This window comes from Thamnophis sirtalis, unplaced genomic scaffold, assembly GCF_051295495.1.
Source record: "Thamnophis sirtalis isolate CommonGarterSnake01/CBP01778 unplaced genomic scaffold, rThaSir2_p1.2 scaffold_8, whole genome shotgun sequence".
Taxonomy (NCBI): Eukaryota; Metazoa; Chordata; class Lepidosauria; order Squamata; family Natricidae; genus Thamnophis; species Thamnophis sirtalis.
This window is the reverse complement of record NW_028261388.1, coordinates 15,344,899-15,466,794: the sequence shown is the minus strand read 5'-3', so window position 1 is coordinate 15,466,794 and position 121,896 is coordinate 15,344,899. Positions and strand designations below refer to the sequence as shown.

At 40.6% G+C, this 121,896-nt stretch overlaps 3 protein-coding genes and 1 long non-coding RNA gene across 9 annotated transcripts; 2 read left to right on the top strand and 2 right to left on the bottom strand.

Moving 5' to 3' along the window:
- Positions 1 to 2,132: 2,132 nt before the first annotated feature.
- On the bottom strand, positions 2,133 to 24,114 carry CFAP300 (cilia and flagella associated protein 300). Its single transcript, XM_014074262.2, has 7 exons — positions 23,950 to 24,114; positions 21,039 to 21,120; positions 19,713 to 19,785; positions 17,728 to 17,894; positions 12,122 to 12,294; positions 10,493 to 10,559; positions 2,133 to 2,521 (listed from the first exon to the last, which is right to left on the bottom strand). The coding sequence occupies exons 1-7, from the start codon at positions 24,099 to 24,101 to the stop codon at positions 2,390 to 2,392; spliced, it is 846 nt and encodes a 281-aa protein (XP_013929737.2). The 5' UTR covers positions 24,102 to 24,114; the 3' UTR covers positions 2,133 to 2,389.
- Positions 24,115 to 24,182: 68 nt separating this feature from the next.
- On the top strand, positions 24,183 to 37,451 carry LOC148044299 (uncharacterized). The gene is made up of 3 exons (XR_015697456.1): positions 24,183 to 24,261; positions 33,443 to 33,598; positions 35,654 to 37,451. It is a non-coding gene; the product is annotated as an uncharacterized LOC148044299 (long non-coding RNA).
- On the bottom strand, positions 34,884 to 64,682 carry CEP126 (centrosomal protein 126). Of its 6 annotated transcripts, XM_014054600.2 has the most exons (12): positions 64,195 to 64,682; positions 55,063 to 55,182; positions 54,150 to 54,292; positions 52,805 to 52,886; positions 49,779 to 49,968; positions 45,765 to 47,859; positions 44,162 to 44,323; positions 41,610 to 41,734; positions 41,120 to 41,207; positions 38,953 to 39,108; positions 37,458 to 37,522; positions 34,884 to 35,315 (listed from the first exon to the last, which is right to left on the bottom strand). In XM_014054600.2, the coding sequence occupies exons 1-12, from the start codon at positions 64,440 to 64,442 to the stop codon at positions 35,220 to 35,222; spliced, it is 3,570 nt and encodes a 1,189-aa protein (XP_013910075.2). In that variant the 5' UTR covers positions 64,443 to 64,682; the 3' UTR covers positions 34,884 to 35,219. The 6 variants fall into 6 exon arrangements, with proteins under 6 accessions (XP_013910075.2, XP_087577254.1, XP_087577257.1 ...); XM_087721128.1 differs by lacking the exon at positions 37,458 to 37,522; XM_087721131.1 differs by lacking the exons at positions 41,120 to 41,207; positions 41,610 to 41,734.
- A 2,849-nt stretch (positions 64,683 to 67,531) lies between these two features.
- ANGPTL5 (angiopoietin like 5) lies at positions 67,532 to 85,454 on the top strand. Its single transcript, XM_087721127.1, has 8 exons — positions 67,532 to 67,668; positions 70,278 to 70,422; positions 72,138 to 72,241; positions 75,969 to 76,062; positions 78,836 to 78,936; positions 81,268 to 81,388; positions 82,152 to 82,337; positions 84,086 to 85,454. Exons 1-8 carry the CDS (start codon positions 67,567 to 67,569, stop codon positions 84,394 to 84,396), a joined length of 1,164 nt encoding a protein of 387 aa, XP_087577253.1. The 5' UTR covers positions 67,532 to 67,566; the 3' UTR covers positions 84,397 to 85,454.
- Positions 85,455 to 121,896: the final 36,442 nt, after the last annotated feature.

The following is a 121,896-nucleotide window of genomic DNA, read 5'->3' as shown; positions in this document are numbered from 1 at the left end:
TGTGTGTGTGTGTGTCTGTGTGTGTGTAAAGGGCAACTGTATAAATGTGGTAAATAGATCCCCAAGTTGATCCCGATTCAGACACACTGTTTAATGGAAGATGGATTGTTTATATTAAAATAAAATAAAAACGTTTTTTAAAAAGTTGATCCCGATTCCTGGTGATTAAAATGGACATAACCTTACCAATTTTTGCCAACAGTACACAAATTATAAAGACACTTGCTCAAAAAAAAGTGTATTATACCGGACAACACATAATTAGGATGCACATCACTAACCACTTAAGATTTATGACTGTTTTTTAAATAAAAAGGTGCATAAATACAAGAACAAATTAAGAGACAAACTTCTTGTCCTCTCTAATCCTGTCAACCACTCCAGAATGTTATCTTCCAGTGTCTTTATCTCTCTAAAACCTATTCTTGGATTTAATTGTTGAAATCATGATTGCACGTGATTGATGGTTCTACTTCTATTTAAAGCTACTATAGACATATAGTGAATATGGATTCACTTCCCTACATGTTTTCTAAAAAAATTCATTTTAATTAAAATTAAACTTTGTAAGACTGAATGTGAAATAAAATGTATAAAAATGAACATCATGTTCCTAACATGTATACACTTGTACTGATATTTGAGACAAAAGAACATTTACTTAATGTTTAATATTTTAATCCTTAACGACGACTGTGATTTTATGATTGTTTTTTTTATATATATTTGATGTTTGGACATATAAATTTGATAAATAAATAAAAAGTGAAAGAATTGTGGGGGGTTGTCCTTGATTTGCAACTGCTTACTTAGGAATCAAAGTTACAACCAACCTGAAAAACAGGACTTACGACACAGATTCAAAAAGCCAACAGACCCCCTTCCAAACTTCAGTTGCATTTATAGCCTTTTGCAGGGTTCACCAGTCACATGACCATGCTTTGTTCCAGTTTTGTCAAAACTCTGCACTTTCAGTTTTTGCTTTGCTTAACAACCACATCATTCGCTTAACAACAGTGAATTCACTTATCAACTACTGTGATTTCCTCAACTACTGCAAAAAAACCCATAAAATCAGACAGCCATGCGCAATTCCAGGAGGAAAGATGACAAATGCACCTCTAGGCCTGCAAAAAAAATCACGTGGGATGCTGCATTTGAACCAACTGAAGTTTTTGAATACTTTGAAAGGGCAGCCCCTTGAGGGTGTTTGCAATAATATTGTTAAGCAGTGATCATTTTCTCATTAGTAATCTAAATGTTGAGTAAATTTGTTCATAGAAGTCTTCTGTAAGAATTACTAATGTATATTCTCTTCGAACCGAATCATCTCAAAACAAAGGATTTATTCCGCACATCTGCCCCACATGCCGTATTTCAAACATTTTCGTATCTCTTTCAGTTTATTAGGAAAAATACAGATGCTGGGAGAGTTTTTCTCTATCAACAGCCTATATTTCCGTCCTAGAAAATTTGGTCAGGTTCTTTAACTTTTAAGAGAGCTGTTAATATTGCTGTTCCACTTCTAACTATTTTTCTTCCTTTTAATTTTGATGTTTGTTATCTTCTAAACTTGTTGTTTTAAAGTTTTAAATTATAACTCACCTAGCCATCCTTCCAGGATCAAAAAATATATCCAGAAATAACATAAAATTATATAATGAGGACATACTGTATATTCACATAATTGCTTTGTCACTTTGTCAAAGAATGAAATAAGGTTGGTTTGGTATGATCTGTTTTTAACAAACCCATGCTGGCTACTAGTTATAACTTATTTGTTTCTACATTTTCACAGATCTGGTCCGTCCATCCCCACCAGTATCATCCCAGATATTGATGTTAGGCTGATTGGTCTGTAGTTTTCTGGGTTTGTTTCTTTCCCCTTTTTTGAAGATGGGAACCACATCAGCTCCTTTCCAATCCTCTGGTAGTTCCCTAGTGCTCCAAGATTTTTTTAAAGATGTGATACAATGGATCTGAGATAACATCTGCCAGCTCCTTCAGAACTCTGGGATGTAATCCATTAGGTCAGGTGATATATATTCATTGAGGTCTGACAAGTGTTCTCTTACCATTTTCTTATTTTAATTTTTATTTCTACTCTGTCTTTTACAGGTATGTTTCTGGTAGGTTTTCTGCTCAATGATTTATTATTTTTGTAAGTACAATACATTTTAAAAATAAAGTCTAAGGACAGGATGTAAGTTAATTTAGCAATAGCCCATTTCAAATACTATATGCAGGCATCGGTAACATTAATTTAACAACATTCCAACAAAATCAATTACATTCAGTTTGCAAGTAATTTCTAATGCTCTAACAATATTGGAATTCCAACAATCAATACTTAATTCCTCTATCAGAATTAATTGAATAACACAAGCAGTCACTCACAGAATGAAGGTACTCCAAAAACATGGTACAAAACATAGATATGACGATTCAAAGGGTTCACAATCAAATAGGCAAAATTTTGTTCATGGCTGTTGGATGCGGGATAACAAAGGCCATCAGCATCCTAAAGGACGAAATATTTATTGTTAATATAACGCAGCGAATATATTAAGATGGCAAAATAATAACTTTCTAATTCTAATTCTGAAATAATCACTTAAATTTCATGATGAAATGGGAGACAAAAATACGTACCCAGTTGTATTAGGAAAATGAAAATTCATGTTTTCAATATGAAAATTGAAAGTTCGATAAAGAAAACCTAATGGTGTGACCTTCCTTTAACACTTTCCGAATGTTTTACCAGTATGTTTTAAATACTTGGCAAAGTATTTTTAAACAAAAAATCCTCTAAAAATGTAAATCAATAGTAAAGCAACATTCCTTTTCATTACATTTATTCTTTAAGTTCAGAGGAATTGCAAACCCACTTCTATGAAGTTAATCTAAGACAAGTGCCAGTTTGGTAGGATTGTTAAGGTTAGAATCATGAGTTCTGGTCCCACCCTAGGTAAAAAAATACCCGCTGAGTTACTTAGGCTAGTCAGTTTATTTCAGCCTTCAAAAAGAGGCAATGGCAAACCATTTCTGAAATCTTGTTAAGAAAAATGCAGGGACTTGTCCATGGAGTTGCCACAGCCAACTCACTACTGCTAACTCGCCATTCCCTGCCACGATCATCTTGCCTCAGGACAACCAACTGCGGGACGAGAGTTATACTAATATCGAAGAAATGGTGGAATAGAATTATTAAAGGAAGGATGCAAAAGGAGAGACAGGATTAAATGTGAATGGCAAACATTAAAATAATTTTTATTTAGTTTAAATAATTAAATAGAATTGTTAATTGTCCTGCAGTGAATTGGCCATGAGGAGTTGGCTGTTGGCAAGTTGACCCTGATGAATTGGCTGCAGCACGTTGGCTGTGGCAAGTTGTCCCATTCCCTGCCAGAAGTTATGTAGGAAACATAAACCAGACTTTATAATAGTACAGGAGGACCAGAAGACATAGATGATGATAGACGTAGCAGTTCCAAGTAAAGCAACATCAGGAAGAAGGAGAAGGAGAAGCTGGAAAAGTATCAGGGCCTGAAGGAAACAATAGAGATGATGTGGAAAGGAAAGGCCAAAAGTTGTGATAGGAGCACTTGGGACTATGATTCCTAAGCTGGGAGAATGACTCCAACGGATTCCTGGAACAGTACCCCAAGCTCAACTACATTCAATTCTACTATCTATCAGACACAACATTTTCCATGAGTTAGAACTCTTATCTACCTAAAAGTGTATTATGGTCAATTAAAGATCCCAAAACTTGTTTAAAAACTCAGTCAAAATTATCGGATCAACCACAAATATAAAAAGATAAGAAAAAATATAAATGTAAAAGGTTTGGCTCCTCTTTAGAAGAATTAAAGGTAAAGGTTCCCCGCACACATATGTGCTAGTCCTTCCTGACTCTAGGGCAGAGATGGCGAACCTTTTTTGGCTCGCGTGCCATAAGCGGGGGGAACACAGGGGGGTCGTGCGCAGGCAGGCCACACCCATAATGCAATGTGTGATAGCCACCCAGCGTGCATGCACGCATTACAGGTATGACCTCCCCCATTTTAGAATGCTTTTTTCACCCTCCCCAGGTTCCAGAGGCTCCCCCCCCCCCCCGGGAGGCCCTTTGGAGACTTCAGGAGCTTCCGTGAAACCTCCAGAGTGCAAAAAAACCGGCCCTATGGGCAAACCGGAAGTTCAGCAACGGATTTGCAGTTTGCTCGTAGGGCCGGTTAAAGCCCTCTGGGGCTTCCAGGGACCTTCAGGAGGCTTCCCTGAAGGCTCCGGAGGACTAAAAACAACCCAACAAGCAAACTGGAGTCTGGTTTGCTCGTAGGGCTATTTTTCATCCTCCGGAGCCCTCAGGGAAGCCTCCTGAAGGTCCCTGAAGGGTCCAGAGGGCTTAAACTGGCCCTACGAGCAAACTGGAAGTCCGTTCCCAAACTTCTGGTTTATCCGTAGGGCAGGTTTTTGCGCTCTGGAGGCTTCAGGGAAGCTGTTTTTGCCCTCCCCAGGCTCCTATAAAGCCTTGAGTCCCTGGTGCCAAAAAGGTTGAGAGCCACTGATACAGCAGAACTGTAAGTACTTACATCACTATATAGTCTACAATCAAACATCAGTGTAGAAAAAGTTTTACCTTTTCTATTACAAACTGTTTTATGATCCTTTTATGTCATAAAATATTTAATAAAGTTTGCCAAATTTCAATTCAATAGGAGTCATGGGTTCAAGATTTTGGACACATTCTGTAAGTTAGCCCATTTGAGGCACCTTGGTCCAAAAGCTGTTGTCCCTATGGTGCCCAGTTAAAGATTATGGGAATGAAAGTTTTAATAGTATATAGATGAATGAATTGGTACTCTCCTGAAAATGGGAGTTATGGTTTTGTTGCTATTACTAAACTATTAAGACACTACATTACCTCTTTCGCTAGTTCTTAAGTACATTTATTTTAATGCCAGAAAGTGGGAGTTCATTTTTTATGTGGAAGACGCTTTGCAAATTCTTTAGCTAATACTAATAATACTCATAGTATTAAACATGTTTAGTGCAGTGGTGGGATTCAAAATGTTTTACTACCGGTTCTGTGGGTGTGGCATGGTTTGGTGGGCATTGCTTGGAAGGTGTGGCAGGGGAAGGATACTGTAAAATACACATTCCCTCCCCACTCCAGAGGAAGGTTACTGCAAAATCCCCATTTCCTCCCAATCAGCTGGGACTTGGGAGGCAGAGAATAGATAGTGGGGGGAGAGCAGTCAGAAGTGGTATTCACCGGTTCTCCAAACTACTCAAAATGTCTGCTACTGGTTCTTCAGAATTGATCAGAACCTGCTGAATACCACCTATGGTTTAGTGCCTTTCTTTTTGAGGGGGGTGGGGGTTAGCAAAGTTGTTAATTTAGTGCTTTCAAAGTGAAAACTGAGCATCACTTTTGTATGTGAACGAGATGGGCAGTTTTAAAATGTGACAAACGTTTACTACTTTATAAGCCCCACTAATTTCAATTCAAGAGACAACTTGGGGCAGTGGTTAAGGCAGCAGGCAGTGGGACCATTAGTTCTAATAGTCCCACCTTAGTCATGAAGCCAGCTGGGTGACCTTGGGTCAGTCTCTTTCTTTCAGTTCTAGGAATAAGGAGGCAGGGATGTTTCTGAAAAGGGTTCCACCACAAATGTGCGCACAACAAAAGCGCGCCTGACTAAACCGCGGTGACTAAAGCGCGGTGACAAAACCGCGCGACGAATGAGCAACGAATTAGCCCTAAAGCGCGCCGACAAAAGCGCGCCGACAGAAGCGCGCTGTAACGAAACCCTAAACCTAACCCTAAACCTAACCCTAACCCTAAACCTAACCCTAAACCTAACCCTAACCCTAAACCTAACCCTAACCCTAACCCTAAACCTAACCCTAAACCTAACCCTAACCCTAACCCTAACCCTAAACCTAAACCTAACCCTAAACCTAATCGTAAACCTTACCTTAAAATAAATCGCGCTTCTGTCGGCGCACTGTTGTCGGCGCGCTTTTGACATTGCGGTTTTAGCGCCGCGGTGTTGTCAGCGCGCTTATGACGTTTGCGCTTTTGTCGGGTCACGTCTGAAAAGCCTTGCCATGAAAACTGCAGAGACTTATTAAGGCAATTGCCAGGTGTCAAAAAGTGACTCAAAGGCACACAAAACAAAAGCAAACTTCAGTTAGACTTATTTTCTAATTCTGAAATTGGCAACACTGCATACATGTGCATCACATTGCAGCCAAACAACTGCCCAGGTCTTTAACACACAGACACACGGTTATAGGCCTATGCATGCAGGTAAAACAGATCTCCAGAGGCTTATTTTTGTCTGGTGGAGGGAAGAAGAGGATATGGCAGAGAATGTGGTCCCCCTCCCACCTCCACCCCTGGATCTGGGATTATGTTTGTGTTGGATGAGAGAATTTTCTCTGTGTGGTCCCTGTGCAGGGATTGAGTTGCAAATTAAATAGGAAAATAACTTGGCCTGAAAGATTTAAAACTGCATATCACAATAAGTGTTTCTTACAAAGGCATCAAAACTCCATTAAGAAAACATCAACTCGCTCTTTTGGAAAAGCAAACTCTGTAATCTGGATGATCTCTCTCCTTTTCCTCTGAAATATGATACAGTCAGTTCACAAATTTAACTATGAACTTATATTTTAAAGGCTGCGCTGTGAGCTTCATAAATGAAGAATAAAATATTCCTAGCAGACTCCTTCAGACACACAGATACAGTGCTTGTTATAAATATCCATCAATTCATCCATCTACCCATCTGTAGTTCTATGCTAAGTTATAAGTGTTTCAGTCAACTAATTTCATTTACAAATTTCTCACGACTGCGTGAAATGTGTTACCGATAAACTTTGATCCCTAAATCTGTAAACAAGTATGCTGGCATCAATTGTATTGTCCTGACTGCTGAGTCTTAAGTTTGCCTTCATAATGCTACTATCCTTAATGCATGGGAAAGGTTGGTTGGGAAATTCCCAATTCACAATTTCCCCACTCATCAAGATCAGAGACCGCCTGCTGCCAATCACCTCCACTAGACCGATTAGATCCCACAGATTAGGCCTCCTCCGAATTCCATCCGCCAGCCAGTGTCGACTGGTGACTACCCGGAGGAGAGCCTTCTCTGTGGCTGCTCCGACCCTTTGGAACGAACTCCCCGTGGAGATTCGAACCCTCACCACCCTCCAGGCCTTCCGCAAAGCCGTTAAAACCTGGCTGTTCCGACAGGCCTGGGGCTAAAGAGCTGTTGCCCCCGTCTTGAATGGTATGACTGTTGTGTGTTTTTAAATTATATATTGTTATGTATCATTTTTATTTTTTATTTTTTGTCTGTACCCCCCCCCTCCCTGATTTGATTTGTTAGCCGCCCTGAGTCCCCTTCGGGGGAAAAGGGCAGCATATAAATATAATAAATGAATGAAAATGAAATGAAAATCATGTTCATATAGGAAAAGTAATCAACAAGTTACAATTTGTAATTATGAAGTGGAACTGAAGAAGGTGGTCTATTTTGACAGAGGGACACACCGCTTGGTTTAGCCATCTGTCAAAACATGATCCCAACACGACTGATCTGTGGAATAGGTGGTGGCTGCTTGATAAAAAGAAGATGCTCTCCTGCTTCACTGGGCAATTGTCATTTTCTGCTTAAATCAGTTCTCCCCCACTGATCAGATTGCAGGGAATAGAAAGGTGTTACATTGCTTAAGCGCTGTTTATGAGCATCCCAAAGTCCACTAAGTGAATGTTAATTGCCACTGTTAATATTGTACTGCAAACTAGGGCGTACAAAACCTTTGCTAGACCAATTCTCGAATACAGCTCGTCTGTTTGGAATCCGCACTTTATATCAGACATTAACACAATTGAGCGAGTCCAGAGGTATTTCACAAGAAGAGTACTCCACTCCTCTGCTCGCAACAGAATACCTTATGCCACCAGGCTTGAAATTTTGGGCTTGGACAACCTAGAACTACGCTGCCTATGGTCTGACCTAAGCGTAGCACACAAAATTATCTGCTACAATGTCCTACTTGTCAATGACTACTTCAGCTTTAACCGCAATAATACACGAGCATAGAATAGATACAAACTCAAGGTAAACTGCTCTAAACTCGATTGCAGATAATATGACTTCAGCAACAGAGTGGTCAATGCCTGGAATGCACTACCTGACTCTGTGTTACATCCCCAAACCCCCGAAACTTTAACCTTAAACTGTCTACTGTTCACCTCACTCCATTCCTAAGAGGTCCATAAAGAAGGCATACAATAGTGCACCAGCATGCCTAACATCCCTGTCCTACTCTCCCCATTTATTTGTACCCATTTTCTGTGTTCTTATTCATGTTTATTCTTATTCCTGTTATCTTATACATGAGCGACAAACTAAATAATAAATAAATAAATAAATAAATAAATGTTGGCTTAGAACTGGTCTATTATGGGATACCTTCCTTTGTTTTAGAATAGACGGCAAGCAGCTTGAATCTTAAGAGAAATTATCATCATTAAAGACCTCAAAGAGTCGTGTGAATACGTTTTGAATTCATAAAACTTCACCTTTTTCTATGTTTCCGTTTCATATCCTGCCTATCAAGTGAGTTTTTCTAAACTAAGCATTCTTTCTTATTTCTTTGTAAATACATCCATCTCTACAGTTCAAAAACAGAAAAAAATCACAATGATGATGGGAATGCAATCATGTCAGGATACGTGCTCAGATGGCTTAACTTTTGCAATGACCATTCTCCATCAGTTGAAGTATCTTTCATCACTCAAATGGAGTTTTTAAGTTGGCTGAAAGGCACAGGGTAGCTGTGAGATGAAACGGGAAAGAACTTTCCCGCAACAACATATAATCACCCCCCAATCTCAGGTACATTGTTAATGAAGCATCCTGTATTATATTCATTGTAAACACTGAGAAGAGAGAAAATAGTACAGCTTGAGACAATTTTAAACTGTCTACACAGCAGACTGGGAATGAGCCAAAAGCAGTATCAAAAAACATGTCATTTAAGAATGATTAGTAAGACATGTTTGTGCTGCAGTTATTGCAACATGAGGATGAACCCTGACTCAACACAAATCAGAATATTTGCCTCACACAAAAACGTTCTGCATAAATTACAGAAATTTTCCAAATGAAACTTGACAGAATTTGTAACCCGGTATCACAGTTAACTCTCTAATTGGTAAAATGGGAATAGTTTTCATTTCATATATTAAAATAGCTTAAGAACTGCAAGATGTTTCAATATTTAAATCATAAGCAGAGTATAATTCTCATATCTGTTCCATATCAATCCAGAAATCTACTTTGTATCATTAACTAAAGAAAAATATAAAAGTATATCATCATAATGTCTTGGTAAGGCTACACTTGGAATACTGCATTCAGTTTTGGCCGCCATGATGTAAAAAAGATGTTGAGACTCTAGAAAGAGTGCAGAGAAGAGCAACAAAGATGATTAGGGGACTGGAGGCTAAAACATGTCAAGAACAGTTGCAGGAAATGGATATGGCTAGTTTAATGAAAAGAAGGACTAGGGGAGACATGATAACAGTGTTCCAATATCTTAGGGGCTGCCACAAAGAAGAGGGGGTCAGCCGATTTTCCAAAGCACCTGAGGGTAGGACAAGAAGCAATGGGTAGAAACTAATCAAGGAGAGAAGCAACTTAGAACTGAGGAGAAATTTCCTGACAGTTAGAACAATTAATCAGTGGAACAATTGGCTCCAGAAGCTGTGAATGCTCCAACACTGGAAGTTTTTAAGAAGATGTTGGATAGTCATTTGTCTGAAGTGGTGTAGGGTTTCCTGCCTAATCAGGGGGTTGGACTAGAAGACCTCCAAGGTCCCTCCCAACTCTGTTATTGTATTCTATGTAATATCCAAAAATTAAATGCATAATACAATTTATTTTTAAGTGATACCATTTCCATCATTCTATGTTAAAATTGAACAGCCCTCTCTCAACAGAGGGGAGGGATATGACACTACCTATCTCCTATTTACAACACAGTCCTTTCAGCCATCCCAAGAAGTTCCACACCCATTTGCCCTCTGATTCAGGTGACTTTGGGGATACAGGTAAACTTCAAAGTTGTCTCAATGACTCTCAGAAAGATAACAACCAGACAGCTGCAAAGAATATAACTCCTTCTCACCAGTCAATTAGAACTGAAGAAGCTTTCAGTTTTCTTTTGGAAAAGCATCTTTGGGACAACTATGACTGGAAGATTGAGAACCTCCATAGATGTGAATAAATGTGTGTGGCTGTGTTTGGGTATTGGTATATATTATACACCAATCTGCTAAATGTGTTACCAAAGATTGATTCAGTTTAAAAATAAACAATGATGCTTGTTTGGATTACTCTTATATGTAATCTTATTTCAAATTATATTGAAAAATGTTCTATATTTCATACTACACTAACAAGATACTTACATATGCACAGACTTTAAAGACAGTAGATACTATGTTAATATCCTTGGTTTCGGGATCCTTTTGTACACTGAAATTCATAAAAAATACAAAACAGCTTTTAATAAAGTCAGCTAGGCTACTTAAAACTTACATTTTACACTTTGACATATTTATCCAAGGTCCAAAAAAATAAAACGAACTCTTAAGTTAAACTGATTCCTTACAAGATGATATATGTTGTGCATGACACTACTCATAAGCTTTATTTAGAAATGCCAGTTTGTTCAAAATTCAACAACTAAGTGAACTAGGATGGGAGTGTAGCTAGCATTTTATTGTTGTTCAGTCACTAAGTTGTGTATGACTCTTCGTGACCCTATAGCATGCCCCCCCCCCGAACTTAACTATCTGCTTGAGTCTGCCTAAATTCATCCCTTAGTGTGTTCATGACACTATCTAATCAAATCATCTTCTGCCATCTCCTTCTCCTTTTGCCTTCCCAACATCAGGGGTTTTTTTCCCCAATGAGTCCTCTCTTCCCATTTGGTGACCAAAGTATTTGAGCTTCAGTCAACAACAGGACCTTTTTCAATGAGCTCCGTTTTCTCATTTGGTGGCCAAAATATTTGAGCTTCAGCTTCAGTATTTTTCCTTCCAGTGGTGGGATTCAATTTTTTTTGCAACTGGTTCTGTGGGCATGGCTTGGTGGGCATGGCATGACTTGGTGGGCGTGGCAGGGGAAGGATACTGTAAAATCTCCATTCCCTCCCCACTCCAGGGGAAGGTTACTGCAAAATCCCCATTTCCTCCCAATCAGCTGGGACTTAAAAGGCAGAGAATAAATGGGGGCGGGGCCACTCAGAGGTGGTATACAGCAGGTTCTGACCAGCCCTAGAGAACCGGTAGCAGAAATTTTGAGTAGTGCGGAGAACCGGTAAATATCACCTCTGACTGGCCCCACCCCCATCTATTTTCTGCAGTAACCTTGCCCTGCCACGCTCAGCAAACCACGCCCACTAAGCCACGCCTACAAAACAGGTAGTAAAAAAATTTGAATACCACCACTGGGCAAGGCCAGTCAGAGGTGGTATTTACCGGTTCTCCGAAATACTCAAACTTTCCATTATCAGTTCTCCAGAGCTGGTCAGAACCTGCTGAATACCACCTCGGTGTCCTTCCAAACGACAGTCAGGGTTGACTTCCTGTAGGATTGACAGATTTGATCTTCTTGCAGTCCAAGGGATCCCTAGAGTCTTCTCCAACAAGTTAGCCTTAAATCAACTGCAGTAAGGTTGATTTAGGTACCGAACCTGGCACTAAAGTAGGTTACCGAACCTGCCACTGACACCAAAACATTTGAGCACTTTTTCCACCGGCAATGAGATTAGGGCATTTTATATTGTTGTATCTTGACCTTGAATTTCTAAGGACACTTGCCTGGCGCAAATTCTGTAGGAAAACAATAGGAAAGCATTTTCTTCTGATAGACACTTTAAATGCTGAATTCTATATAGTACCAATTTACTTTTTTATCTTTTTTGATACAATTGTTACATTATTGTTTTATTTTAAATGTTGAGTTTTTACCTGAAGATCTGGGGGAACAGTTGAAAAATAAATGGGGAAATTGGTTACATATAAGGAACAAACCTCACTAGATCCTTATATAAAGATTTTGTGGTTTCTAAGTATGGACCGAGATCATCTTCATATTGACAGAAAGCTCCTCCAAGGCAAAGGTGTTTAAAGATGCAAAAAAGAAACTCTTCACGGTCTAAATGATTAAATAAATCATAGTGGTCTGAATCATCCAGAAGAAGTACCTTGGGTGAAACAAAAAATGAAAGGCATAGTCAGGTGGGAAATATTTTAATTACCTCAGATATACAAATATAAATTCACCTGGATTCCCACAATGTTTTCTATATACCCTGTTTCCCTGAAAATAAAACCTCCCCAGATAATAAGCCCAATTGGGCTTTTGAACGCATGCGCTAAAATAAGCCCTTCCCTGAAAATATTGCAACACAGCAGCAGCCGTGAGGTGACCACACTTGCCGCCTCCTGCATTTCAAAAATAATAAGACCTCCCTGAAAATAAGGCCAAGTACTTATTTCGGGGGTCAAAACAAAATAAGATCCTGTCTTATTTTGGGAGGCAAACAGAATAGTGGAGTTGTACATTAAGGAACTGGTAAATATCTTCCCGTCAACAATGACCATGGAAGAATCAGAAATGAATTTTAGGAAAACTGGACCATATTCTGAATGAATATAATCTGAGGATAAACTATTCCTTTGTTGACCTGAATGATGAGTAGATATGGGAGACAACATAAAACAGATTGGGGCTTTTGAAGAACTAGAAAATGAGAATGGGGATGGATGAATAGCTGCTTAGAAAAAGATGTATTTCAACTATGTGGTTTAAGTTAAAACGTTTCATACTATACATGGCAAATGAATGAAAAAAATACACACACACAAACAAACACACACACCAGGCACACACACACCAGGCACACACACAAACATGATATTTTTTTGTTTCTGTAATAAAATCTTCAATAATCAATGAAAGATATTAGGGTAATAGAAGGCCCTGAATAGGAAACAAATTCTTGGTATGATCAACAGTATCATCCTAGGGGGAAATGGACTTAGAAGAAAGGAAATAAGTTAAAGTGAAAATAGAATTAGAGTAGAATGGAAATAATAAATCCAGCATGCAGTATAAGGACATGGATGGATGTGTTGGAATAAGATGAGAAAATTCAGAAAAAGTGATTGGGCCATTAAAGACTGAAAAAGAATGATAGCAGATGAAATGCAAAGTAGACATGGGAAAAGAATATATTAAGGTGCTTGATGCAAAGAACATTATAGGGTGTCATGGAAATGTGCTAATGGGAAGTATATAAAATGCCTGAGAGAATAATAAACTGGGGGGAAAACTGTAGATGGAGGAAAACATACATATGAAAGTAGCTGCTACAAAAATGAGGATGAAAGAAATATATAGTGTATATGAAAAAGATATTTAGAAAGCATCTGGCCAAAGAGAACAAGAAACAGATTAAAAGAAATAGAAATGATTCTTGATAGATGTTCAATCTTTCAAAGAGGCATGCAATTATGGCATTCTGTAAACTGCTTAGAGAGAGCACTATGAAGACTAGACGAGACGAGACGAGACTAGGACTAGACTACACTAGACGTGGAGTGGAGTGGAGTGGAGTGGAGTACAGTAGAGTAGAGTTGAGTGTAGAGTAGAGTAGAGTAGAGTAGAGTAGAGTAGAGTAGAGTAGAGTAGAGTAGAGTAGAGTAGAGTAGAGTAGAGTAGAGTGAATAGAATAGAATAGAATAGGATAGTTCTTTATTGGCCAAGTGTGATTTGACACACAAGGAATTTGACTCTGGTGCATTAGCTCTTAGTATGTATACAATCAAAAAAGTGATGTCATAAATTATAAGATACACACATAAGATATAATCAACAAAGTGGTAGTCGTAAGTTACCAGTAGGAGCAAGGTAATAGGAAAGATGAGAAAGGTAATAGTAATACAGTCCTGCTACATGGGTAAGTATCCTTAGAGATAAGACAGTGCTGTGGGAATTTGATGTTTAGCAGAGTGATGGCATGGAGTGGGGGACTCATCTTTATGTGTAGTTGTTTGGGCATGCAGTGCCCTATAGTGGTGTCCTGAGGGGAAAACTTGAAATAATTTATGTTCAGGATGTGATGGGTCTGTAGATATCTTATCAGCCCTTTTTCTGGCTTGTGCAATATACAGGCCCTCAATGGAAGGCAGACTGGTTGCATTTTTTTTTTCTGCAATCCAAATTATTCACTGAAATCTGTACCTGTCCGGTTCGGTTGCTGTGACAAACAGTTATGGAAGTATAAGTGACAGATTCAATAATTCCTCTGTAGAACTGTATCAGCAGCTCCTATATAAATTTAAGTGTAACTGACATTGTTATTTCAATTATCCTGACATCTAAGAGCCAGAAGATCAACATGCTCTTTTTCCTCTCTTGCCGAGAAGTAAATAAAAACTAATAGGGAAAGAGGTCATTAAGTGCATCTGGAAAAGTATTTCTTGTAATTTTGATTGAAAAATTATGAGAGATATTGATGCCGAAAATCAGAGAAGTGCAGTGTGTGGCTTTATGACAGGAAACTGTGCAGACCAAACTTCTGTTCAACAGATCATTGTGAAAAGGCATGAATATGAGAAGTACTACAGGTTGTTGATTCAGACAAACTATGTGGTAAACTGAATAAGGTTCAATTATTGAGCACTTACATGATGGATGGAAGGTTGGTTGTCTGCATGATGCAAGCACATCATTTGTAAGAATAAATCAAATGCTTAACTAATGGTTCAGTACTAGGAGGGGATATGGCAAGGCAATAGACAAAGAATGGTCATGGTGGAAGTACAGGCAATTTATAAGAATCCAGAGAAAAATACAGAGCTGGATACTGAATGTTGTTGATATAAACTAGATTTACCTACTTTTTCCTCCCCTCCCCTCATCAGTCTTTAATTTCTCTGACCTATTTCTTACCATCTTTTTGTGCTTGCATAATATTGCTTACTCTGAAAGGGAATGACATGATAGATATGTACATATGTTTGAAAAACAACCTACTTGTTAAGATGGAAACAAGTCATACTTCTTATCTGCTAAGCAATTCTGAACTATGCCTTTGTTCTGACCGAGGCTTCCCAAGAGCATGAAGCAAACTCCTTGTTTCGACAAAAAACCCTTTTATCAATTTACTGTAAATTCTGCTCATTCATATCCAGCAAAGTCTTTCAAGGGAGGATTTACAGTCACAGATCTTATCTGGCTTGGAAGAGCTGACAGGGCGATATCTGCAAAACTTGGCAAGGAGTCTTGGAGAGTCACGAACCAATTAAGCGAACTAATTGACTCCTGCAAACTCTACTCCCCTTTTGGTTCTCTTTTATTTCCTCTGGGAGGGCCACTCATTGTCCCCTGTGGCCTTACTCCCAAGTCAACCCCTGTTCTTTAGCTGTTCCCGTCATCTGGCAACTCTGCGCATGCGCAAACTGGGAACAGGCTCCAGCTGTTCGTCTGCCTCACTGATGTCTGACTCTGATAACTGGCATATGGCTCTGGCCCCCTCTCTGCCTCTGACACAGAGCTCTCATCAGAGCCTTCCCCAGATTCCAGGACTGATCCATGTTCCTCCCCAACCTCCTCACTGTCCGAATCTGCTGCCAGCTCCACTGATCGCTGGCAGGCCACAACCTTTCCTAGAAATATGACCATTGACACTTGGATTGGACGTATTGAAACAGATATATTCCCTTGGTTCTTATAATTGTACATGTATAAACATAGGAGACCCACAATCCACCCTTGAATCAGAGGAGGTTGCCTGCATCATGGTGGAAGAAAAATTTACAAAAGGACCTATTGTTCCATTCTGCAAAGCTGGGTTATCAAAGAACTGGAGCAATTAAATATCAACGAGGGCAGCAAGAAGTCCAGGAAAAACTCACTGAAGAGAGCAGAAATATTGATTTTGTAGAAGTATTTTTAAAAAATCATTCTGTCTGAGTTTCTGGCTCCCTCCCCTGCTGAAACAACAGTTGCTGAAACTTTTCTTAATGGAACAAATATAAAAACATGATGCTTCAATCATCAGTTCAATGTAGTCCTTACAATATGTCATAATATGATTGCCAAGTACAGTTGTATGAAACAAAATACTCACATCATTGTCAAATAGCAAAGGGTTTTGGGATTTTATTTTAATACGTACTAGATGTATGTGTGCAAGGCCCTTGTAACATAGCTGATCAGTCTAAGAATAAGAGCATTCTGTGATCAAAAATTTTAAGAGGTAGCAGATAATCACCTTCAGCTTCTGGGCATAAGCTTCCCAAGGAAGCTAAACTGCAGGACTAGGATAAATGCAGCTTGGTGTGATCCAGCACAGAATTCCTTTCATTGTCACATATCCAAAAAACTTCACAGGGTAGGATGAAAAACAATTGTGTCATTGTTTCCCTTTCTGCTTGCTCATATTAATTATACTGTTTATATCTTCGATAGAAAAGAAAAAGTCCACACTTCATTTCTGGAAAGAGCAACTTTGGCTCCATGTGCTATTGGAGTAGAATTGGTTTTAATGTAACTTTCTGCTACAACCTAAAACATGATTAATATCCCAGTAAGCAGACAAAAGAAAAATATAGGAGAGCCCAAAATTTCTGTTGTTAAGTGAGATGTGTTAATTGAGTTTTGCCCCATTTCACGTCCTTTCTTGTCACCATTGTCTAATGAATCAGCCGAAAAGCGCGCCCGTCAGTGATGTGCCCCAGAAGGGAAGCTGCCAAGTGAGCATATGCCTGCCGGGAAATGAAGTTCTTGTTTCCAGCGCGTGCCTGCGCACCGGCAACTGTCTTCCTGTTACTGGCGTGCATGCATGCACGATGATCAGCTGCCTGGCATGCATGCACCCAATGGAAACCGAAAGACCAGCTCTTCCGGTTTCTGGGACTGCTGCATGCACAAAAAACAGCTGATCATCGCACGCGCATGCACGCCAGAAACCCGGAAGAGGAATGGGCGATGCCACGTGTGCCAGCCAACATGGCACATGTGCCACAGGTTAGCCATTACGGTTCTATTCTATACAGGTACACATGCACAAAAGATTAATATCTTCTCTTAGCCTTGATTCTTGGAGATCAGTTAAAATAGTCCCCTTCCTGCCAAAGTCTCTGCTTGCATGAAGATAATGGAGTGAGAAAGTTTACAATTGCAACAGCCTGGCTATTCCATTTAGAAAATTTTGCAATTAAGAGCCTTGGAGGAAAATGACTTTTTGGCCCATATTCTTTTGAGCTATGCCTTGGCTCTAGCACAGGTACATGACAGCTGAATGTGGTTTGCAAAATAAATACCTAAAATCTAAAGAATTGTTCTGCAATATTTCAGGGGACTTAATTACTAACAACCTTCCACCGAAACAAAAAGAGCTACTTATATAATCATACTAAAAGTAAACTCAGTGCTATTTGTAAAACCTCCTACTGATGAACTGCGGTTGAACCAATTTTTGATTTATTTCCTTTTCCCCCTAAAGTTGATAATTCCTACTTCTACTCTAAGAAAACAACTTTAAGAAAATATAGATGGATAATAAAAAAATTACTCACAAGGTTCAACATGTCCACATTGGCAGGAGATTAAAAATACACTTACTAACCTTTCTCAACTCATCTGCAATAAGAATTTCATCATGGTATTCATCAAAACACTTTACAATAGTCCCATTTTCTCGAACAAGCCCTTTGCAGTATAATCGGTCAAAAAATGACATCGAGACTTGTGTACACAAAATATTTTTGGCGTCAACTTTTTTCACTTTAGTATCTGAAAGATAAGAAGCATCTGCATGGTAGCTTTCACTTGCAGGTCTGCGAGATTATATTTCCATATATGAAAATAGCAATAATTAACTTTAACAGTATCATTATAAGCATCTTAAATGAGCAAAATATCATGGCTTTTATTCTACCTTTATTATTTTTACAAATAAGGTAGCCAATAATACTCATCCCTCCTATTTTCCCCATAATAGGTTGGCCTGAGACCAGGGATGGGATTCAGCCTGTTCGGACCGGTTCGGGTGACCAGGATGTTAATTTTACATCCAGTTTGCCGAACTAGTAGTTGCAAAGACTGGCTGGCCTCACCCACCCTGCCCCACCCCTCCCAGGAGTCTCCATGTGACCCGTTCATCATGCACAGCCCACGCGGAGGCTCTGGGAGGGCAAAAAATGGGCCTCCTGGAAGTTCCAGAAGCCAGGATACGGGCCTATTTCCGGCCTCCGGAGCTCAGGAGAGGCCATTTTCTTCCTCCCAGAGGCTTGAGAAAAGTCTCCAGAGCCTGGGGAGGGCTAACACACACACACAACGTGGTTCAGGAGGCCAAATAGGCCATGCCCATCTAGCAACCAGGCAGAGAACCAGTTGCTAACATTTTTCAATCCTAGCCCTGGAGAGAGTGATTGGGCCACGGTCACCCAGCTGGCTTTCGAGGCTTAGACAGAAAAAAAAATCACAGTCTCCTGGTTTCTAGGCCAGCACCTTAACCACTACCCCAAACTAGCTTTTAATTCATGCCTTAGCCTAGCTCTTTTCGAGGAGAGGAGAGGAAGATACATGAAGGTTTTTCATATATCATATTTTCAGGATAGGATTACTGTTTCATTGTGATCATCCATACACAATCCATTGTGTTTGCCCTAAGAATGGTTATGTCTTCAATAGATTGCCTTGGGTAACCCATTATCATTCAAATTAACCAGTTTTAGCTTGACTAATTCCCAACTGTCGACAATACGAAGGATTTTATTTTTGAATTTCATTGTTCCCTGCAACACCTTTTTTGATCTTCTGGTGACAAAATTGGATCACAGATCACGGTCACAATGCAAACCTGATTCTTGTAGGTAAGTGCAAGTAATTGCAATGAAAAGTTTAATCTGCTGATTCCTGCACATGACCATGTCATTAGAAGCTTAACGGAATATCAGAATACTTTTTCCCAAAATTGTTAAATTACTTCTGGAAACCTTTCAAACTAAAAAGTTACATTTACTTTTTTGAGCATAGCCTGGAATAAATATAAAATATACAATATGTTTTAGGGAGCTACTACCCTGAAGAAAGAAATTAAGATATATTAAGGACTCTTCAACAGACCTTTAGCAGATGACTTATAGGTGAATGGTAAGAAGAACAGAACAGAAAATCCTCAATCAACTCTAATATCAAGAAATCTACAAACAAGGGCTGAGGACCTACCACTCACTTGTCACACACTAAGCTCCTTATGGATTTCTAGAATCTGCCTCAAAACGTTCTAATGTTTAAGGAATTACTACACTCACATTTGATTGGTATCAGTTTTTTTAAAAAGAAAACAGAATTAGTATCTTACAGTAAGTCAAAATCAACATCACAAATCATTAACCCAAAACGTTAAAGCATATAATAAAGCGTTCTGAAGGGAGAAAATATCCAGTATAGTCCCATGTCAATTTAAGAGTAACATTTTCATCTTTGTAATTATGTTATCAAGATAACATCAATTACAAATCTAGTGGTTGGCAAGGGAAAAATATAATTACACTGAAAGAAGCTTTAAAAGACAAGAAAAACCTATTTTAAGTATGCTCTACTTACTTAATGTAGTCCACTGTCCAGATGATGAAAGCAATTTCAAATTGCTGTTAACCTCTGGGTGATTTAAAAAAGCCTAGAAGTATAGAGGCAATGACAAGCCATTTTTATTAGATTCTGTTATAAAATAATATCTGAAAGACATGATAAATTAGGTGACAGCTATCAGATGCTGTGTCTGGAATTTGGGATTGCCTTCCAAATTGGATTTTATTCATGTGAATAGACTTGCAATCACTCAATTGATGAAATCTATAAAGTGAAGATATATATCCATGTCTCTTTATAAATCAGAATCTGTCCATTTGCTTCAAAATCTTGTCAAGGCAAAAACATAATTTTTCTATGAATGAAAAATCTGTATTACAATTATGAAATAACCAAGTATATTAATATTTGATACAATACAGAGTACAGTAATAAAAATACAGACATTATTTAAAAGCAGCATATAACATTTATGTTCTTTTCTAAGCTCGAACTCACAACCCATTATTTTGAAGCTGCTTCCCACCCCAGATCAACATAATCCTACACATTATTCACTATTGATTATGTGCCTTCAAATCAGTATCCCATAAATAGATTTTCTCCAGGATGACCTCTTTCTAATAACCTTCAGGGCTTCCAAATTTGCATTCATTTCTGCTGTAATCAAGTCCATCTATCTTGTTGTTAGTGTCCTCTTGTTACCTTTTACCTTCTATGGTCCTTCTATGAGTATTTTCTTAATTCCTTTGAGGATGTTAATCTATGCCAGCCTCGGGACATACATTTGTTGGCCATTGATGGCATGCAGCGAATTCTTCTCCCCACCTACAAAATACTCATAGTTTTGATGTTACAGCTAACTGTAAAAGCCATGCAGGTTTCTACAATAGCTGAAAACAGATCTATGAGGGTATGTCCCTTTCTTCAAAGGCAAATGTTTTGCCCTGCTATTACATAACAGTTTACAGAGGTATATCTAGTACATACTATAGTTTTTAACTGCCTACAGGAGTATGGCAGTTGATTATATTCGTGCTTTAATTTTCATATTTATGACATTCTGCATTGAATGATTCTTGAATTGAAAAGTAATTAAGCTGAATTAAACTGCATTGAATTTAATATTGAAAAGTAATGAAGTAACTGCAAGAGATCCAGCTTCAAGTCACCCCTTCATGGTGTTCATTGGATTACTTTTGAGTCATTTTATAACTTAAAGGAATATTATTCTGAGGATAAAATGAGGGAACGCCCCGTTACGTGCCAGCTTATGTTTCCACTGAATAATATAAATAAATGAATAATTCTTCAAATACTAAATAAAATCTGTGTATCTACCATTAGGAAATCATCCCGTTGATAGCCTTTGAGATTCTGATCAAAACTGAAGGCCTGTGCTGTGATTCTGCCATCCATGGACCTGCAGAGAAATGCTAATGTTAATTTATAAATGATGTCTAATAAGGCAGTAAACAGATAGTTAACACTGTAGTTATTAAAAAGGAAGGAGTTTGAGTATGCAGCAAAAGCTGCCTAGGAAGAAGAAAAGTATTAGCATTGCAAACAAAATATTAATATAATTATTCCTGGGGTGCAATGTGCTTTGTATTATTTCTATAAATGATTGGAACAGGCTAAATTACAGCATTCCAATTTTGGAACTATTCGTATAGAACAGGTTTCTGAATTTAGTGCATGAAACAGCTACTTATATTGTCACATAACATACATTATATAGGAGCAAAAAGGTTATTCTCACAGTCCGAGTCTATTCAATTCTCACTCTATTCAATATAGACAGATATACATACGTTGTATGTATGTACATACATACACACACACACATACTGTATGTATTTATGTATATGTATGTGTGTGTGTCTATGTTTGTGTGTGTGTGTATACGTTAAATTTGGAATGTCTTATTCTGAAGTCTAACATAATTTTATATATATATATATAAGTATTAGAGTATGAATTTTCTTTTAAAATAAAAAAAATGTTATTTAAAAACGTAATTGTCTGCATTTGTAAAACAGATGGGATTGTGTACAAATATCAATGCAGTTCAAAAGTGAACAAGCAAAGAGAACTTGAGCTAATGCAAACAAAAACAAGGACAAAGAATATCTAGTTAACCCAAAAGACATAAACGATGTTTGTAAAATTAGAGATTGATCACCATAAATCCCCAATTTGAAAGACATGCAAGCTGAATAATATAATTCTTGATAAAAGATTTTGGGATGTTTTCAGAAAGAGAAAATGAGAACATCAAACTCTTATTGATTTCAAATTATTTGATTCCTGCTCTATGTGAATTGTACTGTAATTATTATATTAATGTATATATCTCTATAGTTTTGGAAAAGCAGGCAGTAAGTACCAATCAGAATCTGCTATTCTGATTCCACATCCAAATTCTGATTGCAGTGTAGCCATTTCCAAACCTGATGTTCTGACTGCAAGCCTAACTAGAATCTTATAGCAATTTTCCAGAGAGAGAGAGAGAGAGAGAGAGAGAGAGAGAGAGAGACAGGCAGACAGACAAACAGAAGATAGACTCATCTCCTGATGCCCATGCCTTGAACTGTTAGTTTAAAATGATAATAATCATAATTATAATAATTATTATTATAAATTATCCAGATAATTTATTATCCAGGCATTATAGTACTTGGAGATCAGAAAATACAAAGATCTGCAAACAGAACAACCGTGACCACCCCCCAAAGCAATAGTATCAATAGTAATATGTGCCTTGGTTGTAAACCCAAAACATTACTTGAACACTATCAACATTGACAAAATTACCATCAGTCAATTGTGAAAGGCAGTTTACTTAGAACAGCTTGCATCCTGCCGTGATACTTCCGGCACCACCATCAGACAACAGTATCTGCCTATCCCAGGTCCTTAGGAAAGACCCGATAGATGGACAAAAATACAGAGTCCAGAGATATTTCATGAGAAGAGTCCTCCACTCCTCTGCTCACAACAGAATACCTTATGGTTCACCGACAAAAGGGCGCCCGACAAAAGCGTGCCCAACGAAACCGCGGTGACAAAACCGCGAGTTCTAAATTGCGCCGATGAATGAGCGCTGAAGCGCGCCGACAACAGCGCGCCAACAGAAGCGCGCTCTAAACCTAACCTTAACCCTAAACCTAACCCTAGCCCTGACCCTAACCCTTACCTTAACTTAAATCGCACTTCTGTTGGCGTGCTGTTGTCGGCGCATTGATGACGTCGCGGTTTTTGCACCGTGGTTTTGTCGGCGCACTTTTGTTGTGCGCACATTTGTCGGGTCACGAATACCTTATACCCCCAGGCTTAAAATTTGGGGCTTAGATAACTTAAAACTACGCCGTCTTTGGTCTGACCTGAGCATAGTACACAAAATTATCTGCTACAGTGTCCTACCTGTCAATGACTACTTCAGCTTCAACCTCAATACATAAGCACACAATAGATACACACTTAAAAGTAAACCGTTCCAAACTTGATTGCAGAAAATACAACTTCAGCAACAGAGTGGTCAATGCCTGGTATGCCCTATGCATCTCTGTGGTTTCATCCCCAAACCCTCATAACTTTAACCTTAGACTGTCTACTGTTGACCTCACCCCATTCCTAAGAGGTCTGTAAGGGGCATGCATAAGCGCCCCAATCTGCCTACCATCACTGTCCTACTGTCCCCACTTATTCGTATCCATTCCCTGTATTCATAATCATGTTTATACTTATATCTGTTATCTTACACATGCTTGACAAACTAAATAAAATTAAAATTAAAAAAAAATGCCAAATCCAGTTTTATATCTGGCTGACTGTGCAATCAACTTGCACGCCTCCCAACTCAACCACAGCTCAGAACGATGAAAGAACTTACAATAAAACCTGTAAAACTTGAAAAATAAAAAGGGGGGGAACCCTGGAAGCTTTCAAGAAGACACTGGACTGCCATCTGTCAGAAATGGTGTAGGGTCTTCTGCTTTGGGGGGGGGGAGTTGGACTAAGGTCCCTTCCAACTCCGTTAATCTGTTTAAAAAGATGGATTTGTGTAAGTTCTTTTTTTTTAAAAAATCCAAGCTCTTTTCCATCTTAGTAGGTTCGAAGGGGACGATTTGCCCGCTCACCGAAGTCCAAACCTCCCTACATTTCTCTATAAACATCCCCATTTCTTGCTCCCCCACCCCCTCTCCCAGTCCTGCCGAGAAAGGGACAGACGGTAGTAGGCCCTCCCCACCATTTGAGTAGGCGCTCCCGTGTGCCTTTGCTCTCCAGGGCTGCAAAGCTTTTCTGGCGGAGATAATGGAAAGTATAGGGGGACTCTGAGTTTTGGTCCCCGAAAGCCGACATAGTTGCTCCTTTGCGCTTAGACGCGCCAGCGGTTACCATGGAAACAAGTTTTTTTTTAACCTCCTCGGCGCCCAGTATTTGGGGGGCCGTCCGGAACAAGCGTTCCCGAGACAAAGGTTCCGTTTGCGTCCCTTCGATAGGGAGACAGAGGCGAAGGGTGAAAACGCTTTGAAAACCACCAGCCTTGTCCTCGCCGAGGGTGGGTTACATCCCCCCCCCCTGCCCCGCTCTACACCAAGCGGTCTCGGAGTAAGAGAAGGGATGGCTCAACCCTCGAGGAAAGCTCTAGGTCGGAGAAAAAGGGCTTTTCCTCTCCTGCTTTGGGATAAGATGCATTAGATGCAATGGAACTTTCTTCTTCTTAGGGCTGCAATTGTATCTTGTTTCTATTAAGCATTTATGTTCTGCCTCTTACATCACTTTTCGCAGTGGGAAGTTCTTAAAATCGTAATAAATTCAGTTCAGAAATAAAGAATTCACCAAGGACACAAAAATAACATGAAAAGCATTCTAAAGATGAGAAAAGACTTCACATTTGATCAATATAGGTGGCCTCCATCACAATATTTCTAAGCAGTGAACATATTAGGCAGAATTAAAGCTAAAACCTGGAAAGGGGGGTGGGGAAACGAATCCTAACCAATAACTGAAAGACTACTAGCGTTCCCCTTGGCAAAACAAACAATTGCATACAATGTACATGGGGAGGGAGGTCATAGAAATCAACCCTATGGTAGACCAGACCAGAATGCTAGAACTCGACTTGATATAGACCAGTGGTCTCAAAGATTTTGGGTTCAAGAGCCCCCTGCATTCTTAAAAGTGATGGAAGACCCCCAAAGGCCTTTGATTTGTAATGGTTACATCTATCAATGCTCGAAATTAAAATGGAGATATTTTAAAGTATTTATTTATTTGACTTTGCAGAGCCCCGAAAGCGTCTTGTGCAGTGGTAGAATTCAATTTTTTTACTACTGGTTCTGTGGGCGTGGCTTGGTGGGCATGGCATGGCTTGGTGGGCATGACAAGGGAAGGATACTGTAAAATCTCCATTCCCTCCCCACTCCAGGGGAAGGTTACTGCAAAATCCCAATTTCCTCCCAATCAACTGGGACTCAGGAGACAGAAAATAGATGGGGCGGGGCCAGAGGTGGGTTGCTCCTGGTTCGACATGAATCGGGTGACCGGTAGTAGCGGCAGTGGGAGGCTCCACCCACCTGCTTGGACGTTTCTGTGCATGTGCAGAAGTGTTGTGCGCACAAGCACGCCCAAACCAGTAATAAAAAAGATTGACCGCATCACTGGGCGGGGCGAATCAGAGGTGGTATTTACCGATTCTCCGAACTACTCAAAATTTCCGCTACCGGTTCTCCAGAACTGATCAGAATCTGCTGAATACCACCTCTGGTCTTGTGGATATCCTAGGGCCGCCAGAACACATTTCGCAAACAGTTTGGTCTACCTTCTAGGGCTGACATAATGTGACATGGGCAAAATTATAAACATTATGCAGCCATTGTAGCTTCCAAGTGGTTTTTAAAGACTGGGTCTATAATGATAGTCTGAATGGGAGGTTGACAAAGGGGAGATTGATCAGGAAAAGAGCCTTCCAACCCAGGAAAATAATTGTTCATAGTGAGTAAAAAGGATGGCCTTGGATGACAGAGGGAAGACCCACCACCAAAGCAGCAATCAGATAAATGAGACCTATGCCCAGGTCAAAGAAGTAGCTTACAAAAAATGCCTCAGACAGTGCCAACTCCAGTCCAGGAAAAGTTATAATTGGCATGAAAGACGAATCTATCTACAGGCCCACTGAGCAGTCCAATTACTAACAGTCCAAGACCAGCGACAAATAATATACAAGACTGGCCAAATACAAACCTCATCAAGAACTAAAGCTGGAAAATTCCTGGAATCAGAAAGTCCTTGAACTAATAGCCATTCAGAGAGTTCAACCTAAGTGTATTTCTCCTATCCAGATTCTGATACTCCCCAGGGACAGGGCCTCATCTGTATTGCTTGTTTGGCCCAAGGTCAAGTTATAAAACTGGCATCATCAACTACTTAGTAATATCTACCTCATAACAATAGATGACCTCACATAGCAACCTCATATAGTTATTAAGTAAAAATAGGGAGTTTGACAGGCCATGAGAAACCCTACAGACCAAGGACTCAGTCTCTTTCCCCTCTACCAACACAAACTGGAAGGAAGAAAACTTCTATAACATAATGCCCTTAACAACCAACAAAGTACATCTAGATATCATAATAGATGGCATTGAAACTTGCCAAAAGAACAAATAGAACTGGTAGATGCCTATCCTGGTGCCACTAGAGGTCACACAGTTTTCCCCAAATATTTATAAAGAGTTGAATATATTTGGGACTTATCTTTCCTAACTTTCAAAAAATTAAAAATAAATGCATTAAATGTATTCCATCCAAGTATTACTTCTATCTTTATTTTATCTATCTTTATTTAGACTAGCATAAGTTTTGCAGTTGGATTCATGACAACAAAATGTTGCCTTGATAGACAGCCAATGCAGGAAACTAAATGAGGAGAGCACACTGCTAATTCATCTGGCATGACTTTTGATGCCATGGGCCAATGGAATTATTGTGAGTTCTATAGTACACTTGGATTTACATAGTATACATAATATACTTGGATTTCAGTAAGGCATTTGACAAGGTAGACCATAACCTACTTCTTGATAAGCTAAAAAAATGTGGCATAGGTAACAATACAATCAGATGGATTTGATTCAAAATGTGGTCCTCAATGGAACTACATCCACATGAAAGGAAGTAGTGGGGAACCCCAAGTTTCCATTTTAGGCCCAATAACTTCAGTGTCTTCATAAACAATTTCAATGAGGGAATAGAAGGAGAACTCTTCAAATTTACACACAAGACTAAACTATTAGGAGTAGGAAACACTCCAGAAGATAGGCTTAAGATCCAGATGGATCTCTATAGGCTTGAATACCGGGTCCTAGCTAACAAAATGAAATTCAGTGTAGAGAAAAGTAAGGTTTTACACTTAGGCAAGAAAAATGAAATGTACAAGTACAGAATACATGGAACCTGGCTCAATAGCAGTAACTGTGAGAGGGATCTTTGAGTTCTAGTAGACAAACACTTAAATATGAGCCAGCAATGTGCTGCAGCTGCCAAAAAAAGCCAACACAGTCCTAGGCTGCATTAACAGAGGGAGAGAATCAAGACCACATGAACTGTTATTATTACCATTTTATAAAGCCTTAGTACAATCATACTTAGAATAGTGCATCCAGTTTTGGTCACCACAATGTAAAACAGATTTTGGGGCTTTGGAAAGAGTTCAGAAAAGGGTAACAAAGATGATTAGAGAAATGGAGGCTAAAACATATGAAGAATGTTTGCAGCAACTGGGTATGCCTACTCTAGTGAAAAGGATTAACATGATAAACAGTGTTCCAGTATCCTTACCTGTGGGTGATCCATCACTGGAGGCTCTTAGGAAGAGATTGGACAGCCATTTGTCAGGAATGGTATAGGGTCTTCTGCTTGTGTAGGTGGTTGGACTATAAGACCTCCAAGATCCCTTCCAACTTGCTTATTCTGTTATTTTTGAACTGCCTTGTGGAATTGGGTCTTGGAGGTACTTTATTACAAAGGTTTTAATCATTGACCTCTGCACAGGGGCAAGGGGAAACATGACAAATGATGTGTGGCATCATTATGATGCAGATCACAATATTTGCATGTTACAGTGCAAGGGGAAAAGACTGGGGTTCAGTTGTGACTACATACTTAGCTGTTTTTGTGTCACTGCAGTTTGTACTGGACACCTGTGGTTCAAGCTTATCTGTCAGCTATCTAGAAGGCACTGGTGCCTGGGTTTTTGTCTTGTCCTCAAACTGATTCAGTATTGAAACTGTTTGATCGCCACAATGTAAAAAGGATGCTGAGACTCTAGAAAGAGTGCAGAGAAGAGCAACAAAGATTAGGGGACTGGGGACTAAAACACATGAAGAACGGTTGCAGGAACTGGGTATGTCTAATTTAATGAAAAGAATGGACATGGGGAGACATGATAGCAGTGTTCCAATATCTCAAGGGTTGCCACAAAGAAGAGGCAGTCAAACTATTCTCCAAAGCACCTGTTGGTAGTACAAAAAAGCACAAGTTGGTAGTACAAGAAACTGATCAAGGAGAGAAGCAACTTGGAACTAAGGAGAAATTTCTTGGCAGTTAGAACAATTAATCAGTGGGACAACTTGCCTCCAGAAGTTGTGAATGCTCCAACACTGGACATTTTTAAGAAGATGTTGGATAACCATTTGTCTGAAATGGTATAAGATTTCCTTCCAAGGTTTGGACTAGAAGACCTCCAAGGTCCCTTCCAACTCTGTTGTTCTATTCTATCTACATGAAACCCCTACAGGAGGTTGCCTGACGTTTTGTTAATGGATCTGATATGACTCAGCTCCATTCTTGTTTATATTCAATTCCAAGGAATCCACAGCACACTTAAATGATATTTGTGTTCAATAATTAACTATACAAGGGAGGCCATGCTGGAATTAAATCCAAAGAAAATGAAACAAAGATGAAGACATTATTGGTAAATAGAAAACTCAACTTGGAGATTAGTGATTCAGCCTGTTTTGGATGAAGTTGCACTCCTGATAGGAATGCTCCTTATTCTTTAGCTGTCAATGAAACATTATATTCTATATACTATAGAAATGATTTTAAGGGGTTGTCTGTCAAAACTCGTTTCCTCCAAGTGTTCCTTTCAAAGTAAAAGTTTCCTGTTTTTGTGTCTTTCTCGGTTACCTTAAATTTTCTTTAATGGTGGTACTTGTGAGTTTATTGTATTCTGTTATATGCTGAGATAAGCACTGCTTTGGGTTTTTTTTTTTATACACTTTGATTAGGCAATGCCTTCATTTTGCAACCAATGATAATTCCTGATTTAAAAAGGCCCTATTGAAAGAACTGTGTCATAATGTGTCTGCATGAGATTTAAATAAGCATGCTAACCTGTAGCCTATGGAAAGATCGTTGTTTTCTATGGGCCAGAACTGTACATGCCATCCATAACAATTTAACCAAAATCTGTGAAAGCATTTTTTTAAATGCAGTTTTTAGTGCAACACTAGCAAGTATAGTGGTGTAATAATTGTTCCCATTAATATGGTGTAATATGTGTGCATTTGAAAAATGTGTTTTTAAAGGTGTACTTAGGGCTTGTTGCTTTGTTCCAAGTTAATACTGTTAGACATCCTGATCATTTTAGAGAATGGGAAGCCTACAAAGTAAAATTAAATAAATAAATGACTAAGCATGGATCATGTACTCTGCATGAGATCCACCCACTCAGACCCTGCAATGCTGCCAGCTCAACCACTGAGTAAGGAAGACTTTGAGGGTGTGTTCACTTCTCTGACTGGTTGTTCTCGTTCTTTAGGAGAGGAAAGGGCAAGGAAAAGCACTTAGAGGGTGTTGGCAGGAAGTGCAGGTGAATCCACACCTGTTATTGCAAGGGAGAATTTACATAGTCCTTAACTTCAAACGGGGTGCAAGGAAATGACCATAATTGGGCAGAAGAACTAGCTGCAGCTTACCACTCAAGTCAGAGGGTGTTTTCACCCCTGTTCAAATAACTTATAGAAAGGAAGGTACCATTTTCAGATCTGGCAAAGTAGTTGTTCCAGAAACCCTGAGAAAGAGGAAATGCTCTACTGACCTTATTCCTCAGGGCATTAGATGTGAAAACAATGGATTGAAGGCACATCAAAGGTAGCTGGAGTTTGACTGAAGCAGGCATGCAAGATTGTTGATGGTATCCAAGGATAACATCCAAAGGATGTTTCAAGTGTTATAGAAGCTGATTTTAGACCATAAGTAGAGAACTTGTAAGAGGAAAACTAAACACAACACCTTTCTTGACCACTGTTAGGACAAGCACGTAATCCTTGCTTAACAACCGCCCTGTTTAGCAACCATCACAATTATAACGGCAACGAAAAGTAACTTTACAATCAGACCTCACAATTACAACTATTGCAGTGTTCCTGTGAAATCATGTGATTAAGATTCAGGTGCTATACAATGGGAGAAGAGTTTACAACTGTTAAGTTGGGCCATAAGAAAGGCTGAGCGCCAAAGAATTGAGGCTTTTGAACTATGGTGCTGGAGAAGACTCCTGCGAGTCCCTTGGACTGCAAGGCGATCAAACCAGTTGGTCGTAGAGGAGATCAACCCTGATTGCTCTTTAGAAGGCCAGATCCTGAAGATGAAACTCAAATACTTTGGCCATCTAATGAGAAGGAAGGACTCACTGGAGAAGAGCCTAATGCTGGGAAAGATGGAGGACAAAAGAAGAAGGAGACGACAGAGAATGAAGTGGCTGGATGGAGTCACTTAAACAGTCGGCGTGAGTTTAAATGGACTCCAGAGGATGGTAGAGAACAGGAAGGCCTGGAGAAACATTGTCCATGGGGTCGCAATAGGTCGTACATGACTTTGCAACTAACAACAACAGCAGCATCCCAGGTATGTGACTGCCATTTATGCACTTCACAGCTGACTTATAGCAAGCAGAATCAACGGAGCACACAGCAATAAAATTGCAGATTGCAATAACAAGTCTTGCTTAATGACTGCATGTGGATTCACTTAATGTTTGCAGGCAAAATTCATTACATTTGTTGTGGTCACATAATGTGTGGGCATGGGGTGGCCGGGGCCAGCACGTGATGCATCCGGCCTACGTCCACAAGCTTTACCCCCCTGCATTACAACTTTGGTGCTTGCCATTAGGATAGAGGACTGTGGATCAAGTGGACTGTACAGTTAATAGAAGCCTAGCCAAAATCCAGAAAATATTTGGAACATAATAAGGTGGGATACTTCGAACAGTCTGGCATTGTAGAGAAAGAGGGAGAGAAGGAGATTAAAGTAATTGCTAGCCAGGTAAAACGTGCCCACTCTTGACTTACTACAATTCACCCATTGAAGATAGACTCTTGCTATCATGCATTTAACTTATTTATGTTTTTAGTTTATATGGGTTTCTTTTAATCTTTTATAATTGTAAACTGCCTAGAGTTACCTTGAGGTAAGAGGGAGCGTCTATAGATTTTATAAATAATTAAATACATTTTAAAGCATTTTATTACATAAGGTGAAGGTTCCCCTTGCACATATGTGCTAGTCATTCCAACTTTAGTGGGCGGTGCTCATCTCCATTTCAGCCGACGAGCCAGTGCTGTCCGAAGACATCTCCATGGTCATGTTGCTGGCATGACTAAACACTGAAGGCGCACGGAACGCTGTTACCTTCCCACCAAAGGTGGTCCCTATTTTTCTACTTGCATTTTGCATGCTTTCAAACCGTTAGGTTGGCAGAAGCTGGGACAAGTAACGGGAGCTTACTCCGTTACGCAGCGCTAAGGATTCAAACCACTGAACTGCTGACCTTCCTGATCGACAAGCTCAGCATCTTAGCCGTTGAGCCACCATGTCCACAAAACATACATTTCAATATTGCCAGAGGTGTCAGATTGTTTACAAAAATAACCTAAGGAACGCTAAGAAATGGTTAAGATAAAGGTAATTTATTGTCACTTTGTTCTGTGAACATGCTGGCACGCTGTAAAAAATGAAATTCTGATGCCCGCTCTCAAAAGAAAAAGAAAAACATTAAAAATTAATTATCAAGTTAAGTTTTAAATACGGCATCAGCTCATATTGTCATGAACATTTTATGTATATTTGATTAAGCATGGACCTCTTTTTAACGTTCCAACTCCTGTATAGTACAGAAGAAAAAGGCTGACTGTATAAAAGTTTCTGCGCCATCTTTTCTTTAAAGGTTTTTTTTGCCTTTACATAAATAACTAAACTGCAAATTTATCTTTTCTTTCTCACCTGTTTACATTGGTGCAAATACAATTTATGATGTGCTACAAAACAAGGTGCCCAAAACTATGCATACTGTGCCAGGAAATCTTAAGCTTTTTTTAAAAAAAAATTGCTGTGCTTGTTCTGAAAGCAAAACAAGTAGAGTTCCAAAATATTTTACTGTAGCAAAAATATGAAGGCCCATCTTTTCAACATGCCTAAATATTAACAGACTCACAGAATTGGAAAGATAATTCAATCCAGCCCTCTCCCAATGTGGGATAATTATTTTTACAGCATCTTCTGCTATTGGACTATCCAGCCTCTGCTTAAAGACTTAACAAAAGAAAATCCAGCCCGTTTTTGACAATACAGAAAGAAAATTACTTGAAATATTCTAATGTTCTATTGAATAAATCATTCTATTTAAATACATTGGCCATGCCTCCTTTTGAAAAACTTTTATTTTGAAGTGAACATAATCGAAGACAGGTACAATAGTGACATATGTCTTTAGCTAGTTGACTCAGATTTCCCCAGGATAAATCCTCAAATTTTCAAGCCTATAAAATTAAGATTTAACCAAAGTTGTACCAAACTGGCAGCAATTTACATGACCTGGAATATAACAATATTTTAAAACTAATTAGCAGATGGAACAATGTCCCCTGCTGATAGTTCCACTTTAGTGGTGGGTTGCTACAAGTTTGCACTGGTTCGGGCGACCCGCTAGTGGTATTTTAGCCTTGGTCGCCTGAACTGGCAGCAACTCAGGCTGGCCACGCCCCCAAATTGGTTCCCCGGTTGCTGTTGCTGGCATCTTTTTTAGTAATTTTTTAATTTTCTGTGCATGTGCAGAACAATTTATAGTCAACTCAGTAGTGGGATGCGGCCAGTACGCCCTGGTACGGGCATACCGGTGCCTGCTGGGAGCACCAGGTACCATTCTGGTATGGTGTTCCAGAGGGGCCACCCGCCCGCCCTCCCTCCTTACCTGTATTTGAGCCAATCGGGGATTATGTGCACGGATCGTATGGCGCTTGTGCGACGCTCCACTGAGAACTGGAGTGTCACAGAGCGTTACGGGCAGTAAATATGCATGTGCGTGCTGCACACGTGCATGTGGTGGACACCTGGCCCCATTGCACCTGGATCCAGAACCCATCACTGAGTCAACTGCACACACACACAGAGCAAAGCGCACATGAAGCGAACCGGCAGCAACGCTGGCAGCTACCCAACCCTGTCCCACTTATGGGATATTGAATTAATCTTGTCTGAAGGTGACAAAAGTAAACAGCGATAGAACAAGATTCATAGCAAGCCAAATGAAGACAAGCTAATTAATCTGAAAGCCACCAACCCAGAAATATGATGAAGTTGCGAGCACATTCATATCTCATAAATAGTCTGAATCCAGGGAGTACTGTACTTGTGCTTCCTGCTAATTCCACATTTCCTGCATTTTGCTACAGAAAGCATTGGCTTGGATCCAGAGTTCCCACAATCAGCATCCGTCTGACATAGCACTGTTAATTGTAAGAAAGGAGAAAGCGATTTGATTCCTGACCAGTTTCAGCACCTTGAAAACATGCTTCATTGAGTTGTGAGCTTCCAAATCAGGATGGAAGGTATCACAGGGTGTACACTGCTGATCGGTGAAAATCAGACAGCATGCTTTTATTCTGTTTTAACTTTTGATTGGTTACAACATGGGCAACTACCGGGTATGTGTTTTAAGCAAGTAAATAAATATTGCCTAGAAGGATTAACTTCTGAATTGCACTTTTTTTTAATGAAACCTATAAAATATAGAAAGATACAACATTTGGATCTATTATTTATACAATGACATTTTGGAATTGATAGTTTTTAAAAAGGAATAAGGCATTACGGTCACGATATTCATCAAGGATCTGAAGTACCTGGAAGAAGATTGATTTTTGAACCCCTCCTCAATATGTTTATTAAATTTTGAAATATAGTAAAAAATAATAATTGGAAAGTTTCCTTTTCCTCAGTAGCTGACTCTACTCCAATCAGTTGAACTAATCTTGGAGTTTAACCTGTAAGAGCTCAAATTATGGCTGGATTTCCATGAAGAATACTCCAAGGATAAATCCAAAATCATTTGTGAGCATGATGGCATATTTCATTCCATATACATTAGCTGATCCTTAATCCTGAATATTTCATAAAGATTGAAAAGATTACTAAGTTTTCATTTTGTGGGCAGCAGTTTTCGATATAATGCTTGAAATATTATGATACAATACTATATCAAGAAAGCACATGGAAGGGAACTCTTAAATCTTGAACAATGACTAAAATATTAACTATATTCAGCAAAAAAACTTATTTAGAATAGAATAACAGAGTTGGAAGGGACCTTGAAGGTCTTCTAGTCCAACCCCCTGCTTAGGCAGGAAACCCTACAACATTTCATTTCTGTTTATTGAACTCCCCAAAGAATATTTAAAAAACAATTTGGCTTCAACTTATTATATGTTGCTACAACTTTGGGGGAAACTATTGTTAAAGATGTAAGTATTAAGTGGAATCATATTTTTTATGCCAAAGATGGATTTCACAGATGTCTTGTCAATTTTTGAAATATTCCTGTGTTGCAAAAAATGAGATTATGGTATGTTTCCACATAATTTCAATTTAAAGATATGTTCAAAGAATTGAGCTAGCTACTGGTATATATTAGTACTACACTGAGTTTTTAAAGTGTTATCACTATTGTTCTGACTATCATCACTTCTGTAGTTAGAACTGGAGCAGTCAAATGGGAAAGAAATTATTAAATTGGTGAGTATTTTTAGATGATAAGAGTTTCATTTTCTACAACACGTGTTTTGAAAATGTAGCAGACATTTATTAGAGTTTAATGAAAACCATAAAGTTAGGAGATGAACTCATACATAATTTTAATCAGTAGCAAAATAATTTCTTTTTCTTTTAATTAAAATTTACAGTAAATTTACAAACTGCCACTCATTTAAAATTGAGGTATTTCCATTCTTAAAAAAATACAATACATTTTACAGTAAAGTGCATATGTAAAATAATTTTGCCCTAAATGTAAACTAGGTAACAAGCAGTCAATACTTGTGTTACATCTTTATTTTGAAGATTTTTTTTAGAAAAAATAGCATTTAAGGCACGTTGCAAATAATTATGTTACAAATATAGCAACTGAGAATATATTATATAAATCTCAGTTCAGCAAACTTTATTAGGGCCAAGTCAGTATCTTCTTTGCTTTAAGCTATGGGTGGCATCCAATATGCTCCTATACCTTTGCATGTGAGGCATTATATCCATATATGAGGGAGATGTGACCTGTAAGAATAAAAAGCAAACATTAAAAAATATACATTAAAACACCCACAGAATTATATAAGCCATTTGCAAATATGAGTTTAAATCCAAGTTAACATGGATAACATATTTGCTAGTATGGTAGTAGAAAAAATAAAATACACCAAAGCCAGCAAAAGACAATCCTAGGGAAAAATAATGATGAACAGAAATTGGAAAGTGATGTATCATATAATTTTATATATGTTTGAGTCATGTTGAATTTATTCCAAATAAATAAACAGATTATAACCCAAATTAATAAAGCTAAAAGGTAAAGGTTCCCCTCGCACATGTATGCTTTTTGTTTCCAACTCTAGAGGGTGGTGCTCCTCTCCATTTCAGCCGAAGAGCCAGCGCTGTCCGAAGACATTTCTGTGGTCATGTGGCCAGCATGACTAAATGCCAAAGGCGCACAGAATGCTGTTACCTTCCCACCAAAGGTGGTCCCTATTTTTCTATTTGCATTTTTACATGCTTTTGAACTGCTAGGTTGGCAGAAGCTGGGACAAGTAACAGGAGCTCACTTCGTTATACGGCGCTAGGGATTCAAACCGCTGAACTGCCAACCTTTCTGATCGACAAGCTCAGCATCTTAGCCATTGACCCACCACATCCCTTATGAGCTAAGTAGAGAATCAGAAATCCCACTGAGCCAGAGTCCCACTTAATAAAGCAAACTACCTACTAATATTTGCATGGAAATAAAGAAAATATAGGAAATCTGCAGTTCAGCTGCAAGTTCAATATTAATTTATTTGAAATGTTGAATATCTATTTGTAATATAAAGACTGAAATTTGCCTTATTATAATATCAATATAGTTTTATTCTTTCTTATTTTCTATTCCCAGATGACAATTTTACTTGGATGTTAGTCCATTTTAATAGGGTAGAATTTTTTTCTAGATAAGGTACATTAAGTAAACCTATGGGCCAACCTTTCTAATTTTTTATGGCTATCTCTATTCTTTAATTTAGGGGAAACGATGTTTAAAGGGAATTCTAAAATAGAAGTCTGATTCAGTTTTTCTTCAACTTTCTCCCCCACTTTCCCCCCTTAGCTGTCACCCACATCTTTACTATTTAATGTTGTATTTAGTTAGGGCTCCAGTAATATATAGTTTGGCAAAATATATGTTCTCCCTTAGAGTATTTCGGCTGAAATGCTGATATCGCATGAATAAACCTGCAAGGCTCAAGTGTTCTCTCTTTTATTGCAAATAACTCAAGAAGGATCCAGACTGCCTGCTCTCAAATCTGACCTTCTATTCCCAAGCAGGAAGTTGACTGAAAATCTACCAGCGTCCATATTAGAGCAGGTAATATTTGTGATTTGCTCTTCTGATTTTCTCACTTGTTTTTCCCTTCCCTCATATAATGGAAGTAAACTATAAAAATATAGGTTTTTTTTTCTTATTAGGAAGCAATTTCATTCTCCCCCTCTTCCTTCCTTCTATGCAGACCTTATTTCAATTGCTGGCTAAATTGCTGATCTTCCCATTAAAGTTCTGTTTGTATTACACTTCCCTTACTTTAGAGTAATAAATTATGTACTTTGTACTGGTCTCTGGCTTGAAATAGTAATTACCCCTCTCTCCCCCAGACAGTGTGTACAGACAGCCTAATTTCATAAGGACTGTTGTTTTTTCTCTTTTATAGCCTAATTCCTCTCCATATAAAGTGACTCTAGAAGTAGACACATAGCACATGGAACACACATACTTCATGAGTACAACTGGTCTCTTCTCTACTGTTCCTTTTAACTGGAATCTGAATATTGAAAACTTAGGGAGTTAAGGGTCAGTGAAAGAAATGGACAAAAAGCAATAATACAGGAGCACATATTTGGTATGTATGGAGCTCCCACTTGATAAATAAGATTTGAGGCTCTCACGTAGCAGCAGTCATCAATTCCTTTTCAGCATCACACTTGCTGTTATAAATATGACTAGGCAATAGAGGAAATAAATTGTGGTGGATTAGATTGAGAACAAAATTCCAAATCTGTCATTCTCATTCTAACAGTGGCAAGCTTTATGTATCTGGAAACTCTTAAGTTTTAATATAGTTAGCTTATAATATTATAATGTTAGTTAATGTTACGTTAAACGAATATGCTTACCAAAGGGGAAATAGTCTGCAAAACACTTGTAGAAGATGGGTTTTTGTTAATTGTTTCATGAACATCTAAGAGAGTATAAAATAATTACAAAACTTCAATTGTATGGTAAGAAACAACTTGTGGCCTGTATAGTCTTTCCCTTGAATATTATGTGATCTAGAGTATTGTATTTAAATTGGTGCATGTGTGTAAAGCATTTTATTTTGGAATCAAACTTCATTTTAATTTTGAAATAACTAAATTTTAATTAAGGAGAATGTTTGTTTATCAATCGTTATTTAATAACTTATTAAATCTCTTTAGAGTCACACTTGCTTGTGCAGCCTTCTTGACAGCCATATGAAAATGGACTGACATTACCCATTTCTGGGCTTCCCATTCTAGCCTGCACTCCTGGAAGTCTCCCATCCCAGTAATACTGAGTCCAGGGCCTGCTGAACTGCTGAGCCTTGACGAGGTTGTCGAGTACCGCCACCTGCTGATACAATGCAGATCTAACAACCAACATAATTGTATATTTTTATTTTTCAACTTTTAGGTGATACTGATTTATAATCAGCTTCCACTAATCTATCATCCTTCACATGACTTAGAACTGAAGCTCCATATCATCATCATCTTCTTCTTTATAGGGCTTTATACTACTGTCGTGGTAAATAGCCTGATAAACCTTTAAGACTTCAACGCTACCATCAAATTACAATTAAAAATGTTATAGAAGGGAAGAATTGCTAAATGGAGGGGATAAATAATATTAATCAGATTTAATTGTATTTATATTTAATAAAATCTACATGTTAATGAAATCATACATTTATTACATTTTGGTTCTCCCGTCCTCTTGTTTGAACAGGATTACTACAGATCAGTTGCAGATCAAAACATGTATTTATTTCTGTCTTCCAAATATATAATGAGATAACTCGATAGAAATGGGTTTAAGGAAAAATGGCAATGGCTTATTCATTTTTAAAAATTTTCTTCCTCTTTTCCTCTCCATTAATATTTTCTGCTTAATTTCAGATCTCCTAAACAATATTTGTGGAGCACAGAGGGCTATCAGCTGATCCCCAAAGAATATTATACTGATTGGTGGTAAATTTCTAAAATAGGAGAAAAGTATGTTTTGCCTTAAAATGCTAATATATTATCGTAATAATACCTGAGCAAATAGTACTACAGATTTTAATTTTCCAAGAGTGGAAAATAGTACATCTTAACAGTCATTCAATTCCACTGACTTAGAGACTGCTCCTTTGGCGTCACAGTTTTTTAAAAAAAACCTACTCAAAGTAATATGTTATGACTAATTTTAATTACTCAAGTGAAACATCCTACCTGCGTTTCACATCAAGAGTGACTTTTGGACCTGAAATGCCTGCTTGGCAATGAACATAAGGCAAAAAAAAAAAAAAGAGAATCATACTTGTTTACTTTTACGTGACTTGTCAAATCACCTTGGTGTCATTGAGTGCATAATTTTCAGAATACCTACTCTGTAGCCGGTGGTTGATGCGGTCAAGGGACTGAAGAACTTTGTGCTCTTCAAATGACAGAGCGCTCATTCCTTGCCGTGGTGGTCTATTTCGCACTGCAATCTGCCTATATGGTTGCGGTGTATCCAAACCAGTCAAAATTTCACCTTCTGCAGCTGACAAATTCACAAGGTTTTCTGGTATTAGTACTGGGTAGTACCATCTGAATTTTAGAACAAAAATATATACTGTGAAAAGCTTTTAAGAAAGGTGCATTAGAAATATCTGGGTTGGCAATTGCATTTAATGTTTTTTTTTTAATGTACCTTTCAAAGTTTTGAAACTATTGCAATAGGTTTTTAAACAATTGCTTATACACAGCTAAGAAAAGTTCCATTGTGGCACTATTAGTATCATATTGGAGGGCTGCTGAAACAGAATGCATGAAACATAAATAGACAATGAATAGTTTTTCTCCCCTCAAAGCACATCATATTGACTGTTTAAAGCCAAGGTGGCGCAGTGGTTAAATGCAGCACTGCAGGCTACTGCTAGATCAGCAGGTCAGCGGTTCAAATCTCACCGGCTCAGGGTTGACTCAGCCTTCCATCCTTCCGAGGTGGGTAAAATGAGGACCCAGATTGTTGGGGGCAATATGCTGACTCTCTGTAAACCGCTTAGAGAGGCCTGAAAGGCCTATGAAGCAGTATATAAGTCTACTGCTATTGCTATCTACTGCTATAAATCATCTCAGTTCAGGGCTGTTTCTGTTTCTTTGACAGTAGCGTATCTATATATCTGAGTCAGTGTACATCAAATGCATACCTTCATCTTTTCGGAATTCCAGTGTAATGTTTATTTTAATTTATCAATACAAGACATTCACAGTACACAATTGGGAAGAACAAAAACGAATTTGACCAAACACGAGTTAAAGCTGCTATTAAGATTAAACTCGTAGCAGTAAGCACAGCAAAGGGTCAAAACTTCTCTGCTCTTATCCTTGGAAATGGTGGCCAGGAGATTCACTTGCAAGGCTGTGTGGAGAAATTCTCTGGGCATCGGGAGGATAAAATTGTTCGGCTTCGCTTCTAGTTGACTGCAAGCGTGGTGCAAGTCCTGTGGAAATGCCCAGGGGATGGATTTACTCAGTTATCTGGGAATGGCTTCATTCAGCTGGACACGAAGAAGTGGATAGGGTCCTATGGAATGCAAACACTACCACCGATGAATTAGATTTATGCCTCTCCTGGCTGGTTAAGGCCAACCAGGAAGTTCTCGGATGGAACCCAGCAATAGTAAATTCATCCTTGTTAGAAGTGGTGTTTCCAGCTCTTTTTAACAAGACGCTAGTGTGCCCTGACTTAAGAAGCATCACTGGATCCCATTATTCTGAACACATTTTGTCTAGTTCTCCCACCTTCCCTGGTGGGATCCTGGAGGAAATGGATTATCTGGGCCCTTTTCAGTCAGGTCTCAGGTCAGGATATGAGACAGAAATAGTACTGGTCGTCCTTATATACAATTTATGGTGGGAATCTGATGGAAGTTGTGCATCCATCCTTGCTCTTCTTGAACTCTCAGCAGTTTTCAGTACCATTGACCATAATATCGTTTTGGACTGACTTTGGGAGTTGGGGGTAGGTGGCACAGTTTTGTGTTGGTTCACCTTCGTCCTCCGAGGCCAGTCCCAATCAGTATTAATGTCAATTGGCGAAGCTTTCCTGACCTGCTCCTGAGTTGCCATAGGCAGAGGGATGGGAAATCGCACCTTGCAGCTGCACTGAGGAATTCACACCTCAGTCAAAACAAAACACATCCTAGGCAGCCAAAGTCAAGGCCATTTCCATGGAGACCTGCAACAGTCGGAAGGAAGTGACTTCTGAAACATGTGAAATTGCTTCACTGGGGAATGTGACTGATGACACACCCTGGGGGGAGGGGGCAACAGGGTCAGAGGCAAGGCATGAGCTGGGTGAAGTCAGAGCTGGCTTCATCTAGGTTGTGCCGATATGGCTCTCCTAATAAACAACTGGATTTTTCTTGCACAATGGCTTGAGGCTCCTGGTTTTATTTAAGCATTGGTTGAAACCCTGACAATTAATAAAGATCGAGAATGACACCTACAGGAATTAATGATGATCTAATTATTTAGATCCCAAATCAGATTGAAATATGCTGCATTACCTTCATCAGAAATATTGACACCACTTGCGACTCGGACTGGCTCGAACATACACTGAGAATGCACTTGCATTGGGGCTTGTGATATATTCTATGTAAAAAAATTGTCAAGCTGTTTTTAAAAATGTAATCAAAATGAATTACAAGTCTGTTCGAAATTTAATGTAAAATTTACATGAAACAGTTTACTCTCTGTAGTGATTACATGTAAAATATGTACCATTAGGTGAAAACAAATAATGTTGGTTAAAAAAGGCAGTGTACTGATGGTGTTACTATTGATAAAAGCAACGGCAATGTTTTTTAATGCTTGTACAAATAAAATACATATAAATGTCATAACTTGCTATTATTGTTAGATCCAGTTTGCTTTACATCTATTTTCTCTGGATTCTTTTCCAAATATTTTGTATTTACTTATGGGACTTTTTAATGTGATGTTTTGGCCAAAAGCTATTTTTGATATTTTGACCCAATAATTTATTAGACCTACCTGTCCAACACCAGTAGATTTTCTTGCCGAAGAGGCTGACATTTGTCTCCTCTGTTCTAAAAGAGCCTTGCGTTTATTTTCATTGTTTTCATTAATTTGTTTTCGTCTTGCAAAAGCAAAATGGGCTGAAAGTAATGCAAAAGCCTCACAAAAAATAGAACTGATTATCTTAAATTTGTCTTATCAAGCTATTTTTAACTGTATGTTTTTGTTATAAGCTATTTTGAAAACTTCTATACATATATCTATATATATTTATATACACTATATTGCCAAAAGTATTTGCTCACCTGCTTTTACTCGCATATGAACTTACTGTGATATCCCATTACTAATCCATAGGGTTCAATATGACATCGGTCCACCCTTTGCAGCTATAACAGCTTCAACTCTTCTGGGAAGGCTGTCCATAAGGTTTAGGAGTGTGTTTATGGGAATTTGTGGCAATTCTTCCAGAAGCATATTTGTGGGTCACACACTGATGTTGGACGAGAAGGCCTGGCTCTCTGTCTCCGCTCGAATTCATCCCAAAGGTGGTCTATCGGGTTGAGGTCAAAACTCTGTGCAGGCCAGTCAAGCTCATCCACACCAGACTCTGTCATCCATGTCTTTATGGACCTTGCTTTGTGCACTGATGCACAGTCATGTTGGAAGAGGAAGGGGCCAGCTCCAAACTGTTCCCACAAAGTTGGGAGCATGGAATTGTCCAAAATGTCTTGGTATGCTGAAGCATTCAGAGTTCCTTTCACTGGAACTAAGGAGCCAAGCTCAACTCCTGGAAAACAACCCCACACCATAATCCCCCCTCCACCAAACTTTACACTTGGCACAATGCAGTCAGACAGGTTTTTTCTCCTGGCACCCGCCAAACCCAGACTCATCCATCAGATTGCCAGATGGAGAATCGTGATTCGTCAATCCAGAAAACGCGTCTTCACTGCTCTAGAATCCAATGACGGCGTGCTTTACACCACTGCATCCGACGCTTTGCATTGTACTTGGTGATGTATGGCTTGGATGCAACTGCTCAGCCATGGAAACCCATTCCATGAAACTCTCTGCACACTGTTCTGGAGCTAATTGGAAGGTCACATGACATTTGGAGGTCTGTAGTGATTGACTGCAGAAAGTTGGTGATCTCTTCGCACTATGCACCTCAGCATCCATTGACCCCGCTCCGTCAGTTTACGTGGCCTACCACTTCGTGGTGGAGTTGCTGTCATTCCCAAACACTTCCATGTTCTTAGAATACAGCTGACAGTTGACTGTGGAATATTTAGGAGCGAGGAAATGTCACGACTGGATTTGTTGCACAGGTGGCATCTTATCACAGTTCCACTCTGGAATTCACTGAGCTCCTGAAAGCGACCCATTCTTTCCCAAATGTTTGTAAAAACAGTCTGCATGCCTAGGTACTTGATTTTATACACCTGGGGCCATGGAAGTGATTGGAACACCGATTCTGATTATTTGGATGGGTGAGCGAATACCTTTGGCAATATTGTGTATCTATATCTATAACTATATCTATATATACATACATACACACACATACACACACACACAAATTTTACATAAACCCAAATTAACCCAATGATTACCTAGATTAAGTGGGGAAAGTAATGCATAGATTGCATAATCTCTTTTTAATCTTTAAATTATTTTGGTAATGCTAGATTTCCTAAATTATATATATATATATATATACACACACCCACTTTCTTTTGTATGTCAAGTTTGCAACGAGAGTATAAGGAAAAACAAAAATTAGTAGAACACTGAGAGAAAAAGGATTAAAAACCAGTGCTCGTTTTCTCAACAGATGCACCTTCCTTCTAAAAAATGAAACACGATTCAATCATTGATTTTTGTTTAACTTTGAAGAAGGCATAATTTTTCCAAAGTGTATAGCAGGGCTTTTCTTAGTCTTACTAGAACATAAGTTTTTATCACAAGAAATTGAAAATAGAATCTGCTGTTTCCTCCAAAATATGGGTTCATCCAATGAATTATATGCCTAAACTGAAAGTTATGAGAATGGTTAAGGCATGGTTATCAACCAATAGGGTTGAATGCTTTTGTTAGATTAACCAACCAATCAACCAGCACTCTGGTTTATCAGTAGTGGCAGGTTCTAAACATCAACAATTAGCAGAGTTGAAAGCTAAAGAAAATTGTTAATCATAATCAGTTCATTTCTGGTATAGGTTTTTTAAAACTTGATCAGCATTTTTAGTCTGAATGTTCTGGAAAAGAGAAACAGAAACAATCCCAAGTAATATACAAGTAAAGGAAGAAAGAATTATTGAATAAAAGTACCACTGACATTTCCTCCAATATAAATACCTATTCCTAATATACATTTCCATAAGCTTTTCACACACTAAAAAATAACTTACGCTGATAAAATTGGCAGATTTCGAGATATTACACTAATTAAAAGAAGGTTTTTATTTACTGAATTGCATAAAGAGCTCACTGACTGGAAGACATGCACTTAGTGTATCCTTTGGCATTCTTTCAACATAAAAACCTGGCAACAAACATCTTACCACTTGGTTGGGAAGACATAATAGGATTCACCCTAACACCTGATTTCATATTGCTCATCAGATGGCCACCATCTATAGTGATGTGAGACACATTAGATCTAGCGTGCTGCAAGTCACCATTATTTGAATTATTGCATAAGGAAGCATAATGCTGTGAATCACCTGAAAGTAATAAAAGAAACCAGAAAATAATCCAATTACATCAGCCTAATTCAGCTTGAGAATATAGAATTATTATTCTTAAACCAGGAATATGACATTTTAATTTATTAAAAACAAACAAGCATATTGGTACTGGTACCTGTTTCCTTTGAGGGAGAGAGAACTATTAATGCCATTATTAATATCACTACTCATAGTATTAATAATATTAACAATAATTGCTTTAAGACTAACAGTTTTATCTATGACAATAAAGATATAGATATTAGAGAAAGATCCTCTGATTATAGTTGTAGGTAATCCTTGATTTACAACAGTCGCTTAGTGACCAAAGTTAAGACAAACTGCCCCAAAGGTACTTACAACCTGGTTCCCAAGTTACAACTGATCATTGATTTTTGCAATCACACACCTGTATTTCAGACACTCAACAACTGGCCTGCTTTTATAGCCATTTGCAGCATCCCTGTCAAGTTCCAGGGAAATCAGGAGATTCTGGCAGTTGTAAAGATTTATTGTAAGCTTAAGCTCTCTACAAAAATCTGAGCTACTAACAGCCAAGGGAAATGAGCGGGAATTAAGAAGGTGTTCCAGGTGGGCTGGACTTAGATCTCTTGTAGGCACGTGGGGCTGATGACTGATGATGAATTTGAACCCCCCCCCCCAAGCTCAGCGCAGTCATCACCTCCAATCCTGCTATTACATGACTGTGATTTACATTTTTGCTGAAAACTGACATTTAATGCCTATTTTCAGCAAAAATGGCAGCCGCCAAACAATGGATTCACTTAATAACCTTGGCATTCACTTAACAATTGCTGCAAAATAGTCATAAAATCAGATCAGTCATGTGGGTGTCCCTTTTTATGCTGTCATGATCATCATGGGCAGCCTCCATTCTTCTATAATTCCATAATTTCAAGGACTATTTGCATTCAGTGTTTGGTATTACCATGCTATGATAAAAAAAATTAGAAGCTACAGTTACTAAAAAACATAGCCATTACATTATTAGCTGATATATCCTTCTCTGTTATTTTATTTTAACTTGAGATATTAACTTTTTTTTAAAAAAAATGTGGGCTTTGCTGGATTCTATTTTTGCTACTATAATATGGTAAGCATGCCGCACCCGTTGCCGATCCACAGAACAGAGCTTAGGCTTGAAGGGAAAGTCCTCTCCACACCCCACGTTTGTCTTAATACTCAAAGGGGAAAATGTATCCATGCTGAGGAGAATGCTAGACAGTAACCTACAATGGGTAGAGTAAGTATAGAAACAGGAAAAGGACCGCTTACTTTGAATTGGAATTAAATTAGTCTCTTTTGGTATATCTATAACTCTTAATTATTCATTCTCCATGAAGAGATTCTGTGCCCATTTTTTAAAATCAGAAATGTAAATGATTCTTATGTTTAAAAAAAATGAGATGCATCTTACCAGCAGCACCATCCCTTTGAACCAATGCACGATGTACTCCTTGCCACAAAATTGTGATTTCTTCATCAGTTGGTATACGATCCGAACATAATCCATTTTCTGAGAACATGGGACTTCTCCTTGAAATATTGCTGTAGTGGACAACTGGTGGAATTGAATTTATAATGCACTTTGACTTTGTCAAAGGCTCATAGGTGTATATACTGTAAGAAGGTCTGATCATGGTTATTTGAGAATGGTAAGCACTACCTGAAGTTGAAGGGTCATCTGTATAACCTCTTGCCAAGGTTTGACATTCAGGCAAAAGATTCTTGTCACTCTGACTATTTTCGGCATCCGTGGAAGGCTTACACACATTCGATGTCTGACATAAGGCATCTGTAGGATTTTCATCTGGCTTTTTGCTTTGTATAGGCTTACATGGAGGATGGGGTATTATGATTTTGCCTGGAGCTCTTACAATCTTAGTAGCTTCATTAGCAGACTGTGGTCGGATGGCACTCTTCCGATTTTTAGTTATTATGGTTGATGATGGGACTTTAGCAGATTTTGGTCTTTTGATCATTTTCATTCTACCTTTCCGTGGATTAGTTTTTGGATTTTTAGGCTCACAATTATAAATAAAAGGTATCATTTCTTCACTTCTTGGTGCCATCCATGCTTGTTTAGCAATATGATATCCTTTGGGCACCAAGACATTGTGTATTGCATTATCTCTTTCTGAGTTTCCAACATTAGCAAGTTTGGCAGATATTTGAGAATTCTCTGAATTATTTTCCGGAAAAACAGAATTGAGCAAACAGGAGGGAATACTTCTTAGATTAGTTTTAGAAGAAGTGGTTTTAATTTGAAACCCAGGTGCTTGGGGTTGTGCCTGAGCTATATCACTAACACAGGACTCTGGAATTTTTTCATTAATTTCCACTACTCTGTTAATTTCATCAAACCACCTAAGCTTTTTACAATTCCTTTGAACTTCTCCATCTTTCCCTTTTATTTTTGCCAATTCAACACTGTCTCTAACAGAAGACACAGGCTGCGGATGTCCAAATTTGATACCTCTGTTTACCACCATTGCTTTGAAACAGCCAAGTTCGTATTTAGATTCCTTTTTTAAAATGCTTTTTGGCAGTTTCATCACTTTTCTCTCACACATATTGTTATTGTTCTGCTGCTCAGGGTCAGATAAATTGGTTGCTACCTCTCCTTGGGGCACAGGTATAATAATTTCCGCCTCTTTCCCTTCTTCACAGTCTTTGTGCTGATCAGTGCTGCTTTTAGAAGGCTCTTCACATGTAGACGCTTCAACGTTAACATGCTCAGAATGCTTTTCACCTTTACCTTCAGCTACACAATCTGTATCTTCAGTACACCTTGCTGCATGGATATCTTTCCCCTTCTGCATGCAATTAAGTAAGAAGCTGTTGCTGAAATAGGAAGTGACATTCCACTGTTGATTAGGCAAATCTATATTGGGAATGAAAATTTCTGTTGATGAAGTTCTGTTGTTTTCAGAAAGTTCAACGTTCTCTTGTTCTGAAGTTGCAGGAGAAGGATTAGGGACGGGCCATATTTTATGCAATTTGGCTGCAGGGCTGTCAGCAGGTAAAGGATCCCCTGTGGTAATTACGCTTGAAGACGGATATATCAACAGAACGCTTTTGTCTTCTGTTTTATTTTGTACAGAAGTTAGATTACCATCAGAAGCACCTGTCTCAGACTCTCTCTGTTCAGATGAAGTTGGCACTGATGATTTCAGGTCAGGGTTGCATCTGACTTCATCAGATGGGACAACATTGTATTTAATTAAAATATCACGGAAAGGGGAGGCCGTCTGAATATTTGAAGTTTTTAAATTTCTGAGCCAATTATTCACATGCTGATTTTTAGAAAAAGTATCATCGTGTTCAGCAGAGCAATGTTTACTTTTGCTCTTTGATCCTTCTGGATGCTGGAGGGAAGACTCCTCTTGAGTAGATAAAGATGAGGCTTTCCCGGGTGCTGGGCAACTTCCATTTTGTTCTTTAGCCTCAAGGCTGTCATCACTACAAACACTCCCTGAATAGGTTATTTCATTTACTTCTTGATGAAAATCCTGTGCAAGAAAAATAAATAAAATACAAAGATAATTTAACACAATTCCATCAAAACAGTTTCAGAGACAACTCAGAAATTCCATGAAAAACAGTAAGAAATATTTAGGTCAGCAGTTCAGGGCAATAAAATGGGTTCACTGACTGAGTGCCAACGCTGGCTTATTTCTTTTAGACACCAGAAAACTTCATATTTAGGTACCACAATTTTAACGTGCCACGATTTTCAACATTAAGCATTGGCATATATGTGTCTTTATAATTTCATGCTTACAGTTCTTCCATTTTCATATCATCTATTTACCCATGAAAATATTTCTATTCTGATGCTATAACTTTAGATATATTATCTATGAAATTGGTTGTGATAGACAAAGCTAATAAATATGTTACCCAGCAAGAATATTTGGGTATATTTATTGCTAGAAAACTCCATAAAACAGAAATTAAGAATGTTTATATCATTTTATAACAACTGATCTGAATTTTTATATTGTTCTTTCCTTATTTACAAAAGGGAACTAATTAAACAAGTTGAGCAGGTGCTAACAGTTCCATAAATGTTTATTATAGAACATGGATTTTCTTGAAAAAAATAGAAAAGAAAGTTATTTTCAAATATAAAGCATTCATAAGCGTACAAAAATAACAGTGAGGCTGCACTGCACCGAGATTTAAAAATGAAAACTGTATTTATTTTTATAGTGTTACCTATATTCATTTATAGTAATGGTAGGAATAGATTGATTCTTTACTGTTTAAAAAAAGAGTTTGGGGTATTTATAATTCTTCTGGGCTTATAGAATGGCAAACAGAGGAGTCAGAGAGAACAAAATAAACTGCAACAAATAAATATAATGTACTGTCTGGTTTTTGCACTTCTTCATGTAGTCAATTGTTACATCCAATGATTTTGGTTGACATGAGAGAAGGCAACAAAAAACAAACATCTTCCAGTATTCATACTGTGATAGAAAGCTATATAACAAATCTTTGTTTAATAAAATGTAATAGTTGAAAAATAAGATAACTATCATTTGGGGAAACAATTTCATATTTATTATCTTGTATTTTCATTTATATATATATGTTTATATCTTAATATGTAGAATAATCAGAAAAGGAAGTATCTATAGTTGCCAAACTAGGTAGGGTTCATTACAAAAAAATCAGTAATTTGTGATGGATGGAAGGAAGGAAGGTAGGTCACAATATTGTTTTATAATTCAACCAACTGTAAACCTTTTCCCTTCTAATGCCTTAGCTCAGATGCCTTCTGAACAATAAGTACAATAGAATAGCAATTGCCTAGCCAGAATAATTTCTAGCCCAAAATATTTACTTCATTAAAAGGATAGACGATTAAACAACTTGACACAGCAGGAAAATTGATAATGAAAGTAAATCCTTTCTGCCACTAGCTGGAGCAATTCAAATCAATGATATTAAATATAATTGTTTCAAAAATAGACATAAGACTGCTTTTTTTTTAAAAAAAGCAGGATTGTTTAAAAACAACATGTACAAATGATCTCTGAACAGCCAAGGGCACAGTATTGAAAGGACAGGGTGTCTGGTCCAAAATTGGTTCTATTATTATCATCTACCCCCAAAAAGCACCCCATCAAAAATGTAGAATATAAATAATACCGGTAAGACAGAAAAGCTAAAATGGATGAAATCTCTTCTTTTTTGATGATTACATTAGTGAGATAGATAATATTGCAGTAGGTATTTAAAAACTACAATCTAATTTTATTATTGATGTGAGAAAGGGTTATATTAATTTTTCTTAGGAATTCTAGTTTGAAGTCGGGGTATTTCTATTGAATTAATCAAAAGCAATTAGAATATTAAGCACACCTGCTTAGATATTTTGAGAATTCTTGTTTTAAGAATCAAAAGTTAAAAGCAATCATACCTGAGGGTTACCGGAATAGTGTTGTGCTTGATGCTGCTTTTCATTTAGATTTTGTTGGAAGAGAAGCTGGCCATTGCATGGGTTTATCCTGTTTTTTACCTGCAGTGTTCTATCATAAATAGCTTTTGCTGAATTCTGTTTCCATTGGAAAGGACCATTTCTGGTAGCTGAGGAATTTGGCCCAATACAGCTTGGAAGGATGAAACATTATTGTTATTTCTGGATAAATATATTAGGTTTATGAACAAAATGTTGTTTCAAAACAACTTAAAAGTGCAACTTCTAGAAAACAGAATCCATCTAATAGCCAACAGCTAGTACATAATTTCCCCAAATCTTACTAAAAAAATAAATTATCCAAACCTATGAACTAAAACTATGCAGCTCGGCTATGTTATGAAATGGTTTCATGATTCTTAAGCATACACGTGTTTAAAAATGAATTTCTTTATTTTTTCTGCCTTCTGTTAATGCATGGCATTGAAATGTTTAGATACTTAACTGAAATACTATTTACTCATTTAATGTAGCATTTTAAATGTCAAAAAACAGTTTATACCACTGGTTTATTTTCTGATGTTGTGTATTTTTAACATATCAGTTTGACCCTCTTTTAAAAAAGAAAAACACCTTACAATAAAATAATAGAAAAAAAAACCTTGTATTTCCTAGTTATTTTCTTTTCAGTAGTTATTATCTTTTCCTCTTCCTCTGTAATAATGCATAACTTGTATCTCAATTTGAGGATGGTACTTCACCAGCCTAACAAAATAGATTAAGCCCCTGTCCAGACACATCTAAAAATCTATTTAAAAAACTATTTTATTCTTTTAATGTGAAATGTATTTTTGAATATATAATTTATAACAGAAAATAAGTACAACACTGTGTTCCTAAATCCATATAGTGGCATTTCCCCCTACATGTCCATTTCTACATAGTTTCCTTTTTGTTCTATTTTCTTTATGCTCTGGTACCTGGAAACATAACTCTTTCATATACGTTTGTAATTAAGAATAGTAGTACGCATTTGACCTCAAGTAAACCTCACTTACTAATTGCCTCACTCAATAGCTGTTTGAAGTTCTGATGAAGTTACAATGCCCACATTTATGAACTTCACAGCGTCCCACAGTCACATAGCAATAGCAATTAGACTTATATACCGCTTCATAGGGCTTTCAGCCCTCTCTAAGCGGTTTACAGAGTCAGCATATTGCCCCCACAGTCTGGGTCCTCATTTCACCCACCTCGGAAAGATGGAAGGCTGAGTCAACCTTGAGCCGGTGAGATTTGAACTGCCGAACTGCAGCTAGCAGTCAGCTGAAGGGGCTGCAGTACTGCACCCTAACCACTGCGCCACATGATCACCGTTATAGTTCTATTGTCCTATACCTCACCTGTTGTTTTTTCTCCCCCTTGTAGAGTGAAGAGATTGGAGAAAAGTGATTAGAAAAGAGTAAGCAGACACACAATAGGGCATATACATTGAAAGAAATGTACAAACAACCTCGTTCTCCAATCTTTCCACTGGGGAGGGTTGGGTAGGAAATGGGCCAGGCATGGGAGAGATTTCCTACAGAGATCACTGGGTTTTCTTTTTCTTCCTGCCCTTTTGCAGAGCAAAGATTTATTTTAACAGGAACAGAGAAGTCAAGTGATAATGGGGAAGAATGGCATAACAAGTCAGACTGAACTTCTCAGAAACATAAGAAACAGAGACTTGGAATGGTCAATATGGAAGACACAGAATGACAAAAATATGAGGCTAAGTGATATTTATTTCCTGTGCCACAATTATCACTGAAAAATGATGGTAAATGACCATTCAATCAGCCTGATGAAGTTTGCCAAGATCATACCTAATGCAAGCTCATGATTTCATTACACGCATTGCCATTTTCTACAATAACTACACAAACCAGTGTGTGAATGCTGAAATAAACTACTCCTTATCATCACTAGGTTTTATTAACTTCTTTCAAAAACTCATGCACATTGATCCACATTTCATAGCTCTACAATGACTGCCATTTTTATATAAATTGATCACCAAGAAGCTAGTTATATTTATCCAATCAATATATTAAAAAATCTCATACAATCATTTGCACCTATTTGTAAAATTCACTCCCACAAAAGGGAGGGCTGTGCCTGCAAGTACTGTGCCCATTATCTATCTACCTATCTCGAGTTATATACATTTTTAATAATTTTGATATCAAAATCCTCGTACTTTTGCATCTGAAATCCTGATGGATTTATCCCCAGCAAATTCTGGTATAGCAATACATTTTATTCTATTCTTTTTCAAATTAAAATCCAAAGCCGTTTGACAAGTTTACATGCTATATAATGGGAAGAACAGAATTTCAAGTTTCTGAGCCTTTTTTTGTATTCAGCCCTGGTTAAATGGCCTGTGATTTGACATGAGCTAGACTATTCATGTCAAAGCTAGATCTTAATGAAACCGAATCTTGTGGTTTGTATGGACATTATAAAAAAATGAAGAGACAAGCTAAAAATAAATATAAATAAACTCAATGTTATATCTGAAATGAAGAACTTAGTATGTATAACACTAGTAAGGATCAAAGAATAAAACAGGACAAATAAGAACATTCAGAATACAGGGGTTTATTCAGAGCTGAAGATAATACCTTCTTATGAAATTAAGAGAATTTGATAAATAGTATCAAGTTCCCCAGAAGAATCTGTGAGTACAGCCAGTATAATAACTAAAACTTTAAAGAAATGAATTTTGGCAATATCTGTGGTATTTCAGAGTTCTACATAACAAATACCTAAAGCAAAGAAGCTAAGGGATTCAAAATCTAATTGTAAGCATAAGAATAACCACAGTGAAATATCATATTAACAATCCTCTTTATTATACTTTGTTCACAAAGTACTATAGTTTCAGAACATTCGCTAATTTATGTCAGATATTTTTGTGCAACTACTATTTCATCATCATCATTTGCTGTCTCATTGACCTTATTTCTGAATTAAGTAAAATAATTTACCTTCCAATGACTCTAGATGATGATAATCCTGAAACCTGAAATTTCTGGGCTTCATCCAATTTATTTTCTGGCTTTCTCTGTACTATAGTGAAAAACAGGCAAAACATTTGGTTAAATATCAGAGTCTTAATACAATATGGATAGTGTGTTTCCATGCACTAGTCTTTGGACCGTATGCAGCCTTGGGTTATAGGTGCTGTTGCTTAATGCCAGGTTAGTTTCTACTCAACTCATCCAGGGATGACCACAGAAGGCCTGAATACAGGTTCAGTACCAGATTTTGGATCATATTCCCCAGGAATGGCCTGCTCTCCAAAATCCTCTTATCTCCTCTTGTCCCTCACCACTGGAATCTTTCTGCTTGCCTGACCCCCTCAATATACTAATTACCCCAACTTCAGCCATTTCATCTCCTAGGTCAGGAGCCTTATCCCAGTCAAGCCTTACTTAGTCATAGTACACTGGTCATCAACATCAATCCTGATGGCTGGCATTCAGCACCTTCAGGATGGCTGCCAGCTTCCTTCTCTGATCCATTTTCATCCACCCCCTGATCCCCTGTTCTCATAAGTGGAAACAGGTAAATCAATCAATCAATCAATCAATCAATAAAAAACCCAACAGCTATAACATTCTGCTGCCCAAAGATCCTATTAAAATACATCCAAATGCAGACCATGCAAAAACCACACTCCAGAAAACCATTCTGAAATCAGGAACTTTATAAACTGACAGCAAACAACACTCCTTTACTAGTACTGCTGATGTTACCTAGTTAGGGTAATGAAATGTCTGCAAGAAAACAAGCAAACTCAGAGAGCAGCAAGAACCCCTCATTTTAGTTAACTGGAATGACCACAGATACAGTTCAGGTCAACAAATGATCTTATTTTGAAAACCTGAAAAGCTTTTATGCAGCAAGCTACCATAATTACCCTCTAATATTGCATAATTTCACTGCTGTTTTTCATCTCTGTGTACATCTCAAACACATTCTATGGAATTCTCCAAGACCAGGAATTTATTTGACTGATTAATATTCATCTGGCAGAACAAGCTTTATGTAGCGATTAAAGCATCAGGCTAGAAACGGGAGACCATGAATTCTAGTTCTGCCTTGGCCCCGAAGGTGGCTATGTGACCTTTAGTCAATTGTACTCTCAGCCCTTGGAAGGAGGCAATGGGAAACAACTTCAAAATCTTACCAACAAAACTGCAGGCACTAACCCAGGAGTCACCAGGAGTTAACACTGACTTGAAGGCACAAAATAACAACAATATCTCCATTAACTAACATCAAGCTAAATTATAAATAATATTTAAACTGTACAATTAATTTACCCACCTTTTTTGCGCTGTGAAGATGAAATATGGCTGCGCTGGAATTTTTCAGTTGCTTCCTGATGTTTCAGTTTCCTCTGCAGCAATATTTGTTCTCTAAATTTTTGTTCTTTTTCTTCACTCTCTTTCCATTTTTCTTCAAGTTGTCTATTTAAAAACTATAGCTTTTAATAATAATAACTACATTTAAGTGTGTCATTTAGAGTCCATTTCATTAAAAAAACTTATTTCTTCAATTTTATATTTATCTTTTGGGAAAAATATGACAGTAATATAAGGTCTAAAGACAATTAACATTATTTACAAAACAGACTCTAAATCTTGAAAATTCTGATTATCTGAAGGCATGATATGTCCCACCACAGTAATTTGTTTAGCAGTATCTTTAGAGTGGTTGAAAATGAACATTCCAGAAGTAACAGATATATGCCTTCTGATTTTTTTTTTATCCTGCAAATTTATTTTGAATAAACTAGGGCCATTACCATAGAAAATAGTTCTGAAAAAGCTCCTATAAGGCATGTTGCACCTTGCAATCATAAAAATAAATATACTAACAATTAATTTTTGTGTTTTTAATGATTGTATGCCACCTTATGTCACCTTTGTGAAATGGGCGGCTATATAAATAATATAAATTAAATAACAAAATACATTGTCATGATATAAATATTTCAAAAGATCACTGTTCAGTAACTCTCATTACAGTATCGATGTAAAAGTTTTATTGATTTAAAATAGAGCCACTCAAACAAGACCTAATAAAGATCCAAAACACTTCTTTTCTTATAAAGGAACTGAACTGTGAGAAGCTGCTACTTGCTCTGTCATATACCACACTGGAAAGTCAACATACACAGAGAACAGTTAATCTGCATTACTGTTTTAAAAAAAAAGCAAGCCCGTTATTTACATACCTCCTTCTTTTATTTGTTTCTATAGAATGTTTTCTTGCTCGATTACGAAACAATCTTTGATCTTTCAGCAACTCATGACGCTCTTTTGATAAATCTCTTTCAAGAAGAACCTTTAGATTTCTGATTACGAGATTAAGAAACTTTAGCAAAAATCCTAAAAATAGAGTATAAGCTTCTAGTTTTGAGAACAATTACAGTCTAGAGAAGCCCTGTTTCTCTATGAATTTGTCTAACCTCTTTACATTCTACTGCTTAGCAATGAATCATTTTATTGGCATTTATTCTTCAAATTTCACTTCAAATGATGAACCAGATTTTAATTTGGCTTTCAAACCTTAACTATTTGTTTTCAGATATTTACACATATAGAATTAGTTTTCCTACAGTGTTCATACTAAACAACCATTTGCACTATCTACACAGTTCATAAATCTCTGTCAAAGCCTATTAATGTATACAGGAAACAAATTTCTGATTGCTTCAGTATGGTTCTTTACAACCAGACTAAAGAGATTCTTTTGTAAATCTTCACAATCTTTTTTTTTAAATTAACTACTGAATAATTAAGTAGCAGCAAACCTGGTCTACCCACTCTTATTTTGCTCTGTGTCACTTATAGATGAGTTCAGAAACATAGTAAAAATCTGTGAGAAATTGACTACTATTCCCTACTCTGGTTCCTGCTCTTTTTCCAATAGTCAATCTAAAAAAATGAAATATTATTCCAAGCTCAGTTTACAGTAAATGTGTATACTACATACATTTTGAATGACAAGGCTACCAACTGTATCTGTAGCTGTATCTGTCCGCCCCGTGCCAACTCAATGAAGCGATTGACATGATGTGCCAGGGCCTCGAGGCTGTTAGGGACTGGATGGGGGTTAACAAGCTTGTACTCAATCCAGATAAGACCGAGTGGCTGCTGTGCTTCCCCCCTACTAATTGGCCAAGTGTTCCACCTCTCAGGCTGGGGGGTCAAACAGTACGCCCCTCAGACAGGGTCCGCAACTTGGGAGTCCTCCTGGACCCACAGCTGACTTTTGAACACCATTTGTCAGCTGTGAACAGGGGGGCATTTGCCCAGGTTCGCCTGGTGCACCAGTTGCGTCCCTACCTGAACCGGGAGGCTCTCACAACAGTCACTCGTGCCCTTGTTACCTCCAGACTGGATTACTGCAACGTGCTCTACATGGGGCAGCCCTTGAAGAGTATTCGGCGACTTCAGCTTGTCCAGAATGTAGCCGCACGAGCGATCGTGGGTGCGCCTCGGTTCACCCACGTAACACCTATCCTCCGCGAGCTGCACTGGCTGCCTGTTGATCTCCGGGTACGCTTCAAGGTGCTAGTCGTCACCTACAAAGCCCTTCATGGTATTGGATCTGGGTACTTGAGAGACCGCCTACTGCCAATTACCTCCACTAGACCAATTAGATCCCACAGACTAGGCCTCCTCTGAATTCCATCAGCCGGCCAGTGTCGACTGGCGACTACCCAGAAGAGAGCCTTCTCTGTGGCTGCTCCGACCCTGTGGAACGAACTCCCCGTGGAGATTCGTACCCTCACCACCCTCCAGGCCTTCCGCATAGCCCTTAAAACCTGGCTGTTCCGACAGGCCAGGGGCTAAAGACTCGCTGCCCCACTTCGAATGGTATGATTGTTGTGCTTTTAACTATGTATGGTTTTTTATGTTTTTGTTACTCTGTTTGTATTTCCCCTCCCTTTTGAGTTGTGAGCCGCCCTGAGTCCCTTCAGGGAAAAGGGCGGCATACAAATAAATTAAACCTAAACCTAAACCTAACTGGTTTTGTGCCTAAGGCAGAGTTGGAACTCATGGTCTCCCAGTTTCTAGTATGATGCCTTAACCACTAAACCAAACTGCCTCTCAATTTTAAGGATTATCTTTCTTCTACCATAATGCATTACTGTAAAATCAGTATTTGCTATGGATTGTCCACTTAACAGAGGGTTCAAGCCCATTTTAGTTTTCTGAAGCAATCTGCACGTTTTGCATGAATTAAAAATGAATACTGAAATTCTTCTATTTACATAAAATCTTCATCAACAGTATACATAGACTTATGCATGCATGCAAATCCTGAAAGTGGCCATTCTATTCATAAAGTATAAAACTTCCTTTTCACGTCAACTCCTATCTCACATTAATCAAATGTATATAGTAACCTTTTAAACTTCAGTCAGTAGACAACTATTATTTGCACAACATGCTAACCCTAAACTATAGTTGTGAAAAAGGAAGAAAAGCAATCCACTTTTTCAATACCATGCATGACTGTATATATCTGTAATATATTGCCTTACATATCTTAGCCACAAGTTAACAGGTTCCAGGTGTTTTAATCTTTCTTTATATGCCTTTTTGTAGCTGAACAGTATTATTTCAGAAATGATGACCAGAGCTACATCCAAGTACAGTAGCACTACAGATTTATGTTAGACCACCCTGGCAGTTTGAGTTTCAATTCCCTTCCTAATGAATCAAATCATGACATTTAACTTTTTACAAAAGATATTTAACATTTTAATTGACATCCTGTAATTCTGAGATCCATTTCCTACTTGGCTACTACGGTGAATTGTATCTTCTATTTTCAGTCCTATGCCTTAAATTTACAAAAATCCTGTTAAATCTCTTTGCAATTCCTTATTCCTTAAATTCAAACGCTGAAAAGCATGGAATGATAACTAGAAATACTACTCATAACTTCGTATCCTTTCTAGACAATTTAAGTTGTTCGCATTGTTTTAAACATTCTTTCAATTTGACCTCCCTGCTTCTAGTTCCTTATTCTGTTTCCAACCCATGAAAGCATACTCTTTTCCCATCCAATCACCTGTTGGGTACAAACTTCAAATAAATACAAATACCATCTCTATGCCCCCTAACTCTTGAATGCCTTTCTGAATACAACAGCACCCTTGGAAACAACAGGGTTTGCCTTAAAATGTGTCTCTACGAATCCAAACAATAGTGGCTTCTTAATGCTCTCTGGACTTGTTGGTTGTTTTCTTGCAGATAAGATACCATAAACATAAGCCTATTTAAGAAACAATAACAGTTCAATCCTGAACTCCAACTACAGATAGTCCTCAAGTTACAACCACAATAGAGCCCAAAATTTATGTTGCTAAGTGAGAAATTTATTGTGAGTTTTGCCCCATTTTTACAACTTTCCTTGCCATATTTGTTAAGTGAATCATTGCAGTTGTTAAATTAGTAAACCTGGCTGTTCAAGTGAATCCTGGGACAGTGCAACCATCATAAATGTAAAATCAAAATGTAAATCACATGACCATGGGGATGCTGCATCAGTCATAAGTGTGAAAATACTTACAATGCTAGACAACACAGTATCAACAGTAGAGACCTTCAAATTTCTAGGTCCTATCATATCTCAAGACCTAAAATAGACACCTAACATCAAAAACATCATCAAAAAAGCGCAACAAAGAATGTTCTTTCTGCGCCAACTCAGGAAGCTCAAACTGTCCAAGGAGCTGTTGCTACAGTTCTACAGAGGAATTATTGAGTCTGTCATCTGCATCTCTAAAACTGTCTGGTTTGGTTCTGCAACTCAACAAGACAGACTTCAGAGGATAATCAGAACTGCAGAAAAAACATTTACTACCAATTTGTCTTCCATTGAGGACCTGTATACTGCACAATTCAAAAAGAGGGTCGTGAAAATATTTACAGACCTCTCACATTCTGGACATAAATTGTTTCAACTCCTATCCTCAGAATAACGCTATAGAGGACTGTATACCAAGACAACTAGACACAAGAACAGTTATTTCCCGAACGCTGCTAAACAAATAATTCGCTCACCACTGTCAAACCATTCACTAAGGCTGCATTACTATTACCATTAGTCTTCTCATCGTTCTTATCACTCATCTCCTCCCACTTATGACTGCAGGACTGTAACTTTGTTGCTTGTATCCCTACGATTTATATTGATATTGTTTCCTGATTGCTTATTTGCGCCCTATGACTATCATTAAATGTTGTACCTTATGATTCTTGACAAATGTATCTTGTCTTTTTATATACACAGAGAGCATATGCACCAAAGACAAATTCCTTGTGTGTCCAATCACACTTGGGTAAGGTGACCAGACGTCCCGCTTTTGGCGGGACACACCCGCCTTCCAACGCATTTTCCCGCGTCCCGCCCGCCTTTTTAAAAAGCACGCTTTTTTTGGCGCTCGCAGCTCCCGCCCATCAGCTGCTAGCTTGCTGGGCTGGCTCATTGTTCTGTTCTCTATCCTACCTCCTACCTACAAATTTAAGCCAGCCCAGCCTGCCGCTCACAGATTGGATTGGCCTGGACTCCAGCCAATCAGTGAGCTGGCTGGGATGGAAAACCGCGGCATGCTTAAAGTTTTCCATCCCAGCCAGCTCACTGATTGGCTGGAGTCCGCTTAGCATGCCGCATGAGTCCCCCGCCCATCCGTTGCCGCTCGCATGGGCGGGGTAGCGTAGCGAGTGAGCGGGGAGCGAGCTCGCCTTTCCAGCTCCACTTCCGGACAAGCTGTGGAAAAACCTCTGCAAAAAGTGCCACCTGGGGCCGCCGCTTCTTCTCCAAACTCAGAGTAAGTGACGGGCGGGGCGAGTGAGGGGGGGGTGGCGGGATCGCCACCCGCTGCACTGCAGTTGACTCACCCCGGGCCGGGCGGGCTGGGAGGCTCTGGGCGTCCGGGCGGGAAGAGCACAGAGAAAGGCAGAGCGGCGCTCGACGCGACTCTGCTATTTCTGCTGGAGGAGTCCCTAGATAGGGAAGGCGGGTGGCGAGGCAGAGGAAGGGAGCGCAAATGGCGGATCCCGGGCTCATATGCAGAGGGAGCTCTCCAGGCACAGGAGCGCTGGAAAATTGCCCCGCTCATGCACCCACCGGGACGGAGCACGCTCGCTCCAGCCCTGCCTGCCGGCAGGACTTTGAAGTGTTGGCTTGCCGCTTGCCTTCCACTTCGGCCCGCGCGGAAGGCAATCCAGCCCTTTCAAAGTCATGCCGGCAGTTTAGAACTCGCCCGCCATTCAGCGAAACATCTTTCGCTGAATGGCAGCCGAGGGGCACACTAAAGTGCCAGCATGAGTTTGAAGGGCTGGCTTGCCTTCCATGTCGGCCCGCGTGGAAGGAAAGCCGCACTTCAAAGTCATGCCGGCAGTGGGAAGCCTTTGCTGGCCCGATACCAGCTCTGAAGTTGCTTTCCTTTCTACTAAAGCCCCTGCTCAGCAAAGCAAGTCCGGGGAAGTCCTTTGAGCCGGCTAGAAAAGGTCTGCCACGAACTGGGAAGCTGACGCACCCCCCTCCTCTCTGCCCCCCCTCTGCAACCCCGATACCCTCTGCCGCCGTGCCTGAAGCATGGGAGCGCTCACCAGCCGGCAGAACGCCGGAGTGGAAGAGGTGGATGTCCCGTCCAATTTCCTCTACAGATACCCCCCAAAATCTGGTAAGACGGAGCAAGCAGGGGGGGGAATATGCGAGAGGTTTGCGGGGAGTCCCGCCTGGCAGGGTTTTGCGCGCGCTCCGTACTCTGAGTTGAGGGAATGGCGAGCAGCGGCTGCAACCCCAGAGTTCGGCTAGGCGAGAACTTTAAGGCGAGCGGCGGGACGAACCCTTGCTGTCAATCTCCCCCTCCCCTTGTGCCTTTTCGCAGCCGTCCCATCGTTCTCCCGCCAGTGGGGCTGCTCCTGTGATCCCCCCCCCCCGTGGCTGCGAAGGAGTTTCCCGAGAGTTTTAGAGGGTCAGGAGTACGACCCTCATTGCAACGTCGCCATTTGCAAGCTCCGGCTGCTTGGGAGGGTGGTTATTCATGTATTTTTTTCTTCTTGCTTCCGCTTTCTTGCCGGCTTGCAAGGATTGTGGTGGCGGCTTGGATGGAAATAGTGACATTCGTGGCATCGCGCTTGGGGTTAAAAACTGCTTTTCGTTCGCGGCAGCAACTGCTCTTTGAGAATTCTTGCTTGAAAAAACAGGACTCCCTCACGCGGTCCTGAATTGAGGTCCATCTCCCTCCACCCCTAATTAAAAAGCCCCTGGTAAATTCTTGCCTGTCCTGTGCCACTTGGCATGCCTGCCTGTTTAGTTGTTATTGCGCTGATTGAATTCTAAAATACCCCATCAATCTACCCCATCCAGAGGTGGCGGCAAGAGCAGCGCGTTGTTGTTGTTGGGGCCAGCCTGCTCGTCCATGGCTGGAGCCGTCATCGCGGGCGTTAGGGACCTTCTGTTCTTCCTCCGCACCTCGCCTGAGCAGTCCTTACAGTCGCTGCCCGGCTCCAGCCATGGACGAGCAGGCTGGCCCCAACAACAACAACGCATTGCTCTTGCCGCCACCTCCGGGTGGGAAGCAATCACGCCTGTGCGGCCCCTGTGCTGCGGTGGGAAGCGAGTCTGCAAGGCTTGGTTGCTTCCCACCCGGAGGTGGCGGCAAGAGCAGCGCGTTGTTGTTGTTGGGGCCAGCCTGCTCGTCCATGGCTGGAGCCGTCATCGCGGGCGTTGGGGACCTTCCGTTCTTCCTCCGCACCTCGCCCGAGCAGTCCTTACAGTCGCTGCCCGGCTCCAGCCATGGACGAGCAGGCTGGCCCCAACAACAACAACGCACTGCTCTTGCCGCCACCTCCGGGTGGGAAGCAATCACGCCTGTGCGGCCCCTGTGCTGCGGTGGGAAGCGAGTCTGCAAGGCTTGGTTGCTTCCCACCCGGAGATGGCGGCAAGAGCAGCGCGTTGTTGTTGTTGGGGCCAGCCTGCTCGTCCATGGCTGGAGCCGTCATCGCGGGCGTTAGGGACCTTCTGTTCTTCCTCCGCACCTCGCCTGAGCAGTCCTTACAGTCGCTGCCCGGCTCCAGCCATGGACGAGCAGGCTGGCCCCAACAACAACAACGCACTGCTCTTGCCGCCACCTCCGGGTGGGAAGCAATCACGCCTGTGCGGCCCCTGTGCTGCGGTGGGAAGCGAGTCTGCAAGGCTTGGTTGCTTCCCACCCGGAGGTGGCGGCAAGAGCAGCGCGTTGTTGTTGTTGGGGCCAGCCTGCTCGTCCATGGTTGGAGCCATCATCGCGGGCGTTAGGGACCTTCCGTTCTTCCTCCGCACCTCGCCCGAGCAGTCCTTACAGTCGCTGCCCGGCTCCAGCCATGGACCAACAACAACGCACTGCTCTTGCCGCCACCTCCGGGTGGGAAGCAATCACGCCTGTGCGGCCCCTGTGCTGCGGTGGGAAGCGAGTCTGCAAGGCTTGGTTGCTTCCCACCCGGAGGTGGCGGCAAGAGCAGCGCGTTGTTGTTGTTGGGGCCAGCCTGCTCGTCCATGGCTGGAGCCGTCATCGCGGGCGTTAGGGACCTTCTGTTCTTCCTCCGCACCTCGCCCGAGCAGTCCTTACAGTCGCTGCCCGGCTCCAGCCATGGACCAACAACAACGCACTGCTCTTGCCGCCACCTCCGGGTGGGAAGCAATCACGCCTGTGTGGCCCCTGTGCTGCGGTGGGAAGCGAGTCTGCAAGGCTTGGTTGCTTCCCGCCACCGCCTCTTCCCTCGTCCGTCTCGATTGCTGGAAGCAGTAACAAACGGCGCGTCTGCTCCGCTGTCAGCGCCTTGACAGCCACCCCAGCCGGCGGCTACCAGGCCTCGCTGGAGTCAATTGCAAAACCGCGTTCAGCGCTTTGAGGACCTGAGGCATCTTGGGAAATGCAGTTCCCTATCGGAAAGAATGGAGTAGCTGCGAATTTGTAACAACAGAAGATAATAACTTGGTGCTTCGCAGGTTACGAAAATCTCAAGTTTGATTTGCACACTGTTTTTTAAAAGTTAGATAAAGAAATTATGCTGTGAAAGCGACTAGAAAGCCTCCCCTCCCCTTCCTGTGTGCGAGAAAGGGAAGGAGAGGAAGGAAGGAGGGAGGGAGGGGGGAAGGAAAAAGAAGAAGGGAGGGGGGAGAAGATGGAAGGAGAAAAGATGGATGGAAGGAGAAAGAATGGGAGGAGAAGGAGGAAGATTGAAGAAAAAAAGAAGAAAAAGAAGAAGGGAGGGAGAAAAGTGGGAAGGAGGTAGGAAGAAAAGGGGAAGAGAGGGAAAGAGCAGAAAGACAAAGAGGATGAAGTTGATAGGCAAGAGGAAAGAGGAAGGAAGGAAAAAAGAAAAAGGGAGGGAGAGAGGAAAGAAGAAAAGATGGAACTAGAAAGGAAAGAAGGGAGGGAGGAAAGGGGAAGACAGGGAAAGAGCAGAAAGACCGAGAAGGTGAAGGTAGATAGGCAGAAGGAAAATAGGAAAGGAGGGAAGGAGGAAGGAACAGAAGCGAAGAGGAAGAGAGAAATGGAAAGAGCAAAAAGACATAGAAGGTAGATAGGCAAAAGAAATGAAGCTGAAAGAATGGAAGGAGGAAGGAAGAGAAAAGGAGGAAGGGAGTGAGTGAGGAAAGAAGAGAGGATGGAAGGAGAAAGGAAGGGAGGGAAAGAGCAGAAGACGGATAAGGTGAAGGTAGATAAGCAAGAGGAATGAAGGAAGAAGTGAGGAGTCTCGGGGAGGGGGAAAGAAAACATTTAGTGACCAAAGTTACAATGGCATTGAAAAAAGTGACTGATGACCATTTTTCACACTTAGCGACCGTTGCAGCATCCTCATGGTCACGTGATCAAAATTTTGTTTGGCAACAGATTCATATTTATGCTGGTTTCAGTGTCCTGGGGTGACCTTTTGACAAAAAAAATTTTTTTAATCAAGCCCCCCCCCCCCCCCCCCCCCCCCCCCCGGTCAAAGGCGTCCCTCTTTTCCAATCTGAAAATCTGGTCAGCTTACACTTGGGCCAATAAAGAATTCAATTCAATTCTAAAAAACGGTCCCAAGTCCCTTTTTTCAGTGTTGTTAACTATGAATCGTGGCTAAACGAACTGTTGTAAATCAACGACTAGCTTCATTCCCTTCTACTGGAATCCAAATCACGTTTCCCTAGCAGGAGGGAATTCTGGGGGTTGCAGTCCAGAGATTTTAAAATCAATTCGAAACAAAAGCCCGATTTGAAAGCACGCCTCTCTCAGCTTACAATGCAGCCCGCCTGCCTGCCTGCCTGTTTTCCAGCCGAAACCCCCGGCTGCCTTCCAAGCTACCTGGGAGGATACGTGCAAGGGACGAAGGCGTTCAAGGACCGGCGGCCAAGCCCCCGCGGCGGGGCACTTTCCGACAAGCCTTTCCTCCAGCTTGGAGCAGCCGCGGAGAGGTCGGTTCCGGCAGTAGCAACTTCCTCGGGCGCCCTCCCCAAAGCCGGGCTGCTGCGCTCTGCCGCCACCGCGGTTGCCGGCCTCCAGGAGGTGGGGTAGTAGGAAGCGCCGCTGCTGCCGCCTCCACCGCCGCCGCCGCCAAGCTCCATCCACCCTTAGCCTTCCGCCGCCATCCTCTTCTCCGCCCTACACAGGCCCAGTCATACGCCCCGGCGCGCGGTGGGTCTGACAGGGTTCGGGCGTTCGCGTTCGGGGCTCCTCGGACTGCCCGCAGCGGGGTCCCCGCGAGCCCCACTTGCCGCCTGGGAAGCACCCAGAGAAGCCCCCTCAGCGGGCTCCGGAGCCGCGCGGCCGCCGGCCCACCATCTTAGCAACCGGCAACGCCGCTTTCGTCGTCACGGCAACCGAGGCCGGCGCTGAAGGGGAGGAGCTTCGGAGAGGGAGGGAGAAGCCGAAGGGACTTTCCCAAGCCAATCTGTCTCGCCGGACGGGAGAATTCCAACTCCCAGTATTCCTTGCGTCATCCGAAGGGGCGGTGAATGGAAGAAGGCGCGCTTTTTCGTTCTGACCCCTCCCTCGTGTCCCCTCCCCTCCTCCCCCCGTCTTTCCTCCTTAGGGCTATCAGTCACTATTCAGCAATGCTTTGGCTACACCCAGTCCTGGACCTAGAACAGTTCATTTAGTGACCGTTCGAAGTTTCCTGACTTATGACTGTTTTTCAAAAGTACAATCTTTGCCGCATCCCCAAGATCATAGGTTTGGATGGGATAGAATATAACAGTGCTTTTCAACCTTTTTTGTGCAAAGGCACACTTTTTTCATGAAAAAAATCACGAGGCACACCACCATTAGAAAATGTTAAAAAAATGTAACTCTGTGCCTATATTGACTATATATAAAGTGTTTTTCCCATGGCACACCTTACACTATGTCACGGCACACTAGTGTGCCGCGGCACAGTGGTTGAAAAACACTGGAATATAGGATATAGAATAGAGCAGAACAGAACAGAATTCTTTATTTGTTGTGTCAGCACATCCTGTGTGGCCGGTTATGGTTTGAATTGTTAACAGATTAACAGAGTAGGGACCTTGTAGGTCATCTAGTCCAACCCCACCACCCAAGCAGGAGACCCTACACCAGGGGTAGTCAACCTTTTTATACCAACCAATTTTGTATCTCTGTTAGTAGTAACATTTTCTAACCGCCCACCGGTTCCATACCGGTTCCACCAGTGATTTATAAAGTAGGGAAGTCAATTAAATTTTAAAAAGGAAAGTGCTTCAATATCGGACAAAATCCGTACCGCCCACCATGAAAGCTGGAACACCCACTGGTGGGCGGTAGGGACCAGGTTGACTACCACTGCCCTACACCATTTCTGACAAATGGCAGTCCAATCTCTTCTTGACAGTCTCCAGTGATGAAGCTCCAACAACTTCTGAGGGCAAGGTGTTCCATTGGTTGATTGCTGTCATCGTCAGAAAGTTCTTCCTTATTTCTAGGTTGAATCTCTCCTTGATCAGTTTCCATCCATTATTCCTTGTCTGGCCTCCAGGTGCTTTGGAAAGTAGGTCGACACCCTCCTCTCTGTGGTAGCCCCTCAGATATTGGAACACTGCTACCATATCTCCCCCTGGTCCTTCTCTTCATTAGACTAGCCATGGCCAATTCCTGCAGCTGTTCATCATATGTTTTAGCCTCCAGTCCCCTAATACTGTGTTATGTGAACCCAGGCTCTTGAGATAAATCAGTTCATTGTGGAGCCCAGTGATCTCCAAAGCAATATATGCCTTCTCCTAATGCAGACTGTAATATACCATCAAGATGAGTCCTGGCCAGAGAAGCATATTCTGTTCTCTTCCTTCTCTGCTCATTTCCCACTCTTCACATTTTGTGAAGAGAAGAGAAATACATTGTGAGATTTACTAGCACAGCTCTTGTTTTCACCTTTTAACTAATTTTAATTTGTTGGCTTCTCTTATTTATTTTTTTAACTTTTATATACATTTTATTACTGTAGGACGTTAGCACCCATCCCCTCCTACAAAAATGAAATATTTTAGGAAATATTAAAAGGGCAGAATATTTCCCCTAAAAGGGAGGCAGAAACTCACCCCCACCTTTGTTAATGGGCCATTAAGGTCTGGCCTAGCTTATCTACAACACAAAAACATGGCCTCCAGGACATAATAGGACCCAGCTAGCAACAGAACTCACCCCATGGCACCTGGGAAGATTACATCACCCCGCAAGACTCAGTCAAACTTGGGATTCAAAACACAACCCAGAGAGGGCATAAATCCCAGGCACTCTCAGCATCTCTGCACTTTTTGCCCAGGACCTCAAACCATGTGGTCCTGTCCACCATTAAAACCATCATTCCAAATAGCCACCATTGTTTCCAGTGTCTTTCTCCCCAGTTGGAACTGAACCCAGATGGACATTTCTTCCAACAATACTTTAACACTTTATTCTACAACACCCGGAGTCCCTCTCTGAGGGAGATGGACAGTACAGAGATGTGACCAACAAACAACTCTTTGGGGAGTGAAAGTTTACAGCCACTGTTTTCAGAGTAGTCTGTTCCATGGAATTGTCTTTTGTAGATGAATTGGTTGTGTGTGGGCATGATCATTCTGTTTAACAAATGACTTTATTGTTCACTTTTTAGCATCGATCCCAAAATAAAATAAACCACATTCAGATGAGTTCACCTATGGATCAAATAGGATCTACTCTGTGCTAGGATTAGAGTTTAGTTAGTTATACCGTGTTTTCCCAAAAATAAGGCCAGGTCTTATATTATTTTTTGCTCCAAAAGATGCATTAGGGCTTATTTTCTGATTAGATCTTATTTTGAGGGAAATACGGTACTAATTGTGTCCGTCCAAGGCTTATTTTTTTTTGGGGGGGGGGGTAGGCCTTATATTAGTGAATCCTGAAAAATCATGCTGGGGCTTATTTTTCAGTTGGGTCTTATTTTCAGGGAAACAGGGTAGTTACCTTAAAGGTAAAATAATCTGCAGATGAAATCATATTATAGTTTATCATATATCCTATATGGCTTTAGGAACAAACTATGTATGGAGTACCTAAAATCAAATTTATGTAAGGTTATGAAGTCTGGACATGAAAGGGTTGGCTTTTTGGCTAAAGTTGCTGCTAAACACATTCCTGAATTCTTAATTCAAGACTTCATTGGCCAGTGGACAGCCTATTTTCAAGGCAATTTGAAACCGTTTGAAAAATGTTTATTCTTCCAACTCAGACATGATCTATCCTAATAGATCTACCTCACTGATCTTCCTAAATATTATATTTTTGATTTGGGCGGATTCGATAGTTCATAGTGTTGAGCCATGTTCTGCAACGGTAAGGTTTGTGTTGTATTGCCTTGATAAATGATAGAAACATAGACAGCATATCCTGATTTCAAGTGGTGTTTATTTCACCCCAAACCACTTCAATTGTTTTGAAAAATCTCTGTTAAAACTATACTGAAGCAACTAGCAACAGAAACTGTGCTTGCTTTTTCCTGTTGTTTGATATATAAATTCTGTGAAACTTGCTGCAATTTACTAGGAATTTTGACATTAACTTCTGCAAAGGCAGGGAAAGTTACCAGATCATTAATAAAAGTAAAACATGGAGGCAGTTCTTTTGATAAATTATATGGGAGTGTTGCAATCTTTAGTTCCTAGATGCATCTGGAGATAAGGACTTGTTTTATTGCACATTTTTATATTAACAAAGGGTTTTTTTGGGGGGGGGATTCTTTTTGTTATCATTTTATCTGGCGATTCAAACTGGATTTGAAGAAGTTCTCGATATTTTAAAGACCAATTTACTCTTTGCTTTTAAGTGTGAGCTTTATCTGTTTTAAGTGACTAAAAGTTCTAGAAATTCTTTTTTTTAATTCTCTTTTTTTTTCCTGTCAGAGGTTAGGTGAAAGGTTTAGTTAGTTTATTCTCGGTTTATATATCTCATCACGTCTCTAATTTCAGTCTTTGGCCATTACATTTTGTTATTCTTTTAGGAAATGTGCTTCATAGCATGATGTTCTGGCATGATATTATTGGCTTCAGAAACTGAAGATATTATGATGAATTTCTATAGAAACAACAAACAAAATATCATATGAGCACCCCACAGATTTTTAGTGGAAGTCTATCCAATTGTATTCAGTGGAGTTTCAATGTATACTAAATGCATTTAAGAATTTTCCAAATACAAATTAAGTTTTTTACTTTCAAAGGAGAATTCTACAATGAGTATCACTTACTATGAACTATTCTAAGGGAATATATGTTTATATGAAGATAAAAAGGCCCAGTAGAAATATTTAAATAACCAAAGCATTTTTTCTCCCTAGTTTTTAAAAAAATAGTTCAATATATTGTTTTTCTTTTATTCTAAAACTAAAATAAATATTTAAACAATCATGAGCATTTGATGTCAAGTCTGATGTGGAAACTCTTCCAAAAAAGGTATGTTTATATCCCAGAATAGTTTTCTCTAAGCTTTTTTACTTTGGATTTTTTTTAAATTCAGCTCTTTATTATTTTTATAAATAACTCAGTGGCAAACATACCTAATACTCCTTCCTCCTCCTCTTTTCCCCACAAACCTTGTATGATTAGTTTGGCTGAGAAAGAGTGATTGATCCAATGTCACCCAACCATTTTTCATGCCTAAGGCAGGACTAGAACTCATGCTCTCCTGGTTTATAACCTGGTGCCTTAACCACTAGATCTAACTGACTCTCTCCAGATTTAGTTTTTGAAATTTCCCAACTACCACGTTGCCTGAGAATTCTGGGAATGGCAGCCCACATCTGGATGGTGCCAGGTTTTATCCGAAGCATGTGTTAGTATTTTGCATACACCTACAAGCTTGATGCATGAATAGCAATAGTACTTAGTTTTATATACCATTTCATAGTACAATAGGAAACATCAAATTGGCTTGCAAAATACATTGCAAATTAGAGATCTTGGCTTGCATAAAACAGTGAATATACTTGAGATTAGAATGGGGTTGAGTTTTGCTCATAGTTGACTAGTGAACATGCAACACAATTGGCACTGTCTTTATATCTAAAATTCTGTTTAGATAAAGCACCACCAGAGCAAACACAGAGTACAGTCACCACGTGTTTTACTGCTCAACTATATTACAGTAACAGGAAATGGGAAACTACTCAGAACAAAAGAGCATAGAGTATATACCATAGAGCCAGACTTATAAATACTGCAGTCTACTGGCTGAATACTACTGTAGTTATTGCATAGAAACACATTCCAACAATGAATTCCAACACCTTACCATTTATAAGAATGCTTCATATGGCAAGGGTGTGATTTAGGCTGGAAACAATACCGTACCCGTCTTTATGTAAAAGCTTTAATTAAGTAAAGATGGCAGAGGTCAGTGTTTATGAATGTATCCAGTAATGCAATAGCATCTGAATAATTACATTTTGTGATTTAAGAGGTGTCACTGGTAAACAGCATGTGTAAAGGGAAGTGAAAAAGAAGGAGGGAAAAGAAAACATGAATGTTTGTGAAACTAAGAGAAAAGGAAAAGATGTAATTGATCTGAATGAGAAACCAGGAGAAGGTGAGTTCTAGATTTAGGCGCGAAAAATGTTTGGGCAACTTTGGATCAGTCCCTCTTTCTCAGCCCAACTAATCTTGCAAGGTTGCTGTGAGATTAGTTGCTGCTGAATGAAGGTGATCTGGTCTTGTGAAACCTACAAGTCCTGTATAAAAAAAGTATATAGATGATGAATGGAAGTTAAAAAAAACATGGGTATTTGAGACAAGGGAAATAGTCATTCTCTCAGTTCTGAAAATGCAAAGGCTTTTAATTTCCACTGTGTTCATTTGTTTTGTATGATGTTAGGCACCTTGACACCACATACAGCAGAAATTAAAGAATATTTTTTAAGAAATAACATTTTGTTCGATTTAATGTTACAGGGCAATTCTACAGCAACTGTAGTGATGGAGTCCGCCAGTCTAATAACAAAAAATCTCTCCACGGACAATTTAGAGAAGAAAAAGAGTGAGGCATCCTCTGATCCTCAACCTAAACTATTAAGGGAAGAAAAACACTATATGTGTCGTATGTATATTTTTATTTTAACCACTCTTTCATATCATTTGTTATTTGAGGCCAATCAACATATAATATATATGTAGGATTTCAGGAATTGGCAACCCATCCATTTAAATCTCTGACAAAGAGTGTTATGTTGTAGGGTATATAACCAGGGATGGGCTTCAAAATTTTTAGCAAGGGGTTCTCTTCCTGGCTGCTGGGTGGGCATGACCATGGTGGGTGTGGCTTAGTCAACCTCCTGCATCACAGTGTGTGTGGGGGGGTGCGTTTTTGCCCTCCCCGGCCTCTGGAGGCCTTCCTCAAGCCTCCGAGAGGGTGAAAAGGGCCTCCCCAGGATCCGGAAGCCCCCCGGAGGCAGGAAATGGGCCCATTTGCAGCCCTTCCAAGCTTCCCTTAGGCCTGTTTTCCATCCTCCCCCGAGCCTCTGTGCGCCCTGCACTTACCTGCATTCAAAATGGGCTGGGTGGGAACTCTTGGGAGGGGCAGGGCATGGTGGGTGGGGCCAGCCAGGAGTGGGATTTGGGGGTTCTCCAAACTGGACAGAATCTTAGCTAGAGGTTCTCCCGAACTGCTGCGAATCCCTAGCAGCCCACTTCGGTATATAACATATCACTCCTTGTGAAATTGTGAAATTTCAATATCATCAATTAGCAACTATTTTTTTCTTATGCCTGCCATATCCATCATTGTCATTGACCTTCTCACAGTATAGAATTCTTTACATTAAATAAAATATTGCTTTGTCTCACATAATATGTTTCTATCCATATATGGTAAACTTCTCAACTAGGGCCCACCCATATTGGTATTTGGCAGTACACTACTTGTGAACTGATATTTTCAGAGAAAGCCACTTAATAGTTGTTGTTTTTTTTGCCATGATGATGAAATAAATATCATTTTTCCAGACCAGTTCATTGTGTTGAAATTCTAATTTGTTTCAAAATGTTTCACATCTAGTAACACAGACATTACAAGCACCATATACTGAAGTTATTATATTATTATATTAACAATCTCCCCGTTGAGATCCGGACCCTTACTACCCTTCCGGCCTTCCGTAAAGCAACTAAGACCTGGCTGTTCCGGCAGGCCTGGGGCTGTTGAATTATCCAGCCCCACTTTAAGTTATGAATGTTGCTGTAATTTTAAATTGTTGTATTGTTTTTATATATATATTCCCCCTCCCTTTTTATTGTAAGCCGCCCGGAGTCTTCCGAGAGTGGGCAGCATACAAAACTAATAAATAATAATAATAAACTAATAAATAATTATTATATATTCGAATTTGACTGTTTGAATCTCACCAGGTTGACTCATCTTTCCATCCTTCCAAGGTCGGTAAAATGAGGACACAAATTTTGGGGGCAATAGGCTGTTTCTATAAACCTCTCAGAGAGGGCTGTAAAAGCACTGTGAAGCAGTATATACAAGTCTAAATGCTATTGCTATATCTGACAAATTGTTTTTCTTTCCAGCTAGGAAAGAAAATAACCAGTAGTTATGATTTCTTTCGGGAGCTGAGTTACCACCTTTCATTAGTCCATCTCCTTTAAAAAAAACATTAAATTCTGTTGAAAAAGGTTTTGCCCAAACAAACCCATTTCATATGGCTAGCAAAAGACAAACTGAAAACAATGTTCCACGTTGCCTCATAATTAATTATACAATGCATTCTTTAATTACTTTAACATAGCAGGCAATCTATATGTTTAAAGGGAAATTGCAGAATTCTCTAATTGAATATGCAAGAAGTACTAAGAAGATGATACGGAACATGATGGATGATCACCAGTCATCTCTAGATTATCTCTCCAATCAGGTAACTGCCAATATTTGCTAAATGGATTTCTTTTCGGGCAATGTTAATATAATTGAATTGTTGACAATTAATAAATAATGCGGGCACTTTATCTGAAAAAAGTTTTTTATTGTTGAGGGGAAAAAATATTGCGGTCTTACAATGTCTGAAAAAAACATGACTCCACATTTGAAAGGCTATGAAAAGGCCATTTGCATCACTGGAAATCTAGATGAGAATCTTGAAATTTGTTAAGAATTCTTCACTTTGACCACTCATAGTTAGAAATTTTGATTTTTTAAAAAGAATAGATATGATTTATATGATCAAATATTAGGGGTAATTCATTTAATCGGCTTAATTTAGGGTATTAAGGGATTGGGGAGTCAATGTATGCTAAAATCCAAGACCAATCACAAGGGACATGATTCTCACGGTTGGACGAGGCAAGCAGGTTTTCAAAAATCCAAATTGCAAACGTACAGGTGTCCTCGACTTACGACTGTTCATTTAGCGACCGTTCAAAGTTACAAGGTCACCAAAAAAGTGACCATTTTTCACACTGAACAACCGTTGCAACAGCCTGATGGTCGTGTGATCAAAATTCAGACACTTGGCAACTGACTCCTATTTATGATGGTTGCAACGTCCTGGGATTACCTTTTGCGACCTTCTAACAAGCAAAGTCAATGGGAAGGCCAGATTCACTTAACAACCATGTTATTAACTTAGCAACTGCAGTGATTCACTTAACAACTGTGGCAATAAAGGTTGTAAAAAGGTTGTAACTGCCTCACTTAGCAACAGAAGTTTTGGGATCCATAGTGGTCGTAGGTCGAGGGCTACCTGTAATGAGGATTCGGGTAGAACAGGAGGTGATACAAAGAAAAGAAAGTTTTGAGGCATATTCATTGCTGTTGTCCTTTTTAGAACCGTGACCCGTCAAAACCGCGCTCGACTAAGCCGCGCCCGATTAAACCGCGTCGCTGACGTCATCAACAGGGCGACAACAGCCAGCGCGGAGAAAGAAGGGTGCTTTAAATAGCGCTTTGAAAGCAAGCTGATTCAACTTAAAGTAAGGGTTAGGTTTAGGGTTAGGTTTAGGGTTAGGTTTAGGGTTAGGTTAAGGGTTAGGATTAGGTTTAGGGTTAGGTTAAGGGTTAGGATTAGGTTTAGGGTTAGGTTAAGGGTTAGGTTTAGGGTTAGGTTAAGGGTTAGGTTTAGGGTTAGGTTTAGGATTAGGTTTAGGGGGGTTAGGTTTAGGTTTAGGGGTTAATTTTAGGTTTAGCGTTTACAGCGTGCTTCTGTCTCCGTGCTGTTGTCGCCCTGTTGATGACATCAGCTACGCGGTTTTGTCGAGCGCGGTTTAGTCGAACACGGTTTTGTGGTGGAACCTTTTAGAACTCCACTCTTGTACATGCTTTCATAGCAGGGTGAAAGAAAACTTTCAGAGGCAATAGCAATAGCACTTAGACTTATATACCACTTCACAATGCTTTCCTGCCCTATGAGCCATGGTGGCACAGTGGTTAGTGTGCAGTACTGCAGGCTACTTCTACTGATCACTGACTGCCAGCAGTTTTGCAGATTGACTCTCACCGGGCTCAAGGTTGACTCAGCCTTCCATCCTTCTGAGCAGGGGTGGGTTCCTGCCAGTTCTAACCTCTTCTATAGAAGAGGTTCCACAAATCTACAGTGCTGTTTAGAACCAGTTCCAGCTCCCTTCCCCTGCCCTTCCATACATCATCAAGATGAAGAGCGAGAAGAGGAATTCTGGGAGTTGAAGTCCACAAGTCTTAAAGCTGTCAAGTTTGAACACCCCTGGGGGTTTTTTTTCTAAAGGGTTAGGGCTGCAAGGGTCTTGTAACTTGACAGCTTTAAGACTTGCGTGCTTGAAATGCCAGAGCTTCTGAGCCAACATTTTGGTTGCTAAGCAAGAGTGTTGTTAAGTGAGTTTCACCACATTTTACAAGTTGGCCATGCCCACCCAGTCACATGGCTGGCAAGCCACTCCCACAAAGCAGGCCACACCTACAAAAGAGGTTCTAAAAAAATTTGAAACCCACCACTGCTTCCGAGGTGGGTAAAATGAGGACCCAGATTGTTGGGGGCAAGAGGCTGACTCTGTAAATCGCTTAGAAAGGGCTGTAAAGCACTGTGAAGCAGTAAATGAGTATGAGCCAAGGTGGCGCAGTGGTTAAATGCAGCACTGCAGGCTACTGCTAGATCAGCAGGTCAGCGGTTCAAATCTCACCGGCTCAGGGTTGACTCAGCCTTCCATCCTTCCGAGGTGGGTAAAATGAGGACCCAGATTGTTGGGGGCAATATGCTGACTCTCTGTAAACCGCTTAGAGAGGCCTGAAAGGCCTATGAAGCGGTATATAAGTCTACTGCTATTGCTATTGCTAAATAAGTCCAAGGGCTATTGCTAAGCATTTTACAGAGTCAGCCTATTGCCCCTCAACAATCTGGGTCCTCATTTTACCCACCTTGGAAGGATGGAAGGCTGAGTCAACCTTGAGCCAGTGAGAATCGAACTGCTGGCAGTTGGTAGAATTAGCCTGCAATACTGCATTCTAACCACTGCACTATCACGGCTCAGAGGAACTTCCTAAGGGAAGTTTCCCTCAGAACAAAGGAACTTCAGTGAACAGGGGTGCCTCTGCTGCAGACACAATTTCAACATGCCATCTGCCCTCCCCGAGATGTTTTTATTCTCAAAAAAAAAAAAAAAAAAAAAAAGTTGCACACCTGACAAATTGCATAAATACTATGAACTGTGGCAGTGGTGTGATTCAATTTTTTTTTACTACCAGTTCTGTAGGCGTGGCTTTGTGAGCATGGCATGGCTTTGTGGGCGTGGCAGGGGAAGGATACTGCAAAATCCCAATTCCCTCCCCACCCCACTAACCTGCTTTCCAGCTCCATTCTCCTGCTCAGAGCAACAAAAGAAGATCAGCTGGGAAGCTGGGAGGCAGCAGGGGCGGGGCCAGCCTATTTTCTGGCTCTCCGAACTACTCAAAATCTCTGTTACCGGTTCTCCAGAACCTGTCAGAAGTGGTTTAATGCCACCTCTGAACTGTGTTCGTGTGTGTGTGGGGAAAGAACAGCTAGAAAAAGATAAAGCAAAACGTCTGTGATCTGTGGATCTTTTGTATTATCTCCAACAATAGAGCCCCACGAATATTTCAAATTTTTTTTTCCGCCTTTGAATAAGGATAGGCTCATGACTGGAAAATAGCCCCCAAATTCTTGCATGCAAATCATTTGGTTTCTCATGGCATTTCCCTGGATTGTGTGCACATCTGTGTATCTGGTCATGCAAACTTCTGCTGCAAATGATTGAAACAATCCTGGCTTGCTACTATTTTTCTTGAGCCAATAAAATGCCAAGACAGCTCTAAAATACAGTGCCTTAAGGCACTGGTTTCAAACATTTAGGTTCCAAAAATCTTGGAACTAACTTTTTATGCTCAAGAACTACAGAAAAATGATATTTGGGGGGTGGGGTGGGGTGGGGTCACCCTAACCAGTCTGCCAAATCCATAACAATGCATTGCTTAGAATTAAGTCCCTTTTTGTGCAATAGTGATTTTCTCCAAGTACATTAATTGCAACACAGAAATTATTTAATTTCAACGGGCTCACATCCAGTGTTAGCATCACAAAAGCAATGACCCAAGGAATAGACTATTGAATACTCCCACATGTTGAAGATTTTTAAACATTTCCCTTTTTGCATATGCAGATTAATGAACTTATGAGCCGAGTTATGCAATTAAATGCAGACATGTCCAGAAAACCAATTGATGTATTTCCCCATCGGGCAGTCCAGTCTCATGGTAAAGATTTTTTTAAAAATTCCTGCTTAGATTTTACAGTATTTACTGAAATATATATTGAACTATAAGACGGCGTGTTTCTATCATAAAAGTGATACATCCGATGGGGTGGTTTTTTATTACCTTTTTGAAGTATGACTGTTGCTTGTTTCATTCTGAATAGGTGACAAATGACTACTCACTATCTGGAATGCTGTGAAAATTTATGGGTCAAATCACCTATAGATAATTTTGGAAAAGGAAGCAGAGTATTAATATTATTAGTATTTTACATATCACCTGCTTGAGCCCCCTATTTTGAACTCCCACTTACATCTTGCACATTTATCTGAAACCTTTGGCAAGTTTGATATTTGATGTGATTATTGAGCCATAGCCTAGGACCGTGATGGTGAACCTATGGCATGCATGCCGGAAGTGGCATGTAGAACCATCTCTTTGGGCATGCCAGCCATTGCCCATTGCACTTCCAGGTTCTGGTGCACACACATATGTGCCAGCCAGCTGGTCTTCACACCCGCGGGAGTGCCGGAAACCGGAAGAGCAGCTCCCTGGTGTGCATGTGCGTGCTGGGAAGCTAAGCTTCCAGTTTCTGGCACACGCATGTGCGCCGGCCAGCTGGTCTTGGCGTCTCTATGTGTGCCAGAAACTGGAAGACCAGGTGACTGGCGTGTATGTGCACGCCAGAAACCGGAAGCTCCGGAAGGTTTGCCAACACTGGCCTAGTTTATACCTTATGTTTTGTTTATGTTATGTTTTGATAAAATAACATTTATCAGAACATCTGAGAAGCTTGAATCTTATCCTGATATCAGTGGGAATTGTACCAGTTAATGGGCTAAAACAATACTCTAGCCAGTTTCCCATAATAGTTTTTTGTTTCACTTTAAGAAGGAAAGAAAAAGGAATAACAAAATGGAAGTAACTGATAAACCTAAGTAGGATGCCCTCCTTTAAACCAAACTTCCTTCCTTCCTTCCTTCCTTCCTTCCTTCCTTCCTTCCTTCCTTCCTTCCTTCCTTCCTTCCTTCCCTTTCCTTTCCCTTTCCCTTTCCCTTTCCCTTTCCCTTTCCCTTTCCCTTTCCCTCTCCCTCCTCCCCTCCCCTTCTTTTCTTCAGTGTTCAAAGAACCATGTAAATTTTTTCCTCTCCATTTTTTTCTGCACAACAACCATCCTGGGAAGAAGTCTAGTCTAAGAGATAATGATAGTCTAAATTCATCCATTGACTTTTCATCACACACAAGTTCTACTCTAACACCAGCAGTGCTAAAATCACACAAAAAAATCTATTCAGTCTTATGGACAGCCCCAATTCCTAGGGCAGAAAGAGGCAAGTGAGGTCTCCCTTCCCTATCTTCCTTTTTCCATAACAGAGTCTGAGATCTTCATCTAGAGCAGGCATTTCCAATATTTTGGCTTGCCTGGACCACACTGAGTGAAGAGGAATTGTCTTGGGCCGTGTATAATATATATATATATTTACAACCCCTGGTAAGCCCCAATTATGGGAGGAAGCTAACTGCTTCCATCATCTGTCCTTCGGCTCGTCACAAGAGTCCATCACGACGGAAACCCAATATTTTTACTGTTGCCTTTGTTATATTTGTGTTTTTTTATTTGTGCTGATAAATAAATAAAGGGAGACTAGTATAGATCTATTTCAAGCTATTTAGCTCTCATCAGCTAGCCATACCCTTACTGGGATTTGAACCTGGGCTATATTGCATACTACGCATACTAGGCAGAGATCTTAGCCATTAGGCCACAGGCTCTTATCCATTATCAGCGAAGCCAGGGTGAAAGGTATCTATTAGATTTTTATAACCCCTGGTAAGCCCCAATTATGGGAGGAAGCTAAGAGTCGTGATGGACTCTTGTGACGAGCCGAAGGACAGATGATGGAAGCAGTTAGCTGAGTGAAGAGGAATTGTCTTGGGCCATATATATGTAAAAACGGCTCTGTGTGTATGTATGTGTGTATGTTCCAGCATACATTTGGAACGCCTTGAGCAATTTCAATCAAACGTGATACACAGATGACTTATTCTCTGGGAAAAAATATTATGAGGGTAAGACACCCCTAACACCCCTTGGGCAGTGTTCTGTTAAGATATAGCCTGTTGTGCCTTAAAATGGCTTCTATTGTACTGCCTTAAAATGGCTTCTACTGTATAGCGCAGTGAAGTTGCCGTGGTAATGGCTTCACAGTACTCCCTCTGGTAAGGGGGAAAATCCAACATTAGAAATTACATTTTGTCTGGACATTTTCACCCTATAAATAAATAAACAAACAAACAAACAAACAAACAAACAAACAAATAAATAAATAAATAAATAAATAAATAAATAACTGGGCAACACTGGGTTATCAGCTAGTGTATATAAAGGCTCATAATAATGTTAAAAGTCTCTTGTGGCGCCATATTACTACCTATCCAGAGCCATATGCACCATGCAGGTTGCAAATTTGAGATGCCTGATCTACAGCTTTGATAACATTGTTTTTTTAATAAGAAAACAAACCCAGACTAAAATCTTTCTTGAATGCAGGCTCTTCTTGGCTTCTGAAATTCCACCTATCATAAGTAGCCAGAATCCTTTTAAATTGGCGAGGAAATGATACTCCTATCAGTAGAAAAAAATATCACCCCACATTTCTCAGATCTATTGTAGAGGGAATTCCATGTTCACGAGTTGTGATATTACATCCCTGGCCTGATAAAGGATCTCTTTCATTTAACTAAAACATGCCTTTGTAATGTTGTCCTGTAGGTTTAGATTGCAGTGATATTAAAGATACCATTGGATCAGTTACAAAAACTCCAAGCGGTTTATATATAATCCACCCAGAAGGAGCAAGTTATCCATTTGAGGTAATATTGATTTTTCATATTTACTATTTGCTTGACTTTTTTGTCCTTAAGACAGATTATCCACAGGAAGCCTGACCATGGTTGATTCAATTAATTCAGTGTTCTGGCTTCTCAGATTGCTAGACAAGGTTCACACAACTCACAGGCCAAGTTCAGCCAGTGGTGGGATTAAAACATGTTTACTACCGGTTCTGTGGGTGTGGCTTGGTGGGCATAGCGTGGCTTGGTGGGCGTGGCAGGGAAGGATACTGCAAAATCCCCATTCCTACCCCACTCCAGGGGAAAGTATAGTGCAAAATCTCCATTCCCTCCCCATCCCACTAACCTGCTTTCCAGCTCCGTTCTCCTGTGCAGGGCAGCAAAAGAAGACCCAGCCGATCAGCTGGGATCCAGGACGCAGCAAATAGATGGGGGCGGGGCCAGCCAGAGTTGGTATTTGCTGGTTCTCTGAACTACTCACAATTTCTGCTAACGGTTCTCCAGAACTTGTCAGAACTGGCTGAATACCACCTCTGTTCACACAATTCAATAGACTTAAAAAGGGTTAGTCATAAAGCTTGGATAAGATTCAGTGGCAAAGTTAGGCAAAATTTTGGGAAATCCCCCAAAAAGGGAAATTGTTTTGTACAGAATTGTAGTTTTGAGAAATCAAAACTAGGACCTCATAGACATCTGGAATTATAAGCCTGTCTTCCCCACCCTTTGCTCACCTGCCCACCGACAGAAAGCTCCTGGACAAAAAATATTTTCCTAGATAGATGTTTTATGATTTTATGACAAAATAGACTCAGAACAGAACTGCACATAAAACAGTTCCAGAGTTCTAAGCTGTCAACTTCCCATCCTTCTTGGGCCTATCCCAACACTGTTTCTTACAAAATGAGTGACTAATAAAAATAAGAAAATGTGTTCTTAATTCAGCACATGGATGAAACTATGCAGGAGACTTCATAGAGAAAACGCAGCATAAAAAGTGAGCTAAGGTTATATTTTCAGTTTAATAATAGCACTAGCACTTAGACTTATATACCACTTCATACTGCTTTACAGCCCTCTCTAAGCAATTTTTACAGAATTAGCATATTGCCCCCCCCAAAAAAAATCTAGGTCCTTATTTTACTAACTTTGAAAAGATGGAAGGCTGAGTCAACCTTGAGCCAGTCAGGATCGAACTGCTGGCAGTTAACAGAATTAGCCTGCAATACTGCATTCTAACCACTGCTCTACCACGGCTCTAATATTTTGGAATGCAATCAATCTATTTGTGATCAACATGATCAACAACTCAACATTTAAAAGATCTCCTAAAAGTTAGAGAATCTAGAAAAGTGATCCTTGATATGAATGGAAGGAGAGTCATGAGAGCGAAATTTTGAGCTCTTTTGAATTAAAGCAAGATATAAATATGGACATAAATAAATAAATGAAACTGAAAGGTAAAATGTTGAACCTTTAAAATATAATATTTTAATATAAGATGAATAAATACAGGCTGTAGTCCTATACAATATTTTCTGGGAGAAACTAGGTTTATTTCTGTGAAAATATGCAAGGGGAGTTGTATTTTCAAACTGGCATACTTTAAAATCATTTGCATTTTTTTCCAAAAGCAATGAATGCATTTTTTCCCTATGAGTTAGAAAGCATGGAATATTTTAGCATACACTGGACTATTTTCAGAAATGACAAAAATCGTTTCAACCAATGTTAACTTTTCCCCAACTCTTAGAAATTAACACAACAGCAATACGCTGGATTTGTTTTGTTAAAAAATGTAATTCATTAGATTCACAAGGCAAATTTTCACTGGGAGTCCCAGTTGATTTATTGGGGATCCTTAATTTTAATCCCATGCTAATCAATCTTTGAATAGGCCAGTTTGAAAAAGAAAGACTGGCCTCAAATGCCTCAGTGAGGGTAGAAGTCAACCTAGGTTTCCTCTGTTCCAGTGGTGGGATACGACTGGTATGACCCAGAATTTGCGTACCGGTGCCTGCTGGGAGCACCAGATACCATTCTGGTACGGTGCTCTGGAGGGCCCACCCGCCTGCCCGCTCTCCTTACTGTTATTTGAGCCGATTGGGGCTTTCACACATATGCATGGAGCATACGGTGTCTGCTTGACGCTCTGTCAAGCAGCTGGAGTGTCATATGCAGTAAATACGCATGCGCATGCTGCGCGTATTCACATGATGGACGCTGGACCCCGTTGTAGCGTACAGGTTGCAACGGGATCCAGAACCCACCACTACTCTGTTCCAATTCAACATCTTAACTGATGCACCACATTGGCTCATGACAGGATTCTTCTGCTGCCTTTAATCATTTTAGGTTTTGTGTGAAATGGACTTTAGAGGAGGAGGATGGACAGTGATTCAGAAGAGAACGGAAGGAACAGTTGAGTTTCAAAGGACATGGTCTGAATATTTGGATGGATTTGGCGACCTTTCAGGTATTGGTTTATTATTCATGCTGCACCTCTTCCTGGTTGCTCCAATGTAGCTCACTGTCCTAATGCAGTGATGGCTAACCTTTTCCAAACGGAGTGCCCAAACGCGACCCCCCACGCATGCTCCCCCACACATGCACATGTTCCCCCACTGCATGCCCCCACCCCTGCGCATGCACACATGACCCCCACCCACTGAAAATTCACACACGACCACCGCACGCGCCCCACCTGCTGTGCATGTGTAGCAGAGACCTGACAACCAGCTGGCTGGTGGAAAATGCATGTGCATGCGCGGCGGAGCTGAACTGGGGCGATGGCTTGCGTGCCCACTTTTTTGCTCCAGGAAGGCTGCAGGGAGACCCACTATTCCCAAAACTGGGTGTGGGGGTTTCGGTGTGGTGTAGTGCACCCCCCAGCCCATTTTTGCTCCCAGGGGGCTGCGGGAGGCCCTCTAGGCTCCAAATGGGGAACAAAATCAGCTCAATGTACCCAGTAATTTTTTCTCAGCTCCCCAGATCTCCCACTTCCCAGATCTCCCAGACAAAATGTCTCTCTCTCTGCCAGCTCCACTCCCTCTTCCCTCTTGGAGCTCTCAGGTTGCCTTGAGGCTGACCCTGATTCCCACGCCTCCTCTTCCTCTGATTTGGCTGCTGGAGGAGCCAGCAGCCGACAGGCCACAACAGTTAATTTCAGAGCAAGCTGCGAGAACATGGGCAAGACATAGGGATTTTTAAATTCTATATATATATATATTTTTGAATAGGGGAATTTTGGCTTGGCCTCCGAAAGATTTTCCACATAGCAAACCAGAAAGCAACCAGTTTCATGCTTTACATAGACTTGGAGTCTGAAGATGACATGTACGCGTACGCATCGTATGACAGTTTTTGGCTAGAGGACGAACTGTGCTCCTTCAAAATACATCTAGGACGTTACTCTGGAAATGCTGGTAAGATCTGGAGACCCAAACAGTCGGTTTTTGAAAGCAAGTTTCTACAATATGGGAAAATAAGGTGACAAATAACGTCTGTAGCTGCACTGGATGATCTAGAACCAAATCACAAAGAAAGAATGCACCCAGGTCCTTTTCAACCCAACTCTTTATGTGACATTGGCCAAAATAGCATCTGGTTTTAGTCTCTTTGACCAAAAAGTCCATGGGCCATTCGCAGAATGAATTATTCTTGTCAGCTATAAGTAAATGGCTAAAATGAAAGCAAGGTGCTGTAATTGGAAGAAGGTGGGATTTTGAGCTTGTTGATCAGAAGGTCAGCAGTTCAGCGGTTCAAATCCCTAGTGCCGCATAACGGAGTGAGTTCCCGAAAACAGAGATCGGGAGCCCTGGCATAGTGCTCAGGCCATTACAGGCACCCCCGACATGAGTGATATTGAGCTGGCCATTCCCTCTGTCCACGCCCCTTCCCCCCCCCCCCCCCCGAGGTCAAACACAACCCTGAAGTGGTTCTCAGTGAAATCGAATTTGACACCCCTGCTCCTGAGTGTCTGATTTGCGAATGATTAAGGCTCTCATTATTTCCAAATACTCATAGAAGCAAATTGAATGATCTTTTTTAATAAAAGTTTTATTTTTATTTTTTTAACTTAAACATTCCATCTTCCATTAAACAGTGCAACCTCTGTGTACAAATATCTCTGTGCAATAACAATCAAAATGTACAATAGTATTCATTACATTGATATTGATTCTCTAATCTTACAATAATAATAATGAGCATAATAAATATTCATTTCTCCCGCTTAACATATCTTCTAATAATAATATAATAATAATATTAAATATAATAACCTTAATAGTCATATTGGTAAGAATCATCATATTGTTTACTTCTCTAGCTTAACATGTTTTCTATATTTCACTCATTTCCATTTGTTTCTAACTTGTTTTTATTTTCCAGCCATTGATAAAATAGCTCCCATGTCATGTAAGATTCACTTTATGGCAATCATTAGTCTATTCATTTCTGCACATTCTAATATTTTCCTAATGGTTCCACCACAAAACCACGCTCGACTAAACCGCGCCCGATTAAACCGCGTTGCTGACGTCATCAACAGGGCGACAACAGCGCGGAGACAGAAGCACGCTGTAAACCCTAAACCTAAAATTAACTCCTAAACCTAAACCTAACCCCCCTAAACCTAATCCTAATCCTAAACCTAACCCTAAACCTAACCCTAAACCTAACCCTTAACCTAATCCTAAACCTAATCCTAACCCTTAACCTAACCCTAAACCTAACCCTAACCCTTAACCTAACCCTAAACCTAACCCTAACTCTTAACCTAACCCTAAAGCTAACCCTAAAGCTAACCCTAAAGCTAACCCTAAACCTAACCCTTACCTTAAGTTGAATCAGCTTACTTTCAAAGCGCTATTTAAAGCGCCCTTCTTTCTCCGCGCTGGCTGTTGTCGCCCTGTTGATGACGTCAGCGACGTGGTTTAATCGGGCGCGGCTTAGTCGAGCGCGGTTTTGACGGGTCACGTTCCTAATCACATTCTCATCAGTAGGGATCTCTCCACTTTTCCAGTTTTGTGCAAATACAATTCTAACTATGGCTAATACCTGTATAATTAAATATGCATTCCCTTTACTATAACTTAAACCTGAAACTTAAAGCAAATTGAATGATCTATGATGACTCTTGTTTCCTCCTTATTTTTTTGTTCCTGCTTAGGTGATGCATTTCGGGGAAATGGAAAAGAAGATAACCAGGATACATTACCTTTCAGTACCTTTGATGTGGATAACGATGGCTGCAATCCAGCCTGCTCTCTTCAAGAACCACCTATCAAGAGCTGCAGTAACTTTAGTGAGAACACAGGCTGGTGGTTTAACCAATGTGGTCTCGCAAATCTTAATGGTGTCCACCGATTCACAAGGAAGTTGCTGGTATCAGGTATCCGGTGGGACACCTGGAAGGTTGAGAACAAGCCAGTCAAAATTAAATCTGTGTCAATGAAAATCAGAAGAACATATTTCAGATAAGAGGATACGTCTTTAACATTCAGAAATTAGGCTGTCTAATAGCACTTCTCACTCTAATATGCATAACATTTTAGTCAGGGGTGGGATTGAAAAATGTTAGCGATCGATTCTCTGCCCGGTTGCTGGGTGGGTTTGGCCGTGGTGGGCATGGCCTTTTCAGCCTTCTGTACCATGGTGGGGGAAGAGTGTTTTCACCCTCCCAGGTTCTGGATGCTTTCTTTGAGCCTCCAGGAGGGAGAAAATGGGCCCCCGGGCTCCGGAGGCCCTCCAGAGGCCAGAAATGGGCCCATTTCCAAACTTCTAGGAGACCCATTTTTTGCCCTCCCAGAGCATCCGCACAGACCTTGCACTTACCTAGCATGATGAACGGGCCGTGTGAAGACTCCGAGGAGGGGCGGTGTGGGCGGGGCCCAGCCAGTCCTTTCAAGAATTGGTTCGGCAAACCAGATGCAAAATTAACATCCAGTTCACGCAAACCGGTGCGAACTGGCTGAATCTCACCCCTGATTTTAGTGAAACAATTTATTTGAGGCACTTTGCACACTGCATTATTTTGCAATTACACTCTTCAGGACAATGTTACTACATTTGTGATATTTTACTGCACTGCTGAATGCATCAATGACTTACTGTATTAGCACGCCATTCCCGGATTGGAAAGCTATAAGCACGATAATTCCAATCCCCCTCCTTTGCTACTGCTGTTCCCTTCTTCTTTAGAACAGTCAGCAGGATTGCAGGCCTGCAAATTTAAAATATCAGCATTACTTTAAGAGAAAAGATATGAAATAATTGCACAAGCAATTATAGTAAATCAGCAATGGTAGTAAACAATAGGGCCGGAGGAGATATGCTTTTTAATTTTTAGTGAATGATGAAAACAGGGGGAAATAATCCTCACTCTGGTTAAATATCTGACTGGGCAAAGATAATATTCAGACTGTAGTTAAACTTTTTTTTAGAGAAAAGAAAAGGATAAAGGTAGCCCTCTTTTAGCAACTGTTCGCAGTTAAGACACAGATGAACAAGTTGGGACTGACCTTTGCATTTATAGTCTTTGCAGGAAAGGAAAGTTGAAGTAAGATCATAGGCACAATTGTGGGTTCACTTAGTGACCACCTTGCTTAACAAACGAGATGCTGGTCCCAGCTGGGGTCATTAAATGAGGACTATCTGCCCTGGGGAAAAGGCCTTCTCTCTTATTTGAGGCTGGTTATTTGCAAAACATAGCTGCTTTGCACTACAGGTAGTCCCCGATTAATGTTCTATTTGCATCATTAATATCTGGAATGTGTTCTGTTCTCTTTAACAAATGCTTTCTCACAGCTTTTTGAAATAAATACTATCACTTGGAATGTCTATCGTGTGACACTGTTAAGACGAAAAAAGCACAACTGTGATCATGTTACAATTCTACGGTTAATAATCGTGACTTACTGGAACCAGTTGCCTGAGTATGTACGCTACACTCTAGCACATAACACATAACTACAAGGACTGGATTCATGTAAGATATATAGCTTCTAGGTGGAGTGAGGAATGGGTATAGAAGTATCTGTCCACTTTCTAATATGCTGTGGGAAGAAAATATCCATCTCCGTTCCAAGCTGGGAAAAAGACACTGGAAACATGAAGGCTGGTTGGAAAGATGGAGCAGAACCACATGGGTTTGTGGTTCTGGGCAGCTGACAAAAATGGAGTTGAAAGAGGGGGGGGGGGGAAGAGTTATACCATCTCCGGGTTTTGTATTTGAGCTTCCTGTTCCTGTGCAAGAACATGTCCTTTAATATTCCATTGGTTGTTGTCAGATTCCTATGGGGTTATGTAGGGGTCATAGCTGGCTCTATAGGCAAAAGAGGAAATGCAAATCCTAAGTGTTTGTCTGAGCTACTCTGGTCAGCCTCTGGCTTATTGTTTAGTTGCGCTACCAGGTGAAATTTGGACTGCTCTGGGATGATGCAATGAAGGGACATGGGTTCTGAATGGGTGTTTGGCAATTCCTATTGTGGCATAATGGCTTTCTTTCTGTTTTGGCTCTTGAGTGAGGGGGCTGCTTCTAATCCTACCATTCTGCCTTTTTTCAGACTTTGCTATAGAGAGTTTCAAAATATCCTTTCTTGAATGGATTTCTGCCTGCAGCATTTGCTTTGCCTAGGAATAGAACTATCTAGATACTTGTCTTCCTCTTTCAAGCAGCTCTTTATCTCTTATGTGCTGACATCTGCTGTGGGCTATTAAGGAAAGCGGGGGCTGCTTTCTGCCTCTAAAAAAACATGTTTCTCCATTTCTCCCTTTGGGGAAATAAAATATTCTGCCTTTTTTAATATCCCCCCAAACATTTCATCCTTCTAAGAGGGGTAGGAGCTGACTTTCTACAATGCTATTTGAAATTTCTCAACTTGTTGCAGAGATGATATAAGAACTCTCAGAATTCCCAAAAATTGTTGCCCGGAATTCTGGAGTTCTTTTATTAGAACATTTTCAGAGGTCATGTTTCGGGCAGTTGTAACATAATAGACATTTTTTCATTTCCCCCATTTGGTCCTTTTTCTCCATGCTAACTTTAATTTTAATGAAAGCTATTATTTAAAATGATTCTTAATATTACTCAGTAACTGAGAAAAAGATGTTTTCTGCATTAAGTGGGGAAATCATACAGCCAGGCTCTAACTGACGTGGCAGTAGATGCAGACTGCTTTAAACATCTGGACAGAACTGAGCAATTTAGTCCAAGAATTTTGCTTTTTCTCTGAAAAGCTTATGGTCTGGATTGCATAGCCCCTGAAATGCACTTTGATGGCAAACCTTCAGTCTCTCTCTCTCTCTTTCCAAATAAAGTTAGCTGAATTCTCAGTAAAGTGCATTTATTTACATATTACCCTGTTTCCCAGAAAACAAGACCTCCCGGATAATAAGCCCAATTGAGCTTTTGAGACCATGTGCTAAAATAAGTGCCCTCCCCGAAAATATTTAACTATATGTGAAACTATGTGATTGGGCAATGCAGAAGAAATCCATTTCATTCTGGTTCAATCCGTTGGCTCAGTGGTGGTCAGTGATTAAAACACACAAGGGAATATTGCTCCCACTAGCTTGAGTCTGGAAGCAGTTCAATAGTGGAAGGCATAGACATTTTGGTGAGGTACCGACGTTTAGTACTGTAAGGAGCCTCAGACTGCGCCTGAGTGAAGGAGTGGAACGTCTGCCAGTTTCAACTGAGGTAACTGAATGTGATGCAACTGGCAGTTGGACCAGAGTTCTTTTCAGGTGGGGAGTGGGAGTAGACTGTCTAACTCCTTAGCAACAGAGCGTGTTAATATAAGGCAACTGGCAGTTGGAAGAGGGTTCTTTTCAGGTGGGGAGGGGAAGTAGAACTTCTTAGCATCAGAGTATGTTAATTACTGTATAAAAATACTAATGATCTGATGGTCATTTAGAAAAATCCTTTCTTAGCAAGAACCTAGAAGCCAAGGGAAACATATAAATATATTTACATGGGGTAAAAGCAAATCTAAAAAAAGGAATGAAAGAAAAAAGGAAAATGTTCAAGAAAAAAAAGGAGGAAACTAAATTTATAAACCTTCTCTTCAACAGATAATTACATTCTTATAATCTTATTTTCCTCTTAAATGTTATCCTTTCAGCCCCTCAGTTATTCCATGTCTGTTTTACTCCCTGTCCTCTTAATCTTTAGAGGAAGCAAGCAAACCACATCTGTTTTATCCCTACATTAAATTGAATTTTCAGAGATGGTATTTTTATTTGTCTTTTGAAGTCTGCTTTTCAGCTTTTCTCAGCAGATTTGGAAAAGGTCTTGTGAGGCAGGATTTAAATCAAACCAGTTCACTAAATAAACACAGACTGTATGCCATGGGTTGAAAGGCTAACACAGAAAGATGCTCAAAAAAGTGTCTAGTAGAAATGCCTCTCAACAGCACAAGTGAAGTTAAAACAGTGTTTTTCAAGTCTAATAATTTTAAGGCGGGGAACACTGGCTCCTTTATGACCTATGAACTTCAACTCCCAGAATTCTGGGAGTCAAAGTCTACAGATCGTAAAGGGACCATCGTTCCCAATCCCCGCTTTAAGGTGTGTGAACATCAATTCCCAGAATTCCTCAGCCAGCATACTGGCTGCAGAATTCTGGGATTAAATGCCACACATCTTAACAATTGTCAAATTTGAAAAACAGGGCTAAAGAGCTGCTGGTGATGAGCCAGAGGAAAGATCACCAAAAAAAAAAAAAAAAAAAGGTGTATCCTTCGTCTTAAATTAATTTTGATCTTCCCTCCTCCCACTCTGATTTTGGGATTCCAGCCCTGCTCATATTTTAGGAGTGTGGCCTCTGATTGAGGTCACCGAATCCTGCATTAGATATTTGAAGTTGTATATCAAGATAAATAATGCCATGTGTGGGAATGCAATAACAGTTATGAAAGATTTATCTCCTTTATCCTTCCAGTATCTTTCAGATCTTGAATTTTATTACTATTGTGGTAGGGTGTTCTAATTTAATAAGAATTCATAAGACATTGGGTAAAGCTGAGCAAGTTACAATCATAACAAACAATAAAAATAAAGATAGGGAAAACATAAATAAAGTGAATACAAGCCAAACACAATGATCCAATTAAAGATGGGGAAGGCTGGAGCCAGAAGTGGTATTCAGTAGGTTCTGACCAGTTCTGGAGAACCAGAGGCGGAGAATCGGTAAATGCCACCTCTGACTGGCTCCGCTCTCATCTATTCTCTGCCTCCCAAGTCCCAGTTGATCAGCAGGAAATGAGGATTTTGCAGTAACCTTCCCCTGGAGTGAGAAGGGAATGGAGATTTTATAGTATCCTTCCCCTGGAGTGGGGAGGGAATGGGGATTTTGCAGTATCCTTCCCCTGGAGTGGGAGGGAATGGAGATTTTATAGTATCCTTTCCCTGGAGTGGGGAGGAAATGGGGATTTTGCAGTATCCTTTCCCTGGAGTGGGGAAGGAATGGAGATTTTGCAGTATACTTTCCCTGGAGTGGGGAGGGAATGGGGATTTTACAGTATTCTTCCCCCGGAGAGGGGAGGGAATGGAGATTTCACAGTATCCTTTCCCTGGAGTGAGGAGGGAATGGAGATTTTACAGTATCCTTTCCCTGGAGTAAGGAGGGAATGGAGATTTTACAGTATTCTTCCCCTGGAATGGAGAGGGAATGGGGATTTTACAGTATTCTTTCCCTGGAGAGGGGAGGGAATGGAGATTTTACAGTATCCTTTCCCTGGAGTAAGGAGGGAATGGAGATTTTACAGTATCCTTCCCCTGGAGTGGGGAGGGAATGGAGGTTTTACAGTATCCTTTCCCCGGAGTGGGGAGGGAATGGGGATTTTACAGTATCCTTTCCCCGGAGTGGGGAGGGAATGGGGATTTTACAGTATCCTTTCCCTGGAGTGAGGAGGGAATGGAGATTTTACAGTATCCTTTCCCTGGAGTGGGGAGGGAATGAAGATTTTACAGTATCCTTTCCCTGGAGTGGGGAGGGAATGAAGATTTTACAGTATCCTTTCCCTGGAGTGAGGAGGGAATGGAGATTTTACACTTCCCCTGGAGTGGGGAAGGAATGGGGATTTTACAGTATCCTTCCCCTGGAGTGGGGAGGGAATGGAGATTTTACAGTATCCTTTCCCTGGAGTGGGGAAGGAATGGGGATTTTGCAGTATCCTTTCCCTGGAGTGGGGAGGGAATGGAGATTTTACAGTATCCTTCCCCTGCCACGCCTATCAAGCCATGCCATGTTCACTAGCCACACCCACAGAACCAGTAGTAAAAAAAATTAAATCCCACCACTGGCTGAAGCTGATGAGCGGGTGGTGGGATCAGTTTTTGATCTATCAACCACCTCCACTGTGATGCTCCCCCATTGGAATCCCAAACTAACTGCCAGAGGGCTCTTACAGAAGTTTGGGAAAGTTGGAATTAAATTTACTCCATGGGGCAAGATGTTCCAGAAGGCATTCAATTGTTCTGTAGCATAAGGTTACAGCCCTTCTATTCATCCAGTGGCAGATATTTTCTTTAGACTACATCACATTGTAGTAACGCAACATTTTAACTTTAAATCATTATGGCTGTGGATTATAGAATCTGAAGTCTCATACACATTATTGTCCAGGAATGAAAAGTTCATTGAATAATATCTGGATTGGCAGAAAATAATCATCACTCCAGTTGAATTACTGGATCAGCAGGTGGCAGCACAAGCAAGGAAACAGAGTTATATTTTCTTGCATTTATTGTGATTATTTGACAAAATCGTCCTTTTTTTCCTTCTGTCTTTTCTCTCTCTGAATTCAAATGAAACAATTAATTTAGGGAAGGGAGGGAATAGAGGCACAACATAATCTCTTATATTTATAGAAATGTTGTCTGACATTTAAAAAGCTATACAAATTCATTATAGGTAGACCTCCACTTCTAACCATTCATTTAGTGACCATTCAAAGTTATAACAGCACTGGAAAAAAAACAGATTTATGACTTTTTTACATTTAAAACCATTGCAGAATCCCCATGATCATGTGATCAAACTTTGGACGCTTGGCAACTGGCAAGTACTTACGACGGTTGAAGTGTCCCAGCGTCATGCAATCATCTTTGGTGACCTTCTGAACAAAGTCAATGGGGAAGCCAGATTCACTTAGCAACTGTGTTACCAACTTACATGACTGGAGTGATTTACTTAACAACCGTGGCAAGAAAGGTTGTAAATGGGGGCAAAACTCACTTAACAACTGCCTTTCTTAGCAACAGAAACTTTGGGTCAATTGTGATCATAAATCAAGGTATGATCAGTTTTGTTTTTAAAAAAGATACTACAACAAACAATGTGATTTGCTCTTTTCGAGGTGCCACGTGTCTTCTGTCCTTTACTTTCTGTTTTTTTCTTACTGGGCCATCAACATGATGTTCATTAAACATGTTCATTGGTAAGTGTTGGTTGGTTTCATTGTTCTAGATGTCTATAGACATATAGATATATTTTATTTTTGGGACATGTTACTTGGAGTCTTGACAGGGAGTTTTACACCCCTGCTCTAAAAGGATGCAGATCACCAACTGTCTGAAAAGAATGTAAATCCTTTCATTCCCCACTGTTGTGGCCCAGCAGAAGCCGTTGGAGCTGCAAACAGACTCCGACAGCGAGGGGCCCTATGAGTCAGCTCTGGAAGATGTGGGGGACCCTGGACAGGGTTCAGACTTCGAGCAGGGACCAGAGAGGCTGGTTGGCCACCAGGAGGCACCTGAGGCATGGAGCAGCGGTGAAAGCCAAAGGGAGTTGGTCCCTGAGGTCAGGCTCTGGAGCAGTGGGGAGGAGCTAAGGGAGTTGGTCCCGGACGCTAGGCAAAGGCGGGCAGATAAACGCCAACAGCAACTACACAGATACAGAAGATAATTGGACCCAGGTGGTTGTAATTAGGCTCCTCCCAAGAGAGTATATAAGGAGAGACTTTGGGAGGAGGCTGTTTGCAGGATTCAACTAATATACCAACGCTGGAGAAGCTCTCGTGTGTATTTCTTATCTTGGAAGTCTAGATTGCTGGCAAAGTCTTGTTGGTGTGTTAATTGACTGTGAATAAATTGTCTAGCAGTAATCTTGTGTTGGAGTGCCTCGGCGTACGGAGGGGGTGTTGGTCAGAACACCCCACTATCCTGTTGGAGCTGAAGAAACTTCTTGGTTGGGAAGCAAAATGTCTTCAAAAGAAAACCAAAACAAAAAAGTCCAGTTGCCTCCTGAAAATGCACCTTTGGGAAACATCTGCAAGAAAACATCCCGTTTCAAAATTTATTTCAACAAACTTTCAGAATTAATTTCAACCATGGTTTCCTAAGGATTGATTCTTGACTTAATCTTATATCATAGAAGTAAAATCTCTTTTCAGGATATCCGTAATGTAGGCTTCTTCCATCAAAATGAGCATCTTAAAGTTGCCAAGGTTGTGAAAACGAATGATGTCGATACTATGGAATTAAGTTAGTGCTGGATTATTATGTGTCACGGATTTCATTTCGGTAACTAAATCTGATTTCAGCTCTTTTTGTTCATTTATCAGGCTGAAGCAAAATGGAGTTTGATTGTGGTTTATCAAATGATATAAACTGAGCTGCAGCAGTTTCTAAGTCATCATTCATGACTTGGAATAGTATGAACTTAGCCATTTTGGTTAGTTCCATAATTACAAGAAGAACAAAGACAATGTTTTGCAAGAAAATTACAATTATGATAGCATTTCTTTAATTGTTATTAAGAAGGCATATTTTTCAGAACATCACAGAATAGTTTAATCATTCAGTCAATTTCAATGCCATAAGCCTCACTGACTGAGTTTGTAGAATACAGGTAGTCCTCCACTTATGACCACAACTGAGCTCAAAATTTCTCTTGCTAAACGAGACAGTTGTTAAATGAATTTTGCCCTATTCAATGACCTTTCTTGCCACAGTCATTAAGTGAATCACTGCAGTTTTTGTCGTTAGTAACGTTGTTAAATGAATGTAACTTCCCTGTGGATTTTGCTTATCAGAAAGTCAAAAAAAGTAATGACCTGACCACAGAACATTGCAACCGTTATAATATGAGCCAGTTGCTCAGAATTTTGATCACCATGACCATGGGGATGCTGCAACGTTTGTAAGTGTGAAAAATGGTCATAAGTTACTTTTTTCAGTGACACTGTGTCTTCAAATAGTCATTAAATGTACTGTTGTAAGTCGAAGACTATCTGATTATTTAATCAAGTCAGCTAAATACTGAATGGATGTATTGCATATGGGAAGCCAGATAGGGTTCCACCACAAATCCGCGAAGCCCTTATCCGCGGAGACATAAGCGCGAAGACTAATTCGCATCGTTCGAAGCGCTAAGGAAAAACGTGACCCTACCGTGATGACATAATCGCTGAGGGCAAATCCACGCATTCCCACGCACTCAGCATCCTAAACCTAACCCTAAACCTAACCCTAAACCTAACCCTAAACCTAACCCTAACCCTAAACCTAACCCTAAACCTAACCCTAAACCTAACCCTAACCTAACCCTAACCCTAAACCTAACCCTAACCCTAAAACAAACCCCTAAACCTAATCCTAACCCTTACCTTAATTTAAATCCGCTTTCTGCCACCACACTGTTTTAAAGCGCCTTTCTGTCGCCACGCTGTTGTCGCGGCGGTGATGACGTGTGGTGATGACATCGCGGCTTTAGCGACGCGATTTTATCACCGCTATTTTGACAAGCGCGGTTTTGTCGTGCCACGGCCAGATAGTCCTCACTCTGGTTCAGAAAGTTTTTTTTCCTTGATGAAAGAGCATAATATATTCATTCATTCATTCATTCATTCATTCATTCATTCATTCATTCATTCATTCATTCATTCATTCATTCAATTTGAGTAGCTGCCCATATCAGACCAATGACTGGGCAGCGCCCAACCATAAAAACAATTAAAAGTATGAAAAAATAAATCAAATACTAATAACAGCCAAGAGATATTGTAATCTATAGGTGACAACATTAACCAAATTGACCATAGTCCACTCTCATCATTTTGTACTTAGACATATTATGTAAACACAATATGTGTTCATTTTGGCAAGTCAGTCACTGCATCAGAGGAATTTATTTCCTAATGCAGCCTTCACTGACCTGCTTCCTTTTACTGTGGATGGATTGGATTATAAGCCCCATGATACCAACTTGCATAGACAGAGGTCATGCTGGTTGAGCATGATGAAAATTATAGTTTACACACCTGGAGGGTCAGAAGGAATATATTTAGGATTACAGAGTAAACCAAGGAATCAAGAATGAATTTCAAGATGCTAGAAGGAAATTTTGGAACTATTTATGGAAAACTTGAAATAGAAATATGTTTTGCATGTTATGGATTTAGATAATATCAAGTGTTGGAAATCTTTGTACCTTGACTTCACTCAGGAATTTAGGTATTTTGTTTTTCAAAGTTAAACGGCACAAAAACAAAACTTCAGTTTTATATTTTTTTAAAAAAAACCTGTTTGAAGTGTTGGTGTTTCATTTATGGAGATAATATAATTGTAACTTTGAATATGAAGATTCCCTACAAAAACATTCTCAATTTTCTTCAAAAAAATGTAGGCACATTAATAATTGAAAGAGCTCCAAGCTACAAATTTGCTTGGAAATTTGGAAACCCATTTATTTTCTATAATAATTAGGACAGTGCTCCATTTATTTTTGAGGAAAACATCAGTAGAAAAATACATTAATACTGTACCATTCACCAGCTCAGTCTAATGCTTTATTCCTGAGAATATTGATGTGAAACAAACACAACCAAAGGGTTTCCAAATATGTGTGAATAGACCAAATATCACTGTGAATCTATCTGTTCATATAAGGAAAAAGGTAAAGGTTGCCTTCGCAAATATGTGCTAGTCATTCCCGACTCTAGGGGGCAATGTTCATCTCTGTTTCAAAGTCGAAGAGCCAGTGCTATCCAAAGAGGAATTGCAAGAATGTCCAAGAACAAATCTGAAAAATGTTGGAAATGTTACCAGTCGCTGGGCACACACTACCACATGTGGTGGACTTGTACTGAAGCAAAAAAATATTGGACTAAAATCCACATGTAGCTGGAAAAAATGATACATAAACATATAGATTTAAAACTGGAACTCCTTTTATTGGGAATAATATCAGAAACATATAACAAGGACTTGAAATATGTTATCGTGAATGTATCAACAGCTGCTAGAATTGTATTTGCCAAAAATTGGAAAAACGAGAAAGTACCATCACAGGAGGAAACTACTTGGAAAATAATGGAATGTGCCGAAATGAGTAAGCTTACATTTGAAATTAGAGAGCAAGAGGATGAGCAATATTATAAAGTGTGGGACTTGTTTTACCAATGGTTAGATAAAAAAACCTGGGAATGAAACTGTTTACTTATATTGTTGTAGTTTTTTGTCTTTCTTTATTCTCTCTGTTACGATATAGAGTACTACTCATATGATACATAAAGAACAATAATGATTTTAATGTATAAGAGTGGGATGATTTGAATACCTTGGTATAATTGTATATAGTGATCTTTTTATATTAGAAAGATCTTTGTATACTTAACGGATCAGGAATAATTGATATATACATGAATTGAAATACTTAACCACTATATGGATTAATAATCAATAATGGAAAACTATTTTTGGAATTCTAGATGATTGGTGACACTATGGTTAATTGAAAATATGAATGTATATTATAAACCAATGGGAATTCTTTGTTCCAATCTTCACTTTTTCTCCTTAGAGATAGGTGATACTATAATGCTTCAAAGACTCATTGTTATTTGATGGATAATTATGAACTCAAGGAAATAAGGATTGTTACAAATGAAAGAATATTAATGGTAATTTGAACACATAATGCTCAATTACAGTGAAACATTCAGCTATGTTTAATGTAAACCAGTGATGTTAATCCTAAATTTAAGAATTGATGCACAAAACCTGTAACCAAATGACATGCTTGATGAAATAGAGGAAAGTTGTTCTTTTTTCTTCTTTTGCTTTGTTTTGTATGTGTTGTTTTGTTTAAAAAGAATATATATATATATATTTAAAGTCACAACCCCTGGTATGCCCAAATATGGGAGGAAGATCACACTTCCATTCTCTGTCCTTCGGCTCCTCACAAGAGACTATCCACACAGAAACCCAATATTTTTTTACTGTTGCCTTTTTGTTACATTTGTTATATTTGTGCTGATAAATAAATAAAGGGAGACTAGTATAGATCTATTTCAAGCTATTTAGCTCTCATCAGCTAGCCATACCCTTGCTGGGAATCGAACCTGTGCTCTATTGCCTCTTAGGCAGATGTGTTAATCATTGAGCTACAGGGCTCGACTCCTTATCAGCCAGGCCAGGGTGAAAGGTATATATTTAAAGTCACAACCCCTGGTATGCCCAAATATGGGAGGAAGATCACACTTCCATTCTCTGTCCTTCGGCTTGTGACATATATATATATATATATATATATATATATATATATATATATATATGTATGTATGTATGTATGTATGTATGTATGTATGTATGTATGTATGGATGGATGGATGGATGGATGGATGGATGGATGGATGGATGGATGGATGGATGGATGGATGGATGGATGGATGGATGGATGGATGGATGGATGGATGGATGGATGGATGGATGGATGTATGGATGTATGGATGTATGGATGTATGGATGTATGGATGTATGGATGTATGGATGTATGGATGTATGGATGTATGGATGTATGGATGTATATGGATGGATGGATGGATGGATTCTGGAGGTTTTCTCACACCCCCTTCTTTGTAATTGGAAGGACTAAGAAAATGACAACTGAACAAGTGACCCTGTCAATCCGGATCAGATGGGACAATCTGCCGTGACTAATTATAACAAATCACCAAGCACCCTAGAGCTTTGCATGATGGCTATTTTTCTGAAAAAAGGGAGGTAGTTAACCCTCTAATCAGTTTGGTCTTTGGCTTATCTCCTGATAAAGGAAAAAAGTATGGTTTTTTGTGGGGGGGGGGTTCTAGCCTGCCTACCTATGAAATAGTTCTATCTGATCAATTATTAATTCATTCTACTACATTTCTGCTATGTTCACTTTGTCTAGACTAGAATGTACACGGAGAAAAAGTTGTAGAGGCTAGGTCTACATGGGAATATGTTGTGCATGTGAATGTGAACATGTGTGTGCCTCTTTGAATCAGTTTTGAACTGCAGGTTTCTTGGGCAAGATTTCAGATGGGTGTCATTGTTTTTTCCCCTCCTCCTCCTCCTCCTCCTCCTCCTCCTCCTCCTCCTCCTCCTCCTCCTCCTCCTCCTCCTCCTCCTCCTCCTCCTCCTCCCACCTTTATTATTTTATAAATAACTCTAATACTCCTTCCTCCTCTTACATTCTCAGTAGTGGTGGGATTCAAATTTGTTTACTACCGGTTCTGTGGCTGTGGCTTGGTGGGTGTGACTTGGTGGGTGTGGCAGGAGAAGGATACTGTAAAATCTCCATTCCTTCCCCACTCCAGGGGAAGGTTACTGCAAAATCCCCATTTCCTCCCAATCAGCTGGGACTCGGGAGGCAGACAGATGGGGGTGGGACCAGTCAGAGGTAGTATTTACTGGTTCTCCGAACTATTCAAAATTTCCGTTACCGGTTCTCCAGAACTGGTCAGAACCTGCTGAATACCACCTCTGATTCTCAACCTTCTATCCTTCTGAGGTCAGTAAAATGGGGACCCAGATTGTTGGGGAACAAATGCTGGCTCTGTAAACTCCTTAGAGCGGGTTGAGCTGTAAAGCTGAATCAGTATATAATAGCAATAGCAATAGCAGTTAGACTTATATACCGCTTCATAGGGCTTTCAGCCCTCTCTAAGCGGTTTACAGAATCAGCATATTGCCCTCAACAACAATCCGGGTCCTCATTTCACCCACCTCGGAAGGATGGAAGGCTGAGTCGACCTTGAGCCGGTGAGATTTGAACAGCCGAACTGCAGAACTGCAGTCAGCTGAAGTAGCCTGCAGTGCTGCATTTAACCACTGTGCCACCTCGGCTCTAAGTCTAAGAGTGCTACATTCCCCACAATAACCATCTTATGAGATTGATTAGGCTGAGTGACAGTGATTTCCTGAAGGTCACCGACCTGGCTTTGTGTCTAAGACAGGACTAGAACAATCTCCCTGTTTCTAGCTCAGTGCCTTTGACTACCGCAGTGACTGTGAGTTGTGGTGACACAATGGTTAGAATGCAGTACTGCAGGCTACTTCTGCTGCCTGCCAGCTGCTTACAATTTGGCAGTTGAAATCTCACCAGGCTCAAGGTTGACTCAGCCTTCCAACCTTCCCAGGGGGGTAAAATGAGCACCCAGATTGTTGGGGACAAGAGGCTGATTCTGCAAACTGCTTAGAGAGGGCTGTATGTGAAGTGGCATACAAGTCTAAGCGCTATTGCTACTGCACCAATGTCTCTCAAATGTCACGTTTGACATTTTTGTAATCTAATTATAGCAAGCTTTAAGAAAAAAATCCTTCTGGGACACCATGCCAGCCTAGAATAGATTAGCACAATTTTGTTGACCTTTTAGAAAGTTGTTAAGTCCTGGGTATTTTCCCAGGCATGAGGAAGTTGGTCTGGTTTCTGCTTTCCTCAGTTTTCACAGTGTGTTGTTTCAGAATACACTTTTTATTTTGTTGCTTGTAATTTTCTTAACTGCTCAGACTCATAGTAGCAAGACTAGTAACCTTATATATTGAATAAATACATAAACTAATGCAGCACTTTGAAATATACAGAACGGCTCATCAACCTGCACACTTTTAAACAGCAGGAAATGACTTTAATTGGTATTGGACCTGGGTACTTGAGAGACCGCCTGCTGCCAATTACCTCCACCAGACCAATTAGATCGCACAGAGCAGGCCTCCTCCGCCGGCCAGTGTTGACTGGCGACTACCCGGAGGAGAGCCTTCTCTGTGGCTGCTCCGACCCTCTGGAACGAACTCCCCGTGGAGATTCGTACCCTCACCACCCTCCAGGCCTTCCGCATAGCCCTTAAAACCTGGCTGTTCCGACAGGCCTGGGGCTAAAGAATCGTTGCCCCTATCTCGAATGGTATGATTGTTGCGTTTTAATTATGTATTGTCTTTGTGTTGTTGTTAACTGTCTGTATCCCCCTTCCCTTGAGTTGTGAGCCGCCCTGAGTCCCTTCAGGGAAAAGGGTGGCATACAAATGAAAATAAACTCAAACTCAAACTAATCACCCTGATAAAATTCAAACTACAAAGAAAAGAAAAGAACAAATATCTGATTTGCCCTACTTTGTTCTAGCAATCATCTCAATGTGTTTTTTGCTAGCTTAATCCATTCCAGATATGTTTGGGTGACTATTTCCAGAATTTCCAGGTGGCATTGCCAATGGCTGCCAATTTTGGAAGCTATAGTCCCAAGATCCAAGATGACATCAGGGTGCAGAAGGCAACTATAACAGCATAGAGAATGGGTGATATTTAGATTTCTGAGACTTACTGAGAATTAGGTATTTACTCTAATTCATCCTAGCGGGCTCATTTTATGTTGCTGCTTTCTCTAGGGGTCATACAATCACAAAACTGTAAAAGCAGAAAGGTGTGCTTGTGCACTCTTACAAATGTTGACATTTTAGATGGATGTATCCCTCCTGTATTTGGTCCTGACATGCATTAGGACAACAATCTTCATGCGCACTCACACTGTTAACAAAACATCATGGGAATTTGTGTACTTCTAACAAGCAACAGTGTCAGCAGGGATATCAAGCTCAAGGCCCACAGGGTGCTTAGATTCGGCCCATGGAGTGCTTAGGACTGGCCCATGGGGCTGCCCTGGAAACAGCAAAGAACTGACCTGTGGTGCCTCTGCCAGTGAAAACGGAGCTCGGGAAGTCTCTGTGAGGCCCTCTCGAGCTCCATTTTCACTGGCAAAGGGTTGCAGGTGAGCATCGAAGCCAAAAATGAAGCTCACAAGGGCCACAAATGCACCCGACTCGAATGAACTGGCCATGCCCACCTGAGCCATGCCCACCCCAGCCCTTCAAACATAAGTCAAACATAATCCTGATCCAGCCCTCAGTGAAATCGAGTTTGACACCCCTGCTCTAAAGGATAACACTCCAGGAAGGCCAATCAACTCAACAAACAGCTTTCCTCTTTGAAGTTGTACAGGAGATGGAAGATCATTACCGTCTTGGCATGTTGCTAAGAATAAAATCATTTATAATGCAGATTTTAGAAAAGAGAAATATCTTGAAATGTCAGCATTGTGTAGGGCCTAGTAGCAAATTTGTTATCATGACCAGCAATGAAAAATGCATTGCCTTGGTAAACAGAATTTATCTAGCTCTGAGATATGTCAAGCATACAGTTTTACATACTGAAAGATACCAATCTCATTTATTTATTTTTAACAAGGAGATTGCCTTTTCTAAAATTACCAATGCTGGGAAAATGCATGTTTCTTATTTAGATATGAGCAGTTAAGAAGAGATTTCCTGTGAAAGCAGCTGGCTTTTTCCCATGAGTAATTTTGACCCTTTCCATTTGATTTCTGTGTCAGGATGGGATTAACAAAAATAACTAAACAAAGATTTTTTTATTAAAAAAAAGTCTAAATGGGCCATGGGAATAAAATAGCAATATTCTTTTCAGTATTCACACAGAGATATACAGATGTTATTGTGGAAAATTTGTTGGAGTCTTTAGTCTTTAATGATGACTGTTGTAAGCATCATATTGGGCTCATGTTTCAGAGAATGGCTTTGTTTCATGTATCTTAATCATAGGGTGCTTTGGTTCCTACCATCACTAAATATTGAACTATCTGGGTTTCTAATATATTGGACCAAACACTATAGCTATATAGCTATACATTTATACTGTATAGCTACATCTTAGTGGTGGGTTTCAAAAAAGTTTCGAACCTATTCTGTGGGTGTGGCCTCCTTTGCGGGAGTGGCTTGCCAGCCATGTGTTCTCTCTCTCTCTCTCTCTCTCTCTCTCTCTCTCCCTCCTTTTGTCTCTCTGTCCCTTTTTCCTTTTTTCTTTCATCTCTCTCACTTTTTCTTTCTTTTTTACTTTTTCTTTTTTTCTTCCTTCCTTCCTTTCTTTCTTTCTCTTTCTTTCTCTGTGTGAGTCTCTCTCTCTCTCTCTCTCTCTCTCTCTCTCTCTCTCTCTCTCTCTCTCTCTCTCTCTCTCTCTCTCTCTCTCTCTCTCTCTCTCTCTGAGTGGTGGGTTTCAAAAAATTTTGGAACCTCTTCTGTAGGTGTGGCCTGCTTTCCGTGTCCACTGGTGGAACCTCTTCTATCCAGTTCGGTAGATTTGACGAACCGGTTCTACCGAACTGGTGTGAACTGGCAGGAACCCACCTCTGCTACATCTGTATTACCTTTGGTGGGAAGGTAGCAGCGTTGCATGTGCCTTTGGCGTTTAATCATGCTGGCCTCATGACCATGGAGATATTTTTGGACAGCGCTGGCTCTTCGGCTTTGAAACGGAGATGAGCACCGCCCCCTAGCGAGGGGAATCTTTACCTTTATCTATATTCCCTATATTCAGAGGTCGTATTCAGCATGTTCTGACTAGTTTTGGAGAACTGGTAGCGGAAAGTTTGAGTAGTTCGGAGAACCAGTAAATACCCCCTCTGACTGGCCCCACCCCCATCTATTCTCTGCCTCCCGAGTCCCGGCTGATCGGGAGGGAATGGGGATTTTGCAGTAACCTTCCCCCGGAGTGGGGAGGGAATGGAGATTTTACCATCCTTCCCCTGCCACGCCCACCAAGCCACGCCCACCAAGCCAAGCCATGCCCACCAAGCCACACCCACAGAACCGGTAGTAAAGTTTTTGAAGCCCACCACTGCCTATATCTATATAATCTATACCTATATAATCCATATCTATCTTTATTTTATATTCTCTCTCTCTCTCTTTCTCTCCATCCATCCTTCCCTCCATGACTATATGCACCACACAGACTAATTAACAAAACTCAAAACCAATATAAATAGCGAGCCAAAAACAATGAAACAAAAACATTAAAAAAACTGTAAACAAACACAAAATGCAGGAGAATGCCAACTGATAGCTTACAAACAATACAGCATCTTTCAGGCTCCATCCTTCACAGGATCCACACAGGTCTGAAAACAGTCATGTTTTCAGGGTCTTCTGAAAATCCAATAGGAGTTGGGACCAACCTAACCTTGGGTGATGATGTTCCAGATGAGACTTTTGGAGGTTGAAACATTCTATGCGCGCCCGTATTTCTGCGAATGAAAACCATTTGATTACAGTACTTTTCTTGATCCCCTGTGAGCATTGGAATTGTGGCATGTATCATTGCAGTTCTGGTGAGAGAGACATTCCCTAAGGATGAGCTCTAGGCACCAGTCCGAAAGCTCAGAAGACTAGACATCTGGTCCTGGTGACCAACCCAGATTGGATTGTGCAATAGCAGTTCTCATTCCAGCTTGACTTTTGGTGCCTTGCTGTTAGTTGCTGAAGATAGAGACTGGGATGAACCGATGCAAACTTTGTTATGGAGTGCCTCAAAGTTCATTCCTGCCCTTTATCCTGTTTAACATCTTCAACAAGCTGATTGGACAGGTCTTCAATCATTTGGGGTGAAAAATGAATTCTCGGGTAATATACATCTTCCTTTGGGTCCAATGCACAGGGAGTCATAATAATGTCAGAAGGCTGTCAGAATCTGGTTTGGGGTAAAAAACAGATTCCGATTCAACCCGACAAGACTGAGCAGCTCTTGATTCAGAGACTGACTTATTCCAAGACCACACTATCTTTGGTTGTTGGCTACCCAATTGACTTTGCTTCTCAGAAGGTTATAAAAGGTCGTCACATGACCTTAGGACACTGCAACTCAACTGTCATAATTATGAGTCAGTTGCCAAGCATCTAAATCATGGGTGTCAAACTTGTGAAGTCATGTTGTCTTCACATGATGTACCATGACCCTCGCCCCACTTTGCTAAACCCGGGTTTGGTGTGGCCAGGTGTGACACATCTGGCCTGCAGGCTGCAAGTTTGACACCCCTGGTCTAAAGTTTGATCACGTGACCCCAGGGATGCAGCAACAGTCATAAATCACTTTTATTCAGTGCTGATGTAACTTTGAATGGCCACTAAATGGACTGTTGTAAGTCAAGCCCTACCTGTCAGCACTCCTTCATTGAGTAATTAGGAAAGAAAACCATGAGACTCCATTGATAGAAATCAAGTGTACTTTTACTAATTATAAATGATCAGAAGCGTAGCAAAGCGAAGACTGATTATTTAGGCGCAAAAGCGAGTGATATATGGAATAACCCATTCCCCACCCCTTGGCATCCCAGTTGCAGTCCAATCATAATTCTCCCAAGTGTCAGGTGTGAGATAACTTTGAAAGGCATCACCAAGATGGAATGTCGGTGCCGTTGGCCTTGGCGGGAACCTCCTCCGCATGCGCAGTCAGACAGGCAGCAGAACTCCAGAATCTTCCTCCAGCACAATTAGTAATCCCCTCCCAAATACCATGCCCCCCCTCCCCGTTTCAATGGCAACCAAAGCAGCAGCAAAGCAGAGGCTGACACTACTTGTATGGTTCAACATCCTGATTGCTACTTATAAAGCTCTGTACAGTTCAAGGCCAGGAGAGATGTCTTTCCCTTATAGTTTTTTTTTCATCATTTCTTTTTGTATCCCTTTTAAGATTGACCAAAGCTTTAACAACCTCTTTTGTAAATTCAAAATAGAAGAATTATCTAGGCCATTCTCTTGGTTCGTTATTTGTGATCCCTTTTTATTTTTAAAGCATATGTCTAATGATACATCTTTTTTTCATATTATATTTATAGCGTCTTATTTATAGATCTACTATCACTGTTAACTCTGTGCCTTGCCTGATAAACATTACTCTACTGCCATTTCTTCCAAAACATATTTTGGGCAATTAGTCATGGAAGCAAATATCACCAGTGACATTGTTAATATTAACCTCTGATTTAATTTATTAAAAGTATCCTTTAATATTTCTAATGTTATAATATTTTGCATCATGCTGTAGCTGCTAATCAGGTTTATGTATTCTTTTCCTTTAATTAAAATCTTTAGTTTCCTTCTCTTTCCAACTATTAAAACTGTTTATCTCTTTTATGTCTTTGGAAAAAAAAATAAAGGATGATTTTCACATGGGAATTCCAAAGTTTTGTTTCAAATTTATCTGGAACCTTAATCCATTTATAATTTTCCAAAACCAAAGCCTTAAAATTATTTTTTTACTGTCTATTTCTATTTTTTGAAAGTTCTTCAGCTTTTAGTTCATTTTTTCTTTCATTAGGATTTGAAGAGAGATTCATTGGTGTTTGTCGATCAAAGATGTCTCATAGCCGAAAAGTAGTGAAACATTTTCAAAAGGTGATTAGAAAAAGAAGTATGTGAAAAAATTGGTGGAACCTTGTTTTTATACATAAAAACTGCAGTGAGATTATTGCATAGACACAGATGGAAAGCTTCAGCACTACCCAAAGTGGAGGAATGATTGGTGAAAATGATGGAGCTTGCTGAATTTGTTGGAAAAAATGTCCTTCTGGGTTCAGTTCCAAGTGGGGAAAAAGTCACTGGAAACATGGAGACTGTTTTAAAGATGGTTTAATGGTGGGCAGGATCACATGGCTTGAGCTCCTGAGCAGAATCACATGGCTTGAGTTCCGGAGCAGAAAAGGGAAGAGATGCTGAGAGTGTCCTGGTTTTATGCCCTCTCTGGGTCCCATCTCAGAGCTTCCCGTTCCTGTGTAAGAAATGCATTCTGATTGGTGGTCAGACTCCCAAGGGGGCGGGAGTTTTAGCTAACTTTGTAGGCTGTCCTGAGGCCCAAGCTTGCTTGGCTGATATAATCTTTCCAGGTGCCATGTTGTAAGTTTCTGTTTGCTAGATGGGTCCTTCTGAAGGAGGTAGATCTTTGTTATGTAGAATAGATTGGCTCAGGCCTTAATGGCCCATTGACAAAGGTGAGGATGAGTTCCTGCCTCCCTTTTAGGGGGAAATATTCTGCCCTTTTAATATTTCCCCAAATATTTCATTTTCTAGTAGAGGGGTAAGTTTTAATTTCCTACATTTTTTTTTAATCAGAGAAAAGATAACATCTATAGACTTTCAATATAAAACTGAAAATTATAAACTTGTGATTTTTTAAAATTATGATAGATTAGACAAGGATTGATTATAGAAAGAACAGAGTTAGTTGTAACTAGAGAGTAAAAAGTACAATTATAATAATGGTACTTATAAGAACTGCAAAAAAAGATTGGAAGCTGCCCCTTTGTGTCGTTTTGCTTACTTTTCTCTTTCTCTTTTACTTTCTTTGCGTTTTAAAATTTCTGTTCGATTCCCTTTTTTTCTTTTTTAACTTTACCTTAGTTTATATTCATTTTCATCTTCCTTAAAAAAATCTTTAATAAAAATCTGTTTTAAAAAAGGAAAAGGAAGTAAGCAAATTTAGTGTCATTTTAAAGGTGCTGACCATGGTTTGACCAAGATGGTTATTTCCACATCTCCTAGTGTTAAAATCCAACAGAGACCCAGAGTTGGTATTCAGCAGGTTCTGACCAGTTCTAGAGAACCAGTAGTGGAAATTTTGAGTAGCTCAGAGAACCGGTAAATACCACCTCTGACTGGCCCTGCCCCCATCTCATCTCTGCCTCCCGAGTCCCAGCTGATCGGGAGGAAATGGGGATTTTGCAGTAACCTTCTCCTGCCATGCCCACCAAGCCACATCTACCAAGCCACGCCATGCCCACCAAGCCATGCCCACAGAACCAGTAGTAAAAAAAATTGAATCTCACCACTGCAGAGACCATTGTTTTGTAGTCTCCTCTCAAGGAGCAATTGTCTGAAGGACTTGTGGGTGATCTCCTTTGTCTGAAGAGTTCAAACAGCTGGCCTACCCAATAGCTCTTAATTCTTCACCATAGTTGTTGGCTCCACTTTTCGCCTAGCCATCTTCACTCTCAAAGCATTTTGGGCTAAGGAGTTTCGCTTATGTACTTTCTTCCAATCTTATTTTTTCCAGCTAATTCCCCCTCCCCTTTGAACCTCCTCTGTCTTAGATCTTTACATGCAGATTTTCCATCTTTCACTCTCAAAGTTTCTTTTCAAGAAACATTGATTGAATGTTTACAAATACAATTCAAAGCACACCCTACCCTACTGTGTGGCTTAAATTCAATGCATTATTAATGTTATGGTTGGTCACAAAGTCAGCCCGATATTTAAACTGAATTTGGCATTTTTATCTACCTATCAATTGCTTTACAAGGACCTCGGATGGAATGATGTTGTCCTCCTCCTCCTCCTCCTCCTCCTCCTCCTCCTCCTCCTCCTCCTCCACCACCACCACCACCACCACCACCACCACCACCACCACCACCACCACCACCACCACCATCATCATCATCATCATCATCATCATCATCTTGGTATCTCTGGACATTTCCTTCTAAAATATATAGGACAAGGTATCTTCTACCGTAATAATTTTTTATTTGCTGTGGCCATTTCTAGGAAAAGCCATGGAAGTCCAATTACTTTTGGATTTTTATATTTCCAGTATTTAAGTTTCATAAAAATTCCCATACAGTTTCCCAAAAATTTGTTCTGTTTTGCAAAATGTAAGTCAGAAAGTATTTCCAGAGAGAACATTTCAGATTGGGGCTCAGCACGGATGAAGGATGCTCTTCATTTACTGGATCCAAAGCTTTTCATACCCTTCCCAATTTCATCACACTCCTTTTGGGAATTTCCAGCTTTGGAAACGACTACATGCAAGCTGTCAGAAAGCAAAAGGGGAAATCCAATGTCACATTCCCACCTCCTTCAGACCCAGAGGGAGTAAATGGGTTAATCCTATATGACCCATTCATATGTTCTCACAGAGACCATAGGACTGCAGCCTACCAACCTAAAGGTTTTTGCATAGTAAAGATATTCATTTGTAATATGTTGTATATGATTTATTGTTTGGAATTTTCTTTCCATTCATATTTACTTTTGATTTCTTGTAGTGTCATAATCAGCTTCCTTTGCTTCCTTTTCCGTCCCTTTTCTTCCCTTCCCTTTTTTCCTTTCCTTTCCTCTCCTCCCCCTCCGTTGTCCTTCCTTCCTTCCTTCCTTCCTTCCTTCCTTCCTTCCTTCCTCCCTCCCTCCCTCCCTCCCTCCCTCCCTCCCTCCCTCCCTCCCATAGTTCTGGCACAAGGGCCATTCACTAATTCATGAGCTGCAGTGCTGCTGGAATTTAAGCAACCAAGCTAAGAGTGATGCTTGATTAATCCATTCAATTGTATCTCTGAACTTAGCCCTCCGCTCCGATGATGAGGACATTCCAGAAACAATAAAGGCAAGACTGAATACACTATAAGCAGACTCCGGTTGGATGATGTTGCCTTCGGGAATTTGGTGCCCCTTCGTAGGAAAGCCAAACAATTCAAACATCAGAAGAAAATGCCACGTTTGTTTAGATTGTGAGGAGAATGGGAACATTCCTCCCCTCCCATTTCCTACGTCGTTTGTGAGATGTCTTCACGTGGGCATTTTTCCCGTGATGATGATGTAGTAAAAACACCATCCCGTGCCGTTTTCCTGAAATCTATTTAAATCTGTTCCCAGGATTAAAGGTCATAGGTTTTGAAGCAGGAAGCAGAAATACTTGCTGTGGGAAATCGCCAAACTGTGTACATTTTAAAAATATCAACAGATGAGTAAAAGGATCAAGAAATGATTGCGTAGCATCTTGGCTGGGTTGAGACAACAATGTTTTACTAGGTCAGCTGCATTTGTACAAGGTGCTAAACTTAATCAGGGGTTCTTTTTGTGACTTTTAAGGGGCCCAGTCTGGTTATTTCAGCGCATTTGGGACATGGCAAAAGAGCTGTTTTTTTTCCAACAAAATAGAGGTTTTGTTAGAGCACAAGCTTATTCACAGATCTTCATACATATATGTGCATTGCACCTCCAGAGCAAAATACTACAAAACTTTTTCTTAATGCTTGAACCTCATGTGTTTTCACTGCTCAGAAGCTTGGCCCATGTCGGAATTAATTTTCACTCTAGAGCAAGAGTGTCAAACTCAAGGCCCACAGGCTGGATCTGGCCCATGAGGTACTTAGATTCACCCTGGAAACAGCGAAGGACTGGCTCGATGTGCCTCTGCCAGAAAAAAATAGAGCCCAGAAGGGTCGCCTCTAAAATAGAGCCCAGAAGGGTCCCCACTATCAGGCCACCACAGCCCCCCCCCAGACATGAGTAACATTCAGCTGGCCATGTCCACCTGTCGCCTGAGGTCAAACACAACCCTGATGCGGCCCTCAATGGAATCAAGTTTGACACCCCTGCTCTAGAGGCAATATATCTCTAAAGAAATAATATAAAGGGCAAAAGGAATTTGCTATCTTGCACATATCTTGTGACTTTCGTTAGATAAATCTAAGTTTCAAGGTCTTTTCAAAAGCAGCCAACGATTTTGACTTCTCTCTGTTCCATGCTTTAATAACCTTTTGCAGGGCCAACTGTCCAATTTCTGTCGAGGTTGTTGGTATGATAAATAAGGTAAAAGTTCCCCTTGCACATGTGTGCTAGTCGTTCCCGACTCTAGGGGGCTGTGCTCATCTCCGTTTCAGAGCCGAACAGCCAGCGATGTCCGACGACGTCTCCATGGCCATGTGGCTAGCATGACTAAATGCCAAAGGCGCATGGAATGCTGTTACCGTCCCACCAAAGGTGGTCCCTATTTTTTCTACTTGCATTTTTTATGTGCTTTTGAACTGCTAGGTTGGCAGAAGCTGGGACAAGTAACAGGAGCTCACTGTGTTATGCGGCGCTAGGGATTCGAACCGCCAAACTGCCGACCTTTCTGATCGACAAGCTCAGCATCTTAGCCACTGAGCCACCACGTCCCTCCAATATGATAAATAAGGATAGCTAAAAAGAGGGTGTGGGATATTTTTCTTTTTGGCTGGGTTTCACACAGGGCCCTTTAGTGACAACCTATTATCCTATTGATTTTTCACGAGGTAAGTCTCTCGAGTCAAGAGTGACTCATTGGTAACAAACAGCTGGGAGATATTCTTCCTTAAGTTGCTCAAGTTTGATCCCTAGCATCTCTCTTGACATTTGAAACAGTTTCAAGAGAGACATAAACATTTAAAACAGAGTAGTTCATCTTTTACATAAAAAATAAACCGTTCTTCCTCAGCTGTCCAATGTGTTACATGATCAAACAGAGCATTATTTGGATTTATTTTGTGTAATGCCAAACAAAGGCAGATATACAAGGCCCATCACATCCTTACTTTACTCAGTGTATATTGTTCTTGACAGTTTCATTAAAAACCAAAAGCTGTAAGGCCTTAAGGAACATGATTTAGTCCAGAGTCAGACTTTCCTATTTCCAGTTAACTCCAGAGGGTCTCATTCTAGGAAGAATTTTCTCCTAAATTCTGAAGAAGCTTTCTGTTTCTTATTCATTTGCTTCTTCCAAGGATTATTGCAAATTTTCATGGCACAGACTTCTCCCGATTAGGAAAGATGTTCTGGCAATTTTTTAAGGAACAACCAAACAATGTCTTGTCACTGTCTTCTAGATGTTCCTCAACCTTGGCCACTTGAAGATATGTGGACCTCAGCTCCTAGAATTCCCCAGCCAGTCCACAATTCTAGGAGTTGAAGCCCATGCAGTAAATAACATTGTCAAGGTGAGAAACGCTACTGTAGGAATAGAGGGTGAGGGTGGACAGAGAGACAGAGAGACAGGTTTTTCTCATTCGTATATTCACCAGATACTTCTTATTTTGGCTTCTCAATCCAACCAAGTGCTGCTAACTTTTGAGATGTACATTGAGACTGCAAATAGGGATTTCACAGTCATTCTTATTGTTGAAATGGAAGTTCTAATAATCCAACAGAACTGAGGGCCACGAGATGCAGAATTTTTCCAGGGTGAAATTTATACTCAGTCCCCTTCCATTCCTGCTTGTGGCCCGCCAGTGGCAGTGGAGCTGGCAGCAGATTCAGACAATGAGGAGGTTGGGGAGGAACATGGGCCAGTCCTGGAGTCTGGGAAAGGCTCTGATGAGGGCTCTGTGTCGGAGGCAGAGAGGGGGCCAGAGCCGTATGCCAGTTATCAGCTGCCTTCAGAGTCAGACATCAGTGAGGCAGACGAACAGCTGGTTCCTAGTGTGCGCGTGCACAGAGTTGCCAGACGAAGGGAACCGCTAAAGAACAGAAGTTGACTTGGGAGTAAGGCCACAGGTGGGCGATGAAAGGCCCCTCCCAGAGGAAATAAAAGAGGAGCAAAAGGGGAGTGGAGTTTGCAGGAGACAATTAGTTCGCTTAATTGGTTCGTGACTTTCCGAGACTCCTTGCCAAGTTTTGCAGATATCAGCCTGGCAGCTCTCCAAGCCAGATAAGGTCTGTGACTGTAAATCCTCCCTTGAAAGACTTTGTTGGATGTGAATGAGCAGAATTCACAGTAAATTAATAAACGGGGTTTTTGTCCGGACAAAGGAGTTTGCTGCATGCTCTTGGGCAACCTACGTCAGAACATTCCCTTTCCTTCCCTTCCCATTTCTTATACTTCAGTGAATTAGGATGGTATCTGTCCGAGCCTTTTCCAAATATTACATCTGTCTGTTATGGACTTAAGACATGAGTCACCCCTTGTTGCTTTGGTAACAGAGCTTGTATATCTCTGCCAAGGTCATCTTCATTACTTTCTACAGTGAAGTAAAAAATACACTGAGAAATAAGTAAGCCTGGGTGAGGAAAAAGAAGATGTTCAGCACGCCACTGAATCTATTATGGGATGCATTTAAAATTGGGGGTGCAGTGGTTAGAATACAGTATTGCAGGCTAACTCTGCCCATTGCTGGGAGTTCGATCCTGATCAGCTCAAAGTTGACTCAGCCTTCCATCCTTCCGAGGTCAGTAAAATGAGGAACCCAAATTGTTGGGGGCAATATGCTGACTCTGCAAACCGCTTAGAGAGTGCCGTAAAACACTGTGAAGCGGCATATAAATCGAAGTACTATTGCTATTTTAAAAAGAGAAGATGGTCTAATCATATCATCAGAGATTTGGAAGGGAGCTTTTGAAGGCATCAGGTTCAAGAACCCTCCCTGAAATTTCACCATTTAGTGGGACCTCGGAAACATTCCTTTTCCATGGTTATCCCTGCCTTGTGGAACACCCTCCTGCCAGCGGTTCAACCAGTGGTGGGTTTCAAAAATTATTGGAACCTACTCTGTGGGTGTGGCCTCCTTTGTGGGAGTGGCTTGCCACCCATGTGACCGGATGGGAGTGGCTTGCCGCCCATGTGACTGGATAGGAAGATGCCGATGACACTTGTCAGAACCACCTTAAATTACCTCACACACAGCACTGGCATGCATAAGAATATGATGTAAACTTGTTTTTTTAAAAGGCATCTTTGGTTTGCGTTAAAACAACTTCAACACATGCAATGTTCTGATTGCACCACAAACGCAGTAGTCATCCTTACCTTTCACAGAGGCACTGAGTTTTATAAATATGAGCATGATAGTGTAGAATAATCATATCCAAGGACCAGTGGTGGGTTTCAAAAAAGTTTGGAACCTCTTCTGTAGGTGTGGCCTGCTTTCCGGGTCCACTGGTGGAACCTCTTCTAACTGGTTTGGTAGATTTGACGAACCGGTTCTACCGAATAGGTGCGAACTGGTAGGAACCCACCTCTGGGTTCAACAGGCCCTCATCCTTTTAGTCTTTCAGAAGACCATTAAAACTTGTGGTTTGTTTTTTTCACTGAATCCCATACTGGGATTGTATCAGGGGTGGGTTTCGACCGGTTCGCACCGGTCCCTGCGATCCGGTTGGTCGCCGAACCCGGAAGTAAGTAACTTCCGGGAACGGCGAAGCCCTCCCCCGCGCCCACGCGCACCCGCACACCCGCGCCTGCTCCTTACCCGGTTTTTACGAATTCTGCGCTTCCACGCATGCGCAGAACGCATACAGCGCCTGCGCGATCCTCCAGGAGCAGCTGGAGCATCACGCAGACGCTAGTACGCATGCGCGCGCCGCGTGCGTGTGCGAGAACACCGCGTGTGCGTGCGAGGATGCCGTGTGTGTGCGCGAGGACGCCGCGTGCGTGTGCGAGGACGCCGCCGGCCTTGTTCCAACCGAACCGGTTGGAACGGGGCGAGAAACCCACCCCTGGATTGTATGGGTAGAAAATATACAAGGAGGACAGCTGAACCTACTGTGGGACATCCCAAGAGGGACGATTATGGTGTAGAGTTTTAATTTGCTTCAATTGTTTTTAATAACTTTTATTTATTGGATTTATGGCTGTTGTAAGCCACTCAGAGTTGCTTAATACAGGTGGCTTTAGAAATCTTTCAAATAATATCAATAGGCAAACAAACAAATAATGCCCAGTTCATTGCAATTCAGACTCAAATCAAAACATTTCTGACTGTGGGGTGATCTAGCCTCCTGATCAAATAGCATAACACGCAGGCATGGGATTCAGCCAGTTCGGATTGGTTCAGGCGAACTGGATGTTAATTTTAAGCTGGTTTGCTGAACCGGTAGTTACAAGGACTGGCTGACCCCTCCCACCCTGCCCCTCCCCTCCCAGGAATCTCCACGTGGCCCGTTCAACATGCCAGATAAGTGCAGGGCCCACACAGAGGCTCTGGGATGGTGAAAAATGGGCCTACCGAAAGTACCGGAAGTCCAGAAACAGGCCTGTTTCCAGCCTCCTTGACTCTTGCTGGTTGGTGATGTAATTAAAGGGGTTTGGGATTCCTATTATGGCTCTACCTGAAGGGGGTAGATCTTTGTTATGTAGAATAGACTGGCTCAGGCCTTAATGACTCATTGACAAAGGTGAGCGGGGGGTGTGTGAGTTTCTGCCTCCCTTTTAGGGGAAATATTCTGCTCTTTTAATATTTCCTAAAATATTTCATTTTCCTAGGAGAGGGATGGGTGCTAACTTCCTACTACACTGTCATGATGAAAATCAGGACGTGGAGATCAGGAGAAGTCAAGACTCTTTCGGGCTGCTTTTTCAAGTAAGAAGCAAAGATGTGTCGCTGTTCCATATACAGCATTTGCAATGGGCTTTACCAAACCTGTTTTCAGTTATAAACCACCCATTACCTTATGTCGCAATTTTGTCTATTAATAGGACGGCTGCTGCACCTTTGCCTGGAAAACCAACTTTCTCTTTTGACTTTTACTGGTTCTTTTCAAGCATGGCTTGGCACAATTCAAAGGCAGATTTCTTCCCTTAATGTTGCTGAAAGGATTTATGGTTCATTAAGGGAGGGAGTGGAAGCAACATGCATTTTAGTACAACGTGGGGGTAAACATTTTCTGACAAAAGCCATAGAAGAGGCAGAGGGGAAGAAAGAAACAGGAAATAAATAAATAAAATATTTTAAAAGCCTGCTGAATTATATATAGCTCACATCAATAAGACTCTGGCATTTCATAGAATGAATCACATATCTAACCCCCAAGCAAGAAAATCCCTTATACTACTAACTCAAGCTGGAGAAGACTCCTGCAAGTTCCTTGGACTGCAAGGCGATCAAAAGGGTCAGTCCTAGAGGAGATCAACCCTGACTGCTCTTTAGAAGGCCAGATCCTGAAGAGGAAACTCAAATACTTTGGCCACCTAATGAGAAGGAAGGACTCACTGGAGAAGAGCCTCATGCTGGGAAAGATTGAGGGCAAAAGAAGAAGGGGACGGCAGAGAATGAAGTGGCTGGATGGAGTCAACGAAGCAGAAGGCGTGAGCTTAAATGGACTCCAAAGGATGGTAGAGGACAGGAAGGCCTGGAGGACCATTGTCCATGGGGTCCCGATGGGTCAGACACGACTTCGCAACTAACAACAACTAACTCAAGCACAGGTAGTTAAGTGGACACTGCAGTGGTTAAGGAAACCAATGGTTTGCTATGGGCTGTTTTTTCCAAAAAAACAGAAGTAAATGCCAGCTTTAAAAAAAAAAAACCCAACATAAAATGTGGTCACGTGACCGTGCAATGCTACAGAAGTCTGAAAATGTGGGCCGGATGCAGAGCACACAATATGCAATCATGTGGTCACAGGGAGGGAGCAGTCATTGAAACATTAGAAGTGTTGTGGTTCAACAGTCTCCTGCAGAGCTGGCAGTAGAATTGGACAGTGAGGAGATTGGGGAGGAACATGGGCCAGTCCTGGAGTCTGGGGAAGGCTTGGATGAGGGCTCTGCATTGGCGGCAGAGAGGGGGCCAGGGCCATCTGGGTGTTATGTGCTGCCTCCGGAGCTTCCAGAATCAGCGAGGCAGAGGAACAGGGGGAGCCTGTTCCCAGTGACCGCATCGGCAGAGCTGCTGGAAGGCAAGAACAGCTAAGACAAAAGAGACAACTCAGGAGTAAGGCTTGGAGATAATTGGCCCTTCCCATAAGATATAAAGAGTAGCAAAGGCACATGAGCCTTTGCAGGAAGCAACTTTGTTCTTTCTGGTCGGTTTAAATTCTGAAGCTCCGTTTTGACTCTGTGCTCCGTGTGGCCTTGCAAAGCTAATCGCCAATTAGGTCTTTGGCAGCATTTCAAGGGAGAAAAAGGTAGGTGCTTATCAGACCCTGTGGCAGACTTCTGTCAGACTCTTTACAAACTATTTGTGACTCATTACGGGCTGTGAATGAACATAATTCACAGCCATTGAAATAAAAAGAGGGTTTGGGGGACTAAGCGTGCGCTTTTTACTGTCTCAGAAAGCCTAGGTCAGAACAAGAAGCTGTTCATAAGTGACACCTGGGAGGTCTGTCGTAACCTTAGACTGTTTATAAATCGAGAACAATTAGCATGCTATCCCAAAGGTGCTTTTTCCAGAAGGTAATTGGTATTTCTTGGGGAGGGGCTTCCCTTTTGTAAATGATCCATTTCTCTTCCAAGAAACTTTTTCAGTTCTGGCTGAATAGTAGGGAATCGAAGGATTTACATTCTTTGCAAGGGGGGGCCAATGACCAGCAGTTAAAGACACTGAGCTTATTGGCTGGAGAGCTGACAGCTGCAGGTTTGAGACCTGAGTGTCGCGCAACAGGTGAGCTTCCATTCTTGCCCCAGTTCCTGTCCACCTAGCGTTTTGAAAGCATGAAAATTCATGAGTTGGTATTTCTGACCAACTACATTACATTGAATGACGTGTCAAAAATGGATGGAACTCACAGAAGACCAAAGACAGAACACACACACCTTCACCCGAAACCTTTAATCCCTTACATTTTGGGATATTGACGATTTTTAAAAATGGATCAAAAAGTTTGGAGAATTTAATTGCTACTTATGGTAGGTTATACTGTATTTCCCTAACCTGAAGCCTTTTAAATATTGTGAAACGCTCTAAGTTGGCAAAGATTGATTTTGAAAACTATAATATACTCATCAAATTTGCAGACGACACCAAGCTGGCAGGAATAGCCAACACTCCAGAAGATAGGCTTAAGATACTGAAGGATCTTGACAGCAGTGTGCAGCAGCTGCCAAAAAAGCCAATACAGTTCTAGGCTGCATAAACAGAGGGATAGAATAAAGATCATGTCAAGTGTTAATACCACTTTATAATGCCTTGGTAAGGCCACACTTGGAATACTGCATCCAGTTTTGGTCACCACAATGTAGAAAAGATGTGGAGACTCTAGAAAGAGTCCAGAGAAGAGCAACAAAGATGGTTAGGCTAAAACATATGAAGAATGGTTGCAGGAACTGGGTATGTCTAGTTTAATGCAAAGAAGGCCTAGGGGAGAGTGATAGCAGTGTTCCAATATCTCAGGGGCTGCCACACAGAAGATGGAATCAAGCTATTCTCCAAAGCACCTGAGGGTAGGACAAGAAGCGATGGGTAGAAACTAATCAAGAAGAGAAGAAACTTAGAACTGAGGAGAAATTTCCTGACTATTAGAATAATAAATCAATGGAACAACTTGCCTCCAGAAGTTGTGAATGCCCCAACACTGGAAGTCTTTAAGAAGTTGGATAACCATTTGTCGGAAGTGGTGTAGGGTTCCCTGCCTAAGCAGGGGGGTGGACTAGAAGACCTCCAAGGTCCCTTCCAACTCTGTTATTCTATTTTCTATATCTGTTGCAAACAGGGCCAAACACAACACTCTAAGAAGGTTACTAATAACTTTTTAAGAAAACATTTCTCAGATTGTGTTACGGAAAGAGAAAAATAAATCTAAAGGTTTCAGAGTTTCCATACTGACATGACTTCTCTTAAATGAATTTGTCAGACAAGGAATGAACTTGCTCCTTGAAAGGATATGAAACAGATCCTAGGCTCTATTGTCTGAATTCCTAAAACAGATACTCCACAATGTTTGGTAAAAAAAAATGTTTGGAAGTTCCCGGCTGCAAAACAAAGCAAAACATAAAATGAAGGAAGAAAATAATAAATATAAAGCACAAATGAGAAATAAATTCAGTTGAAGCAGACATAATTTAAGTGTTTCTTAATCCTGTTAATTCTAAGCATTTGTCAATGTTTCTTTTCTCTGTAACCTTATTTAGCAATGTGGATTGAAGTAAATTTTATGCTCAAGGAGCTGTGGTACACGGCTGATTGTTTTGATTTAATCAATCCTAAATACAGTACATCGTATTTATTTTAACAGATGAAATACTGTACACAGCCACAGAGCATGTATAATTCCTGATACATCAAAAATGTTTTTCAGAAGTCTAAAATCTGCCTTGCGTAAATAAAACTTGTGTATTGTACAAGAGTGTTAATCTGTCCTTTACAAAGGAGTCTGAAACTTTATGCAATTTACTCTGAAGAAAATTCACCTGCCTCAATTTTATTGACTTCTGACAAAAATCTGTCCAAATTACTCAGTGCATCAGTTGCAACTTATTACATGATGAATGTTCATTAATACATTTCAGATAATAAATAAGGACTGCAACTAATTTATTGACGCAGTGGATGCAATAGCTTAGTGGCTAAGGTGCTGAGCTTGTTGATCAGAAAGGTCAGTAGTTCAGCGGTTCGAATCCCTAGCGCTGCAAAGACAGATTGAGCTCCTGTTACTTGACCCAGTTTCTGCTAACCTAGCAATTCGAAAACATTTACATCCAAGTGGAAAAATAGGAACCACCTTTGGTGGGAAGGTAACTGCGCTCCGTGCGCTTTTGGTGTTTAATCATGCCGGCCACATGACCATAGAGACGTCTTCGGACATTTCAGATCATAAATGAGGATTGCAAAATGGATCATTTACAGCTTTCTTCTTTAATTTCTTTTTTTCATGGACTGTATTCCTTATCTTTATGGTGAAATCTTCAACTTGCTTATATTTAAGCAAGGGCTATTAAATGTAAACAGAATCACATGGATTGTGAATTTCAATTCACAGTTCACGGAACTAAGTGTTTACAGGTTTCCTTAAGGCAGCAATCATTTACCATCCATTTTCACATAGTTGGAATTGCTCAGGCAAGGATTATTATTTTTTGGCACCATACTACATTCACGAAATATATTTTACCAGTACTTGCACCAAACCCAGGATACATAAAACTTTATTCACTCATTCTGTTTTTGGAAATGTTTTCCCTAGTTTTCTTCACTAGATGAAGTTGGATGTAGCGATTGGGGCACCAGGCTAGAAACTGAGAGACTGTGAACTCTAGTTCTACCTGGGGCACAAAACCAACTAGGTGACTTAGGGCCAGTCGCTCTCAGCCCTAGCAAAAAGGCAACAGCAAACCATTACTAAAAACTGATCAAGAAAACCCCCAGAGACTCATCCAGGCAATCATCAGAAGTCATCACTAACTCTCCTCTAATAAAGAGAAATTTTCTGCCAGTGAGAGCAATCAACCAATGGAACAACTTTGCCTTGAGAGGTTGTGGGAGCTTCATCACTGGAAGCTTTCAAGAAGAGACTAGACTGCCATCTGTCAGAAATGGTGTAGGGTCTCCTGCTTGGTAAGGTGAGGGGTGGGTGGGTGGCAGTGGTGGGTTTCAAAAAATTTTTGAACCTACTCTGTGGGTGTGGCCTCGTGTGGGAGTGGCTTGCCGGCCATGTTACCTGGTGGGAGTGGCTTGCCGGCCCTGTGTTCTCTCTCTCTCTCTCTCTCTCCCCTTCCTTCCTTTTGTCTCTCTGTCACTTTTTCCTTTTTTTCTTTCATCTCTCTCTCTCTTTTTCTTTCTTTTTTTCTTTCTTTATTTCTTCCTTTTTTCTCTTTCTCTTTCTCTCTCTGTGTGAGTCTGTCGGTCTGTGTGTGTGTCTGTGTGTGTGTTGGGTTTCAAACATTTTTGGAACCTCTTCTGTAGGTGTGGCCTGCTTTCCGGGTCCACTGGTGGAACCTCTTCTTAGCAGTTTGGTAGATTTGATGAACCGGTTCTACCGAACTGGTGCGAACTGGTAGGAACCCACCTCTGGTGGGTGGGCTAGATAACCTGCAAGGTCCCTTCCAACTCTGTTAATCTGTTAAATCGCTCTCATGCACATAGTTTTCTTCAAGTTTGTCACTCTGTGTTTCACAAACAGGTCAGCAGATTAATTTATATTTAAAACCACCAATGTCCCAGTCCTGAAATCTGGAAGCAATTGGTTAAACACCTGATGTTATTACTCCTGCTTAAGACAAAATACAGTCAAAAACAAAGCAGAGGTGCTGTGTAATTTTTGCTCCATGGGTTATAATCAGAGGTGGGTTTCAACCGGTTCGTGGCGGTCCCTGCGAACCGGTTGGTCGGCGAACCCGGAAGTAAGTAACTTCCGGGAACGGCGAAGGGCGCGCCCGCCCACAGTCCTTACCCGGTTTTGACGAGTTCTGCACTTCCACGCATGCGCAGGACGCATACAGCGCCTGCACGATCCTCCAGGAGCAGCTGGAGCGTCGCGCAGACACTAGTACGCATGCATGCACCGCGCGCGTGCACGAGGACGCCGCCGGCCCCGTTCCAACCGAACCAGTTGGAACGGGGCGAGAAACCCACCCCTGGTTATAATGTATATTTCCTTAATGGTAAAGGTTCCCTTTGCACCTATATGCTAATCGTTCCCGACTCTAGGGGGTGGTGTTTCAAAGCCGAAGAGCCAGCACTGTCTGAAGATGTCTCCATGGTCATGTGGAGTTATCTTCCCACCAAAGGTGGTTCCTAATTTTCTACTTGCATTTTTACATGTTTTCGAAGTGCTAAGTCGGCAGAAGCTGGGAGAAGTAATGAGAGGTCACTCTGTTACACAGTGCTAAGGATTCGAACTGCCGAACTGCTTACCTTTCTGATCAACAAGCTCTTAGCCACTGAGCCACTGTGTCCCTGTGTGTGTGTGTGTGTAATTTCCTTACAGAACAATAAATGTTTCATGCTTCTTACTGTTAATTCTACGTTTGTCTTTGCATTTAGTTATTAACTGTCTCTATGCTTATTACTTATTTAAAACCCACATATTCACCATTATTGCAAACTAGCATGTTTCTAACTGGAATGCTTATGTTTTAGGTTCGAGCAAATTACAAATAGCCCTCAACTGACCCCTTTTTACAGAGGCACAATTGAGAGTGTTTTAACAAACTGCATCACTGTTTGGTTTGGTGGCAGTAGTGCCTGGGATAGAAGATCCCTACAGAGAGTTATGAGGACAACCGAGAAGATTATAGGAAGCTCGCTTCCTGTCATTCAAGATACTGCTTATAAGTGCTATGTTCTTAGACATTGAATCATTGTTAGAGACCTCACACACCCACTTCTACGATCTGTTTCTGTTGCTCCCTTCTGGGAGAAGGTTTCAAAGTATTCTAGCAGGTTTATCAGATTCTGTAACAGCTTTGTTCCCTATGCCGTCCATCTGGTAAATGCGCAAGTTTTGTTTTTCTCACCATGTACATGCATACAGCTGAAGTAGTGTTGTTTCTCTGTGCCTTATAATATTTGTATGTACATGCATATTTATTTATTTATTCTGTCATGTTTCTGTGGTGTATATGGGAGGGACTGATCCTTTGAGATCCACATGCAACAAAATTCCATTTTAATGTATGCCAATTAGCGTACATTCAAAGTAGAGTTGGAGTTGGAGTTTATTCAATTTGTAGGCCGCCCTATTCCCCGAAGGGACTCAGGGCGGCTGAACAAAAGCCAAGGGAGGGGAAATTACAAAAAATAAGACAAAAACAATCAGACAATACGAGCAATTTAAAAGCACAACAGACACAGCAAATTTGAGTAGGGGGGGGGGGAACTCAACCTCAGGCTTGCTGGGACAGCCAGGTCTTCACGGCCGTCCGGAAGGCCCGAAGGGTGGAGAGGGTCCGAAGTGACAATAAAGTTATTCTAAGCCTAACTGATGACCACAATTGAGACAGGATTTCTATTGCCCAGGGTTCCTTTGTGCAGAGTTCTTTCCTCCAACAAACCACATTCAGGGTTCTGTGAATTGAACATTTAAGCCATTAAGAAAACCAGGAAATCTGTGGGGGAAAGGTAGTCGGGATGGATGACCCTGGCTGCAGAGCAATCTGGATTACAGATTGCATATTCTTTCATTTCAACACAGAGAGAAAATTACAGCTTGCGCACAAATGACAGCTTATCAGCAGAGATCTTGTGATCAGTTGTATTATAATTTAAAAACCAGTTCTCTGCCCTAGTGGGCATGACCATGGTGGGCGTGGCCAGGGCATGTGACAGGCAGCACTTGGCCTCCTGCACATCCCTGGAAGCAAAAACGGGCCAGGTGGGTGCACGCCCCCTCCCTGTGCCCAATTTTGGGCCTTGTAGGCCTCCCTGCAGCCTCCTGGGAGCAAAAACAAGGCACATGGGGACTCCAGGAAGGGGTGGGACCAGCCAGCAATTTAACAATTGGTTTGCCTGAACCAGCGAGAACCGGCTGAATCCCACCACTGGTTGCATAGGTCTGTAGTTCTTCCTCTAAAGTACAGTAACAGACTCTGAAGGATTCTTCATCGACTCTCATGTAACGTATACTTTGGTTACGTGCTGGATCATTTACATATACTTTATTTTTCCTGAGAACCAGGGGTGGGTTTCGACCGGTTCGCACCGGTCCCTGCGATCCGGTTGGTTGCCGAACCCGGAAGTAAGTAACTTCCGGGAACGGCGAAGCCCCCCCCCCGCGCCCGCGCACGCCCGCACACCCGCGCCCGCTCCTTACCCGGTTTTTTCGAATTTTGCGCTTTCCACGCATGCGCAGAATGCCTGCGCGATCCTCCAGGAGCAGCTGGAGCATCGCACAGACGCTATACGTATGCGCGCGCGCACCACGTGCGTGCGTGAGGACGCCGCCGGCCTCGTTCCAACCGATCCGGTTGGAACGGGGCGAGAAACCCACCCCTGCTGAGAACTGATACTCAACCAACTGCTGAGAATCATCATAATTATGCAGACGATGGCTTGAACATTTAGCTCAAGAGATTTTAAAAAAATGACACACTCCAATTAACACTTTCCTAGGACCACGATACCCACATATATGTAAACTAAGGGGTTTTTCAAAGGATGAAAAGCAAGGTGCATTTCTTTTTGAATGCTGTTCCTTTTAGACACTTATTGGCTAGGCAATGTTTAAAAACTAGATGATGAAATATGACTACTTGATTTGTCAAATAATAAATGAAATCACAGCATGTTATGGGTTTCCTTTCACTTTAACTGTGGGTGATTTAATTAAACCACAGCTGCTTGCCTAATGGCAAGAAATGTCATTGCCAGTACATAAAAATAGATTTATTGTCTTGTATAATATCTCATAGACCATGAGAACTACAAATGCCTAATTTATAGTGTAAACTCCAGGAGACTACAGGGTAGTAAAGTCTGATCTTAAGTTTTTATGT

What these genes read in the sequence shown, in the direction of transcription:
- CFAP300 (XM_014074262.2), bottom strand. Translation starts at nt 24,101, where the DNA reads ATGGTAACCGCTGGCGCGTCTAAGCGCAAAGGAGCAACTATGTCGGCT. An exon ending in CGGGAGCGCCTACTCAAATG is followed by an intron (nt 21,121 to 23,949) that starts GTGGGGAGGGCC and finishes ATTTCTCTGCAG; the next exon opens with GTCCATGGATGGCAGAATCA. An exon ending in TTATATAAGGATCTAGTGAG is followed by an intron (nt 10,560 to 12,121) that starts GTTTGTTCCTTA and finishes TATGAATTTCAG; the next exon opens with TGTACAAAAGGATCCCGAAA.
- CEP126 (XM_014054600.2), bottom strand. Translation starts at nt 64,442, where the DNA reads ATGGAGCTTGGCGGCGGCGGCGGTGGAGGCGGCAGCAGCGGCGCTTCC. An exon ending in GAAACAAATAAAAGAAGGAG is followed by an intron (nt 54,293 to 55,062) that starts GTATGTAAATAA and finishes GTTTTTAAATAG; the next exon opens with ACAACTTGAAGAAAAATGGA. An exon ending in AATCTACTGGTGTTGGACAG is followed by an intron (nt 41,208 to 41,609) that starts GTAGGTCTAATA and finishes TTTTTTACATAG; the next exon opens with AATATATCACAAGCCCCAAT.
- ANGPTL5 (XM_087721127.1), top strand. Translation starts at nt 67,567, where the DNA reads ATGATCTATCCTAATAGATCTACCTCACTGATCTTCCTAAATATTATA. An exon ending in AGAAAAACACTATATGTGTC is followed by an intron (nt 70,423 to 72,137) that starts GTATGTATATTT and finishes ATATGTTTAAAG; the next exon opens with GGAAATTGCAGAATTCTCTA. An exon ending in TGGATTTGGCGACCTTTCAG is followed by an intron (nt 81,389 to 82,151) that starts GTATTGGTTTAT and finishes ATTTTTGAATAG; the next exon opens with GGGAATTTTGGCTTGGCCTC.